Raw genomic sequence first — 144,179 nt, 5'->3', positions numbered from 1 at the left:
AGCTTCAAAGTTAGAAAAATGCTAAATTTTCATTTTTTTCATCAAATTTTGGGATTTTTCACCAAGAAAGGATGCAAGTTACCATAAAATTTTACCACTAAGTTAAAGTAGAATATGTCACGAAAAAACAATCTCGGAATCAGAATGATAACTAAAAGCATTCCAGAGTTATTAATGTTTAAAGTGACAGTGGTCAGAATTGCAAAAAACGCTCCGGTCCTTAAGGTATAAAATGGCCTGGTCCTTAAGGGGTTAAACAAGGTATCTCCATCACTTTTTTGGATCACTAAAGTCCAAAAGAGAATAAAAACCGCCTGCAAAAACGCCAAAGTTAAAACCCACATGGCATTTTTCTTGGCGTTTTTTTTTAACTCCCATAGACTTCTATGGGAGAAAAAAGCCACGATTTCAGGGGAAAAAATGCCATAGGCTCAACATACTGCGATTTTGCTAAACCGCCAAGGAGCGGAAAAACGCCAAAAAAGGAGTGAAAAAACGCCAAAAGGATTTTAAAAAATGCCAAACTGAAAAACGCCAAGTGGAAAAAGAATTTTGTGATTTCTCATTGATTTACAGCTAATATGTGTCCACAGCGTTTTTGGCTGAAAAAAACACCATGTGGCAGAACTGGTGTTTTCTTGGCGTTTCCCCCCCCCAAAAAAAACAAGTGGAATTCCAGCCTTATGGGCACTGTTGATGGCAGCACCCTGGCTGTGTCTTTGAAGGTGTGGTCTGTACTTATGGAGACTCTATATTTGAGTTCCCAATTTTGAATCTCCTTGAAAATTATTTTCAAAAATTGACAAGTGTGCTATACAGTATGATAGTATGCTGCAAAGAAGTTACTCATAACTGCGGGGAGCAAATGTGGGTAACTGGACTGGTGGATATAAAAATACATGATGAATATAACTTTTATACAAGAAGTCTACAGTAACATTGTGTTTCCACGGTTACTAATTATTATTATCAAATTCTGTAAATGAATTTTTTTTCATTTTCAGACATTTTGTACAGTTACTATACAGTGACCATTGAAAAGCTCTAAAATGCTCCTGCTGTTGTGTCATGTACCCTGGAATTAAGAAAAGTGGTTCCCCCTGCTCATTGTAATCTTAGGACCTTTTAGAAGGGCAGATAATGGCCTGATACTAGCGCTGACCACTATATACAAGTAAATCGGTGCTCATTGAATGGACACATTTATACACTGTTTTTTAGGAAGGGAACGTCCACACGAATGATTGTTCACACAGCCATTCACTTCCATTTTTGTCAGCAGCACATTCTCTGTTTACTTGGAGAGATGTGCTGCCTACAAAAGAGGTTATGTCTGCACAGTCAATGTAGTCCGCCAATGAACAAATGTTCTTCTTCTAATCGCTGGGAATTTTACATGGAGCAATAATTGGGAATGAACATTCCTATGAATATTTGTGCATGAACCCTAAATCTAAAGTCTTTTGTATTACATAGTCTACATACTGTGGAAATAGTGTAAGGATTTATAGGGGTACTCCTGTGGAAAACAAGTGGTAAACAAATGGTGCCAGAAAGTTAAACAGATTTGTAAATTACTTCTATATAAAAATCTTAATCCTTCCAGTACTTACCAGCTGCTGTATGCTCCAGAGGAAGTTGTGAAGTTCTTTCCAGTCTGACCACAGTGCTCTCTGCTGACACCTCGGTCCATGTCAGGAACTGTCCAGAGTAGAAGCAAATCCCCACAGCAAACCTCTCCTGCTCTGGACAGTTCCTGACAAGGACAAAAGTGGCAGAAGAGAGCACTGTGGTTAGACTGGAAAGAACTACACAACTTGCTATGAAGCATGATGATAAGTACAGGAGGACTTAAGATTTTTATATAGAAGTAATTTACTAATCTTTACAACTTTCTGGCACCAGTTGATTTGACTGCCTTGTGGTTATTTATTTGAATATTTGTTCAGCCGATAACCACTGGGGAAATGGGCTCCTAGTGTATGCTCAGACATGGTATGTTATGTAGATTCCATCATGAAAATCTGTACCAGTGTTCAAAACACTGATAGTCAATAGGGTTTCATGGGTATTATCAAAAACGTGTTTCTTATCCACAAGATCATTTACATTTTTTTGGGCAACTTTAGACAGACCTGTACACGTGCTTTCTTGAGCAGGGGAACCTTGCGGACGCTGCAGGATTTCAGTCCTTTAAGGGAGTAGTGTAACAAATTGTTTTCTTGTTGACTATTGTCCCAGCTGCCTTGAGATCATTGATAAGAACCATCCATGTAACATAGTTCATAAGGTTGAAAAAAAGACCATCACGTCCATCACGTTCAACCTATATCCCTAATGAGTCCCTACTGAGTTAATCCAGAGGAAGGCAAAAAACCCTCATACTAGAGGTAAAAGATTCCTTCCCGACTCCAAATATGGCATCAGAATAAATCCCTGGATCAACGTTCTGTCCCTATAATTCTAATATATATAACCAGCAATGTTCTTACTCTCCAAAAATGCATCCAGACCCCTTTTAAATTCTTTTACAGAGTTCCCAGACTCCTCCGGGAGAGAATTCCACAGTCTCACTGCTCTTACAGTAAAGAACCCCCGTCTGTGCTGGTGTAGGAACCTTCTTTCCTCTAGACGTAGAGGATGCCCTCTTGTTATAGATACAGTCCTGGGTATAAATAGATCATGGGAAAGATCTCTGTACTGTCCCCTGATATATTTATACATAGTTATTAGGTCTCCCCTAAGCCTTCTTTTTTCTAAACTAAATAACCCTAATTCTGATAATCTTTCTGGGTACTGTAGTCCTCCCATTCCCCGTATTACTCTGGTTGCCCGTCTTTGAACCCTCTCCAGCTCCACTATATCTTTCTTGTACACTGGTGCCCAGTACTGTACACAGTATTCTATGTGTGGTCTGACTAGTGATTTGTACAGCGGTAGAATTATTTCCTTGTTGTGGGCATCTATGCCCCTATTGATGCACCCCATGATTGTATTTGCCTTGGCAGCAGCTGCCACTACAGCTAATTTTACTGTTAACTAAAACTCCCAAGTCCTTTTACACGTCAGTCGTCCCTAGTGTGCTCCCAATTAATACACAATCCCAGGCCGGATTTTTCCTCCCCATTAGCATTACCTTACATTTATCAGTGTTGAACCTCATCTGCCACTTCCCAGCCCAAGCCTCCATCCTATCCAGATCCATTTGTGACAGTGCCCTGTCCTCTATTGTGTTTACCGCTTACAGAGTTTAGTATCATCTGCAAAGATTGCTACTTTACTATTCAACCCCTCTACAAGGTCATTAATGAATATATTAAATAGGACAGAACCCAATACTGACCCCTGTGGTACCCCACTAGTTACATTCACCCAATCAGAATAAGTGCCATTAATGACCACCCTGTTTCCTATCACTGAGCCAGTTACTTACCCACTTACACACATTCTCCCCCAGCCCCATCCTTCTCATTTTATGCACCAACCGTTTATGTGGAACCGTATCAAATGCTTTGGAAAAATCCAGATATACGACATCCAGCGATTCCCCCTGGTCCAGTTTGGAGCTCACCTCCTCATAAAAGCTGATCAGGTTAGTTTGACAGGACCGATCCCTCTTAAAGCCATGCTGATATGGAGTCATACATTTATTTGTATCAAGATATTCCAAAATAGCATCTCTTAGAAAATCCTCAAACAATTTACATACAACAGAGGTTAAACTAACAGGCCTATAATTTCCGGGGTCACCTTTTGTCCCCTTTTTAAATATTGGCACCACATTTGCCATGCGTCAGTCCTGGGGAACAGTCCCTGTTACTATAGAGTCCCTGAATATTAAAAATAGGGGTCTGTCTATTACACTACTTAATTCCTTTAGAACACGGGGGTGATTGCCATCTGGACCTGGTGATTTGTCTATTTTGATTTTTTGTAGGCGGCACTGTACTTCTTCCCGGGTTAGACAGGTGACTTAAAGGGGAGTTTGCCTTATCTCGCTGTATTTCACCTGGCATTTGATTTTCCTCGGTGAATACTGTGGAGAATAATTTGTTTAATATATTTGCTTTTTCCTGATCCCCGTTTATAATTTCTTCTTCATCATTTTTTAAAGGGCCTACACTTTCATTTTTGACCTTTTTGCTATTTATATAGTTAAAAAAACATTTTGGGGTTAGTTTTACTCTCTTTGGCAATGAGTCTTTCTGTCTCTATTTTTGCGGCTTTTATATGTTTTTTTTTACATATTTTACATTTTTCTCTATAGCTTTTTAATGCTTCTTCACTGCCATCCTGTTTAAGTAATTTAAATGCTTTATTTTGTCATTTATTGCCCCCTTAACGACGCAGGACGTAAATGTACGTCCTGGTGATGTGGTACTTAACGCACCAGGACGTACATTTACGTCCTGAGCATAACCGCGGGCATCGGAGCGATGCCAGCATCAGGCGCGGCAGGTCCCTGCTGTGGATCGCAGCCAGGGGCCCGCCGGTAATGGCGGACACCCGCGATCCCGCGGATGTCCGCCATTAACCCCTCAGATGCCGTGATCAATAGAGATCACAGCATCTGCAGCATCGCGATCACTTAACAGGATGATCGGATCGCCCGCAGCGCTGCCGCGGCGATCCGATCATCCTGCACGGCAGACGGAGGTCCCCTCACCTGCCTCCGCTGTCTTCCGGGAGTTTTCTGCTCTGATCTGCCTTCCCGCAGACCAGAGCAGAAGATGACCGATAACCCTGATGAGTGCTGTGTCCTATACATTGCACTGAACAGGATTAGCAATCGAGTGATTGCTATAAATAGTCCCCTATGGGGACTATAAGAGTGTAAAAATAAAAGTATAAAAAGTAAAAAAATAAAGTAAAAAAAATTTGAAAAACCCCCTCCCCGAATAAAAAATCGTAAATTGTCCCATTTCCCCTCTATTTCCCTATTTTATATACATATTTGGTATCGCTGCGTGCGTAAATATCCGTACTATTAAAATAAAATGTAAATGATCCCCTGCGGTTAACGACGTGAACGTAAAAAAAAAAAAATCCAAAATAGCTGCTTTTTTTATAACATTTTATTCCCAAAAAAAATGTATAAAAAATGTAATAAAAGTTTTGTATAGGCAAATATGGTATTAATAAAAAGCACAGATCCCGGCGCAAAAAATGAGCCCTCATACCGCCGCTTATATGGAAAAATGAAAAAGTTATAGGTCTTCAAAATAGGGGGATTTTAAACGTACTAATTTGGTTAAAAAGTTTGCGATTTTTTTAAGTGCAACAGTAATAGAAAAGTGTATAATCATGGTATCATTTTAATCGTATTGACCCAGAGAATAAAAAACACATGTACCGTATTTATCGGCGTATAACAGGCACTTTTTAGGCTAAAATTTTTAGTCTAAAGTCTGTGTGCGTGTTATACGCCGATACACCCCCAGGAAAGGCAGGGGGAGAGAGGCCGTCGCTGCCCGCTTCTCTCCCTCTGCCTTTCCTGGGGTCTAGAGCGCTGCTGTCGGCCCTTTTCACCCCCTGGTTATCGGCGCCGCTGCCCGTTCTGTCCCCCTGACTATCGGTGCCGGCGCCGATAGCCAGGGAGAGAGAAGCGGCGCCGACAGCCAGGGGGAGAGAAGGGGCAGCGGCACCCATTGCCGGCGCCGCTGCCCCGTTGCCTCCCCCCATCCCCGGTGGCATAATTACCTGAGTCGGGTCCGTGCTGCTCCAGGCCTCCGTCGTGCGTCCCCGGCGTCGTTGCTATGCGCTGAACGGCGCGGCGCATGACGTCAGAGCGGCGCGCCGTGCATAGCAACAACGCTGGGGACGCACGACGGAGGCCTGGAGCAGCGCGGACCCGACTCAGGTAATTATGCCACCGGGGATGGGGGGAGGCAACGGGGCAGCGGCGCCGGCAATGGGTGCCGCTGCCCCTTCTCTCCCCCTGGCTGTCGGCGCCGCTTCTCTCTCCCTGGCTATCGGCGCCGGCACCGATAGTCAGGGGGACAGAACGGGCAGCTGCGCCGATAACCAAGGGGTGAAAAAAGGGCCGACAGCAGCGCTCTAGACCCCAGGAAAGGCAGGGGGAGAGAAGCGGGCAGCGACGGCCTCTCTCCCCCTGCCTTTCCTGGGGGTATATCGGGGTATACACGCGCACACACGCACCCTCATTTTACCATGGATATTTGGGTAAAAAACTTTTTTTACCCAAATATCCTTGGTAAAATGAGGGTGCGTGTTATAGGCCGGTGCGTGGTATACCCCGATAAATACGGTAATTTTTACCATAAATTGTACGGCGTGAAAACAAAACCTTCCAAAATGTGCAAAATTGCGGTTTTCTTTTTAATTTCCCCACACAAATAGTATTTTTTTGGTTGCGCCATACATTTTATGGTAAAGTGAGTGATGGCATTCCAACGGACAACTGGTCTTGCAAAAAACAAGCCCTCATACTAGTCTGTGGATGAAAATATAAAAGAGTTATGATTTTTTTAAGGGGAGGAGGAAAAAACAAAAGCGTAAAAATAAAATTGTCTGAGTCCTTAAGGGGGTTAACATTTTTATTCATCCATATTGGTTTTCTTTTATTTCTGAGCCTTTTTTTCCCCATAAGGTTTATAAATCTTACAATGATAGTTTAAGATATTTTTAAAAGTCTCCTATTTAGTGTCAGTATTCTTGTTTTTGAGGACATTATCCCATTTTATATTGTTAAGGGCTTCTCTGAGTTGGTCAAACTTTGCCTTCCTAAAGTTCATTGTTTTTGTGGCCCCTCAAGAGATTCCCTCATTGAAGAACAAGTTATAATGTATTATATTATGATGTAGTTTTGGTCTGATTCCTCACTCTTCTCCTTTTTATTAATACTCCTTTGAGACCACGTCTTTGTTGTTGTTTAAATATTATACTTGGAGGTGTATAAACTCCCCATTTAATGCGCCTTGATCACTATTAAGGCAGCATTAAAGGAGAACTCCGGAATATAAAAATTGTCCCCCATACTGCCGGCAGTAAAAAAAATAAAGATGTGCATACCTTCCTCCGCTCCCCCGGGGCCTCCGGTAACCGGCTCTGGTCTCCGCCGCGATCCACTTCCTGGTTGCCGGTGGTCGGAGAATCATACTGCGCTCAGCCAATCACCAGCCGCAGCAAAGTCTGACTCGGCTGGCGATAGGCTGAGCGGCAGTGTGAAAACGCTTCAGGACACAAAATTCTTCACTACACCGGCACTGCCGCTCAGCCTATCGCCGGCCGAGTCGGGACTTCACTGCGGCCGGTGATTGGCTGAGCGCAGTAAGACTCTCCGACCATCGGCAACCAGGAAGAGGATCGCGGCGGAGACCGGAGACGGTTACCGGAGGCCCCGGGGGAGCGGAGGAAGGTATGTACATCTTTATATTTTTACTGCCAGCAGTGTGGGGGACAATTTTTATATTCTGGAGTTCTCCTTTAAGGTACACCTGTGAGGCCGGCAACATATCAGCCAACTTAGGTGTGGCTTATAGTCTGCCTCCCTCCTGCCCATTGAATGTGTGCCCAGCCACACTGGAAGTAAACAGGGAGGAGGTTGTGAGTCGGATTTAATGCTGCTGTAATTGCCCACTGGCCCCTGGTTGCTTGTCATGCACAAGTAGGTTAGTGTTAGCACTTGAGAAACCTTGGCGTTGGTGTGGAGGCTCAGGTATGTCCTTTATATAAGGATATACTGGTGAATGTCTCAATTTTAACATCAGTGTTGAGGGATTAGCTAATGTCATTGTTTAAATCTACCACAGTAGTGCACCTAAATTCTTGTATTGTATTATTCTAAATGTTACACATTCACACCGTCTATCTAGTGTAGGATGCCATTGTGGAACTTGTAGTCTGCTGCAGGCATCCCCCATTGTATGCATTTTTATGCTGGGGATCACCCTTAGCAATAGACCACAAGGGTAGGATCTGCTCCCCCAGTATATATGCACAACTGCATTTGGGGTTGAGCACCTCCAGCCTTTTGAGACCATGTCTTTGTTGTTGTTGTTGTTGTTTAATACTCCTTGAGGTAAGATCTTGCATGGAGCCTCCTGACCAAGAGAGACTGACTCCCCAGTTATTTTGTGTTTTTTCCATTTGCGAATAATCGCACCATCTTTTGTAAACTTCTCATCAAGCTGCTTGGCAATGGCCTCGTAGCCCATTCCAGCCTTGGGCAGCTCTTGGCCAAGGTGAAGAGTTTTGAATTTAATTGCTTCTGTGTACAGGTGTCTATTATACAGGTAACAAGCTGAGATTAGGAGCACTCGCTGTAGAGTGCTCCTAATCTCAGCTCATTACCTGTATAAAAGACACCTGGAAGCCAGAAATATTGCCTATTAATAGGGGATCATATACTTGTTTCATCAAGTAAAATGCAAATCAATTTATAACTTATTTGAAATGTTTTTCTCATTTTTGTTGTTGTTTTTCTGTCTCACACTGTTCAAATAAGCCAATCATTAACTCCTTAAGGACCAGGCCCATTTTGGCCTTAAGGACCAGGCAATTTTATTTTAGCATTTTCGTTTTTTCCTCCTTGCCTTCTAAAAATCATAACCCTTTTATATTTCCATCCACAGACCCATACGAGGGCTTGTTTTTTGCATGACCAATTGTACGTTGTAATGACGTCACTCATTTGACCATAAAATGACACAACCAAAAAAATATTATTTAGGTGGGCAAATTAAAAAGAAAACCACAATTTAGCAAATTTTGGAAGATTTTGTTTTCACGCTGTACGCTTTACGGTAAAAATGACATATTTTCATTATTCTGTGGGTCAATAGAATTAAAATGATATCCATGGTTACATGCTTTTCTATTATTGTACAACTTAAAAAAATCTAAAACTTAAAAAAAAAAAAAAAAAATTATTATGTTTAAAATTACCCTATTTTGACCGCCTATAACTTTCTCATTTTTTCATATATGGGGTGGTATGAGGGCAAATTTTTTGCACTGTGATCTGTTGTTTTTATTAGTACCACTTGCTTATACAGTATGTAACTTTTTGATCACTTATTTTTTTTTTTTTTTTATAAAATATGACAAAAAAGCAGCAATTTTGGACTTTTTTTTTCCCCGTTTACGCTGTTCACCGTACATGATTTTTTACATTATATTTTGATAGTTTGGACATTTACGCACGTGGCAAAACCAAATATGTTTATGAATTATTATTTTTTACGCTTTTTTGGGATAAAACAGGAAAAAAGGGCAATTTTAATTTCATTTTTTTACTATTTTTTTAAACACTTTTATAGTCCCCATAGAGGACAATTTATAGCAATCATTAGATTGCATATACTGAACAGTGCTATACATAGGAGCAGGAAAGGAGACCTCCGGCCACCATGCTGGATGATCAGATCCCTGCGGCAGCGCCGTTGGCGATCCGTCTATCATTTAAATGCCGGCATTGGTGCAGATGCCGTGATCTGTATTGATCAAGGCATCTGAGGGGTTAATGGTGGATATCAGCGCGATCGCTGATGTCCGCCATTACAAGCGGGTCCCTGGCTGATGATAGCAGCCGGGACCTGCTATGCATGATGCGAGCATCGGTCCGGTGCTCGCGTCATGTACTGGACGTAAATGTACATCCTGGTGCGTTAAGCGCCATCGCATCAGGATGTACATTTACGTCCGTTGTCCTTAAGGGGTTAAGATTACAGACTGATCATTACTTTGTCCATAGGCAAACATTATAAATCAAATACTTTTTCCTTCTCTGTATGTATTTAATTACAGGTGTGATCTGATTACACACTGGATCTGAACACAGGAGGGTGTTTAACTGCTTCCACCGCTGCCCTAAAAAAAGGCTCTCAGAGGCTACTTTGGGGTAGTTTACATCTTGTTAAGATCAGTGACTGATAGAAATGCCTCTACCACACACTCAAATACATTTTGCCCATTGCCCAGGCTTTCAGAGGGGACATTTAGACCTTTCTGACCAAGCTGTTAAAGAAGAAGTCTCATGCCTGACAGTACAAAAAAACGTATACGTTTTAGATTGCGGGGGTCCGAACGATGTGGCCCCGCGATTGTCTGTACAGAGCCCCAGCTCTCCAACAGAGTGACGCCTCACAACCCACGCCCGAAGCAGTGGCCGCTATGCCCCCTCCATATATCTCTATGGGAGAGCCGAAGATTGCTGAACGGCTCTCCCATAAAGATATATGGAGGGGGCATGGCGGCCCCCCGCTTTGGGCAGGGGTCGTGACTCGCCACTCTGTTGGAGAGCCGGGGTTCCATACAGACAATAACAGGGGGTCACAGCGCTCGGACCCCCTCGATCTAAAACTTATCCCCTATCCTGCGGATAAGGGAAAAAATGTTCTGTACTGTCGGGCATGAGACTTATTCTTTAAAGGGGTACTCCCCTGGAAAAAAATTATTTTTTAAATCAACGGGTGCCAAAAAGTTAAACAGATTTGTAAATTACTACTATTTTTAAAATCTTAATCCTTCCAGTACTTATCAGCTGCTATATGTTCCACAGGAAGTTCTTTTCTTTTTGAATTTCCTTTCCAGTCTTACCATAGTGCTCTCTGCTGACACCTCTGTCCATTTTAGGAACTGTCCGGAGCAGAATAGGTTTGCTATGGGGATTTGCTCCTACTCTGGACAGTTCCTAAAATGGACAGAGGTGTGAGCAGAGAGCACTGTGATCAGACAAAGTAAATTCAAAAAGAAAAGAACTTCCTCTGGAACATACAGCAGCTGATAAGTACTGGAAGTGTCAAGATTTTTAAATGGACGTAATTTACTAATCTGTTTAACTTTCTTGCACCAATTGATAAAAAAAATGTTTTCCAGTGCAGTACCCCTTTAAGGTGCTGGGAGCAGTGGTAACGTGCAGGAATTCATACACAGTAAACAGGCTACAAATGGCCCAGTCAGATCACCAGTAGAGAGGATCAGTTGATTTGCAGACGAGCAGTTCCCAAAGTTCCCTTGTCCGAGAAACCTGACTATTGTCTTTAGTTAGGTTCTGTTAGGGATCTGATGGCGATCAGGTTTGAGTATGGAGGTCTTGTGGTGACCGCTTCAGTCCTGACTTTGCTGTGTAGTGACACTCTGCCCTAGTGGCGACCGGGGTGCGGGGGGTGCGGGCCGCACCGGGTGACACCAGCCTTGTGGGGTGACACCAGGTACGTCTGCTAGCACTCCCCCCGGTCCTCAGTTGCGCAGCACTGCATGTCTACTGACACCCCTGCCCCCCGGTCCTCTGTTGCACTGCCCGTCCGCTGACACACACACCCCTGTCCTCATATGTGTGCAGCCCAGCGGCATTTCTGCAAGCACCGACGCCTCATCTGTGCCGCCCAGCAGTGCCACCCCTCATGTACCTTGTACCTGTTCTGGTGAGCGATTGGGATCACTGGTGGGAGGGGGGGGAGTGGAGTTTTCTGGATGGTGCCGTTGTGACTAGCTCCGAGCTGGTAAAAACTGGACCAGTGCCGGTCATTCAGCAGAACATAACCGACCAAGGTATTCCCAGCCAGCAAGCAAGGTAAGCTATTGCCAGGGAGAAAGGAGATGATATGGTGATGGGGGGGGGGGGCAGTAGCACCCTCATCATCCATCGGCAGGGTCATCCTCCTGGCAGAAGCAGAGAGCACTGTGGTCAGACAGAAAGGAAATTCAAAAAGAAAAGAACTTCCTGTGGTGCATACAGCAGCTGATAAGTACTGGAAGAATTAAGCTTTATAAATAGAAGTATTTTACAAATCTATTTAACTTTCTGGCACCAGTTGATTTAAAGTTATTCTGGGAGCTATAGTTTTAAATGGTAAAAACTTATTTAGCGCTTTCCCATGCTGTGGCAATTGGTATATTTGATTATTATACTTGAATTTTTCACAATGCGCTACACCAGTGGCGTCTGTAGGTATGGGGTGACACCATTTTCTACCGCACCGGATGACACCAACTCTAGCAACCCCACTGCTCTGCCCCAACTTCTGGGGAGATTATCTGGGTAGCCATCATATATGACAGTCACCCCTAGTAGTGATATGGGGGGGACACTAACAGCTCAGTGATATATAAAGGACATACTGCAGCCAATGGTGCTGTCTCTCAAGGCTTCCAATTGGTGTTATTCAGCAGGATAATGTTCAGCCACACACAGAAAGGGTTTCCTAGGAATGTCTCCACCAAAATGCAACATATTCTTGTCCTACCCAGTCTCCAGATTTATCGCCAATCTAGCATTTATGGTGAGCCAGTTGGAATACCAGCTTTGGAAGCCTACAAGTGTGCAGGATCTACATGCCCAGCTGTAACATCTTTGGTCAAATGTGCCATAGGAAGTCATCCGGAACCTGTATGCCTTTATATCTAATCGTATTTCATCTTGTATCCAGGCTAGAGGTGGCCCAAGATGGTACTAGAGCCTCCTTCAATTGTACAGTTTTCCCCAAAAAACATATTCGTTTGCTTTAATCATGTAATCACTTACATATGATCATTGTATTCACACATAGAAAGTTTTATTCTATTCCAGCATCTGGTTTATGGTGCATGATTTTTTTGTCAATGAGTATTTGTTCACCCATTGCACCACGGGTGTACATATAATTTATGGGACATCATAGCAAAAAAGCCCTGGAGGAATTAGGCTGAAGCTGTTCACCTAAATACAATTACTGCAATATCTCTTTTTGTGATGATAAGATGTAAATCCCAAATTGCTGGTTAAAAATAGCAGAAAAGGTCTGTTTATTACAAAAACACAGGATTATAGTGCCATCTAGTGGACAATTTATATAATATGTTTTTTTATTTATTTATTTTTAAATCACATTTTGAGGTGTTATAAATGTAAGGAACCGAAGGGTTAACTTGCACTGAGAGCTTTTGTTTGGTTACGCCTGTCTGGACTGGTCAGCTGAGTTTGATTGGAGCACCTACTTCTACTGTATCTGTTTAATCTGAAATTTTGACCCTTTTGGCTCCGCTCTCTGACTATTCTCTTTGGTATTAGCGATTTTGTACTTTGACATCTCCTGGCTTTTGACATGGATAGTGGACATTTGACTTATTGTGTGAGTGTGTTAGGCTGGGTCCACACTACGTTTTGTCCCATACGGGAGCGCATACGGCAGGGGGGAGCTAAAAGCTCGCGCTCCCGTATGTTACCGTATGCGCTCCCGTATGTCATTCATTTCAATGAGCCGACCGGAGTGAAACGTTCGGTCCGGTCGGCTCATTTTTGCGCCGTATGCGCTTTTCAACCGGACCTAAAACTGTGGTCAACCACGGTTTTAGGTCCGGTTGTAAAAGCGCATACGGCGCAAAAATGAGCCGACCGGACCGAACGTTTCACTCCGGTCGGCTCATTGAAATGAATGACATACGGGAGCGCATACGGTAACATACGGGAGCGCGAGCTTTTAGCTCCCCCCTGCCGTATGCGCTCCCGTATGGGACAAAACGTAGTGTGGACCCAGCCTTAGTCTTGCTTTCTTAGTCTGTCTGTTTCCTACTGTTCCTTGACCTGAGTCTGTATTATTGTAGTTTATTGTTTTGACTTTTTGACTGTCCCTCACATATTTAGGAAAGGACTGTCTCCGTGGTTGTGGACCTGTAATTTAGGACAGGTAGGCAGGGATAGGGGAAGTGGGCGAGAATAGTGTGCACTCCTTCCCTGCTCAGTCCTGACAATAAATCTATGGTACTTGTATACAGCAGTTTATAGAGTGCATTTAGACACATTTGTGGTGTCCCGGTACCGTATGGTATACTGTACCTTGTGTGGTGGTCCCCAAAGTCAGAGTTCCTAGTGAGGGATGGGGTCCGCCTGAGTAAGTCCCCAGTCGCCTCTTTACCTTTAAATTTGATGTGCTATATGGATAAAATGTATATAAATGTTAATTACCTTGATGCGGTCACAGGACCTTCAGTCATGTGATTCATGTTGATTCCTCTATGGTATGTTGGAGGACCTTTGGAGGTCCTTGGCTCACATGTTTACCCATAACTCTTTGTACAGAAGATTGACAGTTGTTATGGACCCGTGAGCTTAAGTCCAGCCCCTGCCCATATAAGGGAGCTGTAGCCAATGATCGCTCTCTTGGGTTGCTGCTCTCGTGGATGCCGGACTATCAGGACGGATCTGCGCAACTTACAAAGACAAGCTAGGCCAGAAGCCAACCTAAGCCTGAAACTAAACTGTGAGTTAAAATCTCAATCCCCGCTAAAGCTAGCGTGATTGCTGGACTGAATCTAAACCCCCAAATCCAGTGGATCAGCGCAACAATTACCTTCCTAAGCTCAATAGACTCATGAGGTCCAAACCACTTGTCAAACTCTAATAGACTTTGTTATATCGACTGTTCCTGTTCATTATTGCATAAAATCTTCAGTAAAAGTTCTGACAAGTTTCTGCAAATCTCCGGTTGTGGACAATCAATTATTTCCTATCTCCCTATCGTTCTTGGGACGGGTGGCGGCAGGACAAGCATACAGAGAATAGCCCTCACCCCTCGTCACGAATAGAAAGGGTTAAGCAAGCAACCTTTAGTAACCACACAGCTACACCCCATTGTACCCTACAACCCCAGGCTACCACATAGCTTTTTGGCATCACAAACAGGATACAGGTGTGTGCCTACAGCTGTTGCCACCATTTACAGAGTACTCCCCCTATGTAAAAGACTTTATTCATGTGCTGTAAACCACCATCTAAGTGTACGGGACTGTGTGTGTGGTGTTGCGTGCAAGGAAGGCACGTGAAAAGTAAGGGGGGAGGCGAAGATTTATTGGCTGCAAGAATGTGTAAAGTACGAGGTGAATACATGCTACGATCCTCTGGTCCGGTCAGCGCTGCAAGAGTTAATTCGCTGCCGGTGAAGCGCGCAAAAAAAGCCCCCGCTGCACCACGACCTGCCCCTGGGCGTGGCTCCCAAGTAAATGTGTCGCAGCCAAAAGGGAACTTAGACTCACTGCTGTTGTTTCCCCGGGGACCGGAGGTCGGGGCTGCACCGATGACATCCTTCCGGCCGGCGGCCATTTTGGAGAAGCCCATTATAAAAGGAGCCCTGAACAGCGACCTCTTCAGTCTGCACGAGGAAGAGATGGAGTGTACAGACATGGCGGAGAGCAGCCTTCCACGTGGTGAGAGTTCCAAGATGGCGCCGGAACAGAGGAAAGTTGTGGTGGTCACAGCCCAACTATTCCAAGACCTTGCCAACCGTCTGCAGCAGTTGTCGTTGGATGTGGAGGAGGCCTGCAATCTTCCCCCGCTGCCCGACGATGACGACTGGCCGGATACCCCTCCAGGAGAATTTGCTGGGACACCTGGAGCATCTTCATTGGTGAGATTGTCCCCTCACCACCTGACATGGGGTTCGTGGGCTGAGATCCCGTCGGAGGAGTCTTCTGTAAGTACTCCACCAGAAGCTGCCTTTTCTTCCTCCTCCAGCCCAGAACCAGAAGTACCCCTGTTCGATTTAAATTTGCCGAGTGCACGACCGCGCTCGCCACGTTCGCCTAAATGGACATTCGGGGATGAACCAGAATTGATTCAATTTATGCATGATGTTCTTCAACCCCTGCCTGGGAAGCCACTCCCACGGATTCCTACAGTGCAGAGGGAAAGGGCCCGTCGAGAAGCGGAAATGGCCAAAATGATGGAGAAATTAAAGGCCCGGCACAGAGAACTTTATGCCCCAAAGCATGTTCATTTGTCTTATGAAGAAAGGATTCGCTATGCGCGAAACACCAAAGAATTGGAAGCACTCTTTATTTGTATGTGGGACTATCCCAGAGAAGGGGAGAAGCCATTGGAACGTCGCAGAGCAACAGTGGCCAAGTTCGACAAGGTCAGAGGTTATGGTACCCTCATTGATTGCCACACCGGCTATACCATCCTCGTAAACCGGCGAGCTGTACAGAGGCCTTACCTTGATATGAAGTTCCATTCCCTGGAGGTGGGTGAGATCGTAGAATATACACCTGACCAGGGCCTGCGAAGAGAGTGGGCAGCTGCAATCACCAGACCAGCAGCTCCAACACAGCTTCCATTCCAGTACTTCCCTTCTGATGATTGGGAGGAGGACCCCTTTCAGCTAAGGCCTAAATGGCCTGCTCCTGTTGCTTCTACTGATGAGCCTACAGAGAAGGAAATTCTACAGCAGCAGCCGGATGCTTCTATCTTCAGTGATGTACCCAGGCCTACTCCTACTGAGGAGGTTTGGCCTAAACTGCGGGTACCAACGGAAGTGCCCAGGCCTACTCCTGCCAAGAAGGTGAGGCCTAAACTGCGGGCACCAACGATAGTGCCATGACCTGCTAGTACTGAGGAGGTTTGGCCGGAGCAACTGGCACCAACCCTTTTACCAATGGCATCTTCAGCAGCGGCCATTAATTATATGGTCAATGTCAAACCTACAGTGACCCACTCTACCTTCCCAAATGTGGTGTGGGACACCAACGTCAATCCCCTGCCCAATTCTGAAATCAAGAGGGGCAGGGGTTCTGCAAGAGGAGCTGGACAACTTCGAAAGAGCTTCTTCTGAAGGGTTAACCTTCCTGCTTGACCTTACTGTGATCCTGATTTTGTCTTAGTTTTGTCTTTACAGACTGTTGGAATTGTTTAAGGAGTCACCTAGCAGAACTTTGCTAAGACAGTTCAAGTTGTTCCTGTAATCACCAAGCTTGTGCCTGACCCTTGGGTCAAGAGACTCCTAGCCAGTAGGAGATTTGTAAGTGTGTGCCCGGCTAAATGTGGTAGCCGTGTTATATGGACTCCTAGTGCAGGTGGACTGATGATCCTTGCACACCTATTTAATTGTACATAATCCAACAGTAATATATTTTTCCTTTGCCTAAATTGCACTTATCAAGTGAATGCACCTGAACCCTGTTGTACTTTTAATAAATGTTATTTTCAGGTTAAACCAAATGTAAATGTACATAAGATAACAGGTGTTGTAGTAGTTGTAAATAGGTGGCTCTCTCAGCTCCACTCAGAGTAACGTTCCTGTCACCCATCACTAACACCTTCTCAAAGGTCTACTCAGGGTAACCTACCTTTAAGATACCAAGACTGACTCTTCACATAATTCATGTACACATAGTACATCAAATAATCACTTTAGTGTAACTACCTCACTATAAGGTAGTACACTAACTCAAAACAAAAATATATCTCACATTCTAAGAAAACAAAGAAACAACATTTTAAGGGATTGTAGCCTTTGTCATTATTCAATTCCTGCCACTGTTGTGTACACTAACTTTGTTCTCTTTAGATGTTCAGGATGCTCTTCCTGGCCAGAAGACACTCCTGTAAGCCTAAGTATATACACGTATTCAAAAGGTAACCTAGATAAGGTCTATCTGTTGAGTTCTAGGGATAAATGCATGTAGCCAATGGACCCTAGTAGCTAGTTATTGGTAGATAGCCACAGGCAAGCCAATATAACCTCAGTGTACTAGACAGGTAACAAATATGGTAATAAAAATGTCAAGTGAGATTTATAATATGTTATATAAATACATGAACAATGCAATCCTGTTCGTGAGTTTATCTGTACTCATGTATGTACATCAAAGTACATAGTAAAAAAAATTAAATTCTTAAGAGCTTGCAAGGACTCTCATTATATGCAAAGACTCTCTTATTACCTTCCAACAGCCTGAATAATGGACATTTGAAAGACTATGCCCAGGACTGTTAAAAACAATGTTGCACTTCATCCCTCTGCCTTAGGGGACAGACGTCGAGGCCGACTTATCTTCCGTAAGGGGGTTTATGGTGTCCTGGTACCATATGGTATACTGTACCTTGTGTGGTGGTCCCCAAAGTCAGAATTCCTAGTGAGGGATGGGGTCCGCCTGCTGAGTAAGTCCCCAGTCATCTCTTTACCTTTCAATTTGATGTGTTATATGTATAAAATGTATATAAATGTTAATTACCTTGATGCGGTCACAGGACCTTCGGTCATGTGATTCATGTTGATTCCTCTATGGTATGTTGTAGGACCTTTGGAGGTCCTTGGGTCACATGTTTACCCATAACTCTTTGTACAGAAGATTAACAGTTGTTAAGGACCCGTGAGCTTAAGTTCAGCCCCTGCCCATATAAGGGAGCTGTAGCCAATGATCGCTCTCTTGGGTTACTGCTCTCGTGGATGCCAGACTATCAGGACAGATCTGCGCAACTTACAAAGACAAGCTAGGCCAGAAGCCTGCCGGCCTAAGCCTGAAACTAAACCGTGAGTTAAAATCTCAATCCCCACTAAAGCTAGCGTGATTGCTGGACCGAATCTAAACCCCTAAATCCAGTGGATAAGTGAAACAATTACCTTCCTAAGCTCAATAGACTTACGAGGTCCCAACCACTTGTCAAACTCTAATAGACTTTGTTATATGGACTGTTCCTGTTAAAATCTTCAGTAAAAGTTCCAACAAGTTTCTGCAAATCTCCGGTTGTGGACAATCAATTATTTCCTATCTCCCTATCGCTCTTGGGACAGGTGGCAGTAGGACATGCATACAGAGAATTGCCCTCACCCTGGCATCACGAATAGAAAGGGTTAAGCAGGCACCCTTTAGTAACCGCACAGCTACACCCCATTGTACCCCACAACCCCAGGCTACCACACATTTCTCTAGATTGTCATTTATATATATAAATATATATAATGAGTTTTAGATTTTTTTTTAGATCGGTTTGCCAGTCACTAGACAGAGGCCAGAAAAGGGTCATTTTGTCCTCCATTCTGGTGGTGTCTGTGTTTTTTTCCTGGATGGATTAGTGGAGACCTTTATTTCATAGACCAGGATCCTGTAAAAAAAAAAAAAATATATACCAAGCAGTATAATTTATTTTTTGTTAACAATGAAGTTTATGTATAAAGGATACCACAAAGTGGCATCCGTCATAGTTACACATCTGTATTAACCCCTTAAGGACCCAGCCCATTTTCACCTTAAGGGCGGGAGCATTTTTTGCACATCTGGCCACTGTCACTTTAACTCCATAACGACAAAGGACGTATATTTACGTCCTGCACCGGCTCCTACAATATGCCGCGGGGTCACACGGTGACCCCGCGTCATATCGGGTCAGTCCCAGCGGCCATCAACGGCCGGGACCCGCGGCTAATACAGGACATCACTGATCGCGGTGATGCCCTGTATTAACCCTTCAGACGCGGCGATCAAAGCTGACCGCCGCATCTGAAGCGAAAGTGAAACTATCCCGGCTGCTCAGTCGGGCTGTTCGGGACCACCGCGGTGAAATCGCAGCATCCCGAAAAGCTTACAGGACACCGGGTGGGACCCTACCTGCCTCCTCCGTGTCCGATCGGCGAATGACTGCTCCGTGCCTGAGATCCAGCCACGAGCAGTCAAGCGCAGGTAACACTGATCACAGGCGTGTTAATACATGCCAGTGATCTGTGTAAAAGATCAGTGTGTGCAGTGTTATAGGCCCCTATGGGGGCTATAACATTGCAAATAAAAAGTTAAGAGAAAAAAGTTAAGGGAAGGGGTTAAAGATCATTTAACCCCTTCCCTAATAAAATTTGGAATCACCCCCCTTTTCCCATTAAAAACAGTGTAAATAAAAATAAACATATTTGGTATCGCCGCATGCGTAAATGTCCGAACTTTAAAATTATATCACTAATTAAACCGCACGGTCAATGGCGTACACGTAAAAAAATTCCAAAGTCCAAAAAAGCGCATTTTTGGTCCCTTTTTATACCATTAAAAAATTTATAAAAAATGATCAAAAAGTCCGATCAAAACAAAAATGGTGATCACGGATCACAGATCACGGTGCAAAAAATTTGCCCTCATACCGCCCTGTACGTGGAAAAATAAAAAAGTTATAGGGGTCAGAAGAGGACATTTTTAACCCCTTAAGGACCAGGCCATTTTACACCTTAGGACCAGAGCGTTTTTTGCACATCTGACCACTGTCACTTTAAACATTAATAACTCTGGAATGCTTTTAGTTATCAATCTTATTCCGAGAATGTTTTTTCGTGAAATATTCTACTTTAACATAGAGGTAAAATTTTGTGGTAACTTGCATCCTTTCTTGTTGAAAAATCCCAAAATTTGATGAAAAATTTGAAAATTTTGCATTTTTCTAACTTTGAAGCTCTCTGCTTGTAAGGAAAATGGATATTCAAAATAATTTTTTTTTTATTCACATATACAATATGTCTACATCATAAAATTGACGTGTTTTTACTTTTGGAAGACACCAGAGGGCTTCAAAGTTCAGCAGCAATTTTCCAATTTTTCACAAAATTTTGAACCTCGCTTTTATTCAGAGACCAGTTCAGGTTTGAAGTGGATTTGAAGGGTCTTCCCATTAGAAATACCCCACAAATGACCCCATTATAAAAACTACACCCCCCAAAGTATTCAAAATGACAATCAGTAAGTGTTTTAACCCTTTAGGTGTTTCACAGGAATAGCAGCAAAGTGAAGGAGAAAATTCACAATCTTTATTTTTTACACTCGCATGTTCTTGTAAACCCAATTTTTGCATTTTTACAAGGGGTAAAAGGAGAAAATGTATACTTATATTTGTAGCCCAATTTCTCTCGAGTAAGCACATACCTCATATGTCTATGTAAAGTGTTCGGCGGGCGCAGTAGAGGGCTCAGAAGCGAAGGAGCGACAAGGGGATTTTGGAGAGTACGTTTTTCAGAAATGGTTTTTGGGGGGCATGTTGCATTTAGGAAGCCCCTATGGTGCCAGAACAGCAAAAATAACCCACATGGCATACCATTTTGGAAACTAGACCCCTTGGGGAACGTAACAAAGAATAAAGTGAGCCTTAATACCCCACAGGTGTTTCACAACTTTTGCATATGTAAAAAAAATATTTTTTTTTTCCACTAAAATGTGTGTTTCCCCCCAAATTTCACATTTTTGCAAGGGTTAATAGCAGAAAATACCCCCCAAAATTTGTAACCCCATCTCTTCTGAGTATGGAGGTACCCCATAAGTTGGCATGAAGTGCATTACGGGCGAACTACAATGCTCCGAATAGAAGGAGTGATATTTGACTTTTTGAGAGCAAATTTTGCTCGGGGGGCATGTCGCATTTAGGAAGCCCCTATGGTGCCAGAACAGCAAAAAAAAACACATGGCATACCATTTTGGAAACTAGACCCCTTGAGGAACGTAACAAGGAATAAAGTGAGCCTTAATACCCCACACGGGTTTCACGACTTTTGCATATGTAAAAAAAATATATATTTTTTTTTCACTAAAATGTGTGTTTCCCCCCAAATTTCACATTTTTGCAAGGGTTAATAGCAGAAAATACCCCCCAAAATTTGTAACCCCATCTCTTCTGAGTATGGAGGTACCCCATAAGTGGACCTGAAGTGCACTACGTGCGAACTACAATGCTCAGAAGAGGAGGAGCACCATTGAGCTTTTGGAAAGAGAATTCGTTTGGAATGGTAGTCAGGGGCCATGTGCATTTACAAAGCCCCCCGTGGTGCCAGAACAGTGGACTCCCCCCCCACATGTGACCCCATTTTGGAAACTACACCCCTCACAGAATTTAATAAGTGGTGCAGTGAGCATTTACACCCCACTGGCGTTTGACAGATCTTTGGGACAGTGGGCTGTGCAAATGGAAAATTACATTTTTCATTTTCACGGATCACTGTTCCAAAAATCTGTCAGACACCTGTGGGGTATAAATGCTCACTGCGCCCCTTATTACATTACATGAGGGGTGTAGTTTCCAAAATGGGGTCACATATGGGGGGGGTCCATTGTTCTGGTACCATGGGGGCTTTGTAAACACAAGTGGCCTTCAATTCCGGAAAAATTTTCTCTTCAAAATCCCAATGGCGCTCCTTCTCTTCTGAGCATTGTAGTGCACCCATAGAGCACTTTACATCCACATATGGGGTATGCTCTTACTCAGAAGAAATTGGGTTACAAATTTTGGGGGGCTTTTTTTTATTTTCCCTTGTGAAAATGAAAAATTTAGGGTGACACCAGCATTTTAGTGAATTTTTTTTTTTTTTCACTTTCCCATCCAACTTTAATGAAAATTTGTCAAACACCTGTGGGGTGTTCAGGCTCACTATACCCCTTGTTACGTTCCGTGAGGGGTGGCGTTTCCAAAATGGGGTCACATGTCTGTATTTATTGTTTTGTGTTTATGTCAGAACCACTGTAAAATCAGCCACCCCTGTGCAAATCACCAATTTAGGCCTCAAATGTACATGGTGCGCTCTCACTCCTGAGCCTTGTTGTGCGTCCGCAGAGCATTTTACGCCCACATATGGGGTATCTCCGTACTCAGGAGAAATTGCGTTACAAATTTTGGGGGTCTTTTTTTCCTTTTACCTCCCGTGAAAATAAAAAGTAAAGGACAACACCAGCATGTTAGTGTAAAAAAAATTTTTTTTTACACTAACAGGCTGGTGTAGACCCCAACTTTTCTTTTTCATAAGGGGTAAAAGGAAAAAAAGACCCCCAAAATTTGTAACGCAATTTCTCCTGAGTACAGAGATACCCCATATGTGGGCGTAAAATGCTCTGCGGACGCACAACAAGGCTCAGGAGTGAGAGCGCACCATGTACATTTGAGGCCAAAATTAGTAACGCAATTTCTCCTGAGTACGGAGATACCCCATATGTGGCACTAAACTGTTTCCTTGAAATACGACAGGGCTCCGAAGTGAGAGAGCGCCATGCGCATTTGAGGACTAAATTAGGGATTGCACAGGGGTGGACATAGGGGTATTCTACGCCAGTGATTCCCAAACAGGGTGCCTCCAGCTGTTGCTAAACTCCCAGCATGCCTGGACAGTCAGTGGCTGTCCGGAAATGCTGGGAGTTGTTGTTTTGCAACAGCTGGAGGCTCTGTTTTGGAAACACTGCCGTACAATACGTGTTTAATTTTTTATTAGGGGGACAGTGTAAGGGGGTGTATATGTTGTGTTTTACTCTTTATTATGTGTAAGTGTAGTGTAGTGTTTTTAGGGTACGTTCACACTGGCGGGTTTACAGTGAATTTACCGCTAGGAGTTTGCGCTGCGGTGAAAAATTTGCCACAGCCCAAACTTGAAGCAGAAAACTTACTGTAAACCCGCCAGTGTGAATGTACCCTGTACGTTCACATGGGGGGGCAAACCTCCAGCTGTTTCAAAACTACAACTCCTAGCATGTACTGACAGACCGTGCATGCTGGGAGTTGTACTTTTGCAACAGCTGGAGGCACACTGGTTGGAAAACCTTCAGTTAGGTTCTGTTACCTAACTCAGTATTTTCCAACCAGTGTGCCTCCAGCTGTTGCAAAACTTCAACTCCCAGCATGTACTGATCGCCGAAAGGCATGCTGGGAGATGTAGTTATGCAACATCTGGAGGAATCGCAACTACAACTCCCAGCATGCAGAGACAGCTGTTTGCTGTTTAGGCTTGCTGGGAGTTGCAGTTTGGCAACATCTGTAGAGCTATAGTTTAGAGACCACTGCATAGTGGTCTCCAAACTGTGGACCTCCAGATGTTGCAAAACTACAACTCCCAGCATGCCCAGACAGCAAACTGCTGTCTGGGCATGCTGGGAGTTGTAGTTTTGCAAGATCTGGAGGTGCACAGTATAGAGATCACTTTGCAGTGGTCTCAAACTGTAGACCTCCAGCTGTTGCAAAACTGAAACTCCTAGCAAGCCTAAATAGCTCTCTGGGCATGCTGGGAGTTGTAGTTTTGCAACATCTGGAGGGTTACAGTTTAGAGACCACTATAGTGATCTCAGACTGTAGCCCTCCAGATGTTGCTAAGTAACTCACCGGCTTCCGTTGGATCCAGGGAGCTGCGTCGCGGTCCTCTTCTTCCGCCGATCGTCGCCCGCTGCCGCCGCTGATCGTCGCCGCTGCCGTCGCCGATGGGTAAGTGGATCTTCGGCGCCGGTCCCTGTCGGTTTCCCCGTTCTGCCCCGCCTATTGTGGGTGGGCAGGACGGAGAAACCGAAAGTAAACCCCTCCGCCCCCGATCTGCTATTGGTGGTCGCGTCTAGACCACCAATAGCAGAGATAGGAGGGGTGGCAACTCTGCCACCTCACTCCTATCGCTACAGGGGGATCGTGGGTGTCTAGGACACCCGCGATCCCCCTTCTATTCTGGGTCACCGGGTCACCATAGACCCGTATGACCCGGAATCGGCGCAAATCGCAAGTGTGAATTCACTTGTGATTTGCGCCGATCGCCGAAATGGGGGGGTCTAATGACCCCCCTTGGCATTTGCGCGGGGTGCCTGCTGATAGATATCAGCAGTCACCCCGGCACGATCCCCGCCCAGAGCGCGGCGGGGACCGAAATTCCCACGGGCGTACAGGTACGCCCTTGGTCCTTAAGTACCAGGGAGCAAAGGCGTACCTGTACGCCCTTGGTCCTTAAGGGGTTAAACATATAAATTTTCCTGCATGTAGTTATGATTTTTTCCAGAAGTACGACAAAATTTACCTGTATAAGTAGGGTATCATTTAACCGTATGGACCTACAGAATAATGATAAGGTGTCATTTTTACCAAAATATGCACTGCGTAGAAACGGAAGCCCCCAAAAGTTACAAAATGGCGTTTTTACTTCGATTTTGTCGCTCAATAATTTTTTTTGCTGTGGATTTTTGGGTAAAATGACTGATGTCACTGCAAAGTAGAATTGGTGACAAAAAAAAATAAGCCATAATATGGATTTTTAGGTGGAAAATTGAAAGGGTTATGATTTTTAAAAGGTAAGGAGGAAAAAACGAAAATGCAAAAACTGAAAAACCCTGCGTCCTTAAGGGGTTAAGCATTAATAACTCTGGGATGCTTTTACTTTTCATTCTGATTCCGAGATAGTTTTTTTCGTCATATATTCCACTTTATGTTAGTGGTAAATTTTCATTGATACTTTCATCATTTCTTGGTTAAAAATTCCAAAATTCGATAACATTTTTTGAAAATTTAGTTTTTTTTTCCACTTTGAAGCTCTCTGCTTGTAAGGAATATGGACATCCCAAATTAATTATATATTGATTTACATACACAATATGTCTATTTTATGTTTGCATTTTTCAGGGACCAGTTCAGTTTTGAAGTGGATTTGAAGGGCCTTCATATTAGAAATACCACATTATAAAAACTGCAACCCTCAAAGTATTCAAAAAGACATTCAGAAACTGTGTTAACTCTTCAGGTGTTTCACAGGAATAGCAGCAAAATGAAGGAGAAAATTCTAAATATTCATTTTTTAAACTCGCATGTTCTTGTAGACCCAGTTTTAGAATTTTTACAAGGAATAAAAGGAGAGAAATCTCCCAAAAATGTGTACCTCAATTTCTCTTTCTCAGGGTGTAGTTTCCAGTAAACGCACATGGCTTTCAATTCCAGACACATTCTCTCTACAAAAGCCCAATGGCGCTCCTTCTCTTCTGAGCTCTGTAGTGCGCCGCAGAACACTTTACATCCACATATGGGGTATTTATATCTGTTGCTATATAAATATAAATATATATATATATATATATATATATATATATACACATATATATATATATATATATATACATTTTGGGGGATTTTTTTTCCTATTACCCCTTGGGAAAATGAAAAGTTTGGGATAAAACCAGCATTTTTGTGAAAAAATAAAAAGAAATTCATTTTCACATCCAACTTTAACGAAAATTCTTCAAACACCTGTGGGGTGTAGTTTCCAAAATGGGGTCACATGTGGGTGTTTTTTTTTTTAAGTTTATGTCAGAACCGCTGTAAAATCAGCCACCCCTGTGCAAATCACCAATTTCGGCCTCAAATGTACATAGTGCGCTCTCACTCCTGAGCCTTGTTGTGCACCCACAGAGCATTTTACGCCCACATATGGGGTATTTCCGTACTCAGGAGAAATTGCGTTACAAATTTTGGGGGTCTTTTTTTCCTTTTACCTCTTGTGAAAATAAAAAGTAAAGGGCAACACCAGCATGTTAGTGTGAAAATTTTTTTTTTTTTACACTAACAGGCTGGTGTAGATCCCAACTTTTCCTTTTCATAAGGGGTAAAAGGAGAAAAAGCCCCCCAAAATTTGTAGTGTAATTTCTACTGAGTACGGAGATACCCCATATGTGTCCCTAAACTGTTTCCTTGAAATACAACAGGGCTCTGAAGTGAGAGAGTGTTATGCGCATTTGAGGACTAAATTAGGGATTGCATAGGGGTGGACATAGGGGTATTCTATGCCAGTGATTCCCAAACAGGGTGCCTCCAGCTGTTGCTAAACTCCCAGCATGCCTGGACAGTCAGTGGCTGTCCGGAAATGCTGGGAGTTGTTGTTTTGCAACAGCTGGAGGCTCCGTTTTGGAAACACTGCCGTACAATACGTTTTTCATTTTTATTGGGGGGGGGGCAGTGTAAGGGGGTGTATATGTAGTGTTTTACTCTTTATTAGGTGTTAGTGTAGTGTAGTGTTTTTAGGGTACAGTCACACTGGCGGGTTACGGTGAGTTTCCCGATAGGAATTTGCGCTGCGGCGAAAAATTTGCCGCAGCTCATACTTGAAGCAGGAAACTTGCTGTAAACCCGCCCGTGTGAATGTACCCTGTACGCTCACATGGGGGGGGGGGGCAAACCTCCAGCTGTTTCAAAACTACAACTCCCAGCATATACTGACAGACCGTGCATGCTGGGAGTTGTAGTTTTGCAACATCTGGAGGCACACTGGTTGGAAAACCTTCAGTTAGGTTCTGTTACCTAACTCAGTATTTTCCGACCAATGTGCCTCACGCTGTTGCAAAACTACAATTCCCAGCATGTACTGATCACAGAAGGGCATGCTGGGAGATGTAGTTATGCAACAGCTGGAGGTACGCAACTACAACTCCCAGCATGCCGAGACAGCTGTTTTCTGTGTGGGCATGCTGGAATTTGTAGTTTTGCAACATCTGGAGTGCTACAATTTAGAGACCACTGAACAGTGATCTCCAAACTGTGGACCTCCAGATGTTGCAAAACTACAACTCCCAGCATGCCCAGACAGCAAACAGCTGTGTGGGCATGCTAGGAGTTGTAGTTTTGCAAGATCTAGAGGGCAGTATAGAGATCACTGTGCAGTGGTCTCTAAACTGCAGACCTCCAGCTGTTGCAAAACTACAAATTCCAGCATGCCCACACAGCAAACAGCTGTCTGGGCATGCTGGGAGTTGTAGTTTTGCAACATCTGGAGGGCTACAGTCTAGAGACCACTATAGTGGTCTCAGACTGTAGCCCTCTAGATGTTGCTAGGCAACTCACCGGCTTCCGTCGCATCAAGGAAGCCGTCCTCTTCTGCCGCACTATGCCCGCAGATCTCCGTCGCCGCCCGCCGATCGCCTTCGCTCCGCTGCCTCCGGAGGGGAAAGTGGACTCCGGTGCCGCTCCTCTTCGTTTTCCCCATTCTGGCCCGCCTATTGTGGGTGGGCAGGACGGGGAAAACGAAAGTAAACCCCCCCGCCCCAGATCTGCTATTGGTGGTCGCGTCTAGACCACCAATAGCAGGAATAGGAGGGGTGGCACCCATGCCACCTCACTCCTATCGCTACAGGGGGATTGTGGGTGTCTTAGACACCCGCGATCCCCCTTCTATTCCGGGTCACCATAGACCCGTAATGACCTGGAATCGGCGCAAATCGCAAGTGTGACCCCCCTGGGCATTTGCACGGGGTGCCTTCTGATAGATATCAGCAGTCACCCCGGCCCGGTCCCCGCCCGGCGTGCGGCGGGGACCAAGATTCCCACGGGCGGATACGCCCTTCGTCCTTAAGTACCAGGACGCAAGGGCGTATGCATACGCCCTTCGTCCCCAACAGGTTAAAAAGCCGGTGAGAGACCGGTGAAATGTTGTATAATATCTTCATGGGAAAATAAAATCACGCTTTGACTTTAACCTGGGGTGCTGCAGAACCTCTTTGCTGTATAGATAGATAGATAGATAAATAATTAAATGGATAGATACTATAAATGGATAGGAGATAGAGTAATAATAGTTCATTCAAGGTAACAAAAACTATTTTCCTCAATGGCGAATGATTAATAGCTTAGCCCTCGTTTTATCCCCTTACAGACAGTATTATACACAAGTATTGTAAGCAGGTGGCAGCGCCTATAGTTTTCTCATCTGTGAGTGCTGCCTCCATGTTTGGAATTGTAACAAGATTCTTTTCCTAGGAATTCCAAGCTAACGTCTTAAGAATGTCCTGGGTATTTTTTAGATATCCTCCTAGCAACTACTCGGTGATTAGTAATGATTTCTTCCCCTGATGTTACAGAATAAAATAATTTTTCTTATTAGAATTGGGAAGAAAATAATCTTTGACTTTCTTCAGAGAATAAAAAATGAAACCAAACATAAACAACAAAATGAGATGTGGTGGCTATTTAAGGTGCACTGTAAGGGCGCCCACCCCCCTTGTTTTAGCACCTTCTGGGGGATTTGTCACAGGAATTTCTGGCAGGTCACAGGCTGAATTGGTGATTGTCAAGCAGGCACTTTAAAAGGGCAGCCCCTCCTAGGACTGGAGTGAAATAAGGACAGAAATAAGGACAATGTTAAACAGATCAGTCTGGACTGATTGACACACTTCTAGAAAAATACCACATATTCTATGACTATTTACTTGAAACCAAAGACTTTAAAAATGAACCACACATTTCTTTTCTTTCCATTTTACTGGGTTTTATCCTTCCTGTATTTTATTCTTTCCTCAGGTCTGGTAGTAAATGTCTCAGCACAGTTTCCTTAGTCATTAAACTTCTGTATATAAATAGATGATGGACAATTCTGGATTGAGCATCCTGGTTTAACCTAAGCATTATGCTATTACAGTAGGGGAACCTACTAATAGTTGTACCATCACAAGATACTTTAAATGGACAGTCATAACTGGTCCCATTAAAGCGTACCTGTCAGATCCCACCAAAAAAAAAAAAAAATGTTACTAAGTACCTAATCCTGACCGTGTACATCTAATTTTATGCCTCTATCAACTATATTTTTTAAAATAAAAATCCTTCTTTTTATTAGGTCCCAGTGTTAGAAATCCTCTCATGGGAAGTGGGCGTGTCCCTCCCTTGTGGTGGGAGGTGATTGGTGTGTCTACCCATGTAGCCATTGTCCATGAGTCATCTCTTGTCCATGACTCATGGACAAGCCTGATGCTGCAGCAGGACTGGTCAGTGTCTTAGTAGGTTTTGGGAACCCCTAGTGGTGGGATTTTTCAGGGGTTGTTTTCTTTATTTTATATTCATATATTTTTAACAACCATATTATTAAAGATCTTTAATTTTCATCAGTAACAAAAATGTTATAAAAAGTTTTTTTTTTGATCTGACAGTGTCCATTTAAATATTGGTGGGCCAAGTAAAACTTTATAATCTTTATTTTAAGCCAATAAAATCAAGACTGCATATTATTAAAAAGCAACAGCGTAGCTAAGCAACCTAGCAATACATTTTCAATCCAAATGGATTCTTAAAGTGTACCTGTCGCCAACAAAAACTGTTGATATTATGTAGATAATACCATTATATGTATATTTGTAATATACATTGATAAAAAATGTGTATATTTTTGGGTAAAAAAAATGCTGTTCCTCCAGCTATTGCCTGTGTGTGTCTATGAGACACACAAACAGTAGCTGTAGGGACAAAATTATACTATTTTTTTTTAACCAATGTATATTACAAATATACATATAATGGTATTATCTACATTATGTAAAAAAAATTGTTGACGACAGGTACACTTTAATCTTCTGTCTAGCACCACCAGGAGATGTCATCAACATTACTGCCGTGAGGTTGTTCCTGTTCCCACACTTTTTATAAGGAGTTTTTTTGCTTTTGGTCTTTTTTTCAGCCAATTACTAAATAGTGTGGTAGTGCACAACAATATCAGCAGAGCCTTTATCCCCTAAAGCAGCTGGCTCTTTTGGGACTTGAAAGCTATGGATGCCATCCATTGAATGTATTTTTTTAATCTTACTTTTTTACTTATCAAGGTGCAAAAAAAAAAAAAAAAAACATCCTCTCCTTAGGTTTTATATTGTGCTTAGTTTCTTTTCCATAGCCACCACCTGTGTCCTGTTCAATGTAATATCTGCTAAAAAAAAAAAAAGAAATCAACTTACAATGTACTTCTGAATAGGAGATATAAGGCCTGGAGACAGAGCCAATAGTCTGCTTTTCTGATGGATTTGACTGTGAACAGCACACAGCATGAGGCTGTAGAAGAGAAACTAAGACAATATGTGATGGGGTTACCACAGTATCTTAGTGGTTGAACAGGATGTCAGCTGTATGTTATGGCATGGCTCATCTCTTGAACCTCTTTAATCCCAGTGCCATATATTTTCTTTGCAAAAATAGACTGCCGACTGTGCCAGACATTCGCAGCACAGGATGAGGCCAAGTCCTGTAAATTGCAAGGTGGGGCTCTATGGATAATATTTACTTTTGAAAACATAATACAGGTGATACATCTTGATCAAAAGAAAATCTTTAATATTTGAAGGCCAGGTAAACACCTTTTTGTCATGATCCTTAAAATATCACTGAGCTGTTTTTTGCAGTGTGGCAGATCACATAATTTGAAAAAGGAGGCCAAGGGGTGTACGTGGTCTACAGCAATGTTCAGGTAGTTGGTATTTGTCTGTGTGACATCATAATTATGTCAATGCCCAATGTTTTGGAACTGAGCACTGCCCAGAGCATCACACTACCTTCTTCCCAGAATACATCCTGCCTCCATTTCTTTCACCGGTAAGTGATGCACATGTACATTGTCCACATTGTATATAAAAAAAAACAACCCTGATTTATTATATCAGACCACCTATTTCCATTGCATATTGGCAAAGTTCTGAGGTTCACAAGCCCATTGTAAGCACTTTCAGTGGTGGACTGGGAAACTTTGTGTTTTGACACCTCTCTGTCATAGCCAATATTAACATTTTCATTATTTAACAAAAAGTCGTCAAACACCTGTATGGTGTTAAGGCTCACTGTACCCCTTGTTGCTTTCCTTGAGGGGTATAGTTTCCAAAATAGTATGCCGTGTGTTTTTTTTTTTTTTTTTGCTGTTCTGGCAGCATAGGGGCTTCCTAAATGTGACATGCCCTCCAAAAACCATTTCAGCAACATTTGCTTTTCAAAAGCCAAATGTGACTCCTCCTCTTCTGAGCATTGTAGTGCGCCCGCAGTGCACTTGACGTCCACACATGGGGTATTTCCATACTCAGAAGAGATGGGGTTACAAATTTTGGGGGGCATTTTGTCCTATTATCCCTTGTAAAAAATTTTAATTTGAGGGAAAACCAGCATTTTAGTAGAAAAAAAAAATCATTTACACATCCAACTTTAACGAAAAGTCGTCAAACACCTGTGGGGTGTTAAGGCTCACTGGACCCCTTGTTACGTGCCATGAGGGGTGTCGTTTCCAAAATAGTATGCCATGTGGGGGGGGGGGGGGGTTCTGCTGTTCTGGCACCATAGGGGCTTCCTAAATGTGACATGCCCCCCAAAAACCATTTCAGAAAAAATCACTCTCCAAAATCCCATTGTCGCTCCTTCCCTTCTGAGCCCTAAACTGCGCCCGCCGAACACTTTACATACACATATGAGGTATTTCCTTACTCGAGAGAAAATGGGTTACAAATTTTGAGAGGATTTTTCTACTTTTACCTCTTGTAAAGATTCAAAAACTGGGTCTACAAGAACATGCCAGTGTAAAAAATGAAGATTTTGAATTTTCTCCTTTATTTCGCTAAAACACTGACTGAATGTCATTTTGAATACTTTGGGGGGTGCAGTTTTTATAATGGGGTCATTTGTGGGGTATTTCTAATATGAAGACCCTTCAAATCCTCTTCAAATCTGAACTGGTCCCTGAAAAATATCGAGTTTGAAAATTTTGTGAAAAATTTGAAAATTGCTGCTGAACTTTGAAGCCCTCTGGTGTCTTCCAAAAGTAAAAATTCATAAATTTTATGATGTCAATGTCACGATGCCGGCTGGCAGGAGGTGGATCCTCTGTGCCAGAGAGGGATAGCGAGGACCGTGCTAGTGGACCGGTTCTAAGACACTACTGGTTTTCACCAGAGCCCGCCGCAAAGCGGGATGGTCTTGCTGCGGCGGTAGTGACCAGGTCGTATCCACTAGCAACGGCTCACCTCTCTGGCTGCTGAAGATAGGCGAGGTACAAGGGAGTAGGCAGAAGCAAAGTCGGACGTAGCAGAAGGTCGGGGGCAGGCGGCAAGGTTCGTAGTCAGGGGAGATAGCAGAAGTTCTGGTACACAGGGATTTAAACACACAAAACGCTTTCACTAGGCACTAAGGCAACAAGATCCGGCAAGGAAGTGCAAGGGAGGAGGTTAGATATAGTCAGGGACCAGGTGGGAGCCAATTAAGCTAATTGGGCCAGGCACCAATCATTGGTGCACTGGCCCTTTAAGTCTCAGGGAGCTGGCGCGCGCGCGCCCTAGAGAGCGGAGCCGCGCGCGCCAGCACATGACAGCAGGGGACGGGAACGGGTAAGTGACCTGGGATGCGATTCGCGAGCGGGCGCGTCCCGCTGTGCGAATCGCATCCCCAACGGCCATGACAGAGCAGCGCTCCCGGTCAGCGGGACTGACCGGGGAGCTGCAGGGAGAAAGACGCCGTGAGCGCTCCGGGGAGGAGCGGGGACCCGGAGCGCTAGGCGTAACAGTACCCCCCCCCTTAGGTCTCCCCTTCTCTTTATCGGGTAACTGCCTCCCCTGGGATGAGGACACCGGGAAAGGATGGAGGGATTCCTCAACGGCAGGCAGAACCGCAGGAGTAGGAATGGGGAGAGAGGGCAGAGGGCGAGACCTGGCACGGGGCAGTGTGACACCAGGACGAGGGCCATGAGGGGACACAGAAGCTTGCCTGATGGAACTGGGAGGGGGGGAGGGGCATTTCCTGTGGCAGGCAGAGTCCTTAATGACCTTAGGGGGACCGGATACAGGAGGAACCACAGGGTCACGGCAGGGAGTACTGGGAACCGGTTGAAGGCAGTCCTTGGAACAAGAGGGACCCCAACTCTTGATCTCCCCAGTGGACCAATCCAGGGTTGGGGAATGGTGTTGAAGCCAGGGTAGTCCAAGGAGAACTTCAGAAGAGCAATTAGGAAGGACAAAAAATACAATCTCCTCGTGATGAGGTCCGATGCACATTAGGAGGGGCTCCGTGCGGTAACGCACGGTGCAATCCAACCTGGCTCCGTTGACCGCGGAAATGTGGAGTGGCTTGACAAGACGGGTCACCGGAATGCGGAATTTATTCACAAAGGACTCCCGAATAAAATTCCCAGAAGCTCCAGAGTCCAGGCAGGCCACGGCTGAGAGGGGAGAGCTGGCTGAAGTGGAAATCCGAACAGGTACCGTGAGACGTGGAGAAGCCGACTTGGCATCAAGAGACGCCACACCCACGAGAGCTGAGTGCGAGCGTGCGTTTCCCAGACGTGGAGGACGGATTGGGCAATCCACCAAAAAATGTTCAGTACTGGCACAGTACAGACAAAGATTCTCTTCCTTACGGCGATTCCTCTCTTCCAGGGTCAGGCGAGACCGATCCACTTGCATGGCCTCCTCGGCGGGAGGCCTAGGCGCAGATTGCAGTGGAGACTGTGGGAGAGGTGTCCAGAGATCTAAGTCTTTTTCCTGGCGGAGCTCTTGATGCCTCTCAGAAAAACGCATGTCAATGCGAGTGGCTAGATGAATGAGTTCATGCAGGTTAGCAGGAGTCTCTCGTGCGGCCAGAACATCTTTAATGTTGCTGGATAGGCCTTTTTTAAAGGTCGCGCAGAGAGCCTCATTATTCCAGGATAGTTCAGAAGCAAGAGTACGGAATTGTATGGCGTACTCGCCAACGGAGGAATTACCCTGGACCAGGTTCAGCAGGGCAGTCTCAGCAGAAGAGGCTCGGGCAGGTTCCTCAAAGACACTTCGAATTTCCGAGAAGAAGGAGTGTACAGAGGCAGTGACGGGGTCATCGCGGTCCCAGAGCGGTGTGGCCCATGACAGGGCTTTTCCAGACAGAAGGCTGACTACGAAAGCCACCTTAGACCTTTCAGTAGGAAACTGATCCGACATCATCTCTAAGTGCAAGGAACATTGCGAAAGAAAGCCACGGCAAAACTTAGAGTCCCCATTAAATTTGTCCGGCAAGGACAGGCGGAGGCTAGGAGCGGCCACTGGCCGTGGAAGGGGTGCTGGAGCTGGCGGAGGAGATGGTTGTTGCTGCTGTAGCTGCGACTGTACTTGCTGTAGTTGTGACTGGAGTTGCTGTGTCATGGTGGTCAAGTACGACAGCTGGTGATCTTGTTGCGCTATCTGTTGCGACTGCTGGGCGATCTGACGAGCTTGCTGGGCGACCAGCGTAGGGAGGTCAGCGACAACTGGCAGAGGAACTTCAGCGGGATCCATGGCCGGATCTACTGTCACGATGCCGGCTGGCAGGAGGTGGATCCTCTGTGCCAGAGAGGGATAGCGAGGACCGTGCTAGTGGACCGGTTCTAAGACACTACTGGTTTTCACCAGAGCCCGCCGCAAAGCGGGATGGTCTTGCTGCGGCGGTAGTGACCAGGTCGTATCCACTAGCAACGGCTCACCTCTCTGGCTGCTGAAGATAGGCGAGGTACAAGGGAGTAGGCAGAAGCAAAGTCGGACGTAGCAGAAGGTCGGGGGCAGGCGGCAAGGTTCGTAGTCAGGGGAGATAGCAGAAGTTCTGGTACACAGGGATTTAAACACACAAAACGCTTTCACTAGGCACTAAGGCAACAAGATCCGGCAAGGAAGTGCAAGGGAGGAGGTTAGATATAGTCAGGGACCAGGTGGGAGCCAATTAAGCTAATTGGGCCAGGCACCAATCATTGGTGCACTGGCCCTTTAAGTCTCAGGGAGCTGGCGCGCGCGCGCCCTAGAGAGCGGAGCCGCGCGCGCCAGCACATGACAGCAGGGGACGGGAACGGGTAAGTGACCTGGGATGCGATTCGCGAGCGGGCGCGTCCCGCTGTGCGAATCGCATCCCCAACGGCCATGACAGAGCAGCGCTCCCGGTCAGCGGGACTGACCGGGGAGCTGCAGGGAGAAAGACGCCGTGAGCGCTCCGGGGAGGAGCGGGGACCCGGAGCGCTAGGCGTAACAGTCAATATAAAGTAGACATATTGTATATGTGAATCAAATTTTTTTTTATTTTGAATATCCATTTTCCTTACAAGCAGAGAGCTTCAAAGTTAGAAAAATGCAAAATTTTCAATTTTTTCATCAAATTTGGGGATTTTTCACCAAGAAATGATGCAAGTTACCATAAAATTTTACCACTAAGTTAAAGTAGAATATGTCACAAAAAAACTATCTCGGAATCAGAATGATAAGTAAAAGCATTCCAGAGTTATTAATGTTTAAAGTGAGAGTGGTCAGAATTGCAAAAATCGGCTGAGTCCTTAAGGTGAAAAAGGGCTCAGTCCTTAAGGGGTTAAAGACCAGGGAGTTTTCCGTTTTTGCACTTTTGTTTTTTCCTCCTTACCTTTAACAAATCATAACCCTTTCAATTTTGCACCTAAAAATCCATATGATGGCTTATTTTTTGCGCCACCAATTCTACATTGTATTGACATCAGTCATTTTACCCAAAAATCTACGGCGAAACGGAAAAAAAAATCATTGTGAGACAAAATTGGGGAAAAAAACGCCATTTTGTAACTTTTGGAGGCTTCCGTTTCTACACAGTACATTTTTCGGTAAAATGACACATTCTCTTTATTCTGTAGGTTCATACGATTAAAATTATATCCTACTTATATAGGTTTGATTTTGTCGTACTTCTGGAAAAAATCATAACTACATGCAGGAAAATTTATATGTTTAAAATTGTCATCTTCTGACCCCTATAACTTTTTTATTATACCGCGTATGGGTCAGTATGAGGGCTTATTTTTTGCGCCGTGATCTGAAGTTTTTAGTGGTATCCTGTTTGTGTGGATCGGACTTGTTGATCCCTTTTTATTCATTTTTTCATGATATAAAAAATGACCAAAAATACACTATTTTGGACTTTGGAATTTTTTTGCGTGTACGCCATTGACCGTGCGGTTTAATTAACTATATATTTTTATAAATCGGAAATTTCTGCATGCGGCGATACCACATATGTTTATTTTTATTTACACAGTTTTTTTTTAAATGGGAAAAGGGGGGTGATTCAAACTTTTATTAGGGAAGGTGTTAAATGATCTTTATTCACTTTTTTTTCACTTTTTTTTGCAGTGTTATAGCTCCCATAGGGACCTATAACACTGCACACACTGATCTTTTACATTGATCACTGGTTTCTCATAGGAAACCAGTGATCGACCAGTGATCATGCCTGGATCTCAGGCACTGAGCAGTCATTCGGCGATCGGACACCAGGAGGCAAGGTGTCTAACAGCTGTTCGGGACGCCGCGATTTCGCCGCGGCGATCCCGAACAGCTCTCTGAGCTAACCGGCATGGTTTCACTTTCACTTTAGACGCAACGTTCAACTTTGAACGCCGCGTCTAAAGGGTTAATAGCGCGCGGCACCGCGATTAGCCATGGGTCCCGGCCGTTGTTAGACCCGTTGGCCCGACCCGCTATGATGCGGGGCCACGTCGTGACCCCGCGTTATAAAAAGGGAAAGGACTCATGACGTACCGGTACGTTATGGGTCCTTAAGAGGTTAAGGGGTTAAACAAAGTAAGACTTTTTATTTTAAGTAGTACAATAATAGAAAAACTGTATTGGGTATATTTTTAATCCTATTGACCCACAGAATAAGGAAAACATGTAATTTTTACCATGTAATGACATGGCACTGTGTCATTACAAAGTAGAAATGGTTGCACTAAAAACAAGCCCTCATATGGCTCTGTAGATGGAAAAAAGTTATGTCTCTTAAAAGGGGAGGAGCTGAAAAGCTGAAAATGGGCTGTGTCCTCAAGGCCAAAATGGGCTGTGTCCTCAAGGCCAAAATGGGCTGTATCCTCAAGGCCAAAATGGGCTGTGTCCTCAAAGAGAATCTGACAGCTAGTTCACCCACACTAAACCCAGTGTACCGGGTATAAGTAAAGAGCTGTAAAATGAGGAATTTCTCTCTGTGCGCTCACCCGTGGCCTTCATTAGCATAATAATGAAGGATTGGGGCTGACGGGGGAATATGGAGGAGACAGGGGGGCTAGGCCAATGCATGATGGGGCATATTAGGATAAAAACTATTTACAAGCATAACTCTGCACCTAACCAATGGATTTAAGTAATCCCTCATTTTACAGCTCTACACCTGACTATAACCCAGTACACTGGGTTATAGTCAGATTCTGTCAGATTCTATTTAAGGAGTTAAACAAGCTTAGATCTTTATACTTGCTCTTTTTTCCTGCATGAAACATATTAATTTCCAGAACTGACTGTTCACATACTGCCTGAAATATCCTATCCATTGTCATGAGATAATCTTTGTTACTAGTGGTAATATGCTATTGGTGTATTTTACTATCTGTCCAATTATTAGATATTTTTAACAATTTTAACCATCTTACATTGCTGGATTCTTATATTCTCAGTTATGACAAATAATATATATAGAACTGGTGTGACTTCCTCTATTCTTTTCTCTTCTCATTTTTTATTTTTTTTTCAATGAAAGCAAAGAATTACAAAGCTGTGAGTAAGTCAGAGCCTGCGACCAAAGCCTCACCCAACGTTCGGGACTGACACATGCTTCCTGACGCACTCCCCAGGCAGTGTGTGCTGACTCCAGGCCCTGTCTGCTCACATCAGATGTATATAGATCAGCATTCTGCAGAAGATCCTCCATTTTCAGCACAGGCAGGCAGCTGTAAAAGTCACAATGTGAAGATTCTTCTTTTACAATATACTGCATAGTATACAATGGTTGACTCTATATTTATTTAGTCCAGGTGATTTCTTAACCATTTCTAGCCAGATTTACACAATCTACCAAATGTACTTTTGTACTTGTACTCCTATGTACTCCTATGCTATGTTCACATGCTGTGAATGCCTGTGGATAAATTCCACCAGTCACATGATATCAGCATCATTAATCTGCATGTGTTTTTTATTTGCGACCGGATGTTCCAGCCCCGAGGGGTGATTTACCGACAAGCCTATGGATTTGAAAATATCCTAAAATTGCAAATTTTTCTTTCTCATGTGTGAGTGAAATTATTATAAATTCCAAATACTTTAAAGGCTATGGACACCTATGACACAGAAAAAATGATGTTTGCATATATATATTGCAATGGTTATCTTGAGTTGCAAAAGTTGCACTTCTACCTGCTATTTTTATTTCTTATTTTGGCCCCAGTATTTTCCTGTATTGCTTTCACTTCTCAAATACATTCACGGTGCCCATGTGAAAACTGTTCTCATCTGTGCAGATCTACAATGTTTAAAATGCCAAACTGGTGCCAGAAAGTTATACAGATTTGTGAATTACTTATATTAAAAAAAATCTTAATCATTTCAGTACTTATCAGCTGCTGTATGCTCCACAGGAAATTGTATAGTTATTTCAAGTCAGACCACAGTGCTCTCTGCTACCACCTCTACCCGTGTCAGGAACTAGAGCAGGAGCAAATTTCCATAGCAAATCTCTCGTGCTCTGGACAGTTCCTGACATGGACAGAGGTGGCAGCAGAGAGCCCTGTGGTCAGACTGGAAATAACTGCACAACTTCCTGTGTAGCATACAGCAGCTGATAAGTTCTGGAAGGCGTAAGATTTTTTATATAGAAGGAATTTACAAATCTGTAATTAATTAAAGGGACAAATGTTTCTGCAGTAATATCAGGAATTTTGTTCTTTACTGAGAAAGCAGTAGATCCATGGAACAGTCTTCCTGCAGAAGTGCAAACACAGTGAAGAAGTTTAAGTATGCATGGATGGGATAGGCATAAGGTCTATCATTCATATAATATAAGGCCAGGGACTATTCATAGTATTCATAGTACACTAGATAAGTCAAATGGTTATCTACCAACACATTCTATGTTTCTATGTTTCTGTATAACTTTCAGGCACCAGTTGATTTCAAAACATTTGTTTTACTTTGGAGTGCCCCTTTAAGTCCTGCTACTGGGCACAACAGGGAATGTCCCCATATACTAATGCTACCTGTATTTGTTCTCTCTCCCCCTTCCCCTGCAGATTCTGCTGGGTGTTCTGTCATCATTCTGTACAATGATGTAGCCTCCCTCCCATGTAGATTCTGTGTTTCCTCTCCTCCCCGTCTAAGGCTGCATTCACACCAAGTTTTGTACATACGGGTGCAGGATCCGGCGGGGGGAGGGGCAAACCGGGCACTCCCGTACCCCAGCCGGATCAGCCCGTGACTCCATTTACTTTAATGAGCCGACCGGAGTCAAACAGTGACTCCGGTCGGCTCAGTTTTGACCCGTATGCGGTTTTGTGACCGGACCTAAAACTGTAGTATACTACGGTTTTAGGTCCGGTCCAAAACCGCATATGGGTCAAAACTGAGCCGACCAGAGTCACCGTTTGACTCCGGACGGCTCATTAAAGTAAATGGAGTCACGGGCTGATCCAGCTGGGGTACGGGAGCGCCTGGTTTGCCCCTCCCCCGCCGGATCCGGCACCCGTATGTAAAAAACCTGGTGTGAATGCAGCCTAATACAGATTGCTCTGCTGTGTATAACCTATTTCCCATTCCTGCTGGTATCTCTAACACTGTGCTACTTTAATATGAGCAGATCAGGCAAAAGCCAGAAGATGTGGGCTGTGGACATGTATGTCAGAAGCAATAGCATAGCCAGCAATTGGACTATAAAAATATAGCTTGTTGTGGATCCTTACTATAAAATCATGAACAATGCATGAGGGAAAAAATGTAATACTTTTGTGCCACCATACTGAGTTTCAGTAAATCTGGCCATACACATGTGACATTAATCTGCCACAATGTGGCCGATCAATCGTTTGTGGGCAACACTGCCAAACTAAACTGGTAGATTACTGTGTTTGTATTTTTATTTTAAATCTTGGGCTAAGTGGCAAATAAGGTCGACTTGGTTAGGACATACACAGTTTTCTTAATATGGCAGATGGTGTCCTATGTGCCAGGCCTGTGCTTGGCTAAGCAGAAAGGTCCTGCTTCAAGCACTCGTCTTGGAAGCAGAAGAAGAAAGGAATCAGACAAGGGCTGCAGGGGATTGAGGCCAGGTAAGTATGTTTTTTCTTTATTTCTCTTCACCACTGTGTCTGTGGCACATTAGGGTGTTTTTTGTTTTTTTTTAGCTTACTCTGGAAAGCCCCTTTAAACTGTGTTATTACATAAAACAGATCACAAATGTAGATCAAAACTTGGGTGACCAATAACAAATATGGTATAACATGTGGTAAATAACTGTATAAGAGAAAGATCACACAGCAAAATACTGGTATGTATTGGTCTAGGCAGATTACAGTCATTCAAGGGTAGAGACAGGAAGTTATGCTTTTGGACTAGAGCAACATCAGTCTGTCCTAGGCAATGAATAACATGCATGAAATTCCTAATATCAGGAGGGAGTTTTCAATATGGGTGTGCAAAGGGTGAGTACTATGTGTTATCATTTAAACCTCGACATGCAAAACAACACACTTATGAGATTCACAGACTTTATAAAGTCTGAAATAATATCATACAGAATGTTCAATGTCATTTTGCTATAAAAATCTTGAGTAGTGTAGAATGGACACCTTTATACAAACTGCCCACCTTAATTAAAAGCCTGCATAGCTTTGCCCCCCTTTCTCCCACATTCACTGACGTTACACGTAGTTTCCTAAATGGAAGTGAATGTCAGTTAAATGCATTTCAGATGAGCATTTCTACATTTGTAGGGATAAATACATTTTATATTGTTTTTTGAAACATATCAAACACATTTCATAGAATAAGTTGTTTTCTTTTGTACATTTGTAAGGTTAAATACAATTTATAGGAATAAAGAGCTGTAGCAGAGTGAAAGGAATAAACGATAGCTGTATGTAATTATATGGGTTCTAGTCTAACAGCTAAATTCTTTCTATGTGTATATGGTAAATATTTACATAGAAACTATTCTGCTAATATCTTTTCAGGTGATTTTTTATCACAGACTACACATTCATTACTGGAGATGAGCGAATTGAAGCTGACGAACCCGAATTAGTTACGAATTTCAGGATATATTCGTTTCGCAACAAATGTGAATATCGCCGCAATTTTATCACGCGAATCGCTTCATTAAATTCGATTTTACAGCGTTCCAGGCTCCAGGGCATCTAAAATGGCAGATCCACATGTCAGTACATGGGGCAAGGGATGCTGGGAAGGCGGGAAGGCAAGGCGGGAAGGGAAGTAGGTGGTATGACCCTGAATCACATGCAGGATGCAGCCTATCAGCATTCAGTCACCCTTGTGATGTCACAACCCTCTATAATCGGCAGTCATATTGCGGCCAGCCACTTTCGTTAATTACACTGCAAAGAGATAGGACGGACACCCTGTGTGTGTGTGTGTGTTACAGCAGAGAAAAGCGCATTCCAGCAGCGTTTAAGATCCTCCTAGTCACATCAGCATTCTCGTGGATGGAGAGCATGGTTTTTTTCACTGAAAAGGATTTTTACTGCAGCTGCAGCCATTAACCTCCCAGTCACTTTCTTCGGCATAGTATTACAAAGAGGGGCAGAGAGCTGTGTGTTGCCTCATACATTTCAACAAGCTGCATCAACTTCATAAACCTTAGTAGAGGAGGCAGGAATAAATTTTCAGTGCAATTCAGTGTCTTTGTTCCACAAAAAATCATCTGCTGGTTATACTAGTCTGTAGATGATATCATAACCAGCAATCCATTCCTAATAGTCTGTGACAGAGTACAATTTTTTCTTTAGTACACAGCTTTTTTTGGCTGCAGCACTGTTGTGTACTGCTGGCGTTTTACAAAAATATATATTTTTAAGGGTACTGTAGCGCATTTTTCTGCCCTCATCAGTGCATACCGCATACATACATCTAAGTAGTGTACTATTTTGTACCTGTTAATCTGTCAATGGCCTACATACTGTGAAAAGACATCCAAAAGTAATCACCGGCTGGTGTTTTAAAAAAATTACAGAGATTTTAGGTCCATTGTAGCGCATTTTTCTGGCCTCATAAGTGCATACCGTATACGTACATCTAAGTAGTGTATTATTTTGTACCTGTTAATCTGTCAAGTGCCTACATACTGTGAAAGTCCAGGCAAAAGTACTCATCAGCTGGTGCTGTACTCAGATACTTTTTTGAGTGTACTGTAGAGCATTTTTCTGCCCTTATCAGTGCATACTACAAACGTACATCTAAGTAGTGTTCTATTTTGTACCTGTTAATCTGTCAAGAGCCTACATAATGTGAAAGGACAACCAAAAGTAATCACCGGCGGGTGTTTTACAAAATTACAGAGTTTTTAAGCGTATTGTAGAGCATTTTTCTGCCCTCATAAGTGTATACCGCATACGTACATCTAAGTAGTGTACTATTTTGTACATGTTAATCTGTCAAGGGCCTATATAGTGTGAAAGGACAGACATAAGGCTGGTGTTTTACAAAAATACAGAGTTTTTAAGCATATTGTATCGCATTTTTCTGCCCTCATAAGTGCATACCACATACCTACATCTAAGAAGTGTACTATTTTGTACTTGTTAATCTGTCAAGGGCCTAGATACTGTGAAAGGACAGCCAATAGTACACACCTGCTGCTGTTGTAGACAAATACTGTTGTAAGCGTAGTGAAGCGTATTGTACTCCCCTCATATACGCAATAAGTATGTCAGCCAGGATGTGCACAGAGGAGTAGCAGAGGCCTAAATTCATCAGGTGCCGGCAGAGGTTGCAGCAGAGTAGGGGCAGCCGGAGGAACAGCGAGAGGTCTGAGCTCCTGGTGTCAGCTAGCAGTCGTGTTGCGACTAGCAACCCAGCAGCCATGATTGATCGGTTCACTCGGTCATCCACTTCATCCCAAGTGAGGTTCACTCGGTCATCCACTTCATCCCCAGTGACATCCGACACCCCCAGTCAACAGAAGATGGGTTCCTCAGACTCAACCCTCAGTTGGCATGGCTCTCAAGCTGCTGCTGCCACCTCCAGGCTCTGTTATTGTGCTACTCTATGGTCTCCTCATGCTAATGCTATCACCTCCAGGCTCTGTCATTGTGCCGCCATATGGTCTACTCATGCTGAGGCTGCCACCTCCAGGCTCTCTCATTCTGCTGCTCTATGGTCTCCTCATGCTAATGCTTCCACCTCCACGCTCTGTCATTGTGCCACTATATGGTCTCCTCATGCTAATGCTACCACCTCCAAGCTCTGTAATTGTACCGCCATATGGTCTCCTCATGCTGATGCTGCCACCTCCAGGCTCTCTAATTGTGCTGCTCTATGGTCTCTCCTCCTACTGATGCACCTCCAGGCTCTGTCATTGTGCTGCCATTTGACATGTGACTCCTTGTTAGATTTGGTCCTTTGTACCCACACGCCGGAGCCAGGGACACTAAAAATTGGGAGTTAAAAGTTCCATTTCAAAATCCTCAATTTCAATATCTTAAATTTCTATTTAAAATTCTTATTTTTCAATTGTCTCATCATGCTTTTTGCCAACTCCAGCCTGTGTCATTCAGGCAATATATGGTTTACTGATGTTGCTGGGCCCTGGTCTGGGAATAAAAATGTTGTTATGGAAGCACTAGCTACCCAAAATTTTCAGTTTAAATTTCAAACTTCGTCTTTTTTTCTTAGGGATTGTGAAGCCCTGGGGTCTCCTCATGCTTCAGCCAACTCCAGGCTGTGTCATTCAGGCAATATATGGTTTACTGATGCTGCTGGGCCTGGGTCTGGGAATAAAAATTTTATTATCTCATTATTAGCTAACCAAAATCTTCGGTATAAATTTCAGAATTCATCTTATAATCTTAGGGATTGTGAAGGCCTAGTGTCTACTCATGCTGCTGCCAACTCCTGGCTGTGCCATTCAGCCACTATATGGTCTCCTCATGCTGCCAAAACCTCCACGCTGTGTCAATCCGCCACTATATGGTCTCCTCATGCTGCCAACACCTCCACGCTGTGTCATTCAGCCACTATATCGTCTCCTCCTTCTGCCAACACCTCCACGCTATGTCATTCAGCCACTATATCGTCTCCTCCTTCTGCCAACACCTCCACGCTGTGTCAATCCGCCACTATATGGTCTCCTCATGCTGCTAACACCTCCACGCTGTGTCATTCAGCCACAATATGGTCTCCTCATACTGATACCACCTCCAGGCTCTGTCATTGTGCCGCTCTGCGGCAGTGATTCTAAAAGCGATGCCGGTAATCTGCATAACATTCTGAATAACAGTATTATTTCCCACTACCCCAGCACACTCCATATGCGTGTTAGAACACAGCAAAGTGTTCTACACCCCAATTGTAGGCAAGAAATATCAGTTTTTAATATAGATTCTCCGCAAATAAATTTGGATTGAAAAAAAAAATGTGAAAAATTTGGCGAATCGGCCTAATCTAATTTTTCGAAAGTTCACTCATCTCTAGTAATTACACATAACACATGTTTTGCTATACACATGTTTCTTCCCTTTGTGTGTATTGGAACTAAACCAAAAAAGGTAGGAAAAAAAAATGGACAAAAAGTCACACCAAACTCAAAAAATGGGCTGGACAAATTTATTGGCACCCTTAACTTAAAGGGGTATTCCAGAAAAAAAAACTTTTTTATATATATATATATCAACTGGCTGCAGAAAGTTAAACAGATTTGTAAATTACTTCTATTAAAAAATCTTAATCCTTTCAGCACTTATGAGCTTCTGAAGTTAAAGTTGTTCTTTTCTGTTTAAATCCTCTCTCATGACACCTGTCTCGGGAAACGCCCAGTTTAGAAGAGGTTTGCTATGGGGATTTGCTTCTAAACTGGGCGTTTCCCGAGACAGGTGTCATCAGAGAGGATTTAGAGAGAAAAGAACAACCTTAACTTCAGAAGCTCATAAGTACTGAAAGAATTAAGATTTTTTAATAGAAGTAATTTACAAATCTGTTTAACTTTCTGGAGCCAGTTGATATATATAAAAAAAAGTTTTTTCCTGGATAACCCCTTTAATATTTAATTGCACACCCTTTGGAAAAAAATAACAAATCAGTCGCTTCCTATAACCATCAATAAGCTTCTTACACCTCTCAGCTGGAATGTTGGACCACTCTTCCTTTGCAAATTGCTCCAGGTCTCTCTTATTGGAAGGGTGCCTTTTCCCATCAGCAATTTTAAGATTTCTCCACAGATTTAGATCTGGACTCATTTGCTGGCCACTTCAGAACTCTCCAGTGCTTTGTTGCCATTCATTTCTGGGTGCTTTTTGACGTATGTTTGGGGTCATTGTTCTGCTGGAAGACCCAAGATCTCGGATGCAAACCCAGCTTTCTGACACTGGGCTGTACAGTGCGACCAAAAATCCGTTGGTAATCCTCAGATTTCATGATGCCTTGCACACATTCAAGGCACCCAGTGCCCCAGTGCCAGAGGCAGCAAAACAACCCCAAATCATAATTGAACCTCCACCATATTTCACTGTAGGCACTGTGTGTACTCTTTGTAGGTCTCATTCCATTTTTGGTAAACAGTAGAATGATGTGCTTTACCAAAAAGCTCTATCTTGGTCTCATCTGTCCACAAGACATTTTTCCAGAAGGATTTTGGCTTACTCAAGTTCATTTTGGCAAAATGTAGTCTTGCTTTTATATATCTCTGTGTCAGCAGTGGGGTCCTCCTGGGTCTCCTGCAATAGCGTTTCATTTCATTTAAATGTCGACGGAATGTTTGCGCTGACACTGATGCTCCCTGAGCCTGCAGGACAGCTTGAATATCTTTGGAACTTGTTTGGGGCTGCTTATCCACCATCCGTACTATTCAGTGTTGACACCTTTCCTAAATTTTCCGTCCATGTCCAGGGAGATTAGCTACAGTGCCATGGGTTGCAAACTTCTTGATAATGTTGCGCACTGTGGACAAAGGCAAATCTAGATCTTTGGAGATGGACTTGTAACCTTGAGATTGTTGATGTTTTCCACAATTTTGGTTCTCAAGTCCTCAGACAGTTCTCTTCTCCTCTTTCTGTTGTCCATGCTTAGTGTGGCAACCACAGACACACAATGCAAAGACTAAGTGAACTTCTCTCATTTTTATCTGCTTTCAGGTGTGATTTTTATATTAATCAAACCTGTTACTTGCCCCAGTTGAGTTTAAAGGAACCTCATTTACTTGAAACAATCTTATTGTTCCACAATTTTGAAAGGGTGACAATCATTTTGTCCAGACCATTTTTGGAGTTTGGTGTGACATTATGTCCAATTAGATTTTTTTCCCCCCCTCTCTTGGTTTAGCATCATAAAGTTGACATGTTTTTACTTTTGGAAGACATCAGAGGGCTTCAAAGTTCAGCAGCAAGTTTCTAATTTTTCACATTTTCAAAATTTGAATTTTTCAGGGACCAGTTCAGGTTTGAAGTGGATTTGAAGGGCCTTCATACTAGAAATACCCCATAAATGACCCCATTATAAAAACTGCACCCCCCAAAGTATTCAAAATGACATTCAGAAAGTTTGTTAACCCTTTAGGTGTTTCACAGGAATAGCAGCAATGTGAAGGAGAAAATTTAAAATCTTAATTTTTTACACTTGCATGTTCTTGTAGACCCAGTTTGGGAATTTTTACAAGGGGTAATAGGAGAAAAAGACCCGCAAAATTTGTAACCCAATTTTTCTTGAGTAAGGAAATACCTCATATGTGTATGTCAAGTGCTCGGCGAGCGCAGTAGAGGGCTCAGAAGGGAAGGAGTGACAGTGGGATTTTGGAGAGTGAGTTTTTCTGAAATGGTTTTTGAGGGGCATGTCACATTTAAGAATAGCACAAAAAAAGGGGGTACAGTGAGCCTTAACACCCCACAGGTGTTTGACAACTTTTCGTTAAAGTCTGATGTGTAAATGAAAATTTTTTTTTTACATAAAGTGCAGTTTTCCCCCCCAAAAGTTACCATTTCTACAAAGGCTTATGGTAGAAAATGCCCCCCAAAATATGTAACCCCATCTCTTCTGAGTATGGAAATACCCCATCTTAGCACGTAAAATGCTCTTTGGAACAGTGTGCTGGCTAATGATAAAATTACATTTTTCATTTTCAGGGACCACTGTTCCAAAAATCCTTCAGACACCTGTGGGGCGTAAATGCTCACTGCACCCCTTATTACATTGCGTGAGGGGTGTAGTTTCCAAAATGGGGTCACATGTGGCGGGGGGGGGGGGGGGGGGGGGGCTTCCATTGTTTTGGCACTATGGGGGCTTTGTAAACACACACGGCCTTCAATTCCGGACAAATTTTCTCTCTAAAATCCCAATGGCGCTCCTTCTCTTCTGAGCATTGTAGTGCACCCGCAGAGCACTTTACATCCGCATATGGGGTATGTTCTTACTCAGAAGAGATGGGGTTCCAAATTTTGGGGGGGCTTTTTTTCCTATTTTCCCTTGTGAAAATGAAAAATTTAGGGTAACACCAGCATTTTAGTGAAAAAAATTTTTTTCTTCATTTTCCCATTCAACTTTAACAAAAATTTGTCAAGCACCTGTGGGGTGTTAAGGCACACTATACCCCTTGTTATGTTCCATGAGGGGTGTAGTTTCCAAAATGGAGTCACATGTGGGTATTAATTTTTTTGCGCTTATGTCAGAACCGCTGTAAAATCAGCCACCCCTGTGCAAATCACTAATTTAGGTCTCAACTGTACATAGTGTGCTATCACTCCTGAGCCTTGTTGTGCGTCCGCAGAGAATTTTACGCCCACATTTGGGTTATTTCCGAAATTGCGTTACAAATTTTGGGGGTCTTTTTTTCCTTTTACCTTTTGTGAAAATAAAAAGTATGGGGCAACACCAGCATGTTAGTGTAAAAATATATATTTTTTTTACACTAACAGGCTGATGTAGACCCCAACTTTTCCTTTTCATAAGGGGTAAAAGGAGAAAAAGCCCCCCAAAATTTGTAGTGAAATTGCTCGCGAGTCCGGAAAAACCCCATACATGGCCCTAAACTGTTTCCTTGAAATATGACAGGGCTCTGAAGTGAGAGAGCGCCATGCGCATTTAAGGACTAAATTAGGGATTGCATAGGGGTGGACATAGGGGCATTCTACGCCAGTGATTCCCACACAGAGTGCCTCCAGCTGTTGCTAAACTCCCAGCATGCCTGGACAGTCAGTGGCTGTCCGTAAATGCTGGGAGTTGTTGTTATGCAACAGCTGGAGGCTCCGTTTTGGAAACACTGCCGTATGATATGTTTTCATTTTTATTGGGGGGCAGTGTAAGGGGGTATATATGTAGTGTTTTACCCTTTATTTTGTGCTAGTGTAGTGTTTTTAGGATACATTCGCACTGGCGGAGGTTTACAGTGATTTTCCCGCTAGGAGTTTGCTTGCGGCGGAAAATTTGCCACAGCTCAAACTTGAAGCAGGAAACTCAATGTAAACCCGCCTGTGTGAATGTACCTTGTACATTCACATATGGGGGGGGGGGGCAAACCTCCAGCTGTTGCAAAACTACAACTCACAGACCACACATGCTGGGAGTTGTACTTTTGCAATAGCTGGAGGCATACTGGTTGGAAAACCTTCAGTTAGGTTCTGTTACCTAATTCAGTATTTTCCAACCAGTGTGCCTCCAGCTTTTGCAAAACTACAACTCCCAGCATGTACTGATCGCCAAAGGGTCTGCTGGGAGATGTAGTTATGCAACAGCTAGAGGTACGCAACTGCAACTCCCAGCATGTCGAGACAACTGTTTGGGCAAGCTGGGAGTTGTAGTTTTGCAAGATCTGAAGGTCCACAGTTTAGAAACCACTGAACAGTGATCTCCAAACTGTGGCCCTCCAGATGTTGCAAAACTACAAATCCCAGCATGCCCAGACAGTAAACTGCAGTGTGTGCATGCTGGGAGTTGTAGTTTTGCAAGATCTGAAGGGCCACAGTTTAGAGACCACTGCACAGTGATCTCCAAACTGTAGCCCTCCAGCTGTTGCAAAACTACAAATCCCAGCATGCCCAAACAGCAAACAGCTGTCTGGGCATGCTGGGAGTTGCAGTTTTGCAACATCTGGAGGGCTACAATTAAGAGACCACTGTATAGTGGTCTCAGACTGTAGCCCTCCAAATGTTGCTAGGCAACTCACCGGCTTCCGTAGGATCCAGGGAGCCGCATCATCATCCACTGCCGCCACCGATCGTCGCCCACTGCCGCCAATGGGTAAGTGGACGTCAGTGCCGGTCCCTGTTGGTTTCTCCGTTCTGCCCAGCCTACTGTGGGTGGGCAGAACGGGGGAACCGAACGTTGACCCCCCTGCCCCCGATCCGCTATTGGTCGTCGCTTCTGAACAACCAATAGCAGGGATAGGAGGGGTGGCACCCCTGCCACCTCACTCCTATCCCTTCAAGGGGATCGTGGGTGTCTTGGACAACCCTGATCCCCCTTATTTTCCGGGTCACAGGAGACCCGTATGACACGGAATCGCCGCAGATCGCCATTGTGAATTCACCGGCAATTTGCGGCGATCAGGACCCCCCTGGGCATTCGTACGGGATGCCTGCTTAATGATTTCATCATGGTGATCGGAAATGCGAAAAACAGGTACGCCCTCCGTCCTTAAGTGATGGGACGCGAGGGTGTATTCATCCGCCCTCTGTCCTAAACAAGTTAATATCACCCTCTAATAGTGTGTCCCAGCAGCCATAACATGAATACCACCGCCTAATATGTTTCATCAGCCATAACATTAATACCAACGGCTAATATTGTGCTTCACCAGCCAAAACATTAATACATTAATACCAACGGCTAATATTGTGCTTCATCAGCCATAACATTAATACCACACCTAATATTATGTCCCATCAGCCATAACATTAATATGACTGAATAATATTGTGTCACTAGGTTGAACTCGACGGCCTCTTGTCTTTTTTCAAACTTACAAACTGTTACTATGTGTCTCCTTGGAGCATTCTGAGTTTTGTTTTCTTTCTTTGTAAACCATGATATTCTCAAAGTCTCAAAGTTCACAACTTAGAGTTACAGTTATTTTACACCCGCTCTATGAGTGGTTTAGGTAGTGTATACATGGCAACGATACTGGAAAATATTACCCCCAATATTATAGATCGCAACCAGGTATTGTTCCAAATGTAAGAAAAAGAAATATATTCAAACCAAGCTGTATAAACAGAGTTTTCCAGCAGAAGCACATTTTTTCTGTACAGAAGCCACACATGCACAAAGAAGTGAAACGGGGTACAGGCAGGTTTTTCTATTACACCCTTAAAAACTGTGCAAAAGCAGCATAAATAGCCGTATCCACGAACAGCTGTATAAACAAAGCGTTTTCCAACAGGCAATTCCCCTATTTCTCACATTAGACACTCCTAAAAGTAACATAGCGGTGTATGTAGGGACTATATCAATGAATATAGATGCCTTCCCACAGTGCTCTCGCTGACACCTCTGTCCGTGTCAGGAACTGTCCAGAGTAGCATAGGTTTGCTATGGGTATTTTCTCCTGCTCTGGACAGTTCCTGATGCGAGCATCAGGTGTCAGCAGAGAGAATTGTGGACAATTCAAAAAGAAAAGAATTTCCTCTGTAGCACACAGCTGCTAACTAGTACTGGAAGAGTAAAGATTTTTTAATAGAAGTAATTTACAAATCTGTTTAACTTTCTGGCACCAGTTGATTTAAAAAAAAAAATATATGTTTTCCACTGGAGTACCCCTTTAAAAATCTCAATCCTTCCAGTACTTATCAGCTGTTGTATACTAAAGAGGAAGTTCTTTTCTTTTTAAATTTCTTTCCAGTCTGACTACAGTGCTCTCTGCTGACCCCTCTGTCCATCTCAGGAAATGTCCAGAGCAGGAGAGGTTTGATATGGGGACTTGCTTCTGCTCTGGACAGTTCCTGATACAGACAGAGGTGTCAGCAGAGAGCACTGTGAAGAAATTCAGAAAGAAAATAACTTCCTGTGGAGCATACAGCAGCTGATAAGTACTGGAAGGATTAAGATTTTTAAATAGAAGTAATTTACAAATGTATTCAACTTTATGGCACTGCTGGATTTACTCCACTGGAGTACCCCTTTAACCCCTTAACGACCAAGGACGTAAATTTACGGTGACCCCGCGTCATATCGGGTCGGTCCCGGCATGTATCTGAAGCCGGGACGCAGGGCTAATAGCGCGCGGCAGCGATCGCAGTACCGCGCGCTATTAACCCTTTAGACGCAGCGTTCAAAGTTGAACGCCGCATCTAAAACGAAAGTGAAAGCTGCCCGGCTGCTCAGTGGGGCTGGTCAGGACAACCGCAGTGAAAATGCGGTGTCCCGATCAGCTGGGACATGAGCGGAGGTCCTCTTACCTGCCTCCGGCGTGTCCCTTCAGCGATTGCTCCAAGCCTGAGATGCAGGCTTAAGCAATCGACCGCCGATAACACTGATCACTGCAAAGCTATGGCTTTGCAGTGAACAGTGCTGGCAATCAGTGTGTGCAGTGTTATAGGTCCCTATGGGAGCTATAACACTGCAAAAAAAAGTGTTAAAAAAAGTTAATAAATGTGATTTAACCCTTTCCTTAATAAAAGTTCAAATCACCCCCCTTTTCCCATAAAAAAAACACACCATGTAAATAAAAATAAGTATAAACATATGTGGTATCGCCGCATGCGTAAATGTCCGAACTATAAAAATATATCATTAATTAAACCGCACGGTCAATGGCGTACGCGCAAAAAAATTAAAAGTCCAAAATAACATAGTTTTGGTCGCTATTTATATAATGAAAAATGAATAAAAAGCAATCAAAAAGTCTGATCAATACAAAAATGGTACCGCTAAAAATTTCAGATCACAGCGCAAAAAATGAGCATTAATACTTCCCCATGCACAGAAAAAAAAAAAGTTATAGGGGTCAGAAGATGACAATTTTAAACGTATAAATTTCCGTGCATGTAGTTATGATTTTTTCCAGAAGTATGACCAAATCAAACCTATATAAGTAGGGTATCATTTTAATCGTATGGACCTACAGAATAAAGATATGGTGTCATTTTTACCAAGAAATGTACTGCATAGAAACGGAAGCCCCCAAAAGTGACAAAATTGCATTTTTTCTTCAATTTCGTCGCACAATGATTTTTTTTTCCGTTTTGCTGTACATTTTTGGGTAAAATGACTGATGTCACTGCAAAGTTGAATTGGTGGTGCAAAAAATAAGCCATCATATGGATTTTTAGGTGCAAAATTGAAAGGGTTATGATTTTTAAAAGGTGAGGAAAAAACCAAAGTGCAAAAACCGAAAAACCCTCAGTCCTTAACTCCTTAACGATGCAGGACGTATATTTACGTCCTCCGCCGGCTCCCGCGATATGCCGCGGGGTCACACGGTGTCCCCGCGTCATATCGGGTCAGTCCCAGCGGCTATCAACGGCCGGGACCCGCGGCTAATACAGGACATCACCGATCGCGGTGATGCCCTGTATTAACCCTTCAGACACGGCGATCAAAGCTGACCGTCGCGTCTGAAGTGAAAGTGAAAGTATCCCGGTTGCTCAGTCGGGCTGTTCGGGACCGCCGTGGTGAAACCGCCGCGTCCCGAACAGCTTACAGGACACCGGGAGGACCCTTACCTGCCTCCTCGGTATCCGATCGACGAATGACTGCTCCGTGCCTGAGATCCAGGCAGGAGCAGTCAAGCGCCGATAACACTGATCACAGGCATGTTAATACACGCCAGTGATCAGCATGAGAGATCAGTGTGTGCAGTGTTATAGGTCCCTTTGGGACCTATAGCACTGCAAAAAAAAAAAAGTTTAAAAAAAGTGTTAATAAAGGTAATTTAACCCCTTCCCTAATAAAAGTTTGAATCACCCCCCTTTTCCCATAAAAAAAATAAAACAGTGTAAATAAAAAAAATAAACATGTGGTATCGCCGCATGCGTAAATGTCCGAACTATAAAAATATATCATTAATTAAACCGCAAGGTCAATGGCGTACGCGCAAAAAAATTCCAAAGTCCAAAAAAGCGTATTTTTGGTAACTTTTTATACCATTAAAAAATGAATAAAAAGTTATCAAAAAGTCCAATCAAAACAAAAATCATACCAATAAAAACTTCAGATCACGGCGCAAAATATGAGTCCTCATACCCCCCTGTACGTGGAAAAATAAAAAAGTTATAGGGGTCAGAAGATTACATTTTTAAACGTACAAATTTTCTTGCATGTAGTTATGATTTTTTCCAGAAGTACAACAAAATCAAACCTATATAAGTAGGGTATCATTTTAACCGTATGGACCTACAGAATAATGATAAGGTGTCATTTTTACCGAAATATGCACTGCGTAGAAACGGAAGCCCCCAAAAGTTACAAAATGGCGTTTTTTCTTCGATTTTGTCGCACAATGATTTTTTTTTCTGTTTCGCCGTGAATTTTTGGGTAAAATGACTAATGTCACTGCAAAGTAGAATTGATGACGCTAAAAATAAGCCATAATATGGATTTTTAGGTGGAAAATTGAAAGGGTTATGATTTTTAAAAGGTAAGGAGGAAAAAACGAAAGTGCAAAAACTGAAAAACCCTGAGTCCTTAAGGGGTTAAGGCTAAAATGGGCTTGGTTCTTAAGGGGATAAGGTGCCTATACATTAGAAAAAAAAAGTCAGGCGAACCTATTGGCTTTAGTGGGACCAGCTGACTTACTTTGTTTGGAGGCCTCCCAACTCTCTCCAAACAGATGACGTCAGGAAAGATTGGTTGGTCATGTTGGATATCAACTTCCCGACCCAATTGTTTTCAGAGACATATACTGCCCCCAGTGACTTATTTCTCCTCTCCTCACCGAGAATACATGAACAAGGTGAGCGTTCAAATGTATGGAGAGATCTGGAGGATTTGGCCAACAACTATTAAACGTGTAGGGCCAGTTCAATGAGAATGTGTCCTATGTGAGCTACTGTTGAAATCAAGTTTTTATGTTATTGTTAACCATATTTTTTCAAGAATTTTTGATAATGTTCTTTCTAATTTTCTCTTTTTACTATCAAAATGTTATCATTATCCTGAAATCTTGCAGTTTCCACTCTGGCCACTAGGCCTCAAACTAAACTAAGACCTCCTGTTCTGTACCGATTATTTTCCAGTAATGTCCTTCTTCTCAGCACAGACAGGAGTACAATGAAAGGTAACACCAGTAGATAAATAACAGAGATACACAAAATAGCTGTTGCTGAGAGATCAGTCTCCCTTCCCTGTACAATCACATCTGAAAAAGTCCCAGTGCACACCCAGTAACATCTCCAATTAATCTGAATGTGGCAGTTCCTGTCCATTGTCAACTATGTCCTACCCAGTTTATCATTATGATCATGTACTGTATTTAAAGGGGCACTCCAGTGGAAAACTTTTTTTTTATTTATTTATTTATTTTTTTTAAATCAACTCGTGCCAGAAAGTTAAACAGATTTGTAAATGACTTCTATTAAAAAATCTTAATCCTTCCAGTACTTATTAGCTGCTGAATACTACAGATGAAATGTTTTTCTTTTTGGAACACAGAGCTCTCTGCTGACATCATGACCACAGTGCTCTCTGCTGACACCTCTGTCCTCTGGAAATATTAAGATTTTTTTTTATAGAAGTAATTTACAAATCAGTTTTCCACGGGAGTACCCCTTTAAGGGACTGTATTTTAATGATTGACTGTGCAGCATCCAAGGTCCTGTATTACCGACTGTGACTTAATAATAAGGCAAAGTAAAAGAATCAGCTCCATGCTGTCTCTTTTATAAGTATGAAACCTTGTATTGTCGCAATTAAAAACCCTGAAAAGTATCCAATTCAGACTGATAGACATTTTTTCCACTACTGGCTGCCATCTAGCCCGTCTTTCCTTTTCTGAAGGCCTTTAGGAAACAGATCCTTTATTAACATTATTTATGCCACGAATGAGTCATTGTTTCCCTTGTAACAACCGTCATGAAATTACCCTGAGTGCAGCATGCCATCCTCTAGGACAACATAGAAAGTATCCATTACAAAGTAGGATTTCTGCTGGATCATTGCTATGTTCTGGCTACAAGGTCTTTCCTTGCTCCAAGTTTAGAATTAAGCAATGGTTCTTGTGCAATGGGCCTTGGTTATTTAACACCTAACCTTTAGATTTATCGAGAGTGGGAGGACTTGGCAGTGGCAAAATATCCAAAGATTTGTTCTAGTTATAAAGGCTTCACATCAGAAGAGACAATGTATTAGACACCAAAATTTACTAACCCATGATCTTATTAATTGTATGGCAATCTTTCAAACTCTAGAGGTACAAGGATTTTACGGCAATGTTGTGGTCATAGCATTAAATAAATAAATAAATATATTGACCCGCCTGCATTTATATGATTCATATATCTGATTTACATATCGTATATACTCGAGTATAAGCCGACCCGAATATAAGCCGAGGCCCTTAATTTCACCCCAAAAACCCAGGAAAAGTTATTGACTCGACTATAAGCCTAGGGTGGGAAATACATCATCCCCCCATGTAATCATCCAGACGCCCATCATCCCCCCCTGTCATCATCTAGACCCCCGTCATTATTACCCCCGTCATCATCACCCTGTTATCATCCCCCCTTCATCATCCCCCTTCATCATCACCGCCTGTGATCACCACCCTGTCATCATCCCCCCCTTCATCATCACCCTGTCATCATCCCCCCCTTCATCATCACCGCCTGTCATCATCACCCTGTCATCATCCACCCCCCTTCATCATCACAATCCCTTCATCAGTGGTCTTCAGCCGATGGCTGTCCGGGCATGCTGGGAGTTGTAGTTTTGCAACATCTGGAGGTCCGCAGGTTTAAGACCACTGCAGCCTTCTTCATCATCCAGACCCCCCCTTTAGTTTTCTACTCACCTCCCCTCGGTGGGAGGAAGGGTGAGCTGTTCCGGGCCATCTATGCTGCAGGGACCGTCCGGTGGGGAGGGTTAGTCGTTCCGGGCTGTCCATCTTCACCGGGAGGCCCTCTTCTCCGCCCCGGGCCGGCCCCGGACTAGTGACATTGCCTTGACGACGACGCACAGGGACGTTCATGCACAGGGACGGACATCAAGGCAACGTCACTAGTCCGGGGCCGGCCCAGAGCGGAGAAAAGGGCCTCCCGGTGAAGATGGACAGCTCGGAACGACTAGCCCTCCCACCAGACGGTCTCTGCAGCATAGATGGCATGGACCAGCTCACCCTTCTTTCCCACAGAGGGGTGAGAAAACTGAAGGGGGTCTGGATGATGACGAAGGCCGCAGTGGTTTTCAACCTGCGGACCTCCAGATGTTTCAAAACTACAACTCCCAGTATGCCCGGACCGCCGATGGCTGTCCGGGCATGCTGGGAGTTGTAGTTTTGCAACATCTGGAGGTCCGCAGGTTGAAGACCACTGAGAATGGATTGACAGGCGGAGAGTATAAGCAGAGGGGGGTGTTTTCAGCACGAAAAATCGTGTTGAAAAACTCGGCTTATACTCGAGTATATACGGTAGATAAGATAAATGTGATTGGTGGGAAAATTTCTATAAAAGTCACCAAGCTATGCCATCCAATCTAATGGCATGTATTGAGCTTATGGACAGCACAGTTTGGGGACCAGTCTGGCGCACTGTTAGGTGAAACCACACAGATAAGCCATAGTGACTGATGGCTGCCGTGTATAGAAGCAGATTCAGTGAATGCTGAATCAGCTGCCACAACCACTGCTTTTGAACTGTGACTCCTGCTGGCTCAGCAGATATTGGTCTTCCATACAGACACACTGGCTGCCAGCGCTGCTCTACATAAACACATTATTTCACAGGTGCATTGACCCCATGGGATTTTGTAGAATCTTATAATCCTGCTCACCTCTCCTCAGCTGTTTTCTTTATTCTCAAACAACATGAACTTTGTATGCAGACACCATGCACATAAGTAACTGAGCAGTAAACTGGAGCATGTCATGTCTGTTTTGTGAAGAGCTGTCTGGCAGCAGCTTAGCACTGCTCTCTCCATAAAGAACCTGCGGACATTTGTCTGTGCCAAATATACATATGTATGCAGAGAATGGGAGAGATTGCTGTCAGAAGAATAAATGGTGGGCCACTAGCTATTGAAAGTGTATGGCCATCTATAGCTGGAGTATTTATACCCGGTCATGATGTAATTCAGAAGATACAAGGAAAGTCTATTCTGGACCTGAATTCTGGGACCCCGCGTGATCTTCGTTACAGGACCCTGGCTCTCTCAGTGAGGAGCACGCACCCTTCATTCATTTCTCTGAGAGCACCAATGATACCCGAGTGCTATATTTGGGTCTTATAGGCACTCATATAGATATGAATGGAGTGTGTGCCGTCTGCAGCACAAGCTCCTCATTGAGTGCTGGATCCCATCCCGGTGATCGTGGTTGGACCCCTCGCAATCAGCTACTTATCCTCTCTCCTGTGGATAATTTATTTTTGCCAGGTTTCTCCTTTAAAGGGGTATTCCGGGCAAAAACATCTTATCCCCTATCGAAAGGATAGGGGATAAGATGTCTGATCGCTGGGGGGGCCCGCCGCTGGGACCCCCCGCGATCTCCCTACAGCAGCCCGCATTCTATGCGTAGCTGCGTCTGAAATTTTGGTAACCTCCGGGCTTCTGAGACGGGGATGTGACGTCACGCCACGCTCCCCCATTCATTGCTATGGGAGGGGGTGTAACGTCTGCAACGCCCCCTCCCATAGACATGAATGACGTCACGTCCCCGTCTCGGAAGCCCGGCAGTTTCCGAAACTTCAGACACAGCTACGCATAGAATGCGGGCTGCTGTAGGGAGATTTCACTACCCCCCCCCCCCCCACCCCGCCCATCTAATTTAACAAATACATGACTTATAAAGCTTCATGAAAGAGCATACAGGCCACAATATATGAACTGATGGAGCTGTCTTTCCTTACAGAAAACATCATTCTTGTTCATTTCTCCATTTCTGCGTTAACGGGGTATAGAACACCTATGAAGAGTCTTCATTGGCCTGGAGGACAGCCCATTACTTTCAGTAACACCATGTTATACTTTGTTTCCCCTGTGATGGTAAGGAAATGTCACACTTAAAGGGGTACTCCCCTGGAAAACATTTTTTTTTTAAATCAACTGGTGCCAGAAAGTTAAACAGCTTTGTAAATTAGTTCGATTTAAAAAATCTTAATCCTTCTAGTACTTATCAGCTTCTATTCTTTTTGAATTTCCTTTCTGTCTGACCACAGTGCTCTCTACTGACATCTATGTTCATTTTAGGAACTGTCCAGAGTAGAAGCAAATCTCCATAGCAAACCTCTCCTGCTCCAGACAGTTCCTAAAATGGACAGAGGTGTCAGCAGAGAGCACTGTGTTCAGACTGAAAAGGAAATTCAAAAAGAAAATAACTACCTGTAGAGAAAATAGAAGCTGATAAGTACTAGAAGAATTAAGATTTTTAAAAAGAAGTAATTTACAAATCTGTTTAACTTTCTGGCACCTGTTGGAAAAAAAAAAAAAAGTTTTCCAGGGGAGTATCCCTTTAATACAGCTGGGGGGGGGGGGGGCAGCAGTGGAATAAATTGTGATATTGATATTTTATGAAATTGTAACAAAATGTTATTGTCCACGGCAGACAGTACCTTTAGACACTATCAATATTGATCAGTTACAACATTTTAACAACTGTGGAACAGAGTGTTATAGTTCTTTAGACAAAGACATTGTAGCTCAGTTGTCATTATGGTTAATGATAATTATTAGATCAATGGAAAAATTTAAGGTATAGAATTGTTTGTTCTTTGAGATACCAGGACAGTTACAGACACTTAAAGGTGTATTCCATTTAAAAAAAAAATATATATATACATTTTTTTTCATATCAACTGGCTCCAGAAAGTTAAACAAATTTGTAAATGACTTCTATTAAAAAATCTTAATCCTTCCAGTACTTCAGCTGCTGAAGTTGAGTTGCTCTCTGCTGACACTTTTGTCTGTCTCAGGAACTGTCCAGAGCAGGAGAGGTTTGCTCTAGAGATTTGCTGCTACCCTGGACAGTTCCTGAGACCCTGGGTAGGGTCACACCAAGTGTATCCGCAGCATAATTCACACTACAGGATGTCTGCACAGAGAATCTCCGTGTGGACATTCAGCAAACTGGTGCTAGGACCGCACGGGAATGCGCTGTCTCATAGACGGCTATGCATTCTGTGAGGAGACCGCAGAAAGAAAGAACAGACATGGAAAACAGAATTTCCATGCCGGAAACATCTGGCACGGAAATTACACTGTGTGCACAGAGCAGCAGAATACTGTTGAATTCAAAGGGACTCTGCTGCAGCGGAATCTTTAAAAAAAAAAAACTTTTTGCACTTTTGTTTTTTTCTCCTCCCCTTCCCCATATGAGGGCTTGTTGTTTGCGCCATCAACTTACCTTTGTAATGATATCCCGCAAAATCTACAGTGAAACAAAAAAACTTGTTTGTGGGGCAGAATTATTTGGGGGCTTCCACAGTGCACATTTTGGTAAAAATGATATTTATTCTGTTGGTCCATATGGTTAAAATGATACCCAATTTGTATAGGTTTTGTTTTAGTTTACTACTTATTACTAAAAATTATAACTTTTTGTACAAAAATAAGTATGCTTAAAATTCTCATTTTCTGACCCCTAAAACTTTTTTATTTTTTCATATACAGGGCTATAAGAGGGTCCATTTTCTGCTCCATGATCTGTAGTTTTTATTGGTACCATTTTTGGTGTGATGTGTCTTTTTGATTGCTTTTTGTTGATTGTAAAGTATGCAATGCTGGAATTTGGCATTTTTTTACATGTACGCCATTGACCGTGCGCTTCAATTAAAGGGGGTGATTCAATCTTTTTTATTAGGGAAGGGGTTCACATATATTTACTTTTTTCACCTTTGATTTACTTTTTTTTTAGTCCCCATAAGGGACTATTACATGCAGTCATTAGATTGCATACACTGTTCAATGCTATGCCATTGCATAGCATTGATCAGTGTCATTAGCGCTCCCTTGCTCCAGCCTGCCATGGCTGACAGGAGCCCTGGAGCACCTATTGGATGGCGGGGAGCCAGGTAAGGGACCTCTAACCAACCTCTCGATTTAGCCGTGGAGGACCCAATCAGCCCACCGAGCTAACCGAGATTAGTTTTCTCCCATTTTAGACACTGCAATCAACTTTGATTGGGTTAATGCCAGACATCAGCCCGATGGCGATGTCTGGCATTTGCGGTGGGTCACGGTTGCTGATCACAACCGGGACCCGCCGGGTATGAAGAGCGCTCAGCTCCTGAGCACGCTTCATATAATGGGAGCGGGCAATAGACATAAATGTACGTCCATTGTCCTTTAGGGAGGTGACGACAAGCGAGAAAGTATTCTAGGCTTTGCCTCCTTGACACATGGCTGAGAAATAAAAAGGAAATTTTATAAGTTTAGCAACCACCATCAGCTCCAATGGTGTCTGCAGCACTTAGCATTAAATACAGCTTCCCCTTAGGCCGCGTTCACATGACGGAAATTCTGCATTCATTTATTGGCCATTAACTTTAATGGGGTTCTGCACTGTCATTCACACAGCAGAATTCTGCTGCTGTAATTCTGTTTTCCGCAGTCCTTAACCCCTTAAGGACCGGGGGTTTTTCCGTTTTTGCATTTTCGTTTTTTGCTCCTTGCCTTTAAAAAATCATAACTCTTTCAATTTTGCACCTAAAAATCCATATGATGGCTTATTTTTTGCGCCACTAATTCTAATTTGTAATGACGTCAGTCATTTTGCCCAAAAATCTACGGTGAAACGGAAAAAAAAATCATTGTGCGACAAAATTGAAAAAAAAAAACGCAGTTTTGTAACTTTTGGGGGCTTCCGTTTCTACGTAGTACATTTTTCGGTAAAAATGACACCTTATCTTTATTCTGTAGGTCCATACGATTAAAATGATACCCTACTTATATAGATTTGATTTTTTTGGACTTCTGGAAAAAATCATAACTACATGCAGGAAAATTAATACGTTTAAAATTGTGATCTTCTGACCCCTATAACTTTTTTATTTTTCCGTGTATGGGGCGGTATGAGGGCTCATTTTTTGCGCCGTGATCTGAAGTTTTTAACAGTACAATTTTTGCATTGATAGGACTAATTGATCGCTTTTTCTTCATTTTTAAATGTTATAAAAAGTGACCAAAAATGCACTATTTTGGACTTTGGAATTTTTTTGCGCACATGCCATTGACCGAGCGGTTTAATTAATGATATATTTTTATAATTCGGACATTTCCGCACGCGGTGATACCATATATGTTCATTTTTATTTTTATTTACACTGTGTTTTTTTTTTTATTGGAAAAGGGGGGTGATTCAAACTTTTAATAGGGGAGGAGTTAAATGATCTTTATTCACTTTTTTTTTTCACTTTTTTTTTTGCAGTGTTATAGGTCCCATAGGGACCTATAACACTGCACACACTGATCTTCATCATTGATCACTGGTTTCTCATAAGAAACCAGTGATCAACGATTCTGCCGCATGACTGCTCATGCCTGGATCTCAGGCACTGAGCAGTCATTCGGCGATCGGACAGCGAGGAGGCAGGTAGGGGCCCTCCCGCTGTCCTGTCAGCTGTTCGGGATGCCGCGATTAGCCGCAGCTATCCCGAACAGCCCGACTGAGCTAGCCGGCCACTTTCGGTTTCACTTTTAGCCGCGCGGCTCAGCTCTGAGCGCGCGGCTAAAGGGTTAATAGCGCGCGGTGCCGTGATCGGCACCGCGCGCTATTAGAGGCGGGTCCCGGCTTCACTATGACGCCGGGCCCGCCGTGATATGACGCGGGGTTACTGTGTAACCCCGCGTTATATCAGGAGAGCAGGTCCAAGGGCGTACCTGTACGCCCTTGGTCCTTAAGGGGTTAAAAATATATGCCTGGTCTTATATTTTTCTAAACTTCAGCTGCAGAATCCCATTGAAGTCAATAGGCTGACTGAATTTGTGCGGAATTCGTGCGGAATGCATGCAGATTCCACATGTGCCAGAGCGCCCAAGGAACCGAGTCTGCAGTTACTGACATCAACCCTAATATCTTCATCAATGTCAGAAAGGACACATGACGTAGAACAGAAAGGAATTTTGCTGCCTCTATCACATAGTCTCTTCTTTTTGAGGAGAGATGCCGAGTCATCTGAACCAAATCTAGAATGAACCCTAGAAACTTCTTGAAGGTTGAGGGTTAAATGCTTGACTTTATTAACCAGTGTAGACTCTGGAGAAAAGACAACCAGATGAAGATGTTGGTAGAGGACGGCTTCTGACGATGCCTTGATAAGCCAAGTGTCCAGGTAAGGAACAATTTCAAGGCCTTGTCTTAACACTGGCACCACCGCCATGGAACTTTGGTAAAAGTGTGAGGGGCAGATAATATATCAAAGGGAAGGGCAGCAAACTGAAGATGAAGGAGAACCCCTTGAAGATAGACAGCTATTCTCAAATATCTCCAGGATGCAGAGGGATATGCAGGCGGGCATCCATCAAGTCCAGCATCGCCATAAAATCCCCTGGTCTCATGATATTTATGACAGACTGGTCTCCATACGAAAAAACTTCTTCCTAATGAAGAATTTAGGTAAAGGAGGTTAATGATCATCCTCTAATTTCCTGTAAATTTTGGCACCAGGAAGACTGGAGAATAGATGCTGGACCCTTGTTCTTCAAAGGGAACATCGACAAGGGTCCTCTTGCGATGGTAATCTTGTATCAAAGCCTCTATGTATTCTTGCCTCCCCCAAGGTAAAGGTTTTGTTATCATGAATCTCTCTGGAGGAAGAGACAAAAGGTCCATGGAATAGCCATTGGTCGCAATATTAAGGACCCAAAGGTCCCAGATGGAGGCGGTCCAGGCCTCTAGGAAAAAATGTCTTCCTCCCACTGGAATGGAAGGGGACACTGCACTTGGGAGATCAGGAAAGTACCTGGGAGAAAAAGCAAGCAGAAGGTCCGGGGTAGCTACAGAACCTGGCACGGCTCTCAGACAACATCTAAGCAGAAGGTAAAAAGAAAAAACAAACACCACTACCAGTTAGAGGGATAAAATAATAATGCCCCCCTGCAGCAAAAGGGTTAAAAAAATAGAAAAAAAAATCTCAGAGCACCCTGCTCTAAAGAAGCAGGGTAGAAACCACCTGTTCCTAGGAGGACAGAAATAAAAACACACCACATGTCGGGGAGGTCCCCACTTCATAGGGGGCATTAATGGTTTTTCTTTAAAAAAACATTCCATCTGTCCTACCAGCTCCACAGGGGCAGAATACCCCACTTGTGCTGCTGTTAAGACAGTATTTTTTACTGTCCCTACCCTCCTAGGTTCCTTCTGTTCTGTATGCTTTGCAAATTCTAGCTCAGCTTTTTCTGGGGGCCACTATGATAAATTTTAAATACATCTGGAAATATCTATTTAATTAAAGTTCTTTTTTATTACATGGCCTTTTTCCATCTTTAAAGGAGTAGTCCAATGGTGACCCAGTGGTGAAGAACTTATCCCCTATCCTAAGGATAGGGGATAAGTTTGAGATCGCGGGGGTCCGACCGCTGGGGCCCCCTGCGGTCTCCTCTACGGAGCCCCGACAGCCCGCAGGAAGGGGGCGTGTTGACCTCCGCACGAAGCGGCGGCCGACACGCCCCCTCAATACAACTCTATGGCAGAACCGAAGCGCTGCCTTCGGCAATCTCCGGCTCTGCCATAGAGATGTATTGAGGGGGCGTGTCGGCCGCCGCTTCGTGCGGAGGTCGACACCCGTTATCTGGCCGGAGAGCCCCCAGCGGTCGTCCGCCCCCCCCGGGATCTCAAACTTATCCCCTATCCTTAGGATAGGGAATAATTTTTCACCACTGGACTACCCCTTTAACACTTTCACTCTTCCCTATAAGAGTATTACATGGAGTCATGTATAAGAACTGCGTAGTGCCTAGAACAGTCGTCTTCAACCTGCGGCCCTCCAGATGTTGCAAAACTACAACTCCCAGCATGCCCGGACAGCCAACGGCTGTCTGGGCATGCTGAGAGTTGTAGTTTTGCAACATCTGGAGGTTCGCAGGTTGAAGACCACTGGCCTAGAATTTGCCAGATAATACTTTATGAATCCTTGTTTAAACAATAAAGTGCAGTGTACTGTGTCTCCAGCAGTTAATCTTAGTTATGTAAAATGTGAGATGCTTATGGGAGCGGGGCCTTCTATACATGGAAAGGCTGTTGCTATTTCAGGCAGCAGTAGCAGAGTTGAGAAGGCAGCAATCATTTGGCAAGCCCTGCTGAGGTCACAGTGACGTCAAGAGAGCCCAAGGCTGCCAGCTGAAATCCATCAATCCGAGCTGAAGAGGCACCCAGCCCTTAAAAGGGGGTGATGGCACAAGACGCACAAGACGTCTACTGACATAAGAAAGGTTCGGTGAAAGAGCAGCAGACTCTGATCGTAGAACTGGGAAGCACTCTGGTATCATTGATGTCTTTTGCTATTTTTGTACTTTATAAAATATATGCACTACATCACTCTGCTCTAAGAATAACACAGCAACAATATGTCATTGCTTGTAACTCGTGATGTAAGAACAGGCAGGATACATTACAGAAATTCAAGGGGCTTTTCTGTTGCATCTTGAGAAGGTAAAATCAGCAGCCTAAGGCCCCTTTCACACTACAGGTATCATCCTGCTTTTTACTGCCGTTATTTTACAATAACGGATGAAAAAAAAAAGGATGCAATAACTGGTAATAACGGATGGTAACTGATGACCATCATCCGTAATTCTTAATGATTTTTTTCTTTCAAATTTTGATGTTGTTCCTCTGTTATCATTACCAGTTACATCCGTGTGTGTTTTTTTTATCAGGTTTTTAACCCTTTTTTTTGTAAAGCTGGTCAAAAAATGGATGTTAAAAAAACCTGACAATAACTGATGATAATGGATGTTTTCTTTTTTTAACATCCAGTTCCCATAGACTTCAATGTTAAATTTTAACGTTCGGTTTTTCAAAAAAAATTTTTGCCGGACCAAAAAGTAGTGCATGCATTCATCCATCTTTAGTGCTGGCAAAAATAACTGACATAAGTAAAAACGGACATGCCTGATGCAAAAGGATGTTCAAAAAATCCCATTGACTTGAATGGGATTTTTTGACGCCCGTTTTCGGGACTTTTTGCCGGAGGTTTTTTACAGGATGATATCTAGTGTGATAGGGGCCTAAACACCAGTACTGTTTATGACTTTTATCAACATTTTTTATGTATGAATTAATTATTTCTCAGCCGAAGTCTAGTTCATGCAAATGTATTGTTTCCTACCAGAACTTTAGGGTATGTTCACTCGGCAGAATTTCTGCAGTGTCAGAATTGCTGGGGAATTGCGGCGGAATTTCCGCAATTCTGGAATTGCATTGGAATTTCTGTGTTCTTCGAAATTCAAGCCCCATTGATTTCAATGAGATTCCTTCACTGGTTTTATATTTTTAAGGAATGCTGAAAGCAGAAATTCTTCTGTCTGAATGGGACTGTGGAATCCCATTCAAATGAAAGGGCAGTAAATTGCGTCGGAATTTCCGGCAGAATTCTTTTGCTGAATTCTGCACAGAAGTTGCACCGTGTGAACATACTTTTAAAGTAAACCTGTTATCGCTTACATGCGGTCTGAACCACGACCCTGGTGGCTTCCCCCTGCCCCGCTGGCCTTGATTGATGGATCTTTCCCTATAGCCAAAGAGACAGAGATTTTTTAATCGAAGGGAGAACATAGCAGGGACTACCCCAACAACTTGTGATTCAGGCAGCATGAATGTGATGATGGTATCCATTTAGGGTGCATTCCCACCTGGCGTATATGCAGTGTATTTCACGCTGCGCAAAATTTATGGCAGCAGCGGGAAATACGCTGCGTATTTCTCACTCACTATACACACAGGGCTTTTCAGCAGCAGCCCTATGTGTGCAGTGAGTTTTGGAGGCAGAGCCGCGCATCACAGTCACGCCGGCACACGGCCCCGCCTCCAACACTCACTACACGCATAGGGCTGCCACCGGAAAGCCCTGTGTGTATAGTGAGCGAGGAGTACACAGTGTATTTCCCGCTGCTACCGTAAATTTTGCGCAGCGTGAAATTTGCTGCGTATACGCCAGGTGGGAACGCACCCTTAAGGTGATTTACCCTGCCCTATCTGATAACAGCATAAGATAGAGCAGTAAAACTCTCTAAACTGTGGACCTCCAAATGTTGCAAAACTACAACTCCAAGCATGCCCAGACAGCCGCTGTGAGTTGTAATTTTGAAACATCTGAAGGTCAACAGTTTGGAGATCACTGAGATAGAGGGATGTAATATATTTAATACGATTTGAAGTAGAATTTCCAATCTAAAAGGAGAGTAAAACCCGACTGGACCCCCAGGAGAGATAGTAAGAGTCAGGCTTACCCCGCCCACATGCAGCGATTGACAGCCTTCTCTATACACTTACACTGTGAATTAGCCCCCCTAAGCAGGACTCTTACTGTCCTTCCTAGGAGTCCTGTCAGGATTTAAAGGGGTACTCCGGTAGAAAACATTATTTTTTTTTCAAATCAACTTTCTTGCCAGTCCTTACACTAACATTGCAAAATACTGATGAACATCCTCTCACATTTCTACTATTAAACTTCTCACTGTGTTCTTTTTGTAACTCCCATAGACATTAAAGGGGTTCTCCGTTGAAAAACTATTTTTTTTTTAAATCAACTGGTGCCAGAAAGTTAAACAGATTTGTAAATAACGTCCATGTAAAAATCTTAATCCTTTCAGTACTTATCAACTGCTTTATACTACAGAGAAAGTTAGTTTCTTTCTGGATTTCTTTGCAGTCTGACCACAGTGCTCTCTGCTGACACCTCTGTCCATGTCAGGAACTGTCCAGAGTACAAGCAAATCCCCATAGCAAACCTCTGCTGCTCTGGGCAGTTCCAGACAGTGGCGTTGCTAGGGTTGGTGTCACCCGGTGCGGTAGAAAATGGTGTCACCCCCATACCTACCCCCCCCCCCTCAGTAAGTTTTTAGCCTGTTGTGACAGACACCACTGTTGTAGCGCATTGTGAGAAATTCCAGTATAATAATCAGATATACCAGTTTCCACAGAATAGGAAAGTGTTAAAGAAGTTTTCACCATTTAAATATACAGCTCCCAGAATTACTTAAAGGGGTACTCCACTGGAAAACATTTACTTTTATATCAACTGGTGCCAGAAAGTTAAACAGATTTTTAAATTACTTCTATTTAAAATCTTAATACTTACAGTACTTATAAGCTGGTGTATGCTCCACAGGAAGTTGTGTAGTTCTTTCCAGTCTGACCACAGTGCTATTTGCTGACACCTCTGTCCATGTCAGGAACTGTCCAGAGCAGGAGAGGTTTGCTATGGGGATTTGCTCCTACTATGGACAGTTCTTGACATGGACAGAGGTGTCAGCACAGAGCACTGTGGTCAGACAGAAAATAAATTAAAAAGGAAAATAACTTCCTGTGAATCGCTTATACAGCAGCTAATAAGTACTGGAAGGATTAAGATTTTTAAATAGAAGTAATTTACAAATCTGTTTAACTTTGTAGCACCAGCTGATTAAAAAAAATGTTTTCCAGTAGAGTACCCCTTTGAGCAGTGGTGAGGTTATGCTGGGAGTTGTAGTTTCACTGACCTAACTGTAGAAATGACAAGTGACTACAGCTCTGATGTAGAGAGGAGAATGTACAATGGTATCAGTGACTACAGGTGATATCTTCTCTATAGTGAGGAGAATACACAATGATATCTGACTACAGGGGACGTCTTCTCTATAGTGAGGAGAATACACAATGACATCAGTGACTACAGGGGACGTCTTCTTTATAGTGAGGAGAATACACAATGGTATCAGTGATTACAGGTGACGTCTTCTCTATAGTGAGGAGAATACACAATGATATCAGTGACTACAGGTGACGTCTTCTCTATAGTGAGGAGAATGTACAATGATATCAGTGATTACAGGTGACGTCTTCTCTATAGTGAGGAGAATACACAATGATATCAGTGACTACAGGTGACGTCTTCTCTATAGTGAGGAGAATGTACAATGATATCAGTGATTACAGGTGACGTCTTCTCTATAGTGAGGAGAATGTACAATGATATCAGTGATTACAGGTGACGTCTTCTCTATAGTGAGGAGAATGTACAATGATATCACTGACTACAGGTGACGTCTTCTCTATAGTGAGGAGAATACACAATGATATCAGTGACTACAGGTGACGTCTTCTCTATAGTGAGGAGAATGTACAATGATATCAGTGACTACAGGTGACGTCTTCTCTATAGTGAGGAGAATACACAATGATATCAGTGACTACAGGTGACGTCTTCTCTATAGTGAGGAGAATACACAATGATATCAGTGACTACAGGTGACGTCTTCTCTATAGTGAGGAGAATACAGAATGATATCAGTGACTACAGGTGACGTCTTCTCTATAGTGAGGAGAATACACAATGATATCAGTGACTACAGGTGACGTCTTCTCTATAGTCTTTCCTTATCTAATTCAGATGGTACATACCGCCAGGACTTGATCCAGCTAAAACTTCTCTCTGCAGAATGTGATGCCCAGACGTCTCCTCACTATGTCAGCGCATTCTCATCCTCTATATGAAAACAATTATTATTATAAACCTGCCAGACACTGTATCCTCTAAATATAATACTACTATACACTATACTCTTTGATTATAAACCTTCCATACACCATACCCACTGAATATAATACTACATTTACATTCTGAATATAATACCAACACATACTGTACCCTCTGAATATAAATCTGCCACATACTGTACCCCTGAATATAATACCGCCACACACTGTACCCACTGAATATAATACTACCACATACTGTACCCTCTGAATATCATACTACCACAAACTGCGCCCTCTGAATATAAATCTGCTACATACTGTACCCTCTGAATATAAATATGCCACATACTGTACCCTCTGAATATAAATCTGCCACATACTGTACCCGTGAATATAAATCTGCCACTTACTGTACCCCTGAATATAAATCTGCCACATACTGTACCCTCTGAATATAATACTACCACCCACTGCGCCCTCTGAATATAATACTTAGAGATGAGCAAACTACAGTAAATTCAACTCGTCACAAACTTCTCTGCTCGGCAGTTGATAACTTTTCCTGCATAAATTAGTTCAGCTTTCAGGTGCTCCCGTGGGCTGGAAAAGGTGGATACAGTCCTAGGAGACTCTTTCCTAGGATTGTATCCACCTTTTCCAGCCCACCGGAGCACCTGAAGGCTGAACTAATTTACGCAGAATAAGTCATCAACTGCCGAGCCGAGAAGTTTGTGACGAATCGAATTTACTGTAAGTTCGCTCATCTCTAATAATACTACCACAAACTGCGCCCTCTGAATATAATACTACCACCCACTGTGCCCTCTGAATATAATACTACCACAAACTGCGCCCTCTGAATATAACGTTGCCATACAGTGCACCCTCTGAATATAATACCACAACCTCAGTAACACCCCTCAACATCCGTTAGCTGATGCTATTACGACGGGAGGGGGGTATTGGTGGTGTTGCTAGTGGATGATGGGGGTGCTACTACTCGGGGGGTGTTGCCGGAGGATGATGAGGGTGCTACTCTGGCCATCCCCCCTGGCAGTATCATCCCCATCATCCATCCGCAGGATCATCCTCCTGGCAGGAGCACCGCCATCATCCACCATCAGGATCTGCTGATGGAGGTGCTGCTGGGGGGGGGGGGGGTTTCTGGTGGATGATGAGGGTGCTACTGTCAGGGGGGGAGCATTAGGTAGGCAGCAGTTCCCCCACATTAGGTAGGTCGCAGTTTCCCCACATTAGGTAGCATCTATTCCCCACATTAGGCAGCATAGATTCCCCACATTTGGTACCAGTTCCCCCACATTAGGTAGGTACCAGTTACCCCACATTAGGTAGCAATTTCCCCACATTAGGTAGCACAGCCCACATTAGGTAGCAATTTCCCCACATTAGGTAGCACAGATTCCCCACATAAGGTAGCATAGACTCCCCACATAAGGTAGCACAGATTCCCCACATAAGGTAGCATAGACTCCCCACACTTGGTAGTAGTTTCCCCACATTAGGCCGCAGGTTCCCTTGCAGGTTCCCCACAATGGGTCAAAGTCTCCCCACAATAGATTGCTGGTTATACCCCCCCCCCCCCCCCCCACACACACACACACACACACACACAAAAAACACATACAACACAGAGAGAGAGACACACACAAACACACACACTCACAGACACACACATACACAGTCACACACACACACACACAGAGTCTCATACACACACACAGTCACACACACAAACATAGATAGAGACAGACACACACACTCACCCATCCAGCGCAGCGCTCCTTCTCACCGGGCGCCGTGCGAGTGACGTAACTGACGTCCTCCTGCGCGGCCATGCGGTGTGACGTCAGGCCAGCGCAGACGTGGGAGCGGAGGCCGGGCACAGTGCTGGTGAAGGTGAGGGGGTGGTGTGATGATGGACGGGCGCACAGTGCCGGAGAAAGAGGGGGGTTGCTGACGGACGGGCGCACCGCACGCACAGTCCTTACACTTTCTTGCCAGTCCTTACACTAACATTGCAAAATACTGATGAACATCCTCTCACATTTCTACTATTAAACTTCTCACTGTGTTCTTTTTGTAACTCCCATAGACATTAAAGGGGTTCTCCGTTGAAAAACTATTTTTTTTTTAAATCAACTGGTGCCAGAAAGTTAAACAGATTTGTAAATAACGTCCATGTAAAAATCTTAATCCTTTCAGTACTTATCAACTGCTTTATACTACAGAGAAAGTTAGTTTCTTTCTGGATTTCTTTGCAGTCTGACCACAGTGCTCTCTGCTGACACCTCTGTCCATGTCAGGAACTGTCCAGAGTACAAGCAAATCCCCATAGCAAACCTCTGCTGCTCTGGGCAGTTCCAGACAGTGGCGTTGCTAGGGTTGGTGTCACCCGGTGCGGTAGAAAATGGTGTCACCCCCATACCTACCCCCCCCCCCCCCTCAGTAAGTTTTTAGCCTGTTGTGACAGACACCACTGTTGTAGCGCATTGTGAGAAATTCCAGTATAATAATCAGATATACCAGTTTCCACAGAATAGGAAAGTGTTAAAGAAGTTTTCACCATTTAAATATACAGCTCCCAGAATTACTTAAAGGGGTACTCCACTGGAAAACATTTACTTTTATATCAACTGGTGCCAGAAAGTTAAACAGATTTTTAAATTACTTCTATTTAAAATCTTAATACTTACAGTACTTATAAGCTGGTGTATGCTCCACAGGAAGTTGTGTAGTTCTTTCCAGTCTGACCACAGTGCTATTTGCTGACACCTCTGTCCATGTCAGGAACTGTCCAGAGCAGGAGAGGTTTGCTATGGGGATTTGCTCCTACTATGGACAGTTCTTGACATGGACAGAGGTGTCAGCACAGAGCACTGTGGTCAGACAGAAAATAAATTAAAAAGGAAAATAACTTCCTGTGAATCGCTTATACAGCAGCTAATAAGTACTGGAAGGATTAAGATTTTTAAATAGAAGTAATTTACAAATCTGTTTAACTTTGTAGCACCAGCTGATTAAAAAAAATGTTTTCCAGTAGAGTACCCCTTTGAGCAGTGGTGAGGTTATGCTGGGAGTTGTAGTTTCACTGACCTAACTGTAGAAATGACAAGTGACTACAGCTCTGATGTAGAGAGGAGAATGTACAATGGTATCAGTGACTACAGGTGATATCTTCTCTATAGTGAGGAGAATACACAATGATATCTGACTACAGGGGACGTCTTCTCTATAGTGAGGAGAATACACAATGACATCAGTGACTACAGGGGACGTCTTCTTTATAGTGAGGAGAATACACAATGGTATCAGTGATTACAGGTGACGTCTTCTCTATAGTGAGGAGAATACACAATGATATCAGTGACTACAGGTGACGTCTTCTCTATAGTGAGGAGAATGTACAATGATATCAGTGATTACAGGTGACGTCTTCTCTATAGTGAGGAGAATACACAATGATATCAGTGACTACAGGTGACGTCTTCTCTATAGTGAGGAGAATGTACAATGATATCAGTGATTACAGGTGACGTCTTCTCTATAGTGAGGAGAATGTACAATGATATCAGTGATTACAGGTGACGTCTTCTCTATAGTGAGGAGAATGTACAATGATATCACTGACTACAGGTGACGTCTTCTCTATAGTGAGGAGAATACACAATGATATCAGTGACTACAGGTGACGTCTTCTCTATAGTGAGGAGAATGTACAATGATATCAGTGACTACAGGTGACGTCTTCTCTATAGTGAGGAGAATACACAATGATATCAGTGACTACAGGTGACGTCTTCTCTATAGTGAGGAGAATACACAATGATATCAGTGACTACAGGTGACGTCTTCTCTATAGTGAGGAGAATACAGAATGATATCAGTGACTACAGGTGACGTCTTCTCTATAGTGAGGAGAATACACAATGATATCAGTGACTACAGGTGACGTCTTCTCTATAGTCTTTCCTTATCTAATTCAGATGGTACATACCGCCAGGACTTGATCCAGCTAAAACTTCTCTCTGCAGAATGTGATGCCCAGACGTCTCCTCACTATGTCAGCGCATTCTCATCCTCTATATGAAAACAATTATTATTATAAACCTGCCAGACACTGTATCCTCTAAATATAATACTACTATACACTATACTCTTTGATTATAAACCTTCCATACACCATACCCACTGAATATAATACTACATTTACATTCTGAATATAATACCAACACATACTGTACCCTCTGAATATAAATCTGCCACATACTGTACCCCTGAATATAATACCGCCACACACTGTACCCACTGAATATAATACTACCACATACTGTACCCTCTGAATATCATACTACCACAAACTGCGCCCTCTGAATATAAATCTGCTACATACTGTACCCTCTGAATATAAATATGCCACATACTGTACCCTCTGAATATAAATCTGCCACATACTGTACCCGTGAATATAAATCTGCCACTTACTGTACCCCTGAATATAAATCTGCCACATACTGTACCCTCTGAATATAATACTACCACCCACTGCGCCCTCTGAATATAATACTTAGAGATGAGCAAACTACAGTAAATTCAACTCGTCACAAACTTCTCTGCTCGGCAGTTGATAACTTTTCCTGCATAAATTAGTTCAGCTTTCAGGTGCTCCCGTGGGCTGGAAAAGGTGGATACAGTCCTAGGAGACTCTTTCCTAGGATTGTATCCACCTTTTCCAGCCCACCGGAGCACCTGAAGGCTGAACTAATTTACGCAGAATAAGTCATCAACTGCCGAGCCGAGAAGTTTGTGACGAATCGAATTTACTGTAAGTTCGCTCATCTCTAATAATACTACCACAAACTGCGCCCTCTGAATATAATACTACCACCCACTGTGCCCTCTGAATATAATACTACCACAAACTGCGCCCTCTGAATATAACGTTGCCATACAGTGCACCCTCTGAATATAATACCACAACCTCAGTAACACCCCTCAACATCCGTTAGCTGATGCTATTACGACGGGAGGGGGGTATTGGTGGTGTTGCTAGTGGATGATGGGGGTGCTACTACTCGGGGGGTGTTGCCGGAGGATGATGAGGGTGCTACTCTGGCCATCCCCCCTGGCAGTATCATCCCCATCATCCATCCGCAGGATCATCCTCCTGGCAGGAGCACCGCCATCATCCACCATCAGGATCTGCTGATGGAGGTGCTGCTGGGGGGGGGGGGGGTTTCTGGTGGATGATGAGGGTGCTACTGTCAGGGGGGGAGCATTAGGTAGGCAGCAGTTCCCCCACATTAGGTAGGTCGCAGTTTCCCCACATTAGGTAGCATCTATTCCCCACATTAGGCAGCATAGATTCCCCACATTTGGTACCAGTTCCCCCACATTAGGTAGGTACCAGTTACCCCACATTAGGTAGCAATTTCCCCACATTAGGTAGCACAGCCCACATTAGGTAGCAATTTCCCCACATTAGGTAGCACAGATTCCCCACATAAGGTAGCATAGACTCCCCACATAAGGTAGCACAGATTCCCCACATAAGGTAGCATAGACTCCCCACACTTGGTAGTAGTTTCCCCACATTAGGCCGCAGGTTCCCTTGCAGGTTCCCCACAATGGGTCAAAGTCTCCCCACAATAGATTGCTGGTTATACCCCCCCCCCCCCCCCCCCCACACACACACACACACACACACACACAAAAAACACATACAACACAGAGAGAGAGACACACACAAACACACACACTCACAGACACACACATACACAGTCACACACACACACACACACACAGAGTCTCATACACACACACAGTCACACACACAAACATAGATAGAGACAGACACACACACTCACCCATCCAGCGCAGCGCTCCTTCTCACCGGGCGCCGTGCGAGTGACGTAACTGACGTCCTCCTGCGCGGCCATGCGGTGTGACGTCAGGCCAGCGCAGACGTGGGAGCGGAGGCCGGGCACAGTGCTGGTGAAGGTGAGGGGGTGGTGTGATGATGGACGGGCGCACAGTGCCGGAGAAAGAGGGGGGTTGCTGACGGACGGGCGCACCGCACGCACAGCGCGTGGCGGGGGGGGCTTGGGTGCTGACGGATGGGAGGCCGGTCGGGCACAGATGGGGGGGTGGGTGCTGCGGAGCGTCTTGGTGTCACCCCATAAGGTTGGTGTCACCCGGTGCGGGCCGCACCCCCCGCACCTGGGTCGCAACGCCACTGGTTCCAGATACAGACAGAGGTGTCAACAGGGAGCACTGTGGTCAGACAGAAAAGAACTCCAAAAAGAAATGCAACTTCCTGTCAGCATACAGCAGCTAAAAAGTACTGGAAGGATTAAGATTTTTAAATAGAATTAATTTGCAAATCTGTTTAACTTTCTGTCACCATTTTATTTGAAAAAGTTTGTTTTCCACCGGAGTACCCCTTTGATCCTGCTACAATCATATAAACCTACATTTCAGAGAACTCAACTCCTCTCCCGCTGTCATACACTGGTCTCAGGGCAGCATAAATCACCTGACAGGGTTACTGTAAATCTCCCAGATTGTATAGAAAAAAAATGGCTTTTTACAGTAACACAACCACTCTTGTCCATGAGCTATGTCTTGCTATATCTGTAATGATGGGGGAGGGGGCTAGGAGAGTGCAGCCCTAGACTTCACCCATTCCACTATCTCTACATGCTTGGAGTACCTGCCTCAAGAGGTGGAGGCTCCAACTGGGCTATTCCAGACTTATTGTGCAGAACTTAGACAAACAAGAAGGGGAATAGTCTAACTAACCCGGGTCAGAACCAGCCAGGCCCATATAGTATGGAACAGAATCAGAACTATAGTCTATAGCGAGAGCCAAGGTCTTGGAAGGGCAGAGTCAGATATTATACCAAAGTCATGAGCTAGTGCCAGGATCAGTAGCCAAAGTAAAGGGCAGAAACCAGGAAGCCCGGCAGGTGGTCAATATTACAGCAGATCCAAACTAGCCAGCAGATGTCTGTTTAAATCTGACATGATTAGGAAGCATGGGACTCCTGTGCCAAGCCTGACCAGCCCGGCAACCCAGCTTCCTTATAGGCTAACCGGCCTCGGTGGTCATAGCAACGTAGCAGGGCCTTCAGAACCATAGAAGAGAAAAAGACCAGAGTCACTGCTGGAATGTGGCAGGGTAAGTAAGTTATCACTGTTTCTAAGCATTCTTTGACTCAGAGAAAACCTTTTTAAGTCTTTGCAAACATAGATAGACATAATAAAGACTTTCTTTCTCAGAACGTGTGCACTCAAGTCTAAATGCTTGATATGGAAGCTTTATTTTCTTCTATTATTCAATCCTCCGCAATGAATGTTCACACTGTATATCACTGTATCTTTTACAAGGAAAAGAATGGTATTACCAAACAGCAGCCAAGAGAACGAACCCTGAGGGTGTCGATTAGCGTGTTGCTTCAATGTCAATTTTATGTAACAAGAAGACAAAGAAATCTTTGCTTGTTTTAATGGGAAGTTTTTAGTTGTTTTTTCCAGGACAATGATTCTCTGCCAAGTATACTAATTCTTGATATGGTTGCACTGGAACAGCAGAGTCAGGTGTCCCCAGCCTGGGCTTATATTTAGCTGGTATGCTGTGATCTGTCTCCTCCACACACCAATGTGTGAGTGTGACCTCTAATTTTAGTAAACCAGTGATAGAGAGAAAAGCCAGGTGTAATTGGGGTAATTCAGACTTATCGAAAATTCTCATCTTTCAGAAGCAGGAGAGAACGTTTAGAGGAAGTCAAAAAATAAGAGATAATGGACCATACTGTACATGAATGTCACTATCTGTCAATCCTATCTCCTCTCTCCAAAACATACAGAATATACTAGGTTACCGAGACGCTCTCTACACAGAGACAGGGATCAGAACAAGATGCAGTTTTTGGTACATCTTACATTACAATTCGGATTCTATGCATCAATTGTTTGGCTTTTGGATGCAGAAGCTACATAATAAAACATTTTAAAAATTCTCATCCCAGAAGTACTCTCTTGTGTACCAGGATACGGTTTTGCACTACTTAGCTACTTATATACAAGTTCCTTATATACAAGAGAGGTGGCCTTGGGATTGGGCATATCCAGAGGCAGAAAATCACCTAGAGAAGAGTTTCTTAAAGGGATAGTCCGCCCCTAGACATCTTATCCCCTATCCCGCCGCTGGGAACCCATGTGATATTTCCTGCAGCACCCCCTGTCATCGCTTTGTGCCTGATGACAGGCAATACAGGGGCTGGAGCCTTGCATTGAGGGGGCGGGCCATGACATCATGGCCCTGCCCCTCATGATGTCACGACATGCAGCCTCAATGCAAGTCCATAGACTTGCATTGAGGGGGCGGGCCATGACATCATGAGGGGGTGGAGCCGTGATGTCACGGCCCACCCCCTCAATGCAAGTCTTTGGGAGGGGGCGTGACTTGCATTGAGGGTGCAGGTTGTGACGTCACGAGGGGGCAGAGCTGTTACGTCACAATACTCCGGCCCTTGTATCACCCGTCATCAGGCACGGAGCAAGCGTCGCTCCGTGCAGCAGATAACAGGGGGTGCCACAGGAGATATCAGCAGGACCCCCGCGATCAGACATCTTTTCCTCTTTCCTTTGAATAAGGGATAAGATGTCTAGGGGCGGAGTACCTCTTTAAGTCAAGAACTCAAGTATCCCCAAAACAGGTCATGTTTTAAGGATTCCCAATAAAGCCAAAGAAACCAAAGAAAATAAAGAAAACACATGTAGCATTTAGTAAGGCACCGACAAAAAATAAAATCACATGTACAATGTCAAGGACTGCAACAGATAAACACCCTCCCTATACACACAGTGGTTTACCTCACAATGGCCCTCATTTACTAAGAAAATCGGGTTGTAAGTCTATCTTGCTTTCTTACCCGACTGCTTTTTTCCCCTGGTATTTATTATTATGTCGCATCCTGTTTGTCGCACGTGGGTTTTGTTGGTTTTGGTTTCCAACTTTCCAACTGAGCTGTCGGGAAAAAATCCACAACAATACAACAAATTCGGGTTGGAAACCTTAATAAATACGTGGGAAAGCTCAGAAATGTCGAGTAACGTCCCTTTTTCGGGTTTGGGAGAATCCACATCGGGTCCGTCAGGAAAAAATGTCGCATCTTGTCGCAGACTGGTGCACGATGTCTGCGACATGGCGCAGACAAAGATGCGACAAAAAAAAACGACAAAAGAGGTCGGGTTTAGAATAGTAAATGAGGGCCAATGTCTTTATCCAGATTTACATGCAAAGGGAAAAGATCTACTGCATCCTGGACCCCCTTCACACCCTTTTCTTGTATTTAGCCTCTGCTATCAAGAGGAATCCATTTTGATTTTAGTATGGTGAGGTTGTCAATAAAAGAAAAATCGCTGCTATTTTGGGAACTGTGTAGTGATGTTATATATATATATATATATATATATATATATATATATATATGATTTTGGGCATTGTGTGTATTACCTGTGTACAGTAAGACCTTGTTAGATTCATTCTTGAGAGCCATTCTCTGTTTTTCTATGCCGTGTAAGGCCATGTCGGCTACCAAGAGAAAGGGTGTGACTATAAGAATAAACATGGAGATGTTTAGGGGTCCTTTAAGGCAACAAGGTAAAACTATACAAGTTTTGATTTGAAAGGGTACCAGACTCTCTAAAACTTCTGCCATATCCTATCTTCCTGTTAGAAGTTTTGATTGGCGGAGGTCTTGGTGCCAAGACCCCATGATCCCTAAAATAAATGGGCAGCAGCACTCAGTTTCGGCACCATTCGGCTCTGCTTCCTTTGTTAATCCGTACACCACATGCACCACTCAGAGAGCAGAGCGCTGCTGGAGAGAATTAAATGGGCACAGCACTCTGAGCACTGCTGTCTGTTGGTTTTAGAGATGGTGGGGGTCCCAGCACCAAAACTTCTGACATGTCACTAGGACATGCCAGAAGTTTCCTAAAGAGACAGGTACGGACTTCCGGTTCTGGCGCCATGCGGTGAGGATGCGCTGAGACCTCGCTCCTCTCCTGCTCTCCCTAAATAGGCCTAAATACCTGCATTCTCGGTGCCTATCACGGTATTCCTGTCGGGGGGTGAGGACGCTCGTTGCATGGAACGGTACCTGCTTCCGATGGGACAATACGACAAGAAGAGAACAGGTGGCCAAACTCCCCGAGCTAGCAGCCGCAACGACAGATCCAGCATGGCCTCCTCTCCCGCTTCCAGTAGAGCGGCTTCCCCGGCGCCTTCGATGTCTGGACTGATGGAGGCCGATGGAGCTAAGGAGCAACCGGGCATTGACTATGGGACACTAGCCGATGCTATGGCTGATCGCATCATGCCGCATGTCAAAGACACCCTGACGGAGAAGCTGAAGCCGGCCCTGCAGGAACTTCGGTCTGCACTTACCCAACATGGCGCCCGCATCTCGGCAGCGGAGGATAGGATCCAGACTGTGGAGGACGAGGTTATGACGTCTGGGCCCAAAGTGTCCTCCCTGTAGGCATAGTGCCGCCGCTTGTGGGAAAAGGTCGATGACCTAGAGAACAGGTCGCTGAGAAGTAATATAAGATTGGTCGGAGTTCCAGAATCGGTCCCTGCGGCGGACCTGTTGCATCTCTGCGAATTCCTATTCCCAAAGCACCTGGGGATGCCCCGGTCCTGCAAGGTCGAACGGGCGCACAGACTCGGCTCCGATCTTAGAGGGGATGCTGAATTGAGGAACTCTCAGGGCTCATCTGTCAGACCACGTCCCCGCCAGGTGATAGCTAAATATCTGGATTATTAGGACAAGGTAGCCGTGCTGCGGACATTTCGTCGCCGTAGAGAGGATCTAAACATTGGGGGGGCTAAGATACTCATATTTGGTGACTTCTCCACTGACGTTACTAAAAAGCGCAAGGCCATGTCCCCACTTTGCACTACTTTACACCGGAAACAGATCAGATTTGCCTTGCTGTATCCTGCTACTCTCAAAGTATTTTTCCCCGATGGCAAGTGTGCAACCTATGACTCCTATGAGGCGGCCAGCAGCGGATTGTCGGACATCTTGGATCACCCGCACAGCCGGGGCCTATTGCAGCGCACCTCCCCCTTTTCCGGAGCCGTGGCGGGGAGCAGCTCACCGCAGCCTCTAGATGCCAACCTGAATCCTGAAGCAGCTCCGTTCTAAGGCGTGGAATGTCAAACTCCTCCTCAGCTTAGGAAACTTTCTGAATCTGCTCTAACAGTCCCTATTTTGGAGGGCTGGGATGTGTTGCGGAGGGCTGTGTCAAACGAGGTATGGAGGGAGACTCAATTTAAGATAATGCATCACGCCACATATGGCTTTACACTACCTAGAACACCCGACAACCCTGACAGGTTAGAACATTGTCCGAACTGTGGGGAATTTAGATCGGACCTTATGCATGGTTTGTGGACTTGTAGCCTGACTCAGAGATTTTGGAAGACGGTGGTGTATCCTCTGATGCGTAGACTGCACATGTTTATCCCTCTGACTCCTAAGATAGCCCTTCTGCATGTGGCTCTGGAGGACTCGCCTCTACCCTTGCTATTACATACCCTTCTCTTGGTAGCCAAGAGATGCTTACTCTCTCACTGGTTAACACAAGTGATGCCCTCAGAGGCTGAGGTTCTTACCCAGATGACGAGCTACATGCATATGGATCATATTGAATTCTCAAGGACAAAAGACAAATTGGCAAAGGGTTTCTTTAGGAAGTGGGGCAAGTACGTATATAACCTTTTCTCTCTGATGAGGAGATTGTCAGCATTGTGACTCCATTGGAGACTCCATTCAGGGATACGGTGTGGTAGCTGTCTAGGTCTCTCTCGGGTGACTTGGGCAGGCTGCGGATAGCGGACTGATGTAAGGGGCTGGGCGAGGTATGGTGGTTTATGGACACTACCACAGGGTCTAGTATTGATCGCGTTGTAAATGGGGGTCCACCTCATTCATTCCCCTTCTTTCTTTTCTTTTGGCAGACACTCGAGTTTTGATCCTTTAGAGGCACTCATGTTACCCTTCGTTATTGGTTTTACGAGCTAAGGCTTTTGTTCTCCTAGTGATTTAGATCTGGGCTGAGGGGGTCTACCCCGAAGCTATGGGATTGCTTGTCTTGTGGGGTGTTATGTTGTCTATATTCTATGCTTTTGATTCAGCCAGATTCAGGGTATGCCCTGAGGCAGATGTTTGTAAAATTTTATAAAACCGTTAATAAAAAGATATTGAAAAAAAAAAAGAGACAGGTACAACTTCAAATATAAAGTAACAGTACTTAAAGCGTTACTACAGTCATGGCCATAAATGTTGGTACCCCTATAATTTTTTAATAAAAGGAAGTATTTCTCACAGAAAAGGATTGCAGTAACACATGTTTTGCTATAAACATGTTTATCCCCTTTGTGTGTATTGGAACAAAACCAAAAAAGGGAGGAAAAAAAGCAACTTAATATTTGGTTGCACACCCTTTGGAAAAAATAACTGAAATCAGTCGCTTCCTATAACTATCAATAAGCTTCTTACACCTCTCAGCCGGAATGTTGGACCACTCTTCCTTTGCATACTGCTCCAGGTCTCTCTTATTGGAAGGCGCCTTTTCCCAACAGCAATTTTAAGATCTCTCCACAGGTGTTCAATGGGATTTAGATCTGGACTTATTGCTGGCCACCTCAGAACTCTCCAGCACTTTGTTGCCATCCATTTCTGGGTGCTTTTTGATGTACGTGTGAGGTCATTGTCCTGCTGGAAGACGCAAACCCAGCTTTCTGACACTGGGCTGTACAGTGCGACCCAAAATCCGTTGGTAATCCTCAGATTTGATGATGCCTTGCACACATTGAAAGCACCCAGTGCCAGAGGCAGCAAAACAACCGCAAAACATCATTGTTTCATCATATTTCACTGTAGGTACTGTGTTCTTATCTTTGTAGGCCTCATTCCATTTTCGGTAAACAGTAGAATGATGTGTTTTACCAAAAAGCTCTATCTTGGTCTTATCTGTCCACAAGACATTTTCCCAGAAGGATTTTGGCTTACTCAAGTTCATTTTGGCAAAATGTAGTCTTGCTTTTTCATGTCTCTGTGTCAGCAGTGGGGTCCTCCTGGGTCTCCTGCCATAGCGTTTCATTTCATTTATATGTCGACGGATAGTTCACACTGGCACTGATGCTCCCTGAGCTTGCAGGACAACTTGAATATCTTTGGAACCTATTTGGGGCTGCGTATCCACCATCCGGACTATCCTGGGTTGACATCTTTCATCAATTTTTCTCTTCCGTCCATGTCCAGGGAGATTAGCTACATTGCCATGGGTTGCAAACTTTTTGATAATGTTGCGCACTGTAGACAAAGGCAAATCTAGATCTCGGGAGATGGACTTGTAACCTTGAGATTTTTAATATTTTTCCACAACTGTGGTTCTCAAGTCCTCAGACAGTTCTCTTCTCCTCTTTCTGTTGTCCATGCTTAGTGTGGCACACACAGACACACAATGCAAAGAATAAGTGAACTTCTCTCCTTTGTATCTGCTTTCAGGTGTGATTTTTATATTGCCCACACATGTTACTTGCCCCAGCTGAGTTTAAAGGAGCATCACATGCTTGAAACAATATTATTTATCCCAAATTTTTTGGAGTTTGGTGTGACATTATGTCCAATTTGCTTTTTTCCTCCCTTTTTTGGTTTAGTTCCAATACACACAAAGGGAATAAACATGTGTATAGCAAAACATGTGTTACTGCAATCCTTTTCTGTGAGAAATACTTAATTTTCTTGAAAAATTTCAGGGGTGCCAACATTTACGGCCATGACTGTATATTTTCAGCAGGCTGCTGGATATGGGTGACACTAAAAGCGCTGTCCCTTTGCCCGAGACTAGCCCAGACTGCCTGATATTCCATCAGGAAAGTCCCATAGACTTATTTGTATACATAGTTTTGCAATAGCTGAAGACACTGGAAAACACTGACCTAAAGGGTATAAGCATCTTTAATTATTTAATCTTTTTTTTTTTTTTTTTTTGTGGTACTGGACAGCAGGTGGGGACCCTTTAACCCCTTAAAGGGGAACTCTGGTGGGAAAATTTTTTTTTTCAAACCAACTGGTACCAGAAAGTTAAACAGATTTATAAATGACTTCCAAATCTTAATCCTTCCAGTACTTATCAGCTGCTGTATACTACAGAGAAAGTTCTTTCCAGTCTGATAACAGTGCTCTCTGCTGACACCTCTGTCCTTGTCAGGAACTGTACAGAGCGGGAGAGGTTTTCTATAGGGATATGCTTCTAATCTGGACAGTTCCTGACACGGACAGAAGTGTCAGCAGAGAGCACTGTTAGATTAAAAAGAACTACACAATTTTCTCCATAGTTTACAGCAGCTAATAAGTACTGGAAGGCTTCAGATTTTAAAATAGAAGTAATTTACAAATCTGTTTAACTTTCTGACACCAGTTGATTTGAAAGCATTTGTTTTCCACTTTTTTCCACCGGAGTTCCCATTTAACCCCTTAACCCCTTAAGGACCAAGGACGTACCGGTACGTCCTTGGTCCTGCTCTCCTGATATAACGCGGGGTTACACGGTAACCCCGCATCATATCACGGCGGGCCCGGCGTCATAGTGAAGCCGGGACCCGCCTCTAATAGCGCGCAGTGCCGATCGCGGCGCCGCGCGCTATTAACCCTTTAGCCGCGCGCTCAGAGCTGAGCCGCGCGGCTAAAACCGAAAGCGAAAGTTGCCGGTTAACTCAGTCGGGCTGTTCGGGATAGCCGCGGCGAAATCGCAGCATCCCGAACAGCTGACAGGACAGCGGGAGGGCCCCTACCTGCCTCCTCGCTGCCCGATCGCCGAATGACTGCTCAGTGCCTGAGATCCAGGCATGAGCAGTCATGCGGCAGAATCGTCGATCACTGGTTTCCTATGAGAAACCAGTGATCAATGATGAAGATCAGTGTGTGCAGTGTTATAGGTCCCTATAACACTGCAAAAAAAAAAGTGAAAAAAAAAGCGAATAAAGATCATTTAACTCCTCCCCTATTAAAAGTTTGAATCACCCCCTTTTCCCATAAAAAAAAAAACACAGTGTAAATAAAAATAAACATATATGGTATCACAGCATGCGGAAATGTCCGAATTATAAAAATCTATCCTTAATTAAACCGCTCGGTCAATGGCGTGCACGCAAAAAAATTCCAAAGTCCAAAATAGTGCATTTTTGGTCACTTTTTATATCATTTAAAAATGAATAAAAAGCGATCAATAAGTCCTATCAATGCAAAAATTATATCGTTAAAAACTTCAGACCACGGCGCAAAAAATGAGCCCTCATACCGCCCCATACATGGAAGAATAAAATAGTTATAGGGGTCAGAAGATGACAATTTTAAACGTATTAATTTTCCTGCATGTAGTTATGATTTTTTACAGAAGTCTGACAAAATCAAACCTATATAAGTAGGGTATCATTTTAATCATATGGACCTACAGAATAAAGATAAGGTGTCATTTTTACAGAAAAATGTACTACGTAGAAACGGAAGCCCCCAAAAGTTACAAAACAGCGTTTTTTTTTCAATTTTGTCGCACAATGATTTTTTTTTCCGTTTCACCGTAGATTTTTGGGCAAAATGACTGACGTCATTACTAAGTAGAATTGGTGGTGCAAAAATAAGCCATCATATGGATTTTTAGGTGCAAAATTGAAAGAGTTATGATTTTTTAAAGGCAAGGAGCAAAAAACGAAAATGCAAAAACGGAAAAAACCCCGATCCTTAAGGGGTTAAGGATCACAGTTTTTTTTCGTTTTTGCACGTTCGTATTTTCCACCTCACCTTCTAAAAATCAGAACGCTTTCAATTTTGCACCCATATAAGGGCTTATTTTTTGCGCCACCAATCGTACTTTGTAATGACATCATTCATTCCACCCAAAAAATTATGGCGAAACCAGAAAAAAATCATTTGTGGGGCAAAACTGAAATTTTGTAATTTTTGGGGGGCTTCTGATTCTACGCAATGCACTTTTCAGTAAAAATTACACCATATATTTATTCTGTAGGTCGATATGGTTACAATGATATTAAATTTATATAGGATAGCAACCGGGACCCAGCAGGTACGAAGCACACTCAGCTCCTGAGCACGCTTCACATAATGGGAGCCGGTCATGGATGTAAATATACGTCCGTGGTTCTTAAGGCGTTAAGGAAACAGACCATTTTATTTTTGCATTTTCGTTTTTTTCTTCCTCGCCTTCTAAAAATCATAACTCTTTTATATTTTCATTCACAGACAAAGATGAGGGCTTGTTTTTTGTGTGACCAATTGTCCTTTTAAATTACACTCATTTTACCATAAAATGTACGGCAAAACAAAAAAATATTATTTGTGTGGGGAAATTGAAAAGAAAACCGCAATTTAGCAAATTTTGGAATGTTTCCTTTTCACGCTGTACACTTAACGGTAAAATAGACATGTTTTCTTTATTCTGTGGGTCAATACAATAAAAATGATACCAATAACTACATACTTTTCTATTATTGTAAAACGTAACCAAATTAGTCCGTTTAAAATCCCTCTCTCATTTTTCTGTATACATGGCTGTATGAAGGCTCATTTTTGCGCCGTGATCTGAACATCTACACCACATTTGTGCATATGAAACTTTTAAATCGCTTTTTATTACTATTTATTTATTTTTATTTTTTGGGGAATGTGATGTGACAAAAGAGCAGCAATTTTGGACTTTTTTTTAATGTTCACTGTACGGGATCATAAACATTATATTTTGATGAACTGGACATTTACACACGTGGCGATACCCCACTTTTGGGGGTAAAATGGGGGTAAAAAGGGAAGATTTACATTTTTGTTGAAGGAGGGTATTTTTCATATATATATATATATATATATATATATATATATATATGTATATATATATTTTTTTTACACTTTTTATGTCCCCCATAAGGGACTATTTATAGCAATCAATTGAATGCTAATACTGTTCAGTGCTATGCATGCATCCAATATAATGCCTGCATTGCCGCAGATGCCTTGATCTGTATTGATCACGGCATCTAAGGGATTAATGGCAGACATCAGCGTGATCGCTGATGTCGGCCATTACCGGCAGGTCCCTGGCTGCTGATAGCAGTCGGGACCTGCGACGCATGATGCGAGCACCAGTCCGGTGCTCGCATCATGTGCAGGATGTAAATGTACGTCCTAGTTCTTTATGTACCAGGACGTAAATTTACATCCTGTGTTGTTAAAGGGAACCAATCATCAGATTTTACCCTATATAAGCGCCCAGGGATGGTGAGTATTTGAACTTATAAATTAGTCCTCGCCGGCCTCGCAAGTAGTCCCCTGGGCTGGGAGATCCTCTTATCTAGTCCCGTTACTTTGGCTGGCAGCGACACCCCCCTCAGCTTGATTGACAGGCTGCATCATCACTCTGCTCCATCTGTTCAGTGAGCAGAGCGGTGGGGAGCTGTTTATAAGTTCATATCTTCACCATCCCTGGGGGCAGGAGTGTCCCCCGGGAATGGTGAGGATAAAGATTTTACCCTATATAATGCTTTGCTAAGCAAGTAAAATCTGATGATTGGTTCCCTTTAAGGGGTTAAATAAACAGTCCCACAACAAGAAAGAAACTTGGCAAATCAACTAATTCAAAACCAAGCCAGGTTGTATAGTGTCCAAATTAAGACAGAATTGACCGAATAGCAATGCTCACTGTTACTAAGCGATAATGTTAAGTCCTTAACATTCAAAACTTGCCAAAAATAAACAGGGCAATGTGCTTTGGTATTCACCTTTATTCGTTTAATAGGGAAACATCCGTGCTTGAAGTACAAGTCAGACAACATACAGCAGGGGGGGGGGGGTGCTTTTCTGGGTAACGGTGCTAAGAGTGAAACTCGCATTACAAGCACTGATGTTTCTCTATTAGACAAATAAATATGAATACCAAGCAAGAAATACGTTGGTGAGTTGCTGGGAGTTGTAGTTTTGCAACAGCTGGAGGCACACTGTATGGAAAACACTGCGTTAGGTAGCTGGTTGTTGGCCTATGGCTAGTCTGACTCTTTCATACACACATTCACGCTCAGCTCAGTTGAACAAGTGTAAACAAGACACAGAACTATAGTAATGTGGTGTGTATAGAATTATTAGAACTGGTATAGGGGAAAAAAAGAAAACAGAAAAAAAAATCAAATATAGAGACGGATAGATATGAGATAGAAAGATTAGATAGATCTGGTTACCGCAGTCTTATGCGTGTGTGTAGACCTCTTCATTATTTTTTCTTTTCTTTTTATTTTTTTTCAATTTTTCTTTTTGGATGTGCTGCTTCTATGTGAACTTTAGATAGATAGGTAGTTGATATATACAGCCGATAGATGATAGATACAGTAGATAAAGTAGATAGATAGATAGATAGGTAGGAGATAGATATGAGATAGATATTAGATAGATCAGATAGATAGATAGATATGAGATAGATATATAGATAGATCATATAGATAGATATGAGATAGATAGATAGATAGATAGATCTGGTTACCGCAGTCTTATGCATGTGTGCAGACCTCTTCATTATTTTTTCTTTTCTATTTTTTTTTTTCTTCAATTTTTCTTTTTTGGATGTGCAGCTTCTATGTGGACTTTAGATAGATAGATAGATAGGTAGCTGATATATACAGCAGATATATGATAGATACAGTAGATAAAGGAGATAGATAGATAACAACAAAGACGTGGTCTCAAATGGCTGGAGGTGCTCAACCCAACATGCAGTTGTGCATATACAGTGGTCCCTCAACATGCGATGGTAATTCGTTCCAAACGAGCCATCGTTTGTGGAATCCATCGTATGTTGAGGGATTCGTGCAATGTAAAGTATAGGAAGCTGTACTCACCTGTCCCGCCGCTTCGGACCGCATCCCGCCGCTCCCGATGGTGTCCCCGTTGCTCCCGATGGTGTCCCCGGGCCTCTGCTGGGCTCTCCTGGTCTTCTCCGGTCCTCCGCTGTCTTCTCCTGTCCTCCGCTGTCTTCCGCAAGGCCTTACTGGGCCTACGTAGTGTCGTCATTACGCCGCTGCGTACGTCGTTCCTATTGGATGACGGGACGGCGTACGCAGCTTCGTATTGACGTCACCGGAGAGGGCCGAGAAGACCCGAAGGGCACCCCGGAGCATCGTGGAGGGGTAAGTAATACTTACCGCACCACATGGGGAACATTAAGCTGCTATCCGGCAGCAGCTTAAGCATTTTGCGCTGCCAGATAGCACTTAATGCGATTGCCCTGACATAAAAAAGCATCGTATGTCGATGCTGACATCGACATACGATGGCCTCTGAGAGGCCATCGTATGTCGATTTGATCATATGTCGGGGCCATCGCATGTCGGGGGGTCACTGTATACTGGGGGAGCAGATCCTGCCCCTGTGGTCTGTTGCTAAGGGCGATCCCCAGCATAAAAATGCATACAATGGAGGATGCCTGCAACAGACTACAAGTGCCACAATGGCATCCTACACCAGATAAACGGTGTGGATGTGTACAAATTAGAATAATACAGAAATATGGGTGCACTACTGTGGGAGATGTGAACAATGACATTGGCTAACCCTCAACACTGATGTTAAAACTGAGACATTAGCCAGTATATCCTTGTATGAAGGAAATACCTGAGCCCGCACACCAACGCCAAGGTTTCTCAAGTGGCACGGGACCTAACACTAACCTACCTGTGCATGATAAGCAAAACCAGGGGCCAGTGGGCAATTACAACAGCATTAGGCCGACTCACAGCCTCCTCCTAGGTACCATTCAGCGTGGCTGGGCACACATACAATGGGAGGAGGGAGGCAGACTACAAGCCCCACCTAAGTTGGCTGATATAATTGCAGGTATGTCCTTCATACAAGGATATACTGGCTAATGTCTCAATTTTAACATCAGTGTTGAGAGTTAGCCAATGTCATTGTTACATCTACCACAGTAGTGCACCTACATTCCTGTATTATTATAATTGTTACACATCCACAGCGTCTATCCTCCATTGTATGCATTTTTATGCTGGGGATCGCCCCTAGCAACAGACCACAAGGGCAGGATCTGCTCCCCCAGCATAAATGCACAACTGCATTTGGGGTTGAGCACCCCCAGCCGTTTGAGACCACGTCTTTGTTGTTGTTTAAACTATATACTTGGAGGTGTGTAAACTCCACATCTAATGAGCCTTGAACATCTTCCAGGTAGCATGAAGGTTCACATGTGAGGCCAGCAGCTATATCAGCCAACTTGGATGGGGCTTGTAGTCTGCCTCCCTCCTCCCATTGTATGTGTGCCCAGCCACACTGGATGGTACCTGGGAGGAGATTGTGAGTCAGCCTAATGCTGCTGTAATTGCCCACTCGCCCCTGGATTTGCTTATCTGGGACAGGTAGGTTAGTGTTAGGTCCTGTGCCACTTGAGAAACCTTGGCATGGTCTGCGGGCTCAGGTATGTCCTTCATACAAGGATATACTGGCTAATGTCTCAATTTTAACATCAGTGTTGAGGGTTAGCCAATGTCATTGTTTACATCTACCACAGTAGTGCACCACAATTCCTGTATTAGGGTACGTTCACACGTGCAGATTTTCTCAGCGTATTCCGCTGCGGATCCGCCGCTGAAGGACCTCCTATATGCTGCCTTTATATGTGCCTGCTCGGAGCGGCAATATGCTGCTACGAGCAGACACACTCCGATGTGCCAGTTGCCGCGCGCATGCGCAGTATACTCGCACATCAAGGCAGCTCTCGGCCTAGCTCATTGAGCAGGGGAAGCAGCCGCGATGTGTGCGAGTACACCGCGCATGCGCGGCGACTCGCACATCCCAGTGTGTCTGCTCGGAGCTGCGTATTTCCGCTCCGAGCAGACACATTTAAGGGCACCATACAGAGGGCCTTCAGCGGTGGATCTGCAGCGTAAAATACGCTGTAAATCAGCACATGCGAACTTACCCTAAGATAGATAGATAGGTAGCTGATATATACAGCAGATAGATAATAGATACAGGAGATAGATAGATAGATAGATAGATAGATAGATAGGTATTTAATATATACAGCAGATAGATAATAGATACAGTAGATAAAGGAGATAGCTAGATAGATAAATAGATAGATAGCTAGATAGATAGATATGCTTGAGGATGGGGGTGTGAGACCAATGAAATGTTGCATCTTATTTGTCTTGCTGAGTAGTGTTGAGCGGCATAGGCCATATTCGAATTCGCGATATTTCGCTAATATATGGACGAATATTCGTCATATATTCGCTAAATTCGCATATTCGTATTCGCATTTTATTTTTGCATATGCGCAAATTCAAGTATGCGAAAATTAGCGTATGCGAAAATTAGCATAAGCGACAATTCGCATATGCGAAAGTTTGTCTATGCAAATTTTCGCATATGCCAAAATTCACACGCCAGTCTCACACAGTAGTCTCACACAGTAGTATTAGAGCCTTCTTTACAGCACACAAGCTGGAAGCAGAGGGTACTGATGTGTACTGTGAAAAAAAGAAAAAAAAACAAAAAAAGAATATTCGTAATTACGAATATATAGTGCTATATTCGCTAATAAAATTCGCATTGCGAATATTCGCGAGCAACACTATTGCTGAGTAGTGTTGAGCGGCATAGGCCATATCCGAATTCGCGAATATTCGCGAATATCCGCGAATATATGGACGAATATTCGCGAATATGCGCATAATCGTAATAGGCGCTTTATTTCCGCATATGCGAATATTCGTGCTCATAAAAATTCGCATATGCGAAATTAGCAAAAAAAAAAATATTTTCGCATATGCGAACATTCACACCAGTCTCACACAGTAGTATTAGAGCCTTCTTACACCACATAAGCTGGAAGCAGAGAGGGATGATCACTGTGATTTTTACTGTGGAAAAAATAAAAAAATAAAAAAATAAAAAAAAACAATATTCGTCATTACGAATATATAGCGCTATATTCGCGTATATTCACGAATTCGCAAATATGCGATATTCGCGAATAAAATTCGAATTGTGAATATTCGCGAGCAACACTATTGCTGAGGATGGAATAAACCACACTGAACATAGCTGATGTCTGTGTGCTGTGGTCTATCCTGTTTTTGTTGTTGAAGCTGGGAGCCCCTAACCAAACCCCTGATGACTGCGACCACCTATCATTCTATATTCAATTATTGGATGTGCTGCTTTTCTTGGACTTCTAGATAGATAGATTGATAGATAAATGAGAGATGGATAGATAGAATCTGTAGTTCTACAAGGCAGTTTAGGCTGGCATGAATATTGCCGAATTTTTTAGTTAAAAAGAAATGTAGGTAACTAATAGGTAGGAGTGTATTTGTTCTGTTTTCCATCAGCTTAAGAGCATAAGATGGAAGCTATGTACACATGATGTACAGAGGGCACACGTGATGTACAGAGGTCACATATGATGTACAGAGGTCACATATGATGTACAGAGGTCACATATGATGTACAGAGGTCACACATGATGTACAGAGGTCACACATGATGTACAGAGGGCACACATGATGTACAGAGGGCACACATGATGTACAGAGGGCACACATGATGTATAGAGGTCACACATGATGTACAGAGGTCACACATGATGTACAGAGGGCACACATGATGTACAGAGGGCACACATGAAGTACAGAGGGCACACATGATATACAGAGGGCACACATGATATACAGAGGGCACACATGATATGCAGAGGGCACACATGATATGCAGATGGCACACATGATGAACAGAGGGCACACATGATATACAGAGGGCACACATGATATACAGAGGGCACACATGATGAACAGAGGGCACACATGAAATACAGAGGGCACACATGAAGTACACATAGGCGTGCGCACGGGGTGTGCCGGGTGTGTCTGGGCACACCCTAATCAAGCCCAGGCTCAGGGGCGTCACTAGGTCATTTTATTCGGGGCCTGGGCCCCGGATGTCAGCTGCTCCGGCTTTTTTTTAAATCTTCCTCCATTTTTTTTATATATTTGTAAAACAGTGGGGCCACTCTGGCACGCAGAAAGGGACCCCACTCAGGGCAGGTCCTCCGGTCCCAAGTTCCTTAGGCAGGCCCGGGGACACTGCTACTTTAGGAGTAGCACACTCGGCTGCTCCGAGCAGGACGGAAGCTCGGAGCTTAAACCACTGCAGAAGGCAGCAGCCAGGCGTGACCAGGAGCCGCCCAACGTGATCTACAGCCCGCCCGATGTCATCTGCAGCCCGGAAAGGTAAAAAGGGCGGGGGGGGGGGGGGTTGTTGGGGTCAGGGATCAAAAGATTGTGAAGGAGGGGGTCTGTGGAGGGACAGTCACAGAACAGTGCGAAGAAGTGGTGGCAGAGGGGGCTGGGAAGGAGCAAATATACAGGAGGAGGGGACAGAGGGGCAGGGGGCAGAGGAGTCTAAAGTAGGGTGCCACCTGGCCGGTATTTATATAACCAATCCACCAACTACCAGAATGTTGCACCATATACTAAACCAGTGTTTCCCAACCAGAGTGCCTCAAGCTGTTGCAAAACTACAACTCCCAGCATGCCTGGTCAGCTGTTGGCTGTCCGGGCATGCTGGGAGTTACAGTTTTGCAACAGCTGGAGGCACCTCTGGTTGGGAAACACTGATCCATACTATATTCTACTATATAGTCCAACATGCTGCTGAGCCACAGGCTGTATCAAGGCATGCTGGGAGTTGTAGTTAGTAACTAACTGCAACTCCCGAATTTAATCAAAAAGACAAAAGAAAGCAATCAAAAGGTCCCATCGAAACAAAAATGGAACCGTTAAAAATCACAGATCGGGGCGCAAAAAAATGCCCCTCATACAGGACATATAAGGAGAAATAAAAAATAGGGGTCAGAATAGGAGAAAATATCCCCCGCATATGTGTATCCTGTGATGTCACGCATATATAATTAATTGTGTGTATATTTTGTGTGTTTTTATACACAGTTTTTGCCCTTTATATAGAGTTTATCCTGAGAGACTACTTATACTCAAGTGCAATAAGATAAATGTGTCCTAATCCATAGGTGATCGGTGGCAGCCTGTATATTTTGTAGTGTAAGTCGATATTTTATTGGAACATAATAAAAGGTATATTTAATTGTATGGAAGGTCCCTATTCAAATCAGTGTCTATATTATTAATGTACTGGGAGACCCATCATTTTAACCTGAAAAGTGTTAATTCCTACCTGCCAATCTAGCTAACAACCTACCTACCTGGTTTCCTACTTCCCTGGCTATCTAACTACCTGGCTACCTACATAGCAAGCTGGCTACCTATCTACCTGGCTATCTAGCAACCTGAATATCTACCTACCTAACTATCCATCTACCTAACTACTTGGCTACCTACCTAGCTATCTATCTACCTAGCAACCTAACTACATGGCTACCTAGCTAGCTAACAACCTACCTAGCTAATTGCCTACCTGGCTAACTAGCTAGCTACCCACCTATGTTGCTAATAACCAACCTTGCTACCTACCTAGCTATTTACCTAGCAACCTAACTACCTACCTGTATGGCTATCTACTTAGCTAGCTAACAATCTACCTAGACACTTAACAAGCTATCTTGCTAACAACCAACCTAGCTATGAACATACCTAGCTACTGACATAGTTGCAACCTACCCATGTAGCTAGCTACCTACTTACCTGCCTACCTACCTATCTAGCTAGCTAACAACCTACCTACTTTCAGACGTATTTATCTAATGAGGGGGTCTATGGTGGGGGAAAGGCCTACTTAATGGGGTACCTACTATTCCTTATTATGAGAGGGCATTGCACTGGAAAAATGCAGAGTCTAACATGTTTTTCCTGCAGATGCTAAAGAGATGGTTTTTACCTGGAAGAAGTTGACATGTCAATCTGATCCAGATACACAAGAAAAGGAAAGAGGACATCGCTGATCAGAAATTATGTTACCTGTGAGTCCCTAGATGTAACTATAATCCCCTATATGGTATACAGATCCTGTGTACAGCTGGTATCTACCTTTATATGATCCTGGATACAATAACTTATATGGTATACAGGTTTGCAACAAAGTCCGAGACCACAGCACCAAAAATTATAAACTGATACCTGCAAAAGAACTGTAGTTTATTGGTTCCCAATAAATAATAGCTCTTTTTTTCCAATTTTGGTGCTGTGGTCTTGGACTTTCTTGCATGTTTGGTATCTGTATTGGCTATTTGGATGACTACGGGGACAATGGATTTATCTAGTGGTGTCTTATCTGTTTATGTATGTGTGCATGCAAGCAAGGGTGTATTTGTGTGTTTGTATATGTGTGTGTATGTATATGTATGTATGTGTATATATATATATATATATATATATATATATATACGCATGCGTGCGGCGTGAGTTTGTACTTTAGGATGCACACCCTAATGCAATAGGCTGCGCACGCCTATGGAAGTACAGAGGGCACACATGATGTACAGAGGGCACACATGATGTACAGAGGGCACACATGATGTACAGAGGGCACACATGATGTACAGAGGGCGCACATGATGTACAGAGGTCGCACATGATGTACAGAGGTCACACATGATGTACAGAGGTCACACATGATGTACATAGGGCACATGATGTACAGAGGTCACACATGATGTACAGAGGGCGCACATGATGTACAGAGGGCGCACATGATGTACAGAGGGTGCACATGATGTACAGAGGTCACACATGATGTACAGAGGTCACACATGATGTACAGAGGGCACACGATGTACAGAGGTCACACATGATGTACAGAGGTCACACATGAAATACAGAGGGCACACATGATATACAGAGGGCACATGATGTACAGAGGTCACACATGAAATACAGAGGGCACACATGATGTACAGAGGGCACACATGATGTACAGAGGGCACACATGATGTTCAGAAGGCACACATGATGTACAGAGGGCACACATGATGTACAGAGGGCACACATGATGTACAGAGGGCACACATGATGTACAGAGGGCACACATGATGTACAGAGGGCACACATGAAGTACAGAGGGCACACATGATGTACAGAGGGCACACATGATGTACAGAGGGCACACATGGTGTACAGAGGGCACACATTATGTATAGAGGGCACACATGATGTACAGGGGCGCACATGATGTACAGAGGGCGCACATGATGTACAGAGGGCGCACATGATGTACAGAGGTCGCACATGATGTACAGAGGGCACACATGAAGTACAGAGGGCACACATGAAGAACAGAGGGCACACATGAAGTAACACTAGCGAGCAACACTATTGCTGAGGATGGAATAAACCACACTGAACATAGCTGATGTCTGTGTGCTGTGGTCTATCCTGTTTTTGTTGTTGAAGCTGGGAGCCCCTAACCAAACCCCTGATGACTGCGACCACTTATCATTCTATATTCAATTATTGGATGTGCTGCTTTTCTTGGACTTCTAGATAGATAGATTGATAGATAAATGAGAGATGGATAGATAGAATCTGTAGTTCTACAAGGCAGTTTAGGCTGGCATAAATATTGCCGAATTTTTGAGTTAAAAAGAAATGTAGGTAACTAATAGGTAGGAGTGTATTTGTTCTGTTTTCCGTCAGCTTAAGAGCATAAGATGGAAGCTATGTACACATGATGTACAGAGGGCACACATGATGTACAGAGGTTACATATGATGTACAGAGGTTACATATGATGTACAGAGGTCACACATGATGTACAGAGGGCACACATGATGTAAAGAGAGCACACATGATGTACAGAGGGCACACATGATGTACAGAGGGCACACATGATATACAGAGGGCACACATGATGTACAGAGGGCACACATGATGTACAGAGGGCACACATGATGTACAGAGGGCACACATGATGTACAGAGGGCACACATGAAGTACAGAGGGCACACATGATGTACAGAGGGCACACATGAAATACAGAGGGCACACATGAAGTACAGAGGGCACACATGATGTACAGAGGGCACACATGATATACAGAGGGCACACATGATGTACAGAGGGCACACATGATGTACAGAGGGCACACATGAAATACAGAGGGCACACATGATGTACAGAGGGCACACATGATGTACAGAGGGCACACATGATGTACAGAGGGCACACATGATGTACAGAGGGCACACATGATGTACAGAGGGTGCACATGATGTACAGAGGGGGCACATGATGTACAGAGGTCACACATGATGTACAGAGGTCACACATGATGTACAGAGGTCACACATGATGTACATAGGGCACACGATGTACAGAGGTCACACATGATGTACAGAGGTCACACATGAAATACAGAGGGCACACATGATATACAGAGGGCACATGATGTAAAGAGGGCACACATGATGTACAGAGGTCACACATGAAATACAGAGGGCACACATGATGTACAGAGGGCACACATGATGTACAGAGGGCACACATGGTGTACAGAGGGGGCACATGATGTACAGAGGTCACACATGATGTACAGAGGTCACACATGATGTACATAGGGCACACGATGTACAGAGGTCACACATGATGTACAGAGGTCACACATGAAATACAGAGGGCACACATGATATACAGAGGGCACATGATGTAAAGAGGGCACACATGATGTACAGAGGTCACACATGAAATACAGAGGGCACACATGATGTACAGAGGGCACACATGATGTAAAGAGGGCACACATGATGTTCAGAAGGCACACATGATGTACAGAGGGCACACATGAAGTACAGAGGGCACACATGAAGTACAGAGGGCGCACATGATGTACAGAGGGCGCACATGATGTATAGAGGGCGCACATGATGTACAGAGGGCGCACATGATGTACAGAGGGCGCACATGATGTACAGAGTTCACACATGATGTACAGAGGGCACACGATGTACAGAGGGCACACATGATGTACACAGGGCACACATAGTGAGCTGGTTCTCAGGGGTATATGGCTGCCCTCCTGACATGTTCCCTGTAGAGCAGTCTCTGTCATTTATCTCTGTGTCTGGCTTCCTAAGCAGACCCTTCCCTCTCTGCTACTTCTGGGGCACTTGGAAGTGGGTGGAATTCTTTCTTGCTGACAGCAGGAAGAGGAAATGTTTCTCATTCCACCATTATGCAATCATCCATCTAGCAGACAGTTACAGTGTGGGGGAATGCTTGCCCAAGGTAAGCAGGGCAGCAGGAATGTCCCTGTAAGGAGGCCTCCCTCACACAGCTCCGGCTCATGTCTCCATGGAAACAAGTGCGTATCTGAGCTCCTTACACAGGGCTGCCGGCCTGTGAGGTGAAAAATTCTAACCCGTGAAAAAATCGGACCGTTTTCACCGCACACCGGCTGCATCACCTGAAGTCTACACAGCACAACGCCAAAGTTGAAGTCTAAGTATTCCACAGCGATAACTTTTCCTTTATCTTTACTAGACAAAAACATATATTTAAAAAAAAAGCTCTACCTATTATTGTTAATTTCATACACTCCAATATGACAAAGTCCTAAAGCCTAATTTCTTTCATTGTTTCTAATTTTTTATTTTTTTTTATGTTATATTCAGCAGTTCCTTAGTTTTTTTTTTTATTTCTGGAAAAGCTGGAGGACTACCAATATGACCACCAACACAGCTCCTAAGGACATGGTTTCCTAACCAAGAGGTACATCAAGGTTTTTGTTTTATATGCTGGCAGTCTGGGGATGATGTTTAAAAAAGTTCTACACCAGATAACCCCTTTAAAGAGTTAAATGGGGGAGATTTATCAAAACCTGTGCAGAGGAAAAGTTGCCCAGTTGCCCATAGCAACCAATCAGCTTGCTTCTTTCATTTTTAACAAGGCCTCTGCAAAATGAAAGAAGCGATCTGATTGGTTGCTATGGGCAACTGGGCAACTTTACCACTGCACAAGTTTTGATAAATCTCCCCAAATGAGTATTTAACAGAATGTACCTTGGAGAAATCTTCCTCTGCCCTACCTACAAACAGTAGAAGAGGTACAGATAGAAGGGAGCAACACCAGACTGCGGGATCAGACTACAACCACAGTTTTTTGTGGAACAGTTTTGATATTTTAGAGGCACTGGAGCAAACAAAAGAATGTTCTAGCCCAATAACAATAGTAACATTTATTTCTAGCGCTTACTCTCCATCTTTCATATCCGACTCCTTGCACAGTTCTTGAGTAATCATCTCTTTTCCACTCATAATGATTTTATTTTCAGCTCCTGTAATAAAAAACAACATTATATATTCATTCAGCAGTAAATAAACCTAGAATGGTCACCAGATTATTCAAATACTAATAGACTATGAACGACTGTAATAGCTGTAACAGCAAAACAATACAGAAGCGACTGTAAATGTATTTATTACACTTAAATGGTAACTCTCATAAAACTAATTTTTGCTATTGCACTCCTTTTGGTAAATAAAAAATATTTCTAATATACTTAAAAAGACGTTTTCTATGTTTTATTTGTGCTTAAAAAAGCTCAAGAGCACATTTCCCCCCAACTCATACACAGACTTTGGACCGAAGCCCAAACACAGGAAGTGCAGCCTGGAGTGCTGAGGGGGGGGGGGGGGGGGGGTCCAACAAACAGCATATGGCAGTAAAGTGTGAGAGGAGCTATAATTGGACGAGGCTGGACACACACCCCTCAGCACTCCAGGCTGCACTTTCTGTGTTTGGGCCTCGGTCTTAAGTCTGTGTATAAAATGGGGGAAAATGTGCTCTTGAGCTTTTTGAAGCACAAATAAAACATAGAAAACTTCATATTTTTTAAACAAAGGACAGGGTGGGCCATTTATATGGATACACCTTAATAAAATGGGAATGGTTGGTGATTAGGGTTGCCACCCTGCCGGTATTTTACCGGCACAGCCGGTATTTTCATCTACATTCCGGGCTGTGCCAGTAAGTTTGAATGAAAAATTCCGGCCATGCAATGGCCGGTATTTTTCATTCACTGACAGGGGCGGACTGAGCAGCATCCCCAGAAGAGCACTTCTTTCATGACCGTCAACTAAATTTTGCCTGTGACCTGCAGGCTGCCGCACTACAGTTTCAGCCCCCGACACCAAGCCAACTGACTGTCGGCCCGTACAATGCCCAGGTCTGACACCACCAGCCTGTGAAAGGGAGAGCTCCGTGCGATGACAGGAAGAGATTGTACAGTGCTGGGGAGGGGGCGTGCACCTCCTGTCTCCTCTCTCCCCCTCCCCGCCTTCTCTCTGCCGTGCAGTCTTACAACCCTCCATAGGCAGAGCAGGGAGGGGAGAGGAGGAGAGGCCGTGTATCCTGTCTCCCTCTGCTGCGCAGGGCGGGTGAGTGTCTGTGTTTATATGTGTCTGTGTATATATGTGTCAGTGTGTGTGTGTGTGGGGGGGGGGACGGACTGCCTAATGTGGGGGACAACTATGCTGCCTTATCTGGGAGCAACTATACTAATCTGGGGGACAACTATGCTCCTAATCTGGGGGACAACTGGACAACTATACTGATCTGGGGGACAACTATGCTCCTAATCTGGGGGACAACTATACTGATCTGGGGGACAACTATGCTCCTAATCTGGGGGACAACTATACTGATCTGGGGGACAACTATGCTCCTAATCTGGGGGACAACTATGTTGCCTAATCTGGGGGACAACTATGCTCCTAATCTGGGGGACAACTATGCTGCCTAATCTGGGGGGCAACTATGCTGCCTAATCTGGGGGACAACTATGCTGCCTAATCTGGGGGACAACTATGCTGCCGAATCTGGGGTCAACTATGCTGCCTAATCTGGGGGACAACTATGCTGCCGAATCTGGGGTCAACTATGCTCCTAATCTGGGGGACAACTATGCTCCTAATCTGGGGGACAACTATGCTCCTAATCTGGGGGACAGCTATGCTCCTAATCTGGGGGACAACTATGCTCCTAATCTGGGGGACAACTATGCTCCTAATGTGTCTGTGTTTATATGTGTCTGTGTATGTGTCTGTGTATATATGTGTCAGTGTGTGTGTGTGGGGGGGGGGGTGGACTGCCTAATGTGGGGGACAACTATGCTGCCTTATCTGGGGGCAACTATACTAATCTGGGGGACAACTATGCTCCTAATCTGGGGGACAACTGGACAACTATACTGATCTGAGGGACAACTATGCTCCTAATCTGGGGGACAACTATACTGATCTGGGGGACAACTATGCTCCTAATCTGGGGGACAACTATACTGATCTGGGGGACAACTATGCTCCTAATCTGGGGGACAACTATGTTGCCTAATCTGGGGGACAACTATGCTCCTAATCTGGGGGACAACTATGCTGCCTAATCTGGGGGGCAACTATGCTGCCTAATCTGGGGGACAACTATGCTGCCTAATCTGGGGGACAACTATGCTGCCGAATCTGGGGTCAACTATGCTCCTAATCTGGGGGACAACTATGCTCCTAATCTGGGGGACAACTATGCTCCTAATCTGGGGGACAGCTATGCTCCTAATCTGGGGGACAACTATGCTCCTAATCTGGGGGACAACTATGCTCCTAATCTGGGGGACAACTATGCTGCCTAATTTGGGGGACAACTATGCTCCTAATCTGGGGGACAGCTATGCTCCTAATCTGGCGGACAACTATGCTGCCTGATCTGGGGGACAACTATGCTGCCTAATCTGGGGGACAACTATGCTGCCTAATCTGGGGGGACAACTATGCTGCCTAATCTGGGGGGACAACTATGCTGCCTGATCTGGGGGACAACTATGCTGCCTAATCTGGGGGACAACTATGCTGCCTAATCTGGGGGACAACTATGCTGCCTAATCTGGGGGGACAACTATGCTGCCTAATCTGGGGGGACAACTATGCTGCCTGATCTGGGGAAAAACTACCCGGCCCTCCACAATATTTTTAGTTTCTCATGTGGCCCCATGGGATAAATAATTGCACACCCCATTCCTCCTCGACCCCGGACATTCCTTAACCTGGAGCCGCCTGGGGAAAGGAGAAAGTGAAGACAAGAGACTGGTGAGCTCTCTCTTCAAAATTGTGTATTTAATGCAGTGTTTCCCAACCAGGGTGCCTCCAGCTGTTGCAAAACTATTACTCCCAGCATGCCCAGACAGCCTTTGGCTGTCCGGGCATGCTGGGAATTGTAGTTTTGCAATAGCTGGAGGCACCCTGGTTGGGAAACACTGATTTAATGTTTTAATGTGTGAAACTATCTGCTGCGCTCTGTATCTAATCCTGTCATGTGTGATACTGTCTGCTGAGCCTTTATATCCAAATCTGTCATGTGTGATACTGTCTGATTAGCCTGTTTATCTGATGTTGCGCAGGGGGACGTCACTCGTCATCACAGAGAGCCAGCGTTGCTGTCGCGCACCACCACTACCGCCGCCGCTGGCATAAATAGGGTTTTGGTATGTAAATTTTTTGTGCGATATAGGAAAATTCCCCCCGCATATATATTGTATCCCTCCAATCCCCCATGCCATTTCTTAAACCCCCCTTCCATCCCCCGTGCCATTTCTTAAACCCCTGATCCCTCAGCCCCTGTGCAATCGGGCCCCTCCCCTTTTGTAGCTCCACCCCCACATAGCCACACCCATGACCGGTATTTTTCTGAGGGAAAGGTGGTAACCCTATTGGTGATATTAACTTCCTGTTTGTGGCACATAAGTATATGTGAGGGGGGAAACTTTTCAAGATGGGTGGTGACTAGAGATGAGCGAATTTACAGTAAATTCGATTCGTCACGAACTTCTCGGCTCGGCAGTTGATGACTTTTCCTGCATAAATTAGTTCAGCTTTAAGGTGCTCTGGTGGGCTGGAAAAGGTGGATACAGTCCATGGAGACTATTTCCTAGGAATGTATCCACCTTTTCCAGCCCACCAGAGCACCTAAAGGCTGAACTAACTTACGCAGGATAACTCATCAACTGCCGAGCCGAGAAGTTTGTGACGAATCGAATTTACTGTAAGTTCGCTCATCTCTAGTGGTGACCATGGCGGCAATTTTGAAGTCGGACATTTTGAATCCAACTTTTGTTTTTCAATAGGAAGAGGGTCATGTGACACATCAAACTTATTGGGAATTTCACAAGAAACACAATTATGTGCTTGGTTTTTAGCGAAGCTTTCTTCGCTACCACGCTCTTTCCGCGGCAGCGTTCGGCTCTGCCTGTGCCGACCGGACAGGAGGAAAGCAGCATGAGCCTCCATTACCGCAGTTTACCACACTCTTCTTCACTGTAGACAGACTCTTCAGCCCCACCCTCCCCCCCTTACTTTTCTCTTCGGCCCCCCCCTTGTATGATGCACCACAAGCACCGTTCCTGATACACAGCAACACATGAATAAAGTTCTTTTCTTAGGGGGGAGTACACTTTCACCTAGTCGGCAATGGTAGGCACAAACCCGACTCCTGTTCGTGACGCCAAAAAGGCTTTGTGATACTAAACCCCAGCCCCACCGGACATCCCCGACATCACCCGCCCGACATCACCAACGCTAACCAACCCCCACCCCGCACTCCCAGCATACCAGCCCTCAGCCTGGCATCACAAACTCTTCTAGGGTTAACATTAACCCCGTGTATACCTATACCATACCACCACTACCATACACCCCCCAAGGGCTACCACAAAGCCTTTTTGGCGTCACGAACAGGAGTCGGGTTTGTGCCTACCATTGCCACTAGTGAAAGTGTACTCCCCCCTAAGAAAAGAACTTTATTCATGTGTTGCTGTGTACAGGAACGGTGCTTGTGGTGCATCATACAAGGGGGCCAAGAGAAAAGTAAGGGGGGAGGCGAAGATCTGTCTACAGTTAAAATGTGTAAACTGCGTAATGAGCTCATGCTGCGTTCCTCTGGTCCGGTCGGCACAGGCAGAGCCGAACTGCTGCCGGAAAAGCGTGCGAAGAAAGCCTGCGCTACGCCACTCCCCGCCCCTCGGCGTGGACGCCAAGTTGCTGTATCCCAGCCGAAAGGGAACTCAGAGGTGCGGGAGTCGTTTCTGGAGGGACCGGAAGTCGGGGCTGCACCGATAGTATCCTTCCTGCCCAGCGCCATTTTAGAGAAGCCTATTATAAAAGACACCACACAGAGCAACCTCTCCAGTCTGCAGGGAGAGCCAGAGAATACAGACATGGCGGAGAGCAGCGTTCCACGTGGTCAAGTTGGCAAAATGGCGCCGAAAACACGGAAAGTTGTGGCAGTCGCAGCCCAACTTTTTCAAGAGCTTGCTGACCGTCTGCAGCGGTTGTCATTAGATGAAGAGGGGGCCTGCAATCTTCCCCCACTGCCTGATGATGACGAAGATTGGCCAGAGAAACTTCCAGCAAACAGTGCAGGGACACCTAGAGGTGCGTCACCGGTGAGATTGTCCTCTCACCACAGGACCTGGGGCTCGTGGGCCGAGATCCCGTCAGAGGAGTCTGCTGTGAGTACCCCGCCAGAGGCGGCCTATTCTTCCTCCTCCAGCCCTGAGGTCATTCCTCGATCAAGCTTGCCAAGTGCACGACCGTGCTCACCAAAATTACCGCAATGGGTGTTCGGAGATGAGCCGGAGCTGATCGAGTACATGCACAGAGTACTTCAACCGTTACCTGGGAAGACACTCCCACCAATCCCAACTGCAGAAAGGGAAAGGGCCCGTCAAGAAGCCGAGCTGGCCGAATTGATGGGAAAGTTAAAGGCCCGACACAAAGAACTCTATGCTCCAAAACACGTACATTTGCCTTACGAAGAAAGAGTGCGGTATCAAGAAAATACCAAAGAAAAGGAGGCATTGTACATCCGCAAATGGGATCACCCCCGAGAAGGGGAGGAGCCATTAGAAAGGAGAAGAGCAACTGTGGCTAAGTTCGACAAGGTCAGAGGTTATGGGACACTCCTTGACTGCCACACTGGGCAGACCATCCTCATAAACCGGCAGGCAGTGCAAAGGCCATATCTCCATAAGAAGTTCAACACCTTGGAGGTGGGTGAAATTGTGGAGTACACCCCCATCCAGAGCCTTCGTGGAGAATGGGCTGCAGTGGTCACCAACACAGCCCCAACACAGCTTCCTTTCAAATATCATAGGAGTCCGATCCCTTCAACTTGAGGCTGACAAGGTCTGCTCCTAAAGCCTCCACCAGCGTACCCAAGGAGGAGGAGCTTCAAGAGTCAAGTGCATCATCTTCTGTGTACAACAGAGAGTCAAGTTCTACACAGGGTGAAGAAAACAGGCCAAAATTGCGGCCACCCAAGTCGGTACCTAGACCCTCTCGGAGCAGTGAGAGTTTGTCTAACCCTGGGGTACCCACAGATGTACCAAGGCCCTCTCGGAGCAGAGGGTTGCTCCTAGTTTGGAGATGGTGCTCAAGCCCTATTGCCCCACTGTGATCCCGGCTAGTAAGCCTATAACCCCTTCTCAAGCTGCCTTCCACAACTCCATTCTCACCAATGTGGTGTGGCAAAGCTATGTCAAGTCTGATCCTGCCCTTGATGTTGGCAGATATAGGGGAACCAAGAGAGGCACTACAAGAGTAAAGAACATCTTCTAAAGAGACTCTAAAGTAATGTCTTATTGTTTTTTTTCTCTGTCTAACCATTTTGTCTTACAGGAACCAAGTTCAAGAAAAGTGCCTAGCAGGACTGTGCTAAGTTTGTTTCAGTTTAAAGTTCAGCAACGTAACCACTAAGCTTGTGCCTGACTAATAAGTCAAGAGACTCCTAGCCTGTAGGAGATTCATCAAGGACTATACACGGCTGAGTTGTGGTTAAGGCCGTGTTCATTTTCATTGAACTCCTAGTGTAGGTGGACTGCTGATCCTTACACGCCGATTTGTATATTGTCTTGGACTCCTAGTGTAGGTGGACTGTTGATCCTTACACGCCTGCTTCACGTATAAACCACCAACTTCATAAGAACTCTTATGATAAATGTTGCACTTATCAGGTGAATGCACCTGAAATATGTTGGAGTGTTGATAAATGGATAGTAAACTTGTATATGTTTCTGTACACAGAAAAGATGTCCCTCTGTCTGTGTACATAAATAGTAGGTAAGGTTTGTACATAGAAAATATAGTCAAATGTCTATGTACATTAAAATAACTTAGAGTTGTACATGGAAAATATCGACGTACAGCACGTGTACACTCAATACTAAAAATATATATATTTTTTGTACATACAAGTGTATAATAAACTAAACGTGTTTAGTAGAAACTCAACAGGGGACACCTCGACTCCTCCGAGGGTAGTATTATTGCTGTCGCCCATCGCTAGCCCATCAATAGTAGGGAGGATTCCCTTTCAAATAGTACTTGCACATAGTACTCTAGATTACTTACTTAATGTACTATCTCAAAATTTCTCTAGTACATACACAAAAATAAATAAACATCTCACTTAAGTTACACTTAAGGAATTGTAGCATGTTGATACCCAATTCCTGCCACTGTTAGGTACACTTCTTCTCTTCTTTATTCATTGCGTGTGTGAGATGCTCTGCCTGGCCAGTAGGTGTTCTTGCTAATACAGAATTAAACACGTAATTCTTAGAATAACCTGGATAGGTTGTTTTGAAAGTGCTCTAGGGGTAAGTAGCGTGTAGTCGATAGACCCTAGCAGCCACCCTTACTGTGACCTAGCTTCCGGCTAGCCAGTATACCTTTTGTGTACTAACTAACAGGTAACTTATTGTTTGGCGTATAAAATGTGTGAGACAATACAAATGTCTAGTCAGCTTGATGCAAAAGATAAATAGAGCTGTACTAATATCTAGTTAGCCTTATGTATAGAGGTATATGCTAATGTTCAGTTTAGCCTCAAAATGTATCATAAGTTTTATAAAGTTATATAGGAAGCTAGAAACTAAAGGATAGATAGCTTTCTTTAAATCTCTAGATAGCATTTAAATGTCTAGATTGCATTCAAATGTTTAGATAGTATTCAAATGTCTAGATAGCATCAAAATGTGTTAGTCTACTTAGGATGTATAGAAAAAAAATATAGATCATCCTGTTCTATAGCATCCTGGTCTAGTCCTAGTCCCTCTGTCTCAGGGGACAGACGTCGAGGCCGACTTACCTTTAGTAAGGGGGTTTGTGGTGTCCCAGTACCGCATTTCATACAGTACTTATTTATTTATGGGTCCCCATAGCCAGAGTCCCTAGGACTTAGGGATTCCTATAATCCAGTCTACCCCTAGTCGCCTCTATCCTCATGTATAATTAGTAATTTATGCATAGATAATGTAAATAGTATAGTATAAATGTAAATAAATGGTTAATTACTTGTTTCCATGGTGTCGCAGGGCCATCGGGTCATGTGATGCATTCCAAGCCTCATTCTGGATGCGTTCCAGGCCTCACTTTGGTATCTCTAGCCTCATTTTGGTTTTATAATGTATATAGATCCTGTGACGTAAGCAATCCCATGACACCATGTAAAGTGAATGGCAGATGTTCGGACCAATCAGATACGCCACGCCTACTGCCCATATAAGGGAACGGCGGCCATCTTATCGCTCTCTTGTTCCTGGGATAGCAAGCAAGCAAGACCTGTACAGCAGTAATCGCAGTGAGTTAGGCCCGAGCCTTGCGGCAACGGCTGAACAAATATATTTATAGAGTGTATCACCTCCCAAACACTCTGCAGCATCTCCGGACCTACTACCTCCCCTAAATCCGGAAGGATCTGCAAATCTCTTCCTAAATTTAGAGACTTATTGTCTTACTCAAGGTCCGCAACTACTGCCAGTCGCTAAGTAACCAAGGACTGTTTGTATGAGACTGTTACTGTGCCGTGAATATTGCAAGCACTTCAGTAAACGTTATTCAAGTTCAAGTTCAAACCTCCTTGTGGACCTTCAGTTATTTTATGCACCTATCGTTACTGGGAAGGGCGGCGATAGGCCGGAACACTGATTCAGCATACCAGCCCTCAGCCTGGCGTCACAAACTCTTCTAGGGTTAACATTAACCCCGTATATACCTATACCATACCACCACTACCATACACCCTCAAGGGCTACCACATACAGCTCCCCCCAGCATGTAGCACCATATAACCTATATTATAGTATAGTGCAACATAATGGGAGTTGTAGTTTTGGTCACCATATATTGTATCAGGGCATGCTGGGAATTGTAGTTGGTAACTGCAAATCCCAGCATTGCATTCCTTGAAGGAATGCAATGTTGGGAGGTGCAGTTACCAACTACAATTCCCAGCATGCCCAGATACAATATATGGTGACCAAAACTACAACTCCACACATATTGCACTATATAGGGGTACAATTTAGATTATGGTGCAACATTCTGGGAGTCCTAGTTTTGGGTCAGCTGCAGACCCAAAACTACAACGTGCATGCTGCTCCAAGCTTGCTGGGTGCCGCATCACTTTTTCAATCAATCTGGTGCAAAAAAAAAATTCTATTTGGAATATTCCCCCCTCTGTGCCACCATCTTATAGTGAAAGCGTTCTTCTGTTTGCCAAGTAAAGAAAAACATGAGTTTTACCATTCAACTTAAAAACTTTTTCAAATCCACATCAAATGCATCCCTATAAACACCAGCAAACATACACACAAGTGGGAGGTCTAGTCAGGGCTGGTGTATGGATTTTTGACACTCTAGGCAAAACCTAATCTTGACAATCCTTTGGCTCCGCCCATTGAACCCCTTGGCAAATATAAGATCAGGGGTAGAATTAGTCCCGTAAGCCTCATGGTAAATTCTAGACTTGCCCTCCTCCCTACAATTATAACTATACTGCACCTAATGTGGGGGAAATATATTGCACCTAATGTGGGGGAACTGTACTGCACCTAATGTGGGGGAACTATATTGCACCTAATGTGTGGGGAACTGTACTGCACCTAATGTGGGGGAACTATGCTGCCAACCTAATCTGGGGCAACTATACTGCACCTAATGTGGAGGAACTATACTGCACCTAATGTGGGCAAACTATACTGTCAACCTAATGTGGGGGAACTGTACTGCACCTAATGTGGGGGAACTATACTGCACCTAATGTGGGCAAACTATACTGCCAACCTAATGTGGGGGAACTGTACTACTAACCTAATGTGGGGGAACTATACTGCCAACCTAATGTGGGGGAACTGTACTACTAACCTAATGTGGGGGGAACTATACTGCCAACCTAATGTGGGGGAACTGTACTACTAACCTAATGTGGGGGAACTATACTGCCAACCTAATGTGGGGGGAATATATTTCCATCCTAATGTGGGAGATTTATACTGCCAACCTAACGTGAGGGAACTATGCTGCCAACCTAATGTGAATACAAAAATATAAAATTGTACTATTCTGATCCCTATAGCACTTTTATTTTTCTGTATATGGGGATGTATGAGGGTCATTTTTAGTGCTGTGATTTGTAGTTTTATCGGTACCATTTTTTCTTTTTTCTTTTTAGATATTTTTTATGGTATTTGAAGTGACCAAAAAATGTGCTAATCTGATTAGTGCACTATTACAACTTTTGGGACCCCACTTCTGATTTTGCCCAGGGCCATGCTAAGCCTAAAACCGGCCCTGGATCCAATCCTCCTACACTATGCAAGAAAGAGTGTGTGTGTGTATATGTATGTGTATCAGGGGCGGACATCAGGGGCCCAGCGTGTTAGGGGGCCCCCCTAGTAGTCCAGGTCACAGCCTGGGCCTCACAGTTTGGGCCCCTGCAGGGCCCCCTGCCAGTACTTCATACTAAATGCTGCAGCAACAGGTCCCGGACCTGCCGCTGACAGCAGTAATTTACCTTTAAACCGGCCGGGCGAGACGGACAGGCCAGGGGCTGATGGGAACAGACGTGCCCCGTGCAGGCATGCACGTCTGTTCCAAGACCGTGACGTCACATGTCATGGCCTCTGACCCCGGCAGAAGCGACAGGAGCAGCAAACCCTCCCGCCTCACACGGCCGCATCGCTGAGCAGATGAGGTGAGGAAAGCGACGGTCAGGTGCAGGGCGGTGGGGGAGGGGATTGTAATGATGATGAAGAGGACAGGAGGGGTGTTGAAGAGGTTGGTGGTGTAATGATAAGAAGGATTGGGTGTCTGGGAGAGCGTAGTGTTGATAAGGAGGACCAGAAGGGGGGGGGGTCAGGGGTGTAGTGATTAGGGGGTTTAATGTTGATGAGAAGGACCGGAGGGGGGGGGGGGGTTGGGGTGTCAGCTGTGTAATAATGATGAGGTGCTTAAGGTATATGGGGTGATGAGGAGACTGAGGATGGAGTGCATGGGGTGATGAGGAGACTAAGGATGGAGTGCATGGGGTGATGAGGAGACTGAGGATGGAGTGCATGGGGTGATGAGGAGACTGAGGATGGAGTGCATGGGGTGATGAGGAGACTGAGGATGGAGTGCATGGGGTGATGAGGAGACTGAGGATGGAGTGCATGGGTTGATGAGGAGACTGAGGATGGAGTGCATGGGGTGTATGCGGTGATGAGGAGACTGAGGATGGAGTGCATGGGGTGATGAGGAGACTGAGGATGGAGTGTATGGGGTGATGAGGAGACTGAGGATGTAGTGCATGGGGTGTATGGGGTGATGAGGAGACTGAGGATGGGGTGCGTGGGGTGTATGGGGGTGATGAGGAGACTGAGGATGTGGTGCGTGGTGGGTATGGAGGTGATGAGGAGACTGAGGATGGGGTGCGTGGGGTGTATGGGGTGATGAGGAGACTGAGGATGGAGTGCATGAGTTGTATGGGGTGATGAGGATGGAGTGCATGGGGTGTATGGGCTGATGAGGAGACTGAAGATGGAGTGCATGGGGTGATGAGGAGACAGAGGATGGAGTGCATAGGGTGATGAGGAGACTGAAAATGGAGTGCATGGGGTGTATGGGGTGATGAGGAGACTGAGGATGGAGTGCATGGGTTGATGAGGAGACTGAGGATGGAGTGCATGGGGTGTATGCGGTCATGAGGAGACTGAGGATGGAGTGCATGGGTTGATGAGGAGACTGAGGATGGAGTGCATGGGGTGTATGCGGTCATGAGGAGACTGAGGATGGAGTGCATGGGGTGATGAGGAGACTGAGGATTGAGTGCATGGGGTGTATGGGGTGATGAGGAGACTGAGGATGGAGTGTATGGGGTGATGAGGAGACTGAGGATGGAGTGCATGGGGTGAATGGGGGTGATGAGGAGACAGAGGATGGAGTGCATATGGTGATGAGGAGACTGAAAATGGAGTGCATGGGGTGTATGGGGTGATGAGGATGGAGTGCACGGGGTGTATGGGGTGATGAGGAGACTGAGGATGGAGTGCATGGGGTGTATGCGGTCATGAGGAGACTGAGGATGGAGTGCATGGGGTGATGAGGAGACTGAGGATGGAGTGCATGGGGTGTATGGGGTGATGAGGAGACTGAGGATGGAGTGTATGGGGTGATGAGGAGACTGAGGATGGAGTGCATGGGGTGTATGGGGGTGATGAGGAGACTGAGGATGGAGTGCACGGGGTGATGAGGAGACTGAGGATGGAGTGCATAGGGTGATGAGGAGACTGAGGATGGAGTGCATGGGGTGATGAGGAGACTGAGGATGGAGTGCATGGGTTGATGAGGAGACTGAGGATGGAGTGCATGGGGTGTATGCGGTGATGAGGAGACTGAGGATGGAGTGCATGGGGTGATGAGGAGACTGAGGATTGAGTGCATGGGGTGTATGGGGTGATGAGGAGACTGAGGATGGAGTGTATGGGGTGATGAGGAGACAGGATGGAGTGCATGGGGTGTATGGGGGTGATGAGGAGACTGAGGATGGAGTGCACGGGGTGATGAGGAGACTGAGGATGGAGTGCGTGGGGTGTATGGGGTGATGAGGAGACTGAGGAGGGGGTGCGTGGGGTGTATGGGGGTGATGAGGAGACTGAGGATGGAGTGCATGGGGTGTATGGGCTGATGAGGAGACTGAGGATGGAGTGCATGGGGTGATGAGGAGACTGAGGATGGAGTGCATGGGGTGTATGGGGGTGATGAGGAGACTGAGGATGGAGTGCATGGGGTGATGAGGAGACTGAGGATGGGGTGCGTGGGGTGTATGGGGTGATGAGGAGACTGAGGATGGAGTGCATGGGGTGATGAGGAGACTGAGGATGGAGTGCATGGGGTGATGAGGAGACTGAGGATGGAGTGCATGGGGTGATGAGGAGACTGAGGATGGAGTGCATGGGGTGATGAGGAGACTGAGGATGGAGTGCATGGGGTGATGAGGAGACTGAGGATGGAGTGCATGGGGTAATGAGGAGACTGAGGATGGAGTGCGTGGGGTGTATGGGGGGGATGAGAAGACTGAGGATGGAGTGCATGAGTTGTATGGGGTGATGAGGATGGAGTGCATGGGGTGTATGGGCCGATGAGGAGACTGAGTATGGAGTGCATGGGGTGATGAGGAGACTGAAGATGGAGTGCATGGGGTAATGAGGAGACTGAGGATGGAGTGCATGGGGTGTATGGGGTGATGAGGAGACTAAGGATGGGGTGCATGGGTTGTATGGGGTGATGAGGAGACTGAGGATGGAGTGCATGGGGTGATGAGGAGACTGAGGATGGAGTGCATGGGGTGTATGGGGTGATGAGGAGACTGAGGATGGAGTGCATGGGGTGATGAGGAGACTGAGGATGGAGTGCATAGGGTGTATGGGGGTCATGAGGAGACTGAGGATGGAGTGCATGGGGTGATGAGGAGACTGAGGATGGAGTGCATGGGGTGATGAGGAGACTGAGGATGGAGTGCATGGGGTGATGAGGAGACTGAGGATGGAGTGCATGGGGTGTATGGGGTGATGAGGAGACTGAGGATGGAGTGTATGGGGTGATGAGGAGACTGAGGATGGAGTGCATGGGGTGTATGGGGTGATGAGGAGACTGAGGATGGGGTGATGAGGAGACTGAGGATGGGGTGCATGGGGTGATGAGGAGACTGAGGATGGGGTGATGAGGAGACTGAGGATGGGGTGCATGGGGTGATGAGGAGACTGAGGATGGGGTGCATGGGGTGATGAGGAGACTGAAGATGGGGTGTGTGGGGTGATGAGGAGAGAGAGGATGGGTTGTGTGGGATGTATGGGGTGATGAGACTGAAGATGGGGTGCATGGGGTGTATGGGGGTGATGAGACTGAGGATGGGGTGCGTGGGGTGTATGGGGTGATGAGGAGACTGAGGATGGGGTATATGGGGGTGATGAGGAGACCGAGGATGGGTTGTGTGGGGTGTATGGGGGAGATGAGGAGACTGAGGATGGGTTGCATGGGGTGTATGGGGTGATGAGGAGACTGAGGATGGAGTGCGTGGGGTGTATGGGGTGATTCAGTGGTGTATCGTGGTTGGCAGTATTATATTAATAGAGTACAGTGGTTGGCAGTATTATATTCAGGGGTACAGTATTTGGCAGTATTATATTCGGGGGTACAGTGGTTGGCAGTATTATATTCAGGGGTACAGTGGTTGGCAGTATTATATTAATAGAGTACAGTGGTTGGCAGTATTATATTAATAGAGTACAGTGGTTGGCAGTATTATATTCAGGGGTACAGTATTTGGCAGTATTATATTCGGGAGTACAGTGGTTGGCAGTATTATATTCAGGGGTACAGTGGTTGGCAGTATTATATTCAGGGGGTACAGTATTTGGCAAGGTTATAATGATTATTGTCATCATACAGAGGATGAGGATCTACTGACAAATTAAGGAACCAATGATGTCCAGGTGTCAGACTCTGCAGAGAAGATGGAAGAAATCCTGGTGTCTGGACCAGAGGAAGAAGAAAAGTAAAGACAACAGAGAAGACGTCACTCAGGTCAGTGATATCATTGTGTATTTTCCTAACTGTCCCATCAGAGCTGTAGTCACTGATATCATTGTGTAGTCTCCTGACTGTCCCATCAGCTGTAGTCACTTCAGACATGATGGGAGTTGCAGCTTTCCAACATCTGGGGAGCCACTTGAACCAAGGTGATTGGTGGGGGTCCCATGAGTCAGACCTCCACCATAAAAATGGGCTGTTTATTTTAAAATGCCTGGGCCTATTTTTGGTCCCAGTCTGGCCCTGCCTGTAAGTCATTTCTATCACTAAGGATAAGAAGCCAAGGGGTGTCGTGCTAAGTCCAGGGGTGTGAATGTAAAGGGGAGCACTGCCCTCTGCCTCCCAGCTAGATACGGGTCAGGCTGACCCAGGGGAGTACTCACTGGGCCGCACACTGAGAGGGACAGGGGCCACCCGGAGCCCACCTCAGGAGCCGTTCCATCCACCTGTGGTGGACAAGGCAAGTGGCGACACTACACGCGCGGGGTAAGTGGAGGCCCTCCGGTGGGGTCTAGGTACATGAGGGGGCACAGTGCTGTGGGGGGGGGGGGGGGGGCAGGCACATTCTTTGCACAGGGGCCTTCTGCTGTCTGTGTCCGCCCCTGATGTGTGTATATATATATATATATATATATATATATATATATATATATATACACACATACATAAACACACACACGTGCGTGGAGTGAGTTTGTGCTTTAGGGTGCACACCCTAATGTAATAGGCTGTGCACGCCTATGCCCAAAGATAAAAGTCTATGGGGGTCAGATTGGGAGACCTTGGGGGCATTCAACTGGGCCACGATGACCAATCTACTTTCCAGGAAACTGTTCATCTAGGAATGCTCGGACCTGGCATGTTCCCTGAGTTTTTCCAGTAAGATGGTTCACCACCACATTATCGGTGTCAGGCCCGAGCATTCCTAGATGAACAGTTTCCTGGAAAGTGGGTTGGTCGTCGTGGGCCAGTTGAATGGCCCCCAAGGTCTCCCGATCTGACCCCCTTAGACTTTTATCTTTGGGGTCATCTGAAGGCAATTGTCTATGCTGTGAAGATACGAGATGTGCAGCACCTAAAACTACGGATACTGGAAGCCTGTGCTAGCATTTCTCCTGCGGTGTTGCTATCAGTGTGTAAAGAGTGGGAGAAGAGGGTTGCATTGACAATCCAACACAATGGGCAGCACATTGAACACATTTTATAATTGGTCAGAAACTTGTAAATAACTCATGAAAGAATAAAGTTATGTTAAAACCAAGCACATCATTGTTTTACTTGTGAAATTCCCAATAAGTTTGATGTGTCACATGATCCTCTTCCTATTGAAAAAACTAAAGATGGATTCAAAAAAGCCGACTTCAAAATGGCCGCCATGGTCACCACCCATCTTGAAAAGTTTCCCCCCCTCACACATACTAATGTGCCACAAACAGGAAGTTAATATCACCAACCATTCCCATTTTATTAAGGTGTATCCCCCCCCCCCTTGTAGAACAGTACTGTGCCGTCTAAGCTGTAAATCAAGCACCCGGGTGAAAGTTAATACAGTAAACTCTTGAGTATTCTCTTTGCATCATGTGTTGCTTCTTGATTTTCAACTTATTTCTCCCTCCAATTTTACTTCTTGTCCCTTCCCTCTCCATAGATTTGTATGGACAGCATGTAATTTGATACCTCAGTATGCTGCTCAAAAAATACACTGCTCAAAAAAATAAAGGGAACACTTAAACAACACAATTTAACTCCAAGTCAATCACATTTCTGTGAAATCACACTGTCCACTCAGGAAGCAACACTGATTAACAATCAATTTCACATGCTGTTGTGCAAATGGAACAGACAACAGGTGTAAATTATAGGCAATTAGCAAGACATCCACCCAAAAAAAGGAGTGGTTCGGCAGGTGGTGATCACAGACCACTTCTCCGTTCCTATGCTTCCTGGCTGATGTTTTGGTCACTTTTGGATGCCGGCGGTGCTTTCACTCTAGTGGTAGCACGAGACAGACTCTACAACCCACACAAGTGGCTCAGATAGTGCAGCTCATCCGGGATGGCACATCAATACAAGCTGTGGCAAGAAGGTTTGCTTTGTCTGTTAGCGTAGTGTCGAGAGCATAGAGGTGCTACCAGGAGACAGGCAAGTACATCAGGAGACCCGGAGGAGGCTGTAGGAGGGCAACAACCCAGCAGCAGGACTGCTACCTCCACTTTTGTGCAAGGAGGAGCAGGAGGAGCACTGCCAGAGCCCTGCAAAATGACCTCCAGCAGGCCACAAATGTGCATGTGTCCACTCAATCGGTCAGAAACAGACTCCATGAGGGTGGTATGAGGACCCGACATCCCCAGTTGGGAGTTGTGCTTACAGCCCAACACCGTACAGGATGTTTGGTATTTGCCAGAGAACACCAAGATTGGCAAATTCGCCACTGGTGCCCTGTGCTCTACACAGATGAAAGCAGGTTCACACTGAACACATTTGACAGACGTAACAGGGTATGGTGACGCAGTGGAGAATGTTCTGCTGCCTGCCACATCCTCCAGTATGACCGGTTTGATGGTGGATCAGTAATGGTGTGGGGTGTCATTTCTGCCCTCCATGTGCTTGCCAGGGGTAGCCTGACTGCCATTAGGTACCAAGATGAGATCCTCAGACCCCTTGTGAGATCATATGTTGGTGCGGTTGGCCCTGGGTTACTCCTAATGCAAGACCATGCTAGACCTCATTGATGCTATGGACTGGCCTGCCCATTTCCCAGACCACATCTGGGACATCATGTCTCGCTCCATCCACCAACGTTGCACCACAGACTGTCCAGAAGTTGTCGGATGCTTTAGTCCAGGTCTGGGAGGTCCCCCCGCCACCTCATTAGGAGCTTGTCCAGGCGTTGTAGGGAGGTCATACGGGCACGTGGAGGCCACACACACTATGTTGTGAGATTACCATAACACTGTGGCTAGCTTTTTGTGAACTGGTATTTCCTGTTTGACTTTTCCTTTTTTGCCTACAAATCCCATAATTCCATTTTCCTCCCCACACATCAGCCACCCCACCCATTGAAACATAAATAAGCTGAATCCATTCAAAAGACCTGTGGTTTCCAATCAGGGTGCCTACAGCTGTTGCAATAGTTGCAGATAGTTCTCTCTCACACCAAGCGATCACTCCACCCATTGAAGCAGACAGGCTCCCTGTCATCAGCTGACTAGTGAGTCAGGTCTCGGCCGCATTGCAACCTGGGATAAATATGAGACAACAGTAATTTTGTGTACGTGGGAATACACCCTTGGGGTAGAGTCACACAGAACGCATCCGCAGTGTATTTCACTCTATGGATGTGCTGACGGCAGAGCAAGCTCCCAGCAGTTTGTCCACTCGTAGCTGCGCACAGGGCACTGGAGCCAATCACTGGTAGATAAAAAATGTTAGTATTGTTTGTTTTGCCCAACATATCCCTTCATTCCCCCCCCCCTTTACATTCCCCGCCTCTTACTTAAATTATAGAAAGCCCAGAGAACCCATTTAAGCCTCATACCCCTGCAGTACCATCCACTGAACATTTTAAGAGGTTGTCCAGGATTAGAAAAACACTTGTTCTTTCTTGCAAAAACAGCACGTCTCCTGTGCATGTTGTGTCTGGTATTGTAGTTTTGATCTATTAAGTTAAATGGAACTTGGCTTCAGTACTACACACAATCTTTGGTCAAGAGTCGTGTTGTTTCTGCAAAAAAGAAGCAGCATTTTTCTTATCCTGGACAACCCCATTAAAGGGGTACTCTGGTGGGAAAAAAAATTTTTCACCCAGTGCCAGAAAGTTATACAGAAATGTAAATTACTTCTTAACAAGTTGAGTTGTTCTCTCCAGTCTGACCATAGTGCTTTCTGCTGACACCTCTGTCCTTCTCAGGAACAGTCCAGAGTAGGAGCAAATCCCTATAGCAAATCTCTCTGGCTCTTTGCAGTTCCTGATATGGACAGAGGTGTCAGCAGAGAGCACTGTGGTTAGACTGGAAAGAACTATACAACGTCCTCTGGAGCATACAGCAGCTGATAAGAACTGGAAGGATTAAGATTTTTTAATAGAAGTAATTTACGAATCTGTTTAACTTTCTGGCACCAGTTGATTTCTACTGCTGGTTTCTTTGATGCCTTCAAACAAATAACACAAAAGACAATTCTAAATGAATCACAATGTATTATGAAAAGAACTTTGCTAAACCAAGAACAAAAAACCTTGGTTGTCTTGTGTGAATAGAATGTATACAAACAGTGATTCATTTCCAGTGTTTAATTCCTGTCTTTTGGTCTGTGTGTCACAAGTAATTTATGAGTGCTGGGAATAGTTAAGGGAATGTCTGAGAGCATGCTGGAGAGTGGAGCAGACACAGGGTCCGCTTTGGTCTGTCTGGTATGTGTTACACCAGTATTTTCCAAACAGTGTGTCTTCAGCTGTTGCAAAACTACAAATCCCAGCATTCCCGGACACCCTATTTAATTGCTATTTAATCATTTCTTTTTTTGGCATTGGCCACAGGTCCTCTTTAAATCGATTGGCTACATAGCCTGAGATTTGCTGGAAGTTCCATAGAATTTCATGGGATTTTAGGATCATCTGTATCTTGATCGCTGTAGTTGTGGGCTACAAAGTTGCCTGGAGATTTAGGCTACTTGTTTTTTTGCACTGCGTTTTTTTGTGTGCAATTTCCTGCATCTGCCAATTTTTCTGGCGTTTTTGAATTTTAGTGGAAATTGCATTTTTGGCCCCTTTGGTGTTTTTTTACAAAATTTGTTGGGAACAAAAATAATAAAATTTAAAACATTTAAAAAAAGGAAAAAAAAGGATGCAGTAGGGATGGGAAAAGATTTATTTAAAATACATTTTTAATAAAGTGTGTGTTCGTGTTTCACTTTTTTTTCTCTATTTTTAAATTTTTTTAGGTAGTACTACTACTCCCAGCATGGATCAGACTGTTAGATAGACATATCGCCCGATGCGATCATCCATAATATAGCATAGATGCGGAGCGGCTCTATACAGCGCTCACATCTCTGCTCTGTACTCCGGCCAGAAATGTGAATAGAAATTGACCTCATTCATTCATATTTTCCACCCAGAGTGGGTATTGGCCGGATGTTGGCAGCAAATCCCTACTCTCTGCGGGAAATATGAATGAGTGAGTGGCCGGCCGGAGTACAGAGCAGAGATACGAGCGCAGGAGAAAGCCGCTCCACATCTCTGAAATAGATAGGATGATAGCAGCGGATGCCAGGAGTGAATTTCTGCAGATACTACTACTCCCAACATGGAGCACACTCTGTTCCATGATGGAATCTGTAGTACCTGCATTAATAGACAGATTGCAGCGAGTGTAACTTCTGACACCTGTTGCAATCTGTCTATTAATGCAGGTACTACAGCTCCCAGCATGGAGCAGAGTGTGCTCCATGTTAGGAGCAGTAGTACCTCCAGTTAAGGAAAGATCACAGTGGATGTCACTTCTGATACACTCCCCACAGAGAGTTGTGATGGCTGGAACCATCTGGCCAATCACAGCTCTCTGTGGGAAATATGAATATGTGTATATATACGGCAGTGCCGGGGACCATAGAAGAGCCGCCAGCCGCATCAATAAATTATATAGAAGGATCGCAACGGAACCCGGGGCGATCTGTCAATTAGTACAGGTACTACTACTCCCATCATGGAACAGTGTGTTCCATGCTGGGAGCAGAACTACCTAAAAAATGTAAAAAATCAAGAAATAAAAATTAAAAACACACACACACACACACTACATTTTTATTATTGTCTGCTACATTTTTAGGTCCCTGCCCGTCCACATAAATTGATCCCTGTTTAAAAATTAATAAAAATTATGAAAAAAGATACATTTTGTTAAATACAATTTTTCCATCACTACTGTATCTTTTTTATTATTATTTTTTTTAATGGTACCCTATGAAATGTTAAAAAAAAAAAAATGTATCTCCATCACCTTTTTGGATCCAAGTCCAAAAAAAGAATAAAAACCGTCTGCAAAAACATCAAAGTTAAAACCCACATGGCGTTTTTCTTGGCGTTTTTTTTACTCCCCTAGACTTCTATGGGAGAAAAACGCACCGATTTCAGGGAAAAAAACGCCATAGGCTAAACATGCTGTGATTTTGCTAAGCCGCCAAGGAGCTGAAAAAGAGTGAAAAAGCGCCAAAAGGATAAAAAAGAAACGCCAAACTGAAAAACGCCAAGTGGAAAAAGAATTTTGCGATTTCTCATTGATTTACAGCTAACATCTGGCCGCAGCGTTTTTTTGGCTGAAAAAATGCCATGTGGCAGAATTGGCGTTTTTCTTGGCGTTTTCCCCCCCCAAAAAACAAGTGGAAACTTAGCCTTAAACAGACATCCTGCCGCCGGAGCATCAGTGAAGTTACTCTTTAATGAATGTTTTGAGTACACTTTTCTTTTTACTGATTAAAGGGGTATTCCAGGCAGAAACTTTATATATATATATATATATATATATATATATATATATATATATATATATATATATACTGGTTCCGGAAAGTTAAACAGATTTGTAAATTACTTCTATTAAAAAATCTTAATCCTTTCAATAGTTATTGGCTTCTGAAGTTTTCTGTCTAACTGCTCAATGATGATGTCACGTCCCGGGAGTTGTGCATGATGGGAGAATATCCCCATAGGAACTGCACAGCTCCCGGGACGTGAGTCATCAGAAAGCAGTTAGACAGAAAAAAACAACTCAACTTCAGAAGCTAATAACTATTGCAAGGATTAAGATTTTTTAATCAAAGTAATTTACAAATCTGGTTAACTTTCCGGAGCCAGTTGATATATAAAAAAAGTTTTGGCCTGGAATACCCCTTTAAAGCCAGATACAGTATGAGACAGAACTGTGCAGTTGTCCTTTTAGGGGGAGGAGAGGCCAAGCTCCTATTGTCTTTATATTTTTCACTGTCGTTCAGTACAGATCACTTTCCATCAATCGCCTCCTTATCATCACAGACAGAACAGGAAGCCCATTAAAAAAGAAAAGAACTTCATCTGTAGTATACAGCAGCTGATAAGTAGTGGAAGGATTAAGATTTTTAAATAGAACAAATTTACAAATCTGTTTAACTTTCTGGCACCAGTTGATTTAAAAAAAAAAGTTTGCATTGGAGTACCCCTCCTTTAACCTGTTAAGGACATAGGACGTTCTCTAACGTCCCCGCTACCTGGGCTTTAATGCCCAAGGACGTTAGAGAACGTCCTGTTGTATTTCCGGTCTCTGCTGCTCGCCGGGCAGAGATCGGAACTGGATGCCTGCTGAAATCCTTCAGCAGGCATCCAGGGCAAACGCCGAGGGGGGCCATGTAGGCCCCCCATGTCGGCGATCGCCGCAAATCGCAAGGGAAATCGCCCTTGCGATCTGCGGCGATACCGGGCTGATCGGGTCTCTGGGACCCGACCGCCCGGTAATTTCGCATGATCCCGGCTGTCACAGACAGCCAGGACCATGCTGGAGTATAGGAGAGAGGTGGCAAGCCTGCCACCTCCTCCGATCCCCTGCGATCCTTCGGTTAACTTACCGACCAATCGCAGGGGGGGGGGCGGTTACTTCCTCCCGCCCTGCCCGGCTCCTTGAAGTCCGGAGAGGACGGGAGGAAGACCGGAGGACGCGGTGGGGGACGGGGGAGTGCTGGGCAGCCCCGGTACTTACCTCGTCCCTGAAGACCCGGATCCCGGCGAGGAAGATGGCGGCGGCGGCGACAGGTGAGTAGATCTTCAGCCGCGGTCGGGCCCTTTACAGCAATGCACGTCGCCGTAAAGCGACATGCATTGCTGTAATGGCCCCGTAAACTACAACTCCCAGCATGCCCAGACAGCCCTTGGCATCTGGGCATGCTGGGAGTTGCAGTTTTGCAACATCTGGAGGTCCACAGTTTGGAGACCACTGTGCCCTTCCAGATGTTGCAAAACTACACATCCTCAGCATGCCCTTACTGTCCAGGCATGCTGGGAGTTGTAGTTCTGTAACATCTGGCCCTTCAGATGTTGCAGAACTACAACTCCCAGCATGCCTGGACAGTTTTGGCATACTGGGAGTTGTAGTTTTGTAACATCTGGAAGGGCACAGATTGGGAACCACTGTATTAGTGGTCTGCAAACTGTAGTCCTCCAGATGTTGCAAAACTACAACTCCCAGCATGCTGGGAGTTGTAGTTCGGCAACATCTGGCTCTAAAGATGTTGCCGAACTACTACTCCCAGCATGCCTGAGAATGCTGGGAGTTGTGGTTTTGCAACAACTGGAGGCACACTGGTTGGGAAACATTGTCTGTTTCCTAACTCAGTGTTTCCCAACCGTGTGCCTCCAGCTGTTGCAAAACTATAACTACCAGCATGCACTGATAAACTGTGCATGCTGGGAGTTGTAGTTTTGTAACAGCTGGAGGTCCCCCCCCTGTGAATGTACCTGGTACATTCACATGGGCAGGGGGCTTACAGTGAGTATCCGGCTGCAAGTTTGCGATGCAGCAAATTTTGCGCGGCAGCTCAAACTCGCAGCGGGAACTCGCTGTAATCCCCCGCCCGTGTGACTGTACCCTAAAAACACTACACTTCACTAACACAAAATAAAATAAAAAGTAAAAAACACTACATATACACATACCCCTACACAGCCCCCCTCCCCTCCCAATAAAAATGAAAAACGTCCGGTACGCCACTGTTTCCAAAATGGAGCCTCCAGCTGTTGCAAAACAACAACTCCCAGTATTGCTGGACAGCCGTTGACTGTTCAAGCATGCTGGGAGTTTTGCAACAGCTGGAGGCACCCTGTTTGGGAATCACTGGCGTAGAATACCCCTATGTCCACCCCTATGCAAATCCCTAATTCAGGCCTCAAATGCGCATGGCGCTCTTACTTTGGAGCCCTGTCGTATTTCAAGACAACAGTTTAGGGACACATATGGGGTATCACCGTACTCGGGAGAAATTGTGTTACAAATTTTGGGGGGCTTTTTCTCCTTTAACCCCTTATGAAAAGGTGAAGTTGGGGTCTACAACAGCATGTTAGTGTAAAAAAATAAATTTTTTACACTAACACGCTGGTGTTGCCCTATACTGTTCATTTTGACAAGAGGTAAAAGGGAAAAACGCCCCCCAAAATTTGTAATGCAATTTCTCCCAACTACGGAGATACCCCATAAGTGGGCGCAAAGTTCTCTGGGGGCGCACAACAAGGCCCAGAAGGGAGAGTGCACCATGTACATTTGAGGTGATTTGCACAGGGGTGGCTGATTGTTACAGCGGTTTTGTCAAACGCAAAAAAAAAAAAAAAAACACATGTGACCCCATTTCGGAAACTACACCCCTCACGGAATGTAATGAGGGGTGCAGTGAGAATTTACCCCCCACTGGTGTCTGACAGATCTTTGGAACAGTGGGCTGTGCAAATTAAAAATTTTGCACAGCCCACTGTTCCAAAGTTCTGACAGACACCAGTGGGGGGTAAATGCTCACTGTACCCCTTGTTACGTTCCTCAAGGGGTCTAGTTTCCAAAATGGTATGCCATGTGGGGGTTATTTTGCTGTCCTGGCACCATAGGGGCTTCCTAAATGCGACATGCCCCCCGAGCAAAATTTGCTCTCCAAAAGCCAAATATGACTCCTTCTCTTCTGAGCATTGTAGTTTGCCCGTAGTGCACTTCAGGTCCACTTATGGGGTACCTTCATACTCAGAAGAGATGGGGTTACAAATTTTGGGGGGTATTTTCTGCTATTAACCCTTGCAAAAATGTGAAATTTGGGGGGAAACACACATTTTAGTGAAAAAATATATATATTTTTTTACATATGCAAAAGTCGTGAAACCCCTGTGGGGTATTAAGGCTCACTTTATTCCTTGTTACGTTCCTCAAGGGGTCTAGTTTCCAAAATGGTATGCCATGTGAGGGTTTTTTGCTGTTGTGGCACCATAGGGGCTTCCTAAATGCGACATGCCCCCCCGACCAAAATTTGCTCTCCAAAAGCCAAATGTGACTCCATCTCTTCTGAGCATTGTAGTTCGCCCGTAGTGCACTTCAGGTCCACTTATGGGGTACCTTCATACTCAGAAGAGATGGGGTTACAAATTTTGAGGGGTATTTTCTGCTATTAACCCTTGCAAAAATGTGAAATTTGGGGGGAAACACACATTTTAGTGAAAAAAAAAATATTTATTTACATATGCAAAAGTCGTGAAACACCTGTGCGGTATTAAGGTTCACTTTACCCCTTTTTACGTTCCCCAAGGGGTCTAGTTTCCAAAATGGTATGCCATGTGGGGATTTTTTGCTGTTCTGGTACCATATGGGGCTTCCTAAATGCAACATGCCCCCCAAAAACCATTTCAGAAAAACGTACTCTCCAAAATTACCTTGTTGCTCCTTCGCTTCTGAGCCCTCCACTGCGCCCGCCAAACACTTTTCATGGACATATGAGGTATGTCCTTACTCGAGAGAAATTGGGCTACAAATATAAGTATAACTTTTCTCTTTTTACCCCTTTTAAAAATTCAAAAATTGGGTCTACAAGAACATGCGAGTGTAAAAAATGAAGATGGTGAATTTTCTTCTTCACTTTGCTGCTATTCCTGTGAAACACCTAAAGGGTTAAAACGCTGACTGAATGTCATTTTGAATACTTTGGGGGGTGCAGTTTTTATAATGGGGTCATTTGTGGGGTATTTCTAATATGAAGACCCTTCAAATCCACTTCAAACCTGAACTGGTCCCTGAAAAATAGTGAGTTTGAAAATTTTGTGAAAAATGTAAAAATTGCTGCTGAACTTTGAAGCCCTCTGGTGTCTTCCAAAAGTAAAATCACATCAATTTTATGATGCAAACATAAAGTGGACATATTGTATTTGTGAATAATTTTTTTTTTTATTTGGAATATCCATTTTCCTTACAAGCAGAGAGTTTCAAAGTTCGAAAAATGCTAAATTTTCAATTTTTTCAGCAAATTTTTAAATTTTTCACTAAGAAACGATGCAAGTATCGACAACATTTTACCAATAACATAAAGTAGAATATGTCACGAAAAAACAATCTCGGAATCAGAATGATAGGTAAAAGCATTTCAGAGTTATTAATGTTTAAAGTGACAGTGGTCAGATGTTCAAAAAACGCTCCGGTCCTAAGGTGTAAAATGGCCTGGTCCTTAAGGGGTTAAGGACACAGCCCATTTGGGCCTTAAGGATACAGCCAGCTTCATTTTTACATTTTAGTTTTTTCCAACTCCCATACCTTTTTATTTTTCTATCCACAGAGCCATACGAGGGCTTATTTTTTCACGACCAATTCTCCTTTATAATGACATCACTCATTTTACCATAAAATATACATCAAAACTAAAAAAAATTATTTGTGTGCAGAAATGAAACAGGATATCGAAATGTTGCAAATTTTAAAGGGCTTTCTTGTCACACAGTACACTTTACTGTGAAAATGACATGCTATTTCTACTCTGAGTCAATACAATTAAAATGATACCCATGTTAACATGCTTTTCCATTATTGTACTGCTTTTATAAAAATTCAAGCTTTTTTTTATTTTATTTTATTTTTTTTTTACAAAATAGTTATGTTTAAAATTGCCCTAGTTTGACCACCTATAACTTTTTCCTTTTTCCGTATACAGGGCTGTATGAGGGTTAGAACTAGACAACATGGCAGACCGAGTGGGATGTGGTCCTGATCGCGGGGCCCCATCGGTTGGACCCTCAGTGATCTGCTACATATCCTCTACCCTTTGGATAGGGGATAAGTTCATTTTGGCTGCAGTACTCCTTTATCATAATATTTTAAAAGATTGGACTTTGCTGCATGTGGTGATACCAAATATGTTGATTGATTTTAACCCTTTAAGGACCCAGGCTTTTTCCGTTTTTTCATTTTCAATTTTTCCTCCTTAACTTAAAAAAATCATAACTCTTTAAAATTTTCACCAAAAATTCTATATGATGGCTTACTTTTTGCATCACTAATTCTACTTTGTAATGACAGTCATTTTACCCAAAAATCTACGGTGAAACGGGGAAAAAAAATGTGCGACAAAATTGATGAAAAAACACAATTTTATAAGTTTTGGGGGCTTCCGTTTTTACGCAGTACATTTTTCGGCAACAATGACACCTTATTTTTATTCTGTAGGTCCATACGGTTAAAATGATACCCTACTTGTATAGGTTTGATTTTGTATCACTTCAGAAAAAAATCATGGATACATGCAGGAAAATTTATACGTTTAAAATTGTCATGTTCTGAGCCCTATAACTTTTTTTTATTTTTCTGTGTTCATGGCGCTATGAGGGCTAATTTTTTGCGCCGTGATCTGAAGTTTTTGAGCGGTACCATTTTTGTTCTGATCAGACTTTTTGATCACTTTTTATTCACTTTTTTGTGGTATAAAAAGTGATCAAAAATGCGCAATTTTACAGGTGCCGCATTCCCCAGAACCAGAAACATGTCAGCTGCCACTTTTGAACATGCCATGTCAGCTGCTGGTGTTGGTCCACTGTGTTTTATCAAGGGCAGGGTCAATGCAGCTGCTATCAGGAGATTTTGGAGCACTTCATGCTTCCATCTGCTGAAAAGCTTTATGGAGATGAAGATTTCATTTTTCAGCACGACCTGGCACCAGCTCACAGTGCCAAAACCACTGGTAAATGGTTTACTGACCATGGTATTACTGTGCTCAATTGGCCTGCCAACTCTCCTGACCTGAACCCCATAGAGAATCTGTGGGATATTGTGCAGAGAAAGTTGAGAGACGTAAGACCCAACACTCTGAATGAGCTTAAGGCCGCTATCGAAGCATCCTGGGCCTCCATAACACCTCAGCAGTGCCACAGGCTGATTGCCTCCATGCCACGCCGCATTGAAGCAGTCATTTCTGCAAAAGGATTCCCGACCAAGTATTGAGTGCATAACTGAACATAATTATTTGATGGTTGACTTTTTTTGTATTAAAAACACTTTTCTTTTATTGGTCGGATGAAATATGCTAATTTTTTTAGATAGGAATTTTGGGTTTTCATAAGCTGCATGCCAAAATCATCAGTATTAAAACAATAAAAGACCTGAAATATTTCACTTGGTGTGCAATGAATCTAAAATATATGAAAGTTTAATTTTTATCATTACATTATGGAAAATAATGAACTTTAGCACAATATGCTAATTTTTTTTAAGAAGAACCTGTACATTTATGCCCATTGTCGTTAAGCTGTTTAAATAAAGACAGTAAAAAGGAATATGTAAAAAAAAAACATGTTTAGCATAAAAACTTTATTTAACCCCTTAAGGACACATGACGTAATGTAACGTCATGTGCCCGCTCCCGATCATAGCGGGTCGGGCCCGGCCTCTAACAACGGCCGTGGCTAATAGCGCACGGCATTGATCGCGGTGCCGCACGCTATTACACCTTTAGACGCGGCGTTCAAAGTTGAACGCCGCGTCTAAAGTGAAAGTGAAAGTATGCCGTGAAAGTATAGCTCAATGGGCTGTTCGGGATAGCCGCAGCGAAATCGCGGCATCCCAAACAGCTTACAGGACAGCCAGAGGGTCCCTTCCTTCCTCCTCGCTGTCCGATCGCCGAATGACTGCTCAGTGCCTGAGATCCAGGCATGAGCAGTCAAGCGGCAGAATCATCAATCACTGGTTACCTATGAGAAGCCAGTGATTAATGTAAAAGATCAGGTCCCTATGGGACCTATAACACTGCAAAAAAAAAAAAAAGAAAAGTGAATAAAGATCATTTAACCCCTTCCCTATTAAAAGTTTGAATCACCCCCCTTTTCCCATAAAAAAAAAACACAGTGTAAATAAAAATAAACATATATGGTATCCCCACGTGCGGAAATGTCCGAATTATAAAAATATATAGTTAATTAAACCGCACAGTTAATGGCGTACGCGCAAAAAAATTCCAAAGTCCAAAATAGTGCATTTTTGGTCACTTTTTATATCATGAAAAAATGAATAAAAAGCGATCAATAAGTCCTATCAATGCAACGGTAACGCTAAAAACTTCAGATCACGGTGCAAAAAATTAGCCCTCATACACGCAAAAAAAAAAGTTATAGGGGTCAGAAGATGACAATTTTAAACGTATTCATTTTCCTGCATGTAGTTATGATTTTTTCCAGAAGTACGACAAAATCAAACCTATATAAGTAGGGTATCATCTTAATTGTATGGACCTACAGAATAAAGATAAGGTGTCATTTCTACCGGAAAATGTACTACGTAGAAACGGAAGCCCCAAAAAGTTACGTAACAGTGTTTTTTTTTTTCAATTTTGTCTCACAATTATTTTTTTTTCTGTTTCGCCGTAGATTTTTGGGCAAAATGACTGACGTCATTACAAAGTAGAATTGGTGGCGCAAAAAATAAGCAATCATATGGATTTTTAGGTGCAAAATTGAAAGAGTTATAATTTTTTAAAGGCAAGGAGGAAAAAACGAAAATGCAAAAACGGTATAACCCTCGGTCCTTAAGGGGTTAAATAACAGGTATTTTTTTAATCACACATTCCCTTTTGACAACTGCATATAAAAGCACTGGAATCTACAACGCTAACAAAGATATATAGTGTTTGTGCATTGCTCCTTCTAGCCATTTTTTGTCTTTTGTAGAAAATTATTCAGTAGGGGTGCTTCAGGTAAAACATTTTTTTTTTGAGGCGTGCCCCAAGGTGGAAAAGGTTGGGAAACCCTGGTACAAGGTAAAGATAATAGCCTTTAATATATAATCACCTGCTCCTGTGTTGCATATAATCATTCAAAGTCACAAGCCCAAAGTCTTCTAAAACTGAAGAAGAGTTATTACACAATGTTTGGTCCAGGCTTACATAGACCTCAACCCTTGACCATGCCAACTCAAAAAACACACTAATCTACTTGTATCAATATTAGATGATCCTCTCCTATGTCAACTTTATTTTATTGTGCATACCATTTGTTAAATTAGTCACATTTTAAAGAGGTACTCTGTCCCTAACACATCATATCCCCTATCCAAAGGATAGGGGATAAGATGTCTGATTGCGGGAGTCCTGCCACTGGGGACCCCCACAATCTTTCACTCCGCACCCACCTTTGCGAGCTCTCCGCAGCGCCGGAGGCTCCGAGTGTGCAGCATGTTGACCACAGGGCCGGAGTATCGTCACAACCCTGCCCCCGTGTGATGTCACACCCCCTCAATGAAAGTATATGAGAGGGGGCGTGACGGCATTACTCTACCCACCACTGCTAATTTCCCAACCTCCTCTAAAGGAAGTTCCTCAACTAGACGGCCGTCACGCCCCCTCCCATAGACTTGCATTGAGGGGGCGAGGCGTGACATCACACGGGGACAGAGTTGTGACATCACGATACTCCGGCCACGTGGCCGTCACGCTGCACACTCGAAGCCTCCAGCGCTGCGGAGAGATCGAAAAGGTGGGTGCTGAATGACAGATTGCGGGGGTCCCCCAGCGGTAGGACCCCCACGATCAGACATCTTATCTCCTATCCTTTGAATAGGGGAAAAGATGCATTAGGTCCGGAGTACCCCTTTAAATATTCCCAAAGGTGTGATGCTGTTGGTTTATTTTGTGGTTAACACTGGCCTGTTCATAGTGTACAGATGGCGTACACAACGGGTTTTGGCCTTGACGACACTTTCAGTTATGCAGTTTAATTTTTAATTTTTCTATCCACAGAGCCATGTGATGGCTTGTTTTTTGTGCGACCAATTGTACTTTGTTATGACAACTTCGATTTTACCATAAAATGTACAATGCAAGCAAAAAGATATATGTGGGGGGGCGTTTGAAACAAAAAGCTTTTTCGTTTTTATGCAGTGCACTTTACAGTTAAATGGTTAAATGTAATCTTTATTCCGTGGGTCAATACGATTAAAACAATACCCATATTTACTTAGCTTTTCTAGTATTGTACTGCTGATAAAAAAAAAAAAGTCAAACTTTCAAGTTAAAAAGTGCTCTATTCTGACATCTATATATATTTTTTATTTTTCTACATTATTCCGGTAAAAGGGAAATTACTTTTTTTTTTTACACTTTATAAGTTCCCAAAAAGGAATATTACGTGCCATCATTAGATTTCATTCACTATTTTAGTGCTAGCACTGCTCAGTGATATCGTCACTCTGCTTATACAGCCTAACTCTGCCAGACGGTTTAAAAAGAGATATTATATACAGGGGCGGACATATCACTTGTTCAGCCGGTTCTGCTGCACAGGGGCCCAGCGTGTTAGGGGGCCCACCTAGTAGCCCAGGTCACAGCCTGGGCCTCACAGACTGGGCCCCTGCAGGGCCCCCTGCCAGTACTTCATACTCTATGCTGCAGCAACAGGTCCCGGACCTGCCGCTGACAGCAGTAATTTACCTCGGCCGGAAGAGACGGACAGGCCAGGGGCTGATGGGACAGACGTGCCCCGCGCAGGCACGCACGTCTGTTCCAAGCCCCTGATGTCACGTGTCATGGCCTCTGACCCCGGCAGAAGCGACAGGAGCAGCAAACCCTCCCGCCTCACACGGCCGCATCGCTGAGCAGATAAGGTGAGGAGAGCGACGGTCGGGTGCAGGGCGGTGGGGGGAGGGGATTGTAATGATGAAGAAGAGGACAGGAGGGGTGTTGAAGAGGTTGGTGGTGTAATGATAAGGAGGATTGGGGGTCTGGGAGAGCGTAGTGTTGATAAGGAGGACCAGAGGGGGGGTCAGGGGTGTAGTGATTAGGGAGTTTAATGTTGATGAGAAGGACTGGGGGGGTGTCAGCTGTGTAATATTGATGAGGTGCTTAAGGTATATGAGGTGATGAGGAGACTGAGGATGGAGTGCATGGGGTGTATGGGGTGAAGAGGATGGAGTGCATGGGGTGTATGGGGTGAAGAGGATGGAGGGCATGGGGTGTATGGGGTGAAGAGGATGGAGTGCATGGGGTGTATGGGGTGAAGAGGATGGAGTGCATGGGGTGTATGGGGTGATGAGGAGACTGAGGATGGAGTGTATGGGGTGATGAGGAGACTGAGGATGGAGTGCATGGGGTGTATGGGGTGATGAGGATGGAGTGCATGGGGTGATGAGGATACTGAGGATGGGGTGCATGGGGTGTATGGGGTGATGAGGAGACTGAGGATGGAGTGCATGGGGTGTATGTGGTGATTAGGAGACTGAGGATGGAGTGCATGGGGTGTTTGGGGTGATTAGGAGACTGAGGATGGAGTGCATGGGGTGATGAGGAGACTGAGGATGGAGTGTATGGGGTGATGAGGAGACTGAGGATGGAGTGCATGGGGTGATGAGGAGACTGAGGATGGAGTGCATGGGGTGTATGTGGTGATTAGGAGACTGAGGATGGAGTGCATGGGGTGTTTGGGGTGATTAGGAGACTGAGGATGGAGTGCATGGGGTGTATGGGGTGAAGAGGATGGAGTGCATGGGGTGTATGGGGTGAAGAGGATGGAGTGCATGGGGTGTATGGGGTGATGAGGAGACTGAGGGTGGAGTGCATGGGGTGATGAGGAGACTGAGGATGGAGTGTGTGGGGTGATGAGGAGACTGAGGATGGAGTGCATGGGGTGATGAGGAGACTGAGGATGGAGTGCATGGGGTGTATGGGGTGAAGAGGATGGAGTGCATGGGGTGTATGGGGTGAAGAGGATGGAGTGCATGGGGTGTATGGGGTGAAGAGGATGGAGTGCATGGGGTGTATGGGGTGAAGAGGATGGAGTGCATGGGGTGTATGGGGTGATGAGGAGACTGAGGATGGAGTGCATGGGGTGATGAGGAGACTGAGGATGGAGTGCGTGGGGTGATGAGGAGACTGAGGATGGAGTGCGTGGGGTGTATGGGGTGATGAGGAGACTGAGGATGAGTGCGTGGGGTGTATGGGGTGATGAGGAGACTGAGGATGGGGTGCATGGGGTGATGAGGAGACTGAGGATAGAGTGCGTGGGGTGTATGGGGTGATGAGGAGACTGAGGATGGGGTGCGTGGGTTGTATGGGTTGATGAGGAGACTGAGGATGGAGTGCATGGGGTGATGAGGAGACTGAGGATGGAGTGCATGGGGTATATGGGGTGAAGAGGATGGAGTGCATGGGGTGTATGGGGTGAAGAGGATGGAGTGCATGGGGTGTATGGGGTGAAGAGGATGGAGTGCATGGGGTGTATGGGGTGAAGAGGATGGAGTGCATGGGGTGTATGGGGTGAAGAGGATGGAGTGCATGGGGTGTATGGGGTGAAGAAGATGGAGTGCATGGGGTGTATGGGGTGAAGAGGATGGAGTGCATGGGGTGTATGGGGTGAAGAGGATGGAGTGCATGGGGTGTATGGGGTGAAGAGGATGGAGTGCATGGGGTGTATGGGGTGATGAGGAGACTGAGGGTGGAGTGCATTGGGTGAGGAGGAGACTGAGGATGGAGTGCATGGGGTGATGAGGAGACTGAGGATGGAGTGCATGGGGTGATGAGGAGACTGAGGATGGAGTGCATGGGGTGATGAGGAGACTGAGGATGGAGTGCATGGGGTGATGAGGAGACTGAGGATGGAGTGCATGGGGTGAATGGGGTGATGAGGAGACTGAGGATGGAGTGCATGGGGTGTATGGGATGATGAGGAGACTGAAGATGGGGTGTGTGGGGTGTATGGGGTGATGAGGAGACTGAAGATGGGGTGTGTGGGGTGTATGGGGTGATGAGGAGACTGAGGATGGAGTGCATGGGGTGATGAGGAGACTGAGGATGGAGTGCATGGGGTATATGGGGTGAAGAGGATGGAGTGCATGGGGTGTATGGGGTGAAGAGGATGGAGTGCATGGGGTGTATGGGGTGAAGAGGATGGAGTGCATGGGGTGTATGGGGTGAAGAGGATGGAGTGCATGGGGTGTATGGGGTGAAGAGGATGGAGTGCATGGGGTGTATGGGGTGAAGAGGATGGAGTGCATGGGGTGTATGGGGTGAAGAGGATGGAGTGCATGGGGTGTATGGGGTGAAGAGGATGGAGTGCATGGGGTGTATGGGGTGAAGAGGATGGAGTGCATGGGGTGTATGGGGTGATGAGGAGACTGAGGGTGGAGTGCATTGGGTGAGGAGGAGACTGAGGATGGAGTGCATGGGGTGATGAGGAGACTGAGGATGGAGTGCATGGGGTGATGAGGAGACTGAGGATGGAGTGCATGGGGTGATGAGGAGACTGAGGATGGAGTGCATGGGGTGATGAGGAGACTGAGGATGGAGTGCATGGGGTGAATGGGGTGATGAGGAGACTGAGGATGGAGTGCATGGGGTGTATGGGATGATGAGGAGACTGAAGATGGGGTGTGTGGGGTGTATGGGGTGATGAGGAGACTGAAGATGGGGTGTGTGGGGTGTATGGGGTGATGAGGAGACTGAGGATGGATTGTGTGGGGTGTATGGGGTGATGAGGAGACTGAAGATGGGGTGTGTGGGGTGTATGGGGTGATGAGGAGACTGAAGATGGGGTGTGTGGGGTGTATGGGGTGATGAGACTGAGGATGGGGTGCGTGGGGTGTATGGGGTGATGAGGAGACTGAGTATGGGGTATATGGGGGTGATGATGAGACTGAGAATAGAGTGCATGGGGTGATGAGGAGACCGAGGATGGAGTGTGTGGGGTGTATGGGGTGATGAGAAGACCGAGGGTGGGTTGTGTGGGGTGTATGGGGTGATGAGACTGAGGATGGGGTGCGTGGGGTGTATGGGGGTGATGATTAGACTGAGGATGGGTTGTGTGGGGTGTATGGGGGGATGAGACTGAGGATGGGGTGCGTGGGGTGTATGGGGTGATGAGGAGACTGAGGATGGAGTGCGTGGGGTGTATGGGGTGATTCAGTGGTGTATAGTGGTTGACAGTATTATATTAATAGAGGACAGTGGTTGGCAGTATTATATTCAGGGGTACAGTATTTGGCAGTATTATATTCGGGGGTACAGTGGTCGGCAGTATTATATTCAGGGGTACAGTGGTTGGCAGTATTATATTCAGGGGTACAGTGGTTGGCAGTATTATATTCAGGGTACAGTGGTTGGCAGTATTATATTCAGGGTACAGTGGTTGGCAGTATTATATTCAGGGTACAGTGGTTGGCAGTATTATATTCAGGGTACAGTGGTTGGCAGTATTATATTCAGGGTACATTGGTTGGCACTATTATATTAATAGAGTACAGTGGTTGGCAGTATTATATTCAGCGGTACAGTGGTTGGCAGTATTATATTCAGGGGTACAGTGGTTGGCAGTATTATATTCAGGGTACAGTGGTTGGCAGTATTATATTAATAGAGTACAGTGGTTGGCAGTATTATATTCAGGGGTACAGTATTTGGCAGTATTATATTCAGGGGTACAGTGGTTGGCAGTATTATATTCAGGGGTACAGTGGTTGGCAGTATTCAGGGGGTACAGTGTTTGGCAGTATTATATTCAGGGGGTACAGTATTTGGCAAGGTTATAATGATTATTGTCATCATACAGAGGATGAGGATCTACTGACAAATTAAGGAACCAATGATGTCCAGGTGTCAGACTCTGCAGAGAAGATGGAAGAAATCCTGGTGTCTGGACCAGATGAAGAAGAAAAGTAAAGACAACAGAGAAGATGTCACTCAGGTCAGTGATATCATTGTGTATTTTCCTAACTGTCCCATCAGAGCTGTAGTCACTTCAGACATGATGCGAGTTGCAGCTTTCCAACATCTGGGGAGCCACTTGAACCAAGGTGATTGGTGGGGTCCCATGAGTCAGACCCCCACCATAAAAATGGGCTGTTTATTTTAAAATGCCTGGGCCTATTTTTGGTCCCAGTCTGGCCCTGCCTGTAAGTCACTTCTATCACTAAGGATAAGAAGGCAAGGAACATGGGGTTGCCAAGGGGTGTCGTGCTAAGTCCAGGGGTGTGAATGTAAAGGGGAGCACTGCCCTCTGCCTCCCAGCTAGATACGGGTCAGGCTGACCCATGGGAGTACTCACTGGGCCGCACACTGAGAGGGACAGGGGCCACCCGTGGTGGAATTGGCAAGTGGCGACACTACACGCGCGGGGTAAGTGGAGGCCCTCCGGTGGGGTCTAGGTACATGAGGGGGCACAGTGCTGGGGGGGGGGGGCCAGGCACACTCTTTGCACAGGGGCCCTCTGCTGTCTGTGTCCGCCCCTGATTATATATATATATATATATATATATATATATATATATATATACACACACACACACATTATGCATTCTTTCTCCAGTCGATCTTAGCAGCATCTTCTGGTATTTCTTTAGACCTTGTACTTTATAAGCAAGCAGCTGGTAAAATGGTGGATGGAGGGTATGTTGCGTCTTGCCTCAGTGACTCCAACAGGAGAACGTTTATCCTGTTCACGTAAACTAAACCCAATACACTGGCTTATAGTGTGGGTGAACAGGAGTCAAAAGAGGGGTCACTTAAATATGTCCAGTAGGTCCAGAGATATGTCCCCCAGAAGATCCTCTGCTAAATGTATTGGGTTTAGTGTGGGTGAACAGGCTGACCGTTTTCCTTTAAAGGGGTTGTGCGCTGCCCTGCATTTCGGAGCTCCACTTGCAGCGTCCAGAAGTTCATTACTCCGAACGCTGTGTACGGGCTTCTGTGTTCGCGGCCGCCACCTTGTGACGTCACGCCCGCCCCCTCAACCAAAGTCTATGGGAAGGGGGCGTGACAGCGGTCGCGCCCCCTTCGCATAGACTTTCGTTGAGGGGGCGGGCGTGATGTCACGAGGGGCCGGGCGTGACGTCACGAGGGGGCGGCCGCGAACACGGAAGCCCACACACAGCGTTCGGAGTAATGAACTTCCGGACGCTACGAGCGGAGCTCCGAAAGGCAGGGGAGCGCACAATCCCTTTAAGACTAATGTTTGGGCAGTGGCGTAGCTATAGAGGTCACAAAGGTCGCCTTTGCGACCGTGCCTCCCAGCCAGGGTGGCCCGCAGTGGCAGGTATGGATGACAGGTCGTGCCCTTAGCACACCTTTATTTGCTTAGAGCAGGCTCCCCAGCCCCCCTAAAACTTCACCCCACCCCCACTTACACTTTGTTGACAAAGCCGCTTCTGGCGAAACGCGTCGGAGTTGTGGAGGTGAACTGGGGTGAGTCCTGTGTTTACCGGTACCAAGATTCTTCTTCTATTTGTACATATTATCATTACTATTGCTGCTAGTTATTTCATTTGCTGCTGCCATCTTTTTTTTTGCTGCTAGTATAGTTCACTGCCACTTGGCTGCTGCTATTTAATTGTTGCTAAGACCCTATGTGGTCACCCAGGAATTAGTAATTGCACATATACACCTTGTTTTATTCATTTTCACGCCATATAACTGCCCAATTCACTGCATATACCTCCCCTTTTTATATACAAAAACATTTTAATTTTTTTTATAAATTTTTTCTTTTTTTTTTAGCTTGCTGTGAGTTATTTATATTTTTCTTATATATATTCTTTCTATATAAATTTTACCTTATTCATTCCTCTTTTTTTGTCCACGGTGTGCAGTGTGTTATTTTATAAATTTTGCACAATCACAATTTCTTTTGCACATATATTTTTCTTGTGGCTAATTCTCTACACCTCTTTCTTTTCCTTGATATATGCATTCCTCTTACACATATGATTAACTCTATAATTGCAGCTCACTAGCAGTCTTATTATAATTTTTTGTATTTACTGATCATTCTTCAGTTTTATTGGTACACAGGTTGTCTCACCCCAGTATCCACCTTATACTGTGTTTATATATTTATATCTATATTTTTATATTCCTATATATACTTTTTATGAAATTGATTCTGTAGTCTCATGTTGTGTTAATGAGAGTGCATGTGTGTGTAGAATGGTATGTTCACACGGCAGAATTTCCACTGGAAATTCCACCATAATTTACTGCCTATCGACTGCAATGGGATTCTGCTGTTCCATTCAGACAGCAGAATTTCTGCGGAAATTCTGCATTCCACAAAAGTATAAGATCAATCTTATTTTTCAGAATTCCTCAATGGGACTTGAATTTCAGCAAAATTCTGTGTTCAGAGAACACAGAAATTCTGCCAAAATTATGCTCAAATTCCGCCAGAAGCTTTGCGAACAGAATTTCTGCGGAATTGCAGAAATTCCACTGTGTGAAAATACCCTAAGGCTCCCTTTAGACATAAAGCATATTTCAAGAGCATTTTGTCTTCTGTTTTGCAGACGCAAGTCCAGGCCTCAATAGAGGTCATCAAACCCATGGCATAGTGTGTGGTATTGTTTTGTATTCAGATGGCATGGTGTGTGGTAGTACTATATTCAGAGTGCGCTGGGTGTAGCAGGATTATATTCAGAGGGCACCATGTGTGGTAGTATTATATTCAGAAGGTACAGTGTGTGGTAGTATTATGTTCAGAGGGCACAGTGTGTGGTAGTATTATATTCAGAGGGCACAGTGTGCAGTAGTATTATATTCAGAGGGTACAGTGTGTGCCAGTATTATATTCGGGGGGTACAGTGGGTGGCAGTATTATATTCAGGGAGCACAGTGGGTGGCAGTATTATATTCAGGGAGCACATTTTCTGGCAGGGTTATATTCAGAGGGTACAGTGTGTGGCAGTAGGCCATGTACCATGTGATATGTCAGAAGGCCATGTACCATGTGATATGTCATGTGATTGTTACCCATGAGGTATCTGTGACAGGTGACCCAGAGACCTAGCTCCCTGCTGGTCTCCCCCATATAAGCCCTGGGTGGAGCTAGGTTCCTTCTTTGAGCTCTTCTCCTCTGCTAAGCTGAGGTCCAGTGCAGTCATGCCTAGTGTGTGTATCCAGAGTGTTGGAGACCTCAAAGTCCAGTCCTGCAGCCACCATCAATTCAAGTAAGCTAAAGTCACAGCTTTATGAGTCAAGTCGGTCCCTGTCATCTGTCAAGTCAGCGTGGTCTGCATTCCATTCTCCAGTCCTACTACAAGTCCCAGCAAGCCTTTAAGGTCTCTGAGTCACTGGTCACCTCCTTGGGCCCTGGCTGAACTGTATAGACTCTACCAACTGTCTACCCTCAGTAAAGCTACCGTTGTCCTTAACTTGGTGTCGGAGTCTTTATTGCCCCCGTGCCTAGCCCAGCGGTATACCTTCAGGTGGTTATTGGCTAAACCACACCCTGGTGTAACAATTACAGGGGGTTAATGCCATCTGCCCCATGGGTAGCAACATCTGCTCTGCACCACACACCCCGCCACCACATTATCTCCTATCCAAAGGATGTGTGGGACTCCCCGAGATCTCGGCTGTGGCACCCGCTTTCATCACTGCAAAGAGCAAACTCGCTCTGTGCATAATGACGGGCGATACAGGGGCCGTAGCATCGTGACGTCACGGTTCCGCACCCTCTGGATAGGGGATTAGATGTCTAGGGACGGTGTACCCCTTTAACCCCTTAAGGACGCAGGACGTAAATGTACGTCCTGGTGAGGTGGTACTTAACGCACCAGGACGTACATTTACGTCCTAAGCATAACCGCGGGCATCGGAGCGATGCCCGTGTCATGCGCGGCTGATCCCGGCTGCTGATCGCAGCCAGGGACCCGCCGGCAATGGCCGATGCCCGCGATCTCGCGGGCGTCCGCCATTAACCCCTCAGGTTCCGGGATCAATACAGATCCCGGCATCTGCGGGAGTTCGCGATTTAAATGAACGATCGGATCGCCCGCAGCGCTGCTGCGGGGATCCGATCATTCATAACGCCGCACGGAGGTCCCCTCTCCTTCCTCCGTGCGGCTCCCGGCGTCTCCTGCTCTGGTCTGTGATCGAGCAGACCAGAGCAGAAGATCGCCGATAACACTGATCTGTTCTATGTCCTATACATAGAACAGATCAGTATTAGCAATCATGGTATTGCTATGAATAGTCCCCTATGGGGACTATTCAAGTGTAAAAAAAAATGTAAAAAAATGTAAAAGTAAAAAAAAAGTGAAAAATCCCCTCCCCCAATAAAAAAGTAAAACGTCCGTTTTTTCCTATTTTACCCCCAAAAAGCGTAAAAAACATTTTTTATAGACATATTTGGTATCGCCGCGTGCGTAAATGTCCGAACTATTAAAATAAAATGTTAATGATCCCGTACGGTGAACGGCGTGAACGAAAAAAAATAAAAAAAGTCCAAAATTCCTACTTTTTTAATACATTTTATTTAAAAAAAATTATAAAAAGTGTATTAAAAGTTTTTTATATGCAAATGTGGTATCAAAAAAAAGTACAGATCATGGCGCAAAAAATGAGCCCCCATACCGCCACTTATACGGAAAAATAAAAAAGTTAGAGGTCATCAAAATAAAGGGATTATAAACGTACTAATTTGGTTAAAAAGTTTGTGATTTTTTTTAAGCGCAACAATAATATAAAAGTATATAATAATGGGTATCATTTTAATCGTATTGACCCTAAGAATAAAGAACACACGTCATTTTTACCATAAATTGTACGGCGTGAAAACAAAACCTTCCAAAATTAGCAAAATTGCGTTTTTCGTTTTAATTTCCCCACAAAAATAGTGTTTTTTGGTTGCGCCATACATTTTATGATATAATGAGTGATGTCATTACAAAGGACAACTGGTCACGCAAAAAACAAGCCCTCATACTAGTCTGTGGATGAAAATATAAAAGAGTTATGATTTTTAGAAGGCGAGGAGGAAAAAATGAAAACGTAAAAATTAAATTGTCTGAGTCCTTAAGGCCAAAATGGGCTGAGTCCTTAAGGGGTTAAGGACGCAGCCCGTTTGGGCCTTAAGGATGCAGAAAATGTTATTTTTACGTTTTCATTTTTTCCTCCTCGCCTTCAAAAAACCATAACTCTTTTATATTTTCAACCACAGACTAGTAAGAGGGCTTGTTTTTTGCGCAACCAGTTGTCCGTTGTAATGCCATCACTCACTTTAGCATAAAATGTATGGCGCAACCAAAAAAATACTATTTGTGTGGGGAAATTAAAAAGAAAACCGCAATTTTGCTAATTTTGGAAGGTTTCGTTTTCACGCTGTACAATTTATGGTAAAAATGACATGTGTTCTTTATTCTTTGGGTCAATACGATTAAAATGATACCCATGATAATATACTTTTCTATTACTGTTGCGCTTAAAAAAAATCGCAAACTTTTTAACCAAATTAGTACATTTAAGATCCCCCTATTTTGAAGACCTATAACTTTTTCATTTTTCCGTATACGCGGCGGTATGAGGGCTCATTTTTTGCGCAGTGATCTGTACTTTTTATTGATACCATATTTTCTTATATAAAACTTTTAATACATTTTTTATAAATTTTTTTGGGAATGAAATGTTATAAAAAAAAGCAGCTATTTTGGACTTTTTTTTTTTACGTTCACCGTACGGTATCATTAACATTTTATTTTAATAGTTCAGATATTTACGCACGCGGCGATACCACTACGCTTTTATTGGGGGAGTTTTTCAAGTTTTTTTTTACTTTTTTTACTTTTATTTTTACACTTTAATAGTCCCCATGCAGGACTATTTAAAGCAATCATTCAATTGCTAATCCTGTTCAGTGCTATGTATAGGACATAGCATTGATCAGGGTTATCGGTCATCTTCTGCTCTGGTCTGCGGGAAGGCAGATCAGAGCAGAAGACTCCGGGAAGACAGCGGAGGCAGGTGAGGGGACCTCCGGCTGCCGTGCAGGATGATCGGATCGCCGCGGCAGCGCTGCGGGCGATCCGATCATCCAATTAAGTGACCGCGATGCTGCAGATGCCGTGATCGGTATTGATCACGGCATCTGAGGGGTTAATGGCAGACATCCGCGTGATCGCGGATGTCCGCCATTACCAGCGGGTCCCTGGCTGCGATCAACCGCCGGGACCTGCCGCGCATGACGGGCATCGCTCCGATGCCTGCGTTTATGCTTAGGACGTAAATGTACGTCCTGGTGCGTTAAGTACCGCATCACCAGGACGTAGATTTACGTCCTTCGTCGTTAAGGGGTTAATCTCATGCTAAATTACCGCTGTGTTTGCTTCAGAAGAAATATCCATGGCATAATATTAGTCATCACCCTGTTGTCCATACTAACAAATTTTGATTTGTTGAAATATGGTTGAATTCCAGCGTGCCGGATTAAGTACCCCCTTACCTTTCCTTAAATGAGCGCTGTCAGATACAAAACCTTTTGATATGTTGTAAAGCATGCAAAATCAATATGTTTTGCAATTCCTTTCATTAGAAAATTTTCAGTATTTCATACTGAAAAAGCCAGTCAAACAACTGCCCCCCTGCCTGCTTGGACACATACTAGTCCTGCTGTGTCCATGCATCACCACCTATGTCATGGACACACTTCCTTGATTGACAGCTGGTAGCGCAGGGCTCACAACTGGAGGAAAAATCCTCCCACTGCCAGCTTGTTTCCCGCTACTGTCAGTGAGGACAAGCTGGGAGTTGTAGTTTTGCTAATGCTAGGGGAGATGTGAGCAGATAGCATACTGAGGGAGGGGGCGGAGACCTGCACAGTGAGGCCATGCCCCCTCCATTTAAGAGGAATTCAGACTAGTGAGCTAAATTAAAAGTGTAATAAAAAAATAAAGGTGCTAGACACATAAAAATTAGATGTACATTATCAGGATAAGGTACTGAGTGATATATATTTAAAAAAAAAAAAAAAATTGTTGGATCTGACGGGTATGCTTTAAGTAGTATCCCCCTACACTTTGTTATTATTACTATTATAATTATTATTATGTGAATAATAAATACTTTATGCACTGCTTTTTTCACAACAGTTGGTGTACCACAAAAAAGGCACACCTGAACTTAGCATATTCAGCAGGTTTCAGAAGGACAGTTTTGTTGCTGTAATTGTTTGAGCGCCTACTGGTCAACTTTTCACCTGCAAATAGGGGGAGATTTATCAAAACTTGTGGGAAAAATTGGCCAGTTGCCTCTTATTATTTAAAAGGTCTCTGAAAAAAAATGATCTGATTGGTTGCTATGCTTTGGTCAACTTTTCCTCAGTACAGGGTTCGATAAATCTTCCCCACAGTTCCTACATTTGTGCCCTGGCCACTCCATCCAATCCAAAGAATAGAGGCTGTGATGTCTGATCGCTGGGGGTTTGACCACTGGGAACCCCTGCGATCTCCGGGCCAACACCCCCTCTATTCATGTTTAAAGGGGGGGGGGGGGGCGTGACGAGCGGACAAACCAAACCCCCCCCCCCCGCAATCATACATCTTATCCCCTATCCTTTAGATGTCTAGGCGTGGAGTATCCAATTAATGCCCCAGACCGAAGAGTGGTCCCAGACCTGGACATAAAAAAATCTAATTTTTACCAATCACTAAGGAGGGCTCCGGCCTTGTGCATGTAGACACAGCTTGCCATGCTATCAGGTACAGGGATTCAAATCCCTGTATTTACTGAGGTACAGTGGTCCCCCCCCCCCCCCCCCGACATACGATAGTTTCAATATACGATGGCCCCTCAGAGCCCATCGTATGTTGAAGGCAGCATCAACATACTGTGGTGGCCCAGTACAGGAGTTGCAGCCCTGTATCCTAGCTGCCCTGTCAGGCAGCCTCCATACAGTGTCCCGTGGGCCCCCTGCACCTGTTCCTCTTGTTCCTGTGCTTCTATGCCTATGTTATGCTGTGTGTTGTATATAAAAGTGTTATAGCTTTAAGAACAGTTGACATGTGATTAAGGCTGCTTTCACACTATGAGCATTTTCTGTGTAAAAACGGACCTTTAATAACAGATGAAATAACGGGTGCTAACGGCTGAATAAATATTCATCCGTTAAGACCCCTTATCCCTCATGTATGGTCAAACACCTCTGCCTACAGACTCCCACGGCTGGGACTACTACTACTCCCATCATGGAACAGACTTGAAATTCCCTGGCTGCAGGAGTCTGCAGACATCTGGGGAGGCTACATTAGTGCTTGTACTACAACCCCCATCATGGAACAGACTCTGTTCCATGATGGGGGTTGTAGTACAGGGGCTGAGGGATTGATCGCACTGGGTTTCACTTCTGAGACCCGATGCAATCAAAAGTTATTAAACAGGGGAGCGGGCGGCATGATCCGCAACCCTGCGATGTATAAGTGTGTTTTAACTCTCATTTTTTAATCCCCCACGGGAAGCCCTGAATGGCCGGTACTGAGGAGCCAATCAGGGCTCTCAGCGAAAGATTGAAAAATGAACTTTGGGATTAGCAGGGGCCATATCTATATTAAAAGCTCTATGGGGGCAAGATATATAGCGCTGCAGAGGGGGCAGATATATAGCCTATATATCTAGCCCCCCCGTCTGCGCATTAAATATATACCCCCGCAGCCCATGTGTATGCTTCTATATACCTATGCCACTGCAACGCTATATGTGAAAAGCATTCTAGTAGCAGCATCGGCCGCCCGATGCTGCTGATAGAAATACTTTTCATACATAGTGCTGTAGTGGCATATGTATATAGAAGCACTAGGGGGGCAGATAACGCTATATGTCTGCCCACCACAGCTCTTCTATATACATATGCCCCTGCCACCGTATGAATGAAAAGTATTTCTATTAGCAGCGCATAGAGCCGGCTCCCGACACTATGCGCTGCTAATAGAAATACCTTTCATTCATATGGCAGCAGGTGTATATGTATATAGAAGCACTGGGGGGGGGGGCAGACATATAGCGTTATCTCCCCCCCTACTGCTTCTATATACATATACACCTGCTGCCATATGAATGAAAGGTATTTGTATTAGTCTCCCCCATATAAGCCTTGGGTGGAGCCTCAGCTCTCTCTCTCTCTTCCTGCTTAGGTGAGTTGCAGCAAGGTCAAGTCCTGCTAGAGTGTGTCTGGAGTCCAGAGGAGGCTTCAAGTCTGTCAAACAGCCACGGATTCTCAAGTCCATTGCCCCACAGGTCAAGTCAAAGCCTGGTAAGCTACAGAAGGGGTGAAGTCAGTCAGTCTGTCATAGTCAAGTCAGTCCAAGTCATCCTGTCTCAAGTCAGCGTGGCCTGCATCCAAATTGTCCAAGTCCACTATGAGTCCCAGCAAGCCCTAAGGTCTCTGAAGTCACTGGCCACCTCCGTGGGCCTAGCCAAGCTGTATAGACTGTTACACCTTTCTTACTCAGTAAAGCTGCCTTTGTTCCATAACTTGGCGTTGGAGTCATTATTTGCCCCATGCCTAGCCCAGGATCCAGCGGTATTCCTTCGGGTGGTGTAGAGCAGTCGTCTTCAACCTGCGGACCTCCAGAGGTTTCAAAACTACAACTCCCAGCATGCCCAGACAGCCTATTTAATTGCTATTTAATCATGCTGGGAGTTGTAGTTTTGCAACATCTGGAGGTCCGCAGGTTGAAGACCACTGGTGTAGAGGATAAACCACGCCCTGGCGTCACAAACACAAGGGGTTAATGCCATCTGCCCCTAGGGTAATTCCATCTGCTCTCATCACACCCTCACCACAAACTGATGCTGCTGTATGTCTGGCCATGGCTAAAACGGTTTTCCGGCAGCGCTGACTGCTTCAGCAGTCACCAGATGTCCGTTTAACTGGTTCCAGCTGATACCTGTAGCTGGGGGCCATGGTTAAAGCGAAACTGTCACCTCCATACAGGTACGGAGGTGCAGTTACCATTGCATAGAGCAGAATGTGAAGTAAAAGTAGGTGCTTTTACTCAAATTTGCCACGGTCTGTGAAGGAAACTTCTTACTTTATTCTGACGCTGGTCTACAGTCGGATGGGCCGGCTGACTCCAGCAGCAGCACGCCCCCTTCTGCCTCCTTTCTGCTCCTAGCATGGAGCACTGCACATCAATGATGCAGGATCAGCATGATTGACGTGCTCCGCGTCATGCAAGGAGCGGAGAGGAGGCGCGGAGGGGGCGTGCTGCTGTGGGAGTTGGCCGGCCCATCCGACTGTAGACCAGCGTCAGAATAAAGTAAGAAGTTTCCTTTACAGACCGCGGTGAATGTGAGTAAATGCACCCCCTTTTACTTCACATTCTGCTCTATGCAATGGTAACTGCCCCACCTGTACCTGTACGGAGTTGACAGTTGCACTTTTATAACCCTTTAGATGTCAAGGGTCAAGCTGACAGCAGTGTCTAAAGGGACCTTAAAACAC

At 44.5% G+C, this 144,179-nt stretch overlaps 1 long non-coding RNA gene across 1 annotated transcript; it reads left to right on the top strand.

The window, feature by feature from the left end:
* Nucleotides 1-97,160: 97,160 nt before the first annotated feature.
* Nucleotides 97,161-143,194, top strand: LOC130356765 (uncharacterized). The gene is made up of 4 exons (XR_008888984.1): nucleotides 97,161-97,781; nucleotides 101,461-101,544; nucleotides 112,826-112,960; nucleotides 142,867-143,194. It is a non-coding gene; the product is annotated as an uncharacterized LOC130356765 (long non-coding RNA).
* Nucleotides 143,195-144,179: the final 985 nt, after the last annotated feature.

The sequence above is a fragment of the Hyla sarda genome, chromosome 2, assembly GCF_029499605.1.
Source record: "Hyla sarda isolate aHylSar1 chromosome 2, aHylSar1.hap1, whole genome shotgun sequence".
Taxonomy (NCBI): domain Eukaryota; kingdom Metazoa; phylum Chordata; class Amphibia; order Anura; family Hylidae; genus Hyla; species Hyla sarda.
Note: the sequence above shows the minus strand (reverse complement) of the source record. Positions and strands in the feature narration are given on the sequence as shown.